General features: G+C 35.7%; 4 pseudogenes; all 4 read left to right on the top strand.

Annotated features, from left to right (window-relative positions):
* The first annotated feature begins 1,371 nt into the window (after positions 1-1,371).
* LOC149228327 (protein EXORDIUM-like 2 pseudogene) lies at positions 1,372-2,737 on the top strand (annotated as a pseudogene).
* Positions 2,738-35,842: 33,105 nt separating this feature from the next.
* LOC149228325 (protein EXORDIUM-like 2 pseudogene) lies at positions 35,843-94,303 on the top strand (annotated as a pseudogene).
* Positions 65,794-66,621, top strand: LOC149228326 (two-pore potassium channel 3-like; annotated as a pseudogene).
* Positions 94,304-95,405: 1,102 nt separating the features above from the next.
* LOC149228324 (two-pore potassium channel 5-like) lies at positions 95,406-122,244 on the top strand (annotated as a pseudogene).
* The last annotated feature ends 21,935 nt before the right edge of the window (positions 122,245-144,179 follow it).

The following is a 144,179-nucleotide window of genomic DNA, read 5'->3' as shown; positions in this document are numbered from 1 at the left end:
ACCACATTTAAGAGAGATAGAAGTTTACCGAGGGGTAATGAGCTTAAAAGAGAGCTAAACTTTCTAATATTTTGAAAATAGAACATTTTTTCTAGTAGCTATAAAATGTATACTCCCAAATTTTTTCTGTATTGAGTTTTAGACAGTGAAATTTATTTCTATATCAAATTGAATTCGAATTCGAACTCGAACTCGAACTCGAACTCGAATTTGGTAACTTTTGATATGAATACCGGTGCTACAAAGAAATCGAACCAGTGACCCACAAACCGATCATATCGCTATGAAAGTGTGAATCACAATTTAATTGTCAACCGCAAGCAACTTTTTCAATTATATGTATATTGTCACTCCTCTTTGCAACTGTTTTCAAAATAAAGTGCAAAGCGTACATATCCTTATAAAACCACATGACTTTGCATATATAAATTTTCTTTTAAACTCCTTATTACACCTCCCATCATAAAATTGTCTTTGCTTCTTAGTGAAACATAGTCTCAAGTCTGCGTTTGGTTATTGTATTGAAAATTGCAGATTCATTGTAGCTTTAAAATTAATAAAATAATAATTTCAATCCATTGTAATTTTCACTATAAAACTAGTTGAGGCTCTATAATGTTTTGCATTTGTATATTCTTCAACATAAACGTATTCACCAAAAACAGTGAGACTTGGAAATGTCTTTGACTTGCATATAAACCATTAAATATATCCAACTGATGGGTTAGGTACGCATGCGTAACTTTCCCTTCACCGACTTTACTCCACACGATAAACATAAATTAGTTTAGGATTGCGAGCAAGGCACCACTCTCTCCCTCAACCTGCCCTACTTACATTTCCATACTCCCTTCCATCATACTACCATACCATAAAAATAAATATATGCTTGCCAGAGCGGCGCCCCTCTAAACCGCGTCCCCGATTCCACCACTTGCCCTACTTATATGCATGCCACCACGTCCTCATTTCCAAAGCATTTGCCATCTCATATCTCATCCCCATTTTCTGCTTTTTCATGCCTCACATTGCGGCGTAACCACTTTATTCGCCCCTCTTTTGAAGGCCACCGCTGCTTGTTTCCATGGAATGGGTGAGTGGGGAGTGGGAGTCCATATATGTGGCCCCACCGGTGGAATAGTTGTCTCCGATAACATCGACTGCCAACCAGCAGGAGCGCACAAGAGGGAGGCAACGTCTTCGTCCTAACACATCCCTTCTCCTGAATGAACGCAGCTGCAACTTTCCAAACTACTCCACACGCCAACACTGCGCCCCTATCCAAACCGCGTCCTCGCCTTCAACCCTAACCCCTATTTATATATATCATCCCTCTCTTCCTTATTCATTCATCTGTTGTTTTCCATTGCACCTTTCCAAATTGAATTTCCTCTCCCCTGTTCTTGACGTTAACGCAGTTTGTTTCTTGATCCTTATCAGAGGAGTTTGCATCCGTTGGCTCTCCGATAGATAGATCGTGACTGTTTCCCTAAAATGGCTGGTTCTGTGTCGCGCCTTCAACTTACTGTCATGCTGCAAATGGCAGTGTGTATGGCGATATTATGTGCATCTTCTGCTGCCTTGGTGGAAGAGCCATCTGTTGTTTTAACTTACCATGACGGTCCTCTGCTTTCTACCAGTGGACTAATCTCTGTCCATCTCATTTGGTATGGTAAATTCACCCCTCTTCAACGTTCCATTGTCGCTGATTTTCTGCAATCTCTTGGAGAAAATACATCAAATCAGCCCTCTGCGTCCACCTGGTGGAAGACCACGCAGAAGTACAAGGTCGCCGCCTCTAACAAGGCTGCCCCCTCCAGTGTTATAATTCTTGGAAAGCAGAAGGTGGATGAAGATTATTCCCTTGGAAAATCGCTCAAGAGGTCTGACATTGCTGCTCTGGTTGAAGCTGCTGTCAAGTCGAGAGCTCTGCCTCTGCCTCTGCCGGAGAATAATGGTGGGAGTGCTGTGTATTTGGTACTTACATCTGAGGATGTTGCAGTGGAAGGATTCTGCATGAGTTCTTGTGGATTCCATGCCAATCTCAATTTGTTACCGGGCCAGCAGTCGACAGGAAGCCGAATGATGGGGAAGGAGAAAAAGCAACAACGGCGTATTATTCCATACGCGTGGGTTGGGAACTCTGGAAGCCAATGCCCTGGACAGTGCGCGTGGCCGTTTCATCAACCCATCTACGGACCCCAAACTCCTCCTCTGGTGGCACCTAACGGTGACATGGGCATCGATGGGATGATCATCAACATTGCCACTGTTGTTGCAGGAGCAGTCACCAATCCCTTCAACACCGGCTACTTCCAAGGCGACGCAAATGCACCGCTAGAAGCGGTGTCGGCATGCACGGGAATATATGGAAAGGGGGCATATCCAGGGTTCCCTGGGGTGGTTCTGGTGGATAAAACGACTGGTGCAAGCTACAATGGCCATGGAATTAATGGGCGAGAGTTTCTGTTGCCTGCGATGTGGGATCCAGCAACCAGGTCTTGCAAGGCATTGGTATAACCAGTTTTTGGTGCTTGAAGCCATACTTCTTGATCCCTCACACAAACAAACAGCGAAGGAGGAAGCCGCCGTAAACACATCTAGACACAAACAACGCAGCATCAATTATGCCCGTGAACACATCTAGACACAACCAACGCAGCATCAATTATGCCGATAGATGCTTCTTTGTATATGTATATTCTTTATTCTTTAAGCAGCATCAATTATGCCGATAGATGCTTCTTTGTATATGTATATTCTTTATTCTTTAATAATTATTCATGGATTACATTATTATTAATTTTATTGTTTTTAAATAAATTTATCTTTTATTTATTAAATTTCAGAAATTTACGTTTTGTTTTTATAGGTTAATACCTATATAATGTGACTTAATTGTCATGGCATTTTTCCATAAAAATATTTTTGTGAACGGTTTATTTTCATCAACATCCACTAACATTGGCTTTATCGAGGTTTTCAGGACAGAAAACTGGTCTATATGGTTTATTGTTTGGCTTTGTAGGGTATGATTATCGAGGTTTTCATGACAGAAAACTGGTCTATATGGTTAATTGTTTGGCTTTGTAGGGTATGATAAGCTTAAAATTGTTTATGGAGTTGTAAGATTGTTATTAATTAGTTCAATGATACTTACAAACGCCATATGCATACACTTGTTGATATATTTATATGGATAGGAATACAGATAGGAACATAGAGATTGATTCTTTATCTAAAAAGGGGCTTATGAGAATATGGGAATTTGGAAGATCTCTACTTTGATAAATGAACAAACATATGAATAGTACCATAAACTCTTTATAAAGGGCCTATATAATTTTTTTGCTTTTTGGTTGGGCACTCTTATATATGAGTATGCACAAAACTCTCTATCACTACATATATGGAAGATAGATATGCCAAAGCATAAGCAAAATATATATATATTACTATATATATATATATATATTTTGATAATAATTTGATTCAAGGCAACTGAATTTTCGTTTTTCATTATGAATATATACCCTACTACCAAGGTTTTTATGGGAAAATCCTAGGCAAGTAGATAAAAAGATCCACAAAAGCATGTAGCCGCTAAAGGAAACCTTATCATAAATGAAGGGAATTAAATACCCATTGAAGATATCAACAAGAGGTTGTTGATCCTTGGGCAAGTATTCTCAGCTTAGGGTGAACTGTAGAAAGTCAGTTCTAGGTTGGGTAGAGGTGTTATGTTTTACAACTGACACCTTATCAGCTATTCGGTTGAATGATTGGGTGGAGGTGTTTTGTTTTCAAAGTGACACCCTATTGGCTATTCAGTTCAATGCGAGCATGGAGGAACCATTACTGGCGTATATGAGCCCTATGCGCAGAGACTCCATGTCTGGCCATGGAGAAAGTTTGCTCTTTAGCTTGCTGGAAGAAGAACCAGTGACGATGCTTCTGTCCCTTCCAAGCCCCTATGCCCTAAGGAATGCAGGGCATGGAAAGAGAGGCTTGCATTCAAAAAAAATTGTCTTCCGATCGCGGGGAGTCGAATTCATTGAAGGATGCAAGTCTAGAATTCAAACCAGAGGCAATGAAGAAGTCTCAAAGAAAGTTTGCGATAATAAGCCTGCGAGACAAGTGAGTTCTGAGAAACAAAATGATTTGTTCATCTTAAATGTAGTTGTTGACGATAGTAATAAATATTTAAAATCAATTGAACAATTACGAGATTCACATTCAAAAAGGGGGGAGGAAGAATTTGTACAGTTCAAGAACTGCCCCTGCCATGTCGACAATGGGTAATGTGAGAGAAAACCTTAAGAGGCAGGAGTTAAAATTGGTTTCTTCTATCTTGAAGTAGGCTATTTTGGGGTTGTTGATATAGCTTTCGTTCCCAATAGGCGTTTATTGGTTCATTAGGGATCTTTTTGCAAGAAAAGAAACCTGTTCGATCCTTCATGCCTTTTATTTTTGCATTGGGATGATGTGCATGATCGGTTATGAAGATATTACTTCCACGAGAAAAATAGCAATGTTGTTTTCGTGCTTGTTGTGTTTGTTGGTTTTGGGCTTACTGATATTTTGCTGAGTGGAATGGTATCATACGTTGTGGGATAAGCAGAAGAACTTCCTGCTCCAATCTGTCGACGTAAGCTACCATGACATAGCGAAGAAATGTTTTGTTGATGTCAAGAAAAGAAGGATTCACATCAGAAATGGAGGGTGCAAATTGCTCTCGACGTGATTGTGTTGTGTATTGGTGTTGGGTGCAAGAGTGATGCACCATGTGGAGAGTTTGGGATGCATAGATTCTTTCTACTTGTCGATGATGTTAGTGATGACGGTTGGCTATGGAAACCATGCCTTCAGGACACTGACAGGTCGGTTGTTTGCAACGATATGGCTTCTGGTAGGTACCTTGCTTTTGCGCAAGCATTTTTTCATTTGACAGAAGCAAGGATTGATAGTAGCTACATTTTGGTTGCAAAATGGGCGCTGTAAAGAGATATGACGGTTCAGGATTTGATTGCCGCAAATATTGATAACAATGGCTTGTCAGGTTCGCTTTCCATTCTTTTCGTCCCTTTTAATTTTATGATTCGTGCAAGTCTATTTTTGGTTTATTTTATAGTTTTTCTTCTTCTACAACCTGTATGACTTGAGAAAGAAGCATTACTTGTTATTAACAGAAATATAAAAAGATATTTGTTCTTGAAAGCTTTTCCAATTTTCCAGAAACCCAATTCAAGCAACTAAATAATAGATTTTGGGGAAATAGTTAAACAGTGATGCATAAAATTGTAATTCAACGGATTGGGGTATATATACATATATATCTATATATAGATAGATATATATATATATATATATATATATATATATATATATATATATATATATATATATATATATATTCCCGTAGTGGTCAAGAGAAAGAAGTAGATCTATATCGAAATGTATCTGAGCATATGAGGCACTCTTATCGAAATTAGTGGGTCAACGCTTGGATTGATGCTTCCCCTGGAACCATCTCCTCGATCAATTTGTACATTATTGCAACATTTAACTCTGTGCAGCTTACACTAAACCTCAATATAATTTTTGGGAGAGTTCTAAGATGCACAAAATAAGGCATGAAAAGTACGAATAAGTTTAGATTTGGCAAAGTAGCATAAGCTTTGAGCGTTCTACATGGTGGAGAGGATCTTGAAAGATCTATTGCAAACACGTGAAGCATTGGAGTTAAGATTAGGCTTTTCTATAGCTTAACTTTTGACAGACAAATTTGGTAAGGCCCAGCATAGTGCAAATAATCTGACGCTCGAATTTTAAGTGTGAAATTTGTCCCAAGTGATTCACAATTCTCGTGAAAGTACAATCCAGGTTAGATATATGGGAATTTAGTCGAACTTGTTAGCTCCCTTATGGCCGCCGATTATTACGAAAACCATCGGCCGCCGATTTATTACGGGCACCATCTGCCTTCAATTCCATTAATTACGGAAACTATCTTCAGTTAATTAATTTCTTGTTGGGAGCTCCTGGAGTGGTCCATTACTCCCTTTGTAGTTCTCTACCATATTCTGTGAAACACTTGACACATAGCTAATAGAAGCTTGATGGAAGCTTGGCTATATATACTTATGTTTGGTCCCCAAGCTCACTCATTCAATCTCCTTCATCCTTACACCATCAAGTTAGAGTGATCAGATCTTGGAAGTGCCACACGGATGATAGTTTTTGGTGAATTTTTGTAACTCTAAGGGCTTTGTAGTTTTCACTCTATTTTTTATCCGACCATAGGTTTTTTAGCGTTGCTGCTTTCAGGCTTTTGTTTTCATTGGGAAGCATTAGTTTTGTGTGTGGAGAATTTGTATATATGTCTGTGTGGTGTAGCGTGCGTGTTTGATGTGGTCTAACTGATTTATGTCCACACTTTGTCATGTAATTTCCACTCTCTATTGATGCCCATTTGATCGTCTGACAAATCCTGATATCGCATGTTGCCCGATAATTTCCCTGGTCACATGTGAGACTTCATCCGATCAATTTGGCTCTGACATCGTGGTAATTGTTAGTCTCTCTAAGGGCAATACCATGCCACTATTTCGCTAGGCTTACAGATATTCGTTATGCGATTTCCATCTTCTCTTCCATCGTCAATTTCCACAACAGGTAATACAGGAAAAGCAAAGATTTAGAAGGGTGTTGGTTTCCAATCTCGGCAAAGTGTAAAGTGTTGTTGAGGTGGTGTAAAATATCTAGGTAGTTGTGTACGAAATACATCAGAGTGCGAGTAGCATCAATGGCCAGAGGTATGGTTTCTTGGGTATTCAAGCTTTTCGATTCTTTAAGTATTTATTCCGCATTATAGAATCGTTATTTTGCTATCATTTGGTATCAGAGCATTTGCCTTGGTGTTTATAGACATGCTTTGTTTGGCTCAATGCCATATTTAGAGGATTTTTTGAATTAAGTCATTTATTTGGAAATATGTCTAATTTTTTCTCAATTTTTTTATGCTTATAATATTTATTTGGTTTAATTATATGAAATTTGGATAATTGTTGTACAAATTTAATAATTATGCTCATTTTTAATTTGCATGAATTTATTATTTCTGCTATAAATACATGCTATTTTGGATGAGTATACGAGACCCATCGTTGAATGTTATGCATAAATATTATAGTTTTATTCATGCAATTTATTGTTATTCTCATATCAAGCTAATTTTTATGCATAAAAGAAATAATGTCTAGTGATCAATATAATTTTTAATTAATTAGAGAATAGCCACAACATCTCTAATTAAAGAATATTATATATTATGATTGATTAGGATCACATAAAGAATATTTAGACATTAATTGTAATTAATTATACTAAATATAATAAATTTTATCCCACGCGAATTTTTATTATATTTATATAATTAATTAGGATTAAATATTCATAACTTACCCACAAGAATTATGAATTAATAATTTTATCATAAAGTTCAAATCTAAGATAGAATTTATATCAAATTATAATCATGATATACCCTTTAGAATTATGAATTAAGTGAATAATTTGATGAATTCTATCATAAAGAATAATTGAATATGCTTGAACTGAAAATTTAGTCCACAAACAATTTTTATGTCATTAGATTCAAATTTTAAGCATGGTTTACATTGGTAAAGCATGAAATTTTATTTTTAGGCCTCAATTTTAACATAAGCATGTAATCTTTAATTTTATGCAGTTGTACAACTTGGAAATTTCTCTGAAATTCATTGTGATATCCCTGAACTTAAAGGAGATAACTATAAGTCTGGAAGGAGAGAGTTCTCCTTCATTTGGGGTGGATGGACATAGACTATGCTATTAGGAAAGATGAATCATCGACACTCACTAATACCAGCACTGCAGCAGGCATCACGCTTTATGAATGATGGGAACGATCTAATCGCCTAAGCATGATGTTCATTAAGACTAAAATTTCAGCTGGTATTCGTGGTTTCGTCGATTAGCATGAAAAGGTCCGAGACTTGCTGAAAGCCATTGATGATCAATTCGTCACTTCAGAGAAGGCACTAGCAAGAACCCTAATCATGAAGTTCTCATCCCTAAGGCTCACCAATGTGAAAGGTGTATGCGAGCACATCATGCAAATGAGGGACACTATGGCTCAATTGAAGAAACTCGAGGTTGAAATATTGGAGTTTTTCCTGGTGAACTACATTTTGAACACCGTTCCACACCAATACAGACCCTTCAAAATCTCATACAACACACATAAGGATAAATGGTCAATTAATGAACTCATGACCATGTGTGTTTAAGAGGAAGGAAGACTGGTGATGGAACTGGGAGAAAGTGCAATGCTGGCAACGCATGGAAACGGAAAATCTCAAGCCAATAAGAAAGGGAGAGGTAAAGTACCTCCTGAAGCTGATATCAAGAAGGATTCCAAGTGTTTCTTCTAAAAAAAAGAAGGGACACATGAAGAAGGAATGCGCCAAATTTCAGAAATGGCTTGCGGACAAAGGTAATCCAATCTCGTTTGTTTGTTATGAATCTAATATGGTTAATGTCAATATTAACACCTGGTGGATTGATTCTAGATCAACAATTCACATTTCGAATTCCTTGCAGGGTTTGCAAAACCTAAGGAAGCTAGTGGGAAGTGAGCAAAGCATATTATCAGGAAACAAGATGGGCTCGCATGTGGAAGCTATAGGAACATGCTATTTAACTTTAAGTAGTGGCTTTGTTTTAGAATTAGAAAAGACCTTTTATGTTCCAAGTTTTTCTAGAAACTTGATTTCAGTTTCAAGACTTGTACCTTTTGGATATTCCTTCAACTTTTTAGAAATATCTTTCAGTTTATTTTATAAATCTGATTGTGTTGGGAATGGTATTTTGTCTAATGGTCTTTATTACATTAATTTACAAAACAATGTCACTTATGATTCAATGCATGTTCACACTGGCACTAAAAGATGTGTTAGTAATGAAGATTCCTCTAAGTTATGGCACCAAAGATTAGGTCATATCTTCATAGAAAGAATTAAAAGATTGGTAAATGAAGAGGTACTTAATACTCTGGATTTTACTGATTTTGAGACTTGTGTGGACTGCATAAAGGGAAAGCAGACCAACAAGTCAAAGAAAGGTGCCAATAGGAGTTCAGACATATTAGAGATCATACATGCTGATATATGTAGTCCAAACATGGACTCACATGGTTAGAGATACTTCATCTCTTTTATATATGATTACTCACGATATATGTATCTCGACATGCTTCATAAAAAGAACGAAGCATTAGATGCCTTTAAGATCTTTAAGGTTGAAGTAGAGAAACAATGTGGAAAGAAAATTAATATTGTGAGATCAGATAAAGGTGGAGAATATTGTGGTAGATACATAGAAGATGGACAAGCACTTGGGCCATTTGAAAAATTTCTTCAAGAGCATGGGATTGTTGCCTAATACACCATGCCTGGTTCACCCGACCAGAATGGTGTAGCAAAAAGAAGAAATCGAACATTATTGGACATGGTGCGGAGTATGCTTAGCAGCTCCAATCTTCCTAAATCCATGTGGACAGAAGCACTTAAGATGACAATGTATATATTAAACTGAGTTCCAACCATGGTTGTTCCTAAAACGCCATTTGAATTATGGAAAGGTTGGAAACCGAGTTTGCGACATATGCGCATTTGGGGATGCCCGTTTGAAGTAAGAATATATAATGCACAAGATAAGAAGCTGGACCCAAGGACCATTTGCAGGTATTTCATTGGATATGCTGAAAGGTCTAAAGGTTATAGATTTTATTGTCCATCTCATATCACTAGGATTTTGGAATCAAGAAATGCAAAGTTTCTTGAAAATGACTTGATCAGTGGGAGTGATCAAACCAAGAACATAGTTTTTGAGAAGGATCATTCAGAATCTCAACCTTCCACTTCAAGGGATAGATTGATTATTGTTCAAAACACCCCTCAAGTACAAACTGGAGTTGAACAACCAATTGTTGAAGTTCCACAAGCTGCTGATACATTCTAATAGATCGGGTAGTTCAAGAGTTTCCAAGAACTTTTGAACAACGAGTTGAACCAAATACTTCTTAGGAAGATGACGGTACAACATTAAGAAGATATATTAGACAAAAGAGATTAGCAATTCTTGATGATTATGTTGTGTATCTACAAGAATCTGACTACAACATTGGAGCCGAAAATGATCCCAAGCCTTTTTCACAAGCCATGAGTTGCAAAGAATCAGAATTATGGTATGATGCCATGAAGGAAGAGATGAATTCTATAAAGAGTAACAAAGTCTGGGATCTTGTTGAGTTGTCTAATGGAGCAAAATCCATTGGATGTAAATGGGTCTTTAAGACAAAGAAAGACTCATTGGGCAACATTGAGAGATACAAGGCAATACTCATTGATAAGGGATTCACTTAGAAAGAAGGAATCGATTACACAGAGACTTTCTCTCCTGTATCTAAGAAAGATTCCTTGTGCGTTATTATGGCATTAGTAGCCCATTTTTACTTGTAGTTGCAGCAAATGGATGTGAAAATGACATTTCTCAATGGAGATCTAGAGGAGGAGGTTTACATGAAACAACTTGAAGGATTCCCCTCTAGTGATGGTGAACAATTGGTTTGCAAGCTCAAGAAATCATTATACGATTTAAAACAACCATCCCGCTAATGGTATTTGAAATTACATAATGTAATTTCTTCATTCGGTTTTGTAGAAAACATTTTGGATCAATGTATATACTTGAAAGTCAGTGGGAGTAAAATTTGTTTTCTTGTTTTATATGTGGATGAAATTTTGCTAGCAACCAATGATAAGGGTTTGCTGCATGAGGTGAAACAATTCCTCTCTAAAAATTTTGATATGAAGGATATGGGTGAGGCATATTATGTCATTGGCATTAAGATCCATAGAGACAGATTTCGAGGCGTCTTGGGTGTCATGCGGAAAGAGTCGTTAGTGCGGACACAACCGACCTCCCTAGAAGCCTAAGACTTTCTAGTGACAAACAAGACAAATAAGAGCAATCCTTCTCTAAATATGCTTTTACAATATGAGAAATCAAGTGTTTAGATCCTACCTGTAACCCAACGCTGTTGTAGTAGTCCAGCTTCGTTGATCCAGATGTGCTCCTCCTTCCCTTTGAAACCTGCATTCACTAACAATCAAACAATTAAATAGCACCTGAATATCACATAAAATAAAACATATTTAACATATAGACCAAGGAGTATATGAAACAACTCATAAATAACAAATTGTTGAGAAAAATGGACTAATTTGTATTAAAAGGTAACAAAAGGAACTATTACAACCTGAGCCTTGGTGTTGTGCAAGTCCCTCCCAGGGTCCACAAGAGTTCTCCTTTACTCTGATCAGCTCACCCACTTCCAAATAGAACAAGCAAAGATGGTAATCTCTCCTCATAAGCTTCTACAAGGAAGTCCTAATTCCAGCAGCATCTACCCTTAGGAATGTTCAGCTTTCAACCTCTCCTCCCTTTGGCCCAATGCCTGTATTTATAGTGCTCTAGAGGAAGTTATTCAGGTCCACCATCAATGGGATAAGCCCCTCTTTGGATGGGATAGCTTCCCTCTTGATGGGATAAGTTCCTCTTTTGTAGGGATACATGAACCATCTGGAGGCGCTTCATACACGTCAAACAAGCTTCTAAAAGACTCTAGAAATGACCACAAGTAACTTTTTTAAGATGAAACTCGCGCCTTTTGACCTTTACAGCGGTACACACCCACCCCTTTACATACAGAGCGTACAAGTACGCAGGTATTGTGAACTTGGAGTACGTACACGCAGGTAAGGCTAAGAGAAACTGCGTACCCAGAGATATATAGAATTTTAATGACTTTCTCTCTTTCTTGAAGTTTGACATGGAGAGCAGAGGTATGAGGCTTGCCAAGGAGGATAGTATGACAGTTGATGGAGCCATACTAATTGCAAATAGTCATGGTGACAAATTTTAGTGTAACAGATTGCCCCCTAAAGTGCGAAGCCTGTAGTAGATTAGGGTTTCATATCATCTAGGAAGAGTGAAGTACTTTATCATTTCAAGGATTATCTTGTGGAGAGCCTAGTCGGAACCTGCAAGTATTCAACACAAAATACATATATATGATCATATCATCGCTGAGGTAGGCATTCCCATACTCAGATTGAAAACTTTAACTAACAATCTAACTACTGCTCTGATACAAGAATGATTTTGCAGTAGATCACAATCGTAGACTTTTGTAGACACAGTATGGACGCAGCCATCTGTTTATGGTTAGTCTACTATATAATGAATACAAAACTCCTCGCAGCCTGGATGGTGGAAACTAGATCTAGGGTCTTCATTTCTACTTCCCGAAATAGTACGATTCTATCCATCCGATAAATGAGTTGATGTCGAACATGGTAGAAACCACTTGATTACCAGTCGATGATGTAAACTGTTAACAAGTGTGAGAGAGACCACCAGTGATGTCAATGGTTCTCAAAGTACCCAGTACAATCCATGAGATGTGAATGAATGGGTTGATGTCGAACATTTCACGGAGTCCTTCGATCGAAAGTCAATGATGTAAACTGTCGTCAAAGGCGAGAAACCTACCATTGATGCATGCAGATTTCAAGGTACTGACGATTTCTAGGTCATCTCTCTAGATGATGTGCTGATGTCGATAGAAAGCGACCCGTTGCAGGGAAGCCCACAGCACGAAATCATAGATCAAGTTGAAGAAATGTAGCTGTAAGGACTGACTCAGGGATGGTCGAGATGGATGACGGGTATTTTGCAGATGAATGGTTTATTTGCAGTGACCTCTTGAACACATAACGACACAACAGATGGCTTGGTGACATTTGACCCAAAGTTAATACCTGACTGAAGACTTTCAATGTGGTATGATCAACTGTGAGGCAAAGGATTTCCCAACCTAGGTGAATGAAAAGTGTCGTGTTCAAGAGTGGTAATAAGGCTTCTTCTGAGACAAAGGATAACAAATGGGCTCATTTTTCTCTCTTTTCCCCCACGATTTCTGGCAAGTACCTCTTTATTTTTTACAAGCTTGAGGAGGATAACATATGCTTGATTATAAGCTCATCCTTCGGATGAGTCCAACTTAGTTTTGATTCGAACCCTAAGAAGGAGTGGTTCATTCCTGTTTGTAATCGAACAGGTCCTTTACTGTGAAATTTTAACGAGTCCAGTATAGGAGAAACTCGGCGTTTTTCATTTTTAGAGAGTCTGAAAAACTTAAGAAGACTCCAGGTTGAACTTTTTCGTAAAGTTGTGTCTCCCAAGCCCGAAAAAGTATAAAATAATACTTGAGAGAACCGCTTAGTCTTGCGACCAAGGAGTACTTTCATGATTAGTGCCTCTGACCTGAAAAGTAAAAAGCAATCAAGGACACGTCGTTTTATTTCCATTATCGAATTTGAAACGACAAAAATCCGGCAATCTTTTCATGTTTTTACGGTCAGAAAATGGCTATAAGGGGACCGTCTTTTTAGTTCCATTTTAACGAGTTTAAAAAGAAAAACTCGGCAATCTTTTCATATTTTAGGAGTCTGAAAAGGGCTTAAAAGAGAACTCCAAGGTTTTCACTTTTTCGTAAGTTTTAACGAGTTCGAAAAAAATGATAAAAATGTACTCATGGTTTTCACTTTTTCGTAAATTTTAATGAGTTCGAAAAAGGGATAAAAATGTACTCATATGGCCGACTTTCAATTTAATTTACGAGTAGGAAAAGACGGAAAGAACTCGGCATTTTCATTTGTTTTACGAGAATGAGAGATAGCAAAATAATCTCGAGATTTTCATGAGTTTAACGAGTCTTGAAAATAACTGAAATTGACTCGAGATAGGTTTCATTTTTACAAAAGCTTGAAACAGACAAAAACTATGCTTCAAAGTAGTTTCATTTTTACACAAGCTTGAAACAGAGAGAAAACTGTGCTTGATGCCCCCTAAGCGTAACTGCTAGAGCGCATGCCCCCCAGCTTCATTTCATTCAACTAAGTACAAGCTGGATGGAATGAAGGTTCTTGTACGAGATCATTTGAAAGACTCGACCTAAAACTGTAAGAAAATTATGCAAAACACTGAAATAACTAACCTAAATATACAACTTAACATTTACAAGATCTAGTCAAACTCTCGACTTAAGTAGAGGAGGATTTGTTTCATTTTTTAACGAGCTTGACACAGGAAAAGAACTATGCTTGGATTCGGTTTCATGTTTACGCAAGCTTGAAACGAAAAACTATGCTTGTTATAAGTTCACATGCCCCCAGCATAATGACGCAAAATGAGGTACATGCGGAAAGAGCCGTTAGTGCGGAGATAACCGACCTCCCTAGAAGCCTAAGACTTTCTAGTGACAAACAAGACAAATAAGAGCAATCCTTCTCTTAATATGCTTTTACAATATGAGAAATCAAGTGTTTAGATCCTACCTGTAACCCAACGCTGTTGTAGTAGTCCAGCTTCGATGATCCGGATGAGCTCCTCCTTCCCTTCGAAACCTGCATTCACTAACAATCAAACGATTAAATAGCACCTGAATATCACATAAAATAAAACATATTTAACATATAGACCAAGGAGTATATGAAACAACTCATAAATAACAAATTTTTGAGAATAATGGACTAATTTGTATTAAAAGGTAACAAAAGGAACCATTACAACCTGAGTCTTGGTGTTGTGCAAGTCCCTCCCAGGGTCCACAAGAGTTCTCCTTTACTCTGATCAGCTCACCCACTTCCAAATAGAACAAGCAAATATGGTAATCTCTCCTCACAAGCTTCTACAAGGAAGTCCTAATTCCAGCAGCATCTACCCTTAGGAATGTTCAGCTTTCAACCTCTCCTCCCTTTGGCCCAATGCCTGTATTTATAGTGCTCTAGAGGAAGTTATTCAGGTCCACCATCAATGGGATAAGCCCCTCTTTGGATGGGATAGCTTCCCTCTTGATGGGATAAGTTCCTCTTTGGTAGGGATACATGAACCATCTGGAGGCGCTTCATACACGTCAAACAAGCTTCTAGAAGACTCTAGAAATGACCACAAGTAACTTTTTTAAGATGAAACTCGCGCCTTTTGACCTTTATAGAGGTACGCACCCACCCCTTTACATACAAAGCGTACAAGTACGCAGGTATTGTGAACTTGGAGTGCGTACATGCAGGTAAGGCTAAGAGAAACTGCGTACCCAGAGATATATAGATTTTTAATGACTTTCTCTCTTTCTTGAAGTTTGACATGGGGAGCAGAGGTATGAGGCTTGCCAAGGAGGATAGTATGACAGTTGATGGAGCCATACTAACTGCAAATAGTCATGGTGACAAATTTCAGTGTAACAGATTGCCCCCTAAAGTGCGAAGCCTGTAGTAGATTAGGGTTTCATATCATCTAGGAAGGGTGAAGTACTTTATCATTTCAAGGATTATCTTGTGGAGAGCCCAGTCGGAACCTGCAAGTATTCAACACAAAATACATATATATGATCATATCATCGCTGAGGTAGGCATTCCCATACTCAGATTGAAAACTTTAACTAACAATCTAACTATTGCTCTGATACAAGAATGATTTTACAGTACATCACAATCGTAGACTTTTGTAGACACAGTATGGACGTAGCCATCTGTTTATGGTTAGTCTACTATATAATGAATACAAAACTCCTCGCAGCCTGGATGGTGGAAACTAGATCCAGGGTCTTCATTTCTACTTCCCGAAATAGTACGATTCTATCCATGCGAATAAATGAGTTGATGTCGAACATGGTAGAAACCACTTGATTACCAGTCGATGATGTAAACTGTTAACAAGTGTGAGAGAGACCACCAGTGATGTCAATGGTTCTCAAAGTACCCAGTACAATCCATGAGATGTGAATGAATGAGTTGATGTCGAACATTTCACGGAGTCCTTCGATCGAAAGTCAATGATGTAAATCGTTGTTAAAGGCGAGAAACCTACCATTGATGCATGCATATTTCAAGGTACTGACGATTTCTAGGTCATCTCTCTAGATGATGTGCTGATGTCGATAGAAAGCGACCCGTTGCAGGCAAGCCCACAACACGAAATCATAGATCAAGTTGAAGAAATGTAGCTGTAAGGACTGACTCAGGGATGGTCGAGATGGATGACGGGTATTTTGCAGATGAATGGTTTATTTGCAGTGACCTCTTGAACACATAACGACACAAGAGATGGCTTGGTGACATTTGACCCAAAGTTAATACCCGGCTGAAGACTTTCAATGTGGTATGATCAACTATGAGGCAAAGGATTTCCCAACCCAGGTGAATGAAAAGTGTCGTGTTCAAGAGTGGTAATAAGGCTTCTTCTGAGACAAAGGATAACAAATGGGCTCATTTTTCTCTCTTTTCCCCCACCATTTCTCGCAAGTACCTCTTTATTTTTTACAAGCTTGAGGAGGATAACATATGCTTGATTATAAGCTCATCCTTCGGATGAGTCCAACTTAGTTTTGATTCGAACCCTAAGAAGGAGTGCTCTGTTCCTGTTTGTAATCGAACAGGTCCTTTACTGTGAAGTTTTAACGAGTCCAGTATAGGAGAAACTCGACGTTTTTCATTTTTAGAGAGTCTGAAAAACTTAAGAAGACTCCAGGTTGAACTTTTTCGTAAAGTTGTGTCTCCCAAGCTCGGAAAAGTATAAAATAATACTTGAGAGAACTGCTTAGTCTTGCGACCAAGGAGTACTTTCATGATTAGTGCCTCTGACCTGAAAAGTAAAAAGCGATCAAGGACACGTCGTTTTATTTCCAGTATCGAATTTGAAACGACAAAAATCCGACAATCTTTTCATGTTTTTACGATCAGAAAAGGGCTATAAGGGGACCGTCTTTTTAGTTTCGTTTTAATGAGTTTAAAAAGAAAAACTCGGCAATCTTTTCATATTTTAGGAGTCTGAAAAGGGCTTAAAAGAGAACTCCAAGGTTTTCACTTTTTCGTAAGTTTTAACGAGTTCGAAAAAAATGATAAAAATGTACTCATGGTTTTCACTTTTTCGTAAATTTTAATGAGTTCGAAAAAGGGATAAAAATGTACTCATATGGCTGACTTTCAATTTAATTTACGAGTAGGAAAAGACGGAAAGAACTCAGAATTTTCATTTGTTTTACTAGAATGAGAGATAGCGAAATAATCTCGAGATTTTCATGAGTTTAACGAGTCTTGAAAATAACTGAAATTGACTCGAGATAGGTTTCATTTTTACAAAAGCTTGAAACAGACAAAAACTATGCTTCAAAGTAGTTTCATTTTTACACAAGCTTGAAATAGAGAGAAAACTGTGCTTGATGCCCCCTAAGCGTAACTGCTAGAGCGCATGCCCCCTAGCTTCATTTCATTCAACTAAGTACAAGCTGGATGGAATGAAGGTTCTTGTACGAGATCATTTGAAAGACTCGACCTAAAACTGTAAGAAAATTATGTAAAACACTGAAATAACTAACCTAAATATACAACTTAACATTTACGAGATCTAGTCAAACTCTCGACTTAAGTAGAGGAGGATTTGTTTCATTTTTTAACGAGCTTGACACAGGAAAAGAACTATGCTCGGATTCGGTTTCATGTTTACGCAAGCTTGAAACGAAAAACTATGCTTGTTATAAGTTCACATGCCCCCAGCATAATGACGCAAAACGAGGTACATGCCCCCCCAAGCTTCATTGCATTCAATAAGGTGGATGGAATGAAGCTTTACTTTCAAGATCTTGGAAAGACTTGTGGGAGTTGTTTCATTTTTAGTGAGGTTGACACAGGAAAAGAACTATCCTCAAAACCCTTGTTTCATTTTTTAAATGAGCTTGACACAAGATAAGGAACTATGCTCGTACCTGATTCATTTTTTAACGAGGTTGACTCAGTAACAGGAATTATCCTCAAAACCCTTGTTTCATTTTTTAAACGAGCTTGACACAAGATAAGGAACTATGCTCGTAACTACTCTCTACAATCTACCTAACAAAAAACTTTACTCTAAAAAACCTTGATTCATTTTTTAACGAGCTTGACACAAGACAAGGAACGGTGCTCTAAAATCCTTGATTCATTTTCTAACGAGCTTGACACAAGACAAGGAACTGTGCTCTAAAATACTTGATTCATTTTTTAACGAGGTTGACTCAGTAACAGGAACTATCCTCAAAACCCTTACTTTCTACAATCTACCTACATATCCTAAAATCTACCTGATTCATTTTTTAAGGAGGTTGACTCAGTAAAAGAACTATCCTCATGCTAGCATGTTTCATTTTTTAACGAGGTTGATACAGGAAAAAACTATCCTCGTACAACTGATTCATTTTTTAACGAGGTTGACACAGGAAAAGAATTGTCCTTGCAACTCCTTGTTTCATTTTTTAATGAGCTTGACACAAGACAAGGAACTATGCTCATAACTTCCAGTTTCATTTTTTAACGAGGTTGAGACTAGAAGAAACTATCCTCACACACACTGATTCATTTTTTAACGAGGTCGACACAGTAAAAGGAACTTTCCTCGTAACAGCCTATTTCATTTTTTAACGAGGTTGATACAGGAAAAAACTATCCTCACACTCACTGATCATGGCTTCCAACTGGAAGAAAGACATGTCAATGGACACACCTTGATCATGGCTTCCAAAAGGTCTTCATCAGAAGGAAGAATAGTTCTCTGGAAGGAACACATGTCAAGGGACTCAAAAGGGATAAGAACATCATGTTCAAGTAATCCCATAGAGTTTTCCATGTCAATTACCAGATCTAAATCAAAGGAAGATGAGCAAACAGTGAGAGGCTCACTTACATCGGTAACTGAAAACATGGGACCAGTTGCCACATAATTAACCCGTGGCAGGGTAGATACCACTTTAGAATCAGGAACATTTAGGGTTGTCATATTATTGGTAGTTGAAACAAGACTAGGGAACGAAAGCTGGTCTACAGTCACAATACTGCCATTGTGAGGGAAAGACATCACGCGAAAGAGTGTCGATACGACAGCTTTCATTGCATAAACATAGTCTCGCCCAAGGAGTAAATTGAAATCCAAGGGACCTCAAACTACTATAAGATCAATACAGACAGTTTTACCTTCCAACGTAATAGGAAACTTAGGAAGGATCCCTAAAGGTTCACTAATGGTTCTATTAAAAGCTTTCAGATTCTGCGTAATAGGCACAAGCTGAGGGGAACCCAAAGCTTTCCAAATAGTTGAGGATAAAATACTAACAGAAGCACCTTCATCTACCTGAGTACGATGTATGTCCCTACCACCAGCCTTGACAATGATTTGGAAAGGGATGGAGGAAGGAAGACGAGGTTCTGTCAGTCTATTCCAATCAAAGGAAAAGACCTCAGTACTTGGAGGGGGTTCTGTAGAAACAAGTGAAATGCCCCCCGGCATAGAAGAATCTGATGTAACAAGAAGAACCTGAGCGGTATGAAGTTCACTCTCTAAATGGAAAGTGGGATCGACCGAATGTGAAATTGAATCGACCACTTGATCAACTAATGGATCATCAACCTGAGTGACATGAGTTTCACTCTCTAATGGAAGAGTGTGATCGACCGGATGTGAAATTGAATCGACCACTCCATCAGTTGACGGTAGGTTGGGAGAAAGTTTACGGTAACCCGTTGGAAATTCTTGCTGTGGAACAGTAAGGTTTTCCAACAATTTTGAGGCTTCATCCATGTGAGGGCAAATGTGAGTTTGATGACTCCCTTTGCATAACTTACAAGGAAACCTAACTTTACCCTTTTTCCCAGGAACCTGACTATCACTGGTTGATGGATCAATGGAAAGTTGATGAGATTTTTTTGACCATACTTCCAAGAGCTTTGGAATACCAGGACAATTGACAAGGAAGTGGTCACCCTTACATAGCCTGCAAGGGTATTTGGGTTTACGATGCATGTCGGAGTTTTCCTCAACACAACTAGCACTTACAACCACGGTTGGTTGGTTGACTTCTTTCTTATCTTGCTTCTTCTTCTTCTTCTTCTTCCCTTTCTTCTTCTTCTTAGCCTCCTGGTTACTAGCATCAAGGCTTTTACCAGGCGAAGAGGAAGAAATGGAGGAAGAAAAATTGGGTGAAGAAGGTAAAGGGTCACAGAAGGTTGGTGATGTTGAGATCGTGAACTCTGTTGAGGTGAAGCATTCGGTTGAGGTGGAAAAATTGGAGCATTTTGGGCCAACGAAGTTGAAAATAACCATATCGGTAATCCTATTGTAAATCCAGGTAATGAAAAAGTAGCCATATAAGGAGGACCAACATTTCCAAAGTAAGGAAAAGTACTAGGATTCTCGTTAGGAGGGGTTCCTACGTTGGTAAATTCCGGAACGTTTTCCATTATATTCAACTTCAGTGAATTTTATTAACAATTTATAACTAAAATTAACAATTCACAATTCACACCTAACAATTAAAATTCACAATTCACACCTATGGTCTCTAAAAGTAAAAACAAACAAATTAACACGCGCTATCAAATCTAGGAGTCAAACCACACACAAACAGTACCCTTCCGAACCGAAAACACTAGTTGGTGATGAAATCCAACATCGTAGAATTCAGTACAGAAGTGGCAGGTGGAACAGTTACCCCGGCAACCTGCTTAATGAATAGACTGGACGAAGTTCCTCCACTTTAACCATCTCGAGTGAAGTGAACCCCCCAGAAAATCCAAGTGAGTCTAGTCGACGTCTGCTCCAGGTACAGTGGGATCTTCCCTCCACTGTCACCTTGGGTAGAACCCTAAAGATAATGGTCACTAAGGTCACCAACAGCAACAAATACACCTGGGGGAACAGTCTACGACCCGATAGCACGCAAGGGCAGAGTAACAAGCTCAATCCCCTTACCGGCTCCTTGGCAATAATCCAAGGTTTACCGACAAGTGACCCCAGGCTCCTCGACAAAAATCCGAGGTTTATCGTTTGTAGTACATGCATATCTGGCGTCTTTCCCAATGAAGGAGGATTGATCCCCTCACTGGTTCGGACACGGTCTCGTGCTTCTCCTTTAAGAGGAGCTTTCCTAGAGCATAAATGTAACTATTGGATTTATCCTACCACAAGATGAGCTACTTTTTTGGTTTTGTTGTCTTGGAGAGTTAATTACTCTCCTACTCCAAGACACTAGCCTAAGCTATGTTGGTGTTTCAGAGCCCTAGAAATGTAAAAATTACTAGATGAATGTTAATTAAGCGCTGTGTTATTAAGGCTGTTATTACTCAAATGGGTAAATGGATACGAAACCAATGGCGTTATGACCTGACTCAACTGAATGCAATCGAATATGATAATGTAATCTTTTCAATTCGATGAATCCTAATTAAAGTTAGGAGAGAGTTTCCATTCACTTCCGACAATGCAAAAAATTGATCACTAAGAGAAAATATACCAAATTCTCTAATGCACTAATTTCATCAAGAAAAACTAATGCAAATCAATTCCAAACCATTTTTTATTTTTTTTATTTTGTGTAAATTCAAATCAAAGAAAACTGATCTAAATCTACGATTGATTTTTTCAGAATGTAAACTATGCAATTGTAATCTATGCACAATTCACTTGAAAAGTATGCAAATGTAATCTATGCACATTTTTCAATAATATTCTGAATATGAGAATCCTAATTATGCAAATGTGATCTATGCAAGAGAATTCTCAAACACAAGATGATTCTAATGTAATCTAAGAACCAATCAAGTGCAAGTCGAGAAAATTGGGTGAGAGTTCCAAAGATCAAAACATAAAAACACTCAAAGGAGATTAACACTCATACACAATTTCAAAAACAAAAGCAAAAAGATGAAAAATTGTGAAAGGACTGTGAGAAACCTCCAAGTAATGACCAAAGGAAATAAAATTAATAATTTCTCAAAAGAAACTCAAAACCCATTTGATGAAAGCTTAAAGCAGGAATGCCAATGAAACAAGCTTAGGTGAAGATTTATGGCAGGTAACCAGTGGATCTGGGCAGAAAAAACAAATTAAAAACAAAATGTAAAAGGCAAAAAAGAAGAAAAATGAAATTTTCTTAGTTTTGATAGGGGTACGCAGGCGCCCTGTTTGCACAGGTGCTGGTACGCTCTGTGCACAAAGCAACAGTGCGTACAGGTACGCACTGTGCTCAACTCAGAGGATGCGTACTTCTAGCAAAACAAAGAAAAACTAAAATCTAATTTAACCCTAAGCTAGCCCACCCAAAAACACAGTCAGACAGCGAAAAACCAGAAAACAAATAACTTTTCTCAGATCAAAAGTTCATACAAAGGAAAAAACATTCGCATTAATGGATTCCCTAGTGGAGTTGCCATTTTGTCATGCAGAAAGAGTCGTTAATGTGGACACAACCGACCTCCCTAGAAGCCTAAGACTTTCTAGTGACAAACAAGACAAATAAGAGAAATCCTTCTCTAAATATGCTTTTACAATATGAGAAATCAAGTGTTTAGATCCTACCTGTAACCCAACGCTGTTGTAGTAGTCCAGCTTCGTTGATCCGGATGAGCTCCTCCTTCCCTTCGAAACCTGCATTCACTAACAATCAAACGATTAAATAGCACCTGAATATCACATAAAATAAAACATATTTAACATATAGACCAAGGAGTATATGAAACAACTCATAAATAACAAATTGTTGAGAAGAATGGACTAATTTGTATTAAAAGGTAACAAAAGGAACCATTACAACCTGAGCCTTGGTGTTGTGCAAGTCCCTCCCAGGGTCCACAAGAGTTCTCCTTTACTCTGATCAGCTCACCCACTTCCAAATAGAACAAGCAAAGATGGTAATCTCTCCTCACAAGCTTCTACAAGGAAGTCCTAATTCCAGCAGCATCTACCCTTAGGAATGTTCAGCTTTCAACCTCTCCTCCCTTTGGCCCAATGCCTGTATTTATAGTGCTCTAGAGGAAGTTATTCAGGTCCACCATCAATGGGATAAGCCCCTCTTTGGATGGGATAGCTTCCCTCTTGATGGGATAAGTTCCTCTTTGGTAGGGATACATGAACCATCTGGAGGCGCTTCATACACGTCAAACAAGCTTCTAGAAGACTCTAGAAATGACCACAAGTAACTTTTTTAAGATGAAACTCGCGCCTTTTGACCTTTACAGCGGTACGCACCCACCCCTTTACATACAAAGCGTACAAGTACGCAGGTATTGTGAACTTGGAGTGCGTACACGCAGGTAAGGCTAAGAGAAACTGTGTACCCAGAGATATATAGATTTTTAATGACTTTCTCTCTTTCTTGAAGTTTGACATGGAGAGCAGAGGTATGAGGCTTGCCAAGGAGGATAGTATGACAGTTGATGGAGCCATACTAACTGCAAATAGTCACGGTGACAAATTTTAGTGTAACATTAGGTCTATCATAGGAAACCTATATTAATAAAATTTTAGAGAGGTTTTGGATGAAGGAGTGTTCACCAAGTGTAGCTCCCATTGTGAAGGGTGATATGTTCAATTTGAACCAATGCTCGAAGAACGACTTTGAAAGGGAACAAATGAAGAACATTCCATATGCTTCTGCTGTCGGAAGCCTAACGTATGCTCAGGTCTGCACAAGACCTGACATTGCATTTGTTGTGGGAATGTTGGGACGATATCAGAGTGATCCAGGTTTAGACCACTAGAGAGTTGCAAAGAAAGTAATGAGGTACCTTCAAGGAACCAAAAACTACATGCTTATGCATAGAAGAACAGACAATTTGGAAGTAATTGGCTACTCAGAGTCTGACTTTGCTGGATGTTTTGATTCACGCAAATCAACATCAAGATACATTTTTATGATGGTCGGTGGAGTTGTATCATGGAGGAGTGCCAAGTAGACCTTGATTGCCACTTCCACTATGGAAGCCGAGTTCGTCTTCTGTTTTGAGGCTACTTTACATGGTGTATGGCTTAAGAATTTCATTTCTGGGCTTAGAATTATGGATTCTATCTCGAAGCCATTGAGAATGTATTGCGACAATTCAACTGCTGTTTTTATGGCTAAAAACAACAAAAGTGGGAGTCGAAATAAACACATCGACATTAAGTATTTAGCTATAAGGGAGCATGTTAAAGAAACGAAAGTGGTCATTGAGCATGTCAGCACTGAGTTGATGATCACTGATCCTTTGACTAAGGGCATGCCACCGTTTAAATTCAAGGATCATGTAATGAATATTGGACTTGGTTCCATTATGTAGTTTCTCATTGTATGGACACTGTTATTTTAATGAAATTATTAATTATTGTGATATTTTTCTCATATTTATGTGCACCTTAATTTGATTTGAGAGAATTCATCTGTGTAAGACCAACAATAAACATAAGGTTTATTCATTAATAAATTGTTGCCACAAAAATTATAATAGAAATAAATACATAGTAATACATGGAAGATAATACTCGTCATTAGAGGACTTATCGCAATGATTCATGTATCTATTACTTAATACAGATTATCAATGGGTTTTAAAATGAGACATTAGTTTGGAAGTATGGACCAAGTGGGAGAATGTTAGCTCCCTTATGGCCGTTGATTATTACGGAAACCATCGGCCACCGATTTATTACGGGCACCATTTGCCGTCAATTCCATTAATTACGGAAACTATCTTCAGTTAATTAATTTCTTGTTGGGAGCTCCTAGAGTGGTCCATTACTCTCTCTGCATCTCTACCATGTTCTGTGGAACACTTGACACATATCTAATAGAAGCTTGATGGAAGCTTGGCTATATGTACCTCTGTTTGGTCCCCAAGCTCATTCATTCAATCTCCTTCAGCCTTACACCATCAAGTTAGAGTGAGCAGAGCTTGGAAGTGCCACACGAATGATAGTGTTTGGTGAATTTTTGTAAATCTAAGCGCTTTGTAGTTTTCTCTCTATTTTTTATTCGACCATAGGTTTTTTAGCGTTGCTGCTTTCAGGCTTTTGTTTTCATTGGGAAGCATTAGTTTTGTGTGTGGAGAATTTGTATATATGTCTGTGTGGTGTAGCATGCATTTTTGATGTGGTCTAACTGATTTATGTCCACACTTTCCCATGTAATTTCCACTCTTTATTGATGCCCATTTGACTGTCTGACAAATCCTAATATCGCATGTTGCGCGATAATTGCCCTGGTCACATGTGAGACTTCATCCATTCCATTTGGCTCTAACGTCACGGTAATTGTTAGTCTCTCTAAGGGCAATACCATGCCACTATTTTGTTCGGCTTACAGATATTCGTTATGCGATTTCCATCTTCTCTTCCATCGTCAATTTCCACGACAGGCAATACAGGTAAAGCAAAGATTTAGAAGGGTGTTGGTTTCCAATCTCGGCAAAGCATAAAGTGTTGTTGAGGTGGTGTAAAATATCTAGGTAGTTGCGTACATAATACATCGGAGTGTGAGTAGCATCAATGGCCAGAGGTATGATTTCTTGGGTATTCAAGTTTTTCAACTCTTTTAAGTATTTAGTCGGCATTATAGAATCGTTATTTTGCTATTAGAACTTAGAGGAGAGAGTACACAATGACACGATTATGTGAGGAAATGCGTTAAAAGCGTGTACTTGTTCTAGGGTAGGAAGGAATCCAAGAATTTGGTTGCGTCATGTTAAATGGTTTGAAAACATCCTATTTTTTCTTCACACAGTCAATGTTTGTAGTTGGCTTTTGGAGCTATTGGGGACTAGTATAAAAAAACGTGGGCTGGTGAAATGGAATGTCGTAATTTTGCAATCAAAGAATGAGAATTGTTTGCAAGCGATGTGAGGTTCAAAAAGTTAAGTATCATTGCCCCTTCGAAATTTGAATAAATATATGTCTCCTTAAAAGATTAGAGGAGTTGAGAGTATTGGGTGATAGATGGCACATGTAAACTTGAGAAATAAATAGGTCAATAAAAGAGGACAAAAGATTCTCCACAATTACAAAGAACAATAGTAAAGGAAGAGTATTACTAGTCCTTAGTTTTAACTCTAAATTACCCTTACAACAACTATCGAAAATTGATATAATTAAGCACCCCTTCGAAATTTGAATAAATATATGTCTCCTTAAAAGATTAGAGGAGTTGAGAGTATTGGGTGATAGATGGCACATGTAAACTGGAGAAATAAATAGGTCAATAAAAGAGGACAGAAGATTCTCCACAATTACAAAGAACAATAGTAAAGGAAGAGTATTACTAGTCCTTAGTTTTAACTCTAAATTACCCTTACAACAACTATCGAAAATTGATATAATTAAGCAATATATATATATATATATATATATATATATATATATATATATATATATATATAGATATATATATATATATATATATATATATATATATATATATATATATATATATATATATATATGAGAAGGGTCTTGAACTGGAGATGTGGCAAGTGGTATCAGAGTTCCTAGGTTCAACACTTGGACCTTAAGAGCTCTATCAGGGAAGGAAATTCGATCAAATTAGGACAAAAGAAAAGGGAGACTTGGGAAGAGAGATCACATCTAGCATAGGCATTCTGAAGAAGATTAGTTGAAAAAAATAAATAATAGATATCATAACTTATAATGATAAATTCTAGTTCCTTGTATGATAAATGCTCATTATGGTCAGGGAAGGGTACTGAAAGTGAAATTGTTGTCTAAGCAGGGTTTCGAGATAATAAGAACATGAAAGCTTAAAATTTTGTTCCTTAGTTTTGTGTTTAAATGTAATATTTCCCTACAGTCAAAAAATTTGAATACATTGTGTGGAGGACAGTGTGAGCAAGCTTTCTTAAGTCATAATTTGGATTGCTAAAGTATGCCCTAACATTAATTTTTAGTAATTAGCATGGATGAAAGGGCTAAATCACATATGGCTCTTGTTCCCTAACCTGAATCCTGAGCACTTTTCGCTGCGAAGATGGGGAGATCTTCCTGGTACGAAAAGGCTCATACCAAGAAAGGGGCATGGGATAAAGAAGAAGACCACCTCCTCATCTCACATATTCAATTGCATGTTGAAGGCAGCTAGAGCTCCGTTCCTAAGGCCATAGATTTATTGCCAAATTTCTGTTTTTCTTTAATGAAATTAATAACTGCTTATAAACTGGTTTAATACATTACATATAACGTTTCTTGATTTACCAGTGAATATATACAACAATTTTCAATCAAATCAAAGCCCATGATAATATAGCAAGGTCAAATTTGCCTACAAAAGCAAAGGATATAGAAATGGCATGGGATATTCACCCTCAAGACTAATTCAATATTAAATATTAACATATTAGTAATATCAAAGAGCATTTATGGCAACCCAAATTTTCAGTTTCTTCTTTGGTGAAAGACATTTATAATGATTAACAATGTTGATAAAATATATAATCCATTTTAGACGACTCGATGTCCACAGATGTAAATCTATCAACGCTTCTGGAATTCAGGGATTTTTTTTCTTTATCCTTTTGATTTAAGTCAAATTAAAGTGAATGTATCCACATATAAAAGTTAGACATCTTTGTTAATGGTGGTAACAATTGAACTATCTATCAGTTCTTGCATTGTTTTATATTATACCGATGTGCCTTATGTGAGAACTTCTGCCAACAAGGGATCGATATATCAGTATAGACTACAATGTCGTCATTGGACACCTAAGTGGACCCTACCTATAGTTCAGGTGAATAAATAAGTCTGATCATGGGAAGGGTGTCACCAGTCCATTTATTTCCATTAGATTCATATGTATGACTTAAAAAAATATATAAATATAAATATAAATTTGTCATTAAGTAAGTTATCTAAATATAAGTCTTATTAGTCTCAATTAGGACGTAACAGTTAAGTAACTAGGTGGTTCCCAATTTTACAGTTGATCTGGTAAAGATATGTTAGAAGGAACGAATTCTTGTCCATCAAACTATACTAAATGTGTCCCTTGTCATGATTTAAAGTATATCAATACTTTTCCTCGGGGTACTACATCCAATAAAAAAATGGTAACAAAACAAGAAATGTGTCATGCATATTAGGTTCTTTCGCTGCTAGATATGCATGTAATGAATCTATCCCCTTATGCCAATTTACATAATGATTTTTATCCAAGGTTTTTTCTATGAGGGTTACATTAGGGGAATTTTGAGGTCTAAAATGACCCCCCTAAGAAAATTATAAAATAAGAGTGGAAATAATAAAATAAGATTAGATTACATCATCAAATTTTAGAGGGAAAAAATAAAAAACTATTTTTTAAACTCTTATTTTCAACTTATCTCCCTATGGGTTAACTCAAATTTCGAACGGAAACACTCGTTGGATGCAGTTTGATTCCTCATCCAACGAGTACCCATGTGGCATACTTTCAATGGACCATACTACATGAAAATTGAGAAATATATGAAAAACATGATTACAATCACGTGTTTTTATATATTTCTCATTTTTCGTGTAGCAGATTCCACCAAAAGTATGAAACATGGGTACTCCTTGGATGGGGAATTGAATCTTGCATCCAATGAGTACTCCTCCTTGAAATTTGAGTAAAACCATAGGGAGATAAGTTGAAAATACGAGTCGAAAAAAGTGGTTTTATTATTTTATTATTTTTAATCTTTTTACTTTTTTATTCCAAAAATGGTGAATCATCCCCCATGGTTGACATCATAATCTTGAATCCTATTGGTTCTTATAAAATTTATTTTGGTTGTACATTTTTCTTAGGAGGCCCATTTTAGACCTCAAAATTTCCCTAATGACTAGAATTAGCTGCATGAGTATGTGAGAATATGGTTGAAACTAAGCACGCACTAAATTCAATATTCCGTATTAGCTTGTTAAAGGGCCTCCTTGAGATTTAAAAGAGTGGTTGATGCATTGAAAATTCTTAAGAGAAATATGCACAAGCCATACTCCAAGCATTAGACTATCCAATATCTTTATAAAATGTTTTTTTTAGTAGGAAATGTAGAGATAGCACTAATGTTCTATGAAGCACGTGACTCGGAAAGGACTCATCACCAATATTTTGTGGAAGTTATTCATTATTTATACATATGTATATTTATACATCTATATATAGTTTTGGAGTACATGTGAGCTCCATTAGTTTTATCTATAAGGCACGATTGATATCTTTATCTTTATCTCATCGTTGAGATAACTTATTATCGATAATTAAAAAATAAAAAATCAAATATTTTATATTAAAAAAATTCCCCTTAATTTGAGAGAATCTCATTTGTTAATCTCAATGGTGTGGAAAAAATAGATAGATTTGAGGAAGAGGAAGAGGTTATTAATTTACTTTAAAAAAGATACAACTTTGTGTCTTTGCTTTGGTTTAGGTAGATTTATACACTAGCACAACCACATTTACCAATGTGGTTGATATACACCAATGCATATCAACAACATTAATAATTGCTATGTGTATTTTTTTCAAGACTAATTATTTATGGTTATTAATAACTATATAAATAATAACAACTATATTCTTATATATTTATATATTTATAATTATTTATATATAAATACGTGTTTTTATTAATTAATAATAAAAACACGTACTTTATATATTCTTCGGTGAAAGAGTTCTGAGGCTTGGTGAAAGAGTTAAAAACATACTCTATATATTCTTCGCATATTTTCTTTGGTGAAAGAGTTCTGAGGCTCAGTGAACGAGTTAAACACGTACTCTATATATACTTCGTTGAAAGAGTTAAACACGTAATTTATATATTCTTCACATATATTTTTCGGTGAAAGAGTTCTGAGGCTCGGTGAAAGAGTTAAAAACATACTCTATATATTCTTTGGTCTGCGGGCTGCGATGGACACAGGCAATCTGCAGTTAGGTTTGTTGATATCAGGTGCACACATTCCTTATCCTTTTCTTTTTCTAATACATATTTTCTCATATAATTTCAAGTTGAATATTTCACCACAGTTACCAAATATTACCAAGGGCAGGCCTAGCACAGTTACTCTACAAGGCCTTTATGAGTATATAGAGTCTTTAGAGAAACGTAGAGAAGAAAGAGAAGCCAAGCTACAAAAAGAGTTAGAAGCCATGCTGGAAAATAAATTTGCATCTCTTGAAGACACGATCCAAAAACAAATAGAAAATAAAATAGAACTACTGGAGAATAAAATGGAGGCAATGGAGACTAGATTGCAGGTTATAGAAAAACAAAACCAAGATACTAACCAACCATCCCAACAAGGAGATGCTGATACTTTAGAGAGTCTTAAAATGAAAGACATGATTAAAGAACTAGAAGAAAAAGTTAATAGCTGCCTCACCCTAAATAATGTGGTAGATAAGTTAGATATCAAACCAATTAAAGATGAAATGAAAAAATTAATAGAATTAGACCACGAACGTAACAAAAGGGCCTTGAACCTTATAATCTTTGGTTTAAAAGAGGAAGTAGATGAGGATAATTTAGCCTTAGCCCAGACAGAATTACATAATAGATTACAAATTGAAACAGTGTGTCTCACAGAAGCAACAAGGGTGGGGAAATTAACCGAGAATAAAGGAAGACTGATCCGCATAAAGGTGGGCTCCATTGATCATAAGTATGACATACTTAGTAAAACCTCAAGTCTAAAAGGAACGACAATATTCATAAATGAAGATCTCATTCCAGAAGATCAAGCAGAATTAAGAAAGGAGGTTCAAAAGGTAAAAGAAGCTAGAAAGGAAGGAAAATGGGCAATAATCAGAAATAGAAAAGCCTTTATTCGAGATAGAAACCAAAAAGATAGTAATCAATAGAAATTAAACATGCTCCGAATCCTTTCTTGGAACTGTCGGGGCTTCCCATGGAACAAAGGCCCCAAGCTAAGTTGGATTTCAAATGATGTTGATATTATTTTGCTTGTTAAAACTTGGAAGCACGAACAATCTAAGGTCCCTAACATAGATGGCTTTACGCTATGGTATACCTGGAACAAGCGATCCTCCCGTAGAGGCATTGGGGGAATGGCTTGTTACATTAAGAAGAACATCTCCCCCCATGTTATGATTTATAAAAATGACCCTCACAACCAATATAGTTGGATAGAGATCAGAGACATTAATAATAAAAAGTCCTACATAGCAATATGTTATTTTCCCTCCATCAATTCTAACTTCTATAAGAAGAAGAATCTAGATAAAACTAACCCTTAGAATGGTTTAGAGAATGATATTTCTAGCCTAAGGAATGATGGTAATATCCTTTTAATAGGCGAATTTAATGCTCGAACTTCAAACAACCAAGCTATTATTCTAAGCAATCATTACAACCCTAATCCTCTTTGGTTAGACGAAGACCCTGCTCTGGCTAGTAGGTACAAAAGGAGCTCTGAAGACCTCGGGGAATTTTTTTTGGGTTGGAGCTAGTCAAGCTCTGTAGTGCTCAGGATCTCATAATTTGCAACGGTCTAAAGAAGTGGCCCAATTCTAGCAAGATGACCTGTATCCATGGACTTGGTAGTAGCGTGGTAGACTACGTTATTTCCGATCTCCCATTATACAACGAAATAATAAATTTTGACATCTTAAATGACCATGAACCTGACTTTGATCATAGGCCTTTACTTATAACTCTTAATTTTGTCATGCATAGAGTTCCCACAGAAAATAATACTTACAGCCAAAAGAACTTAATATTTGATAGAAATAAAAATGATCTCTTTCTAAATGAATTAAAAAACTAATTTGCTTCCTTTATCTAGTATAGACAACAAAGAAGACCTCTATCATAATTTTACTACAACCCTCTCATATTCTATTAACAAGTTCTCAATTGAAGTTTCAAATAATAAAAGAAATAGCAAAACCAATCCATGGTATGACAAAGTTTGTAAAAGTGTGAGGAGAGCAATTAAGGAAGCTGTTGATGAATCTCTTAAAATGGACAGAATAAAAATATACAAAGCCCTAACTAAAAGGAAAAAGAGGCAATACATTCGTCAAAGACGGGAGAATCTCTTACACCTCTCTAAGGTAGCTCCTAAGAATTTTTGGAGGCAGATTCTGGATAGGAAGACAAAAGATAATAATAAAATTGCTCTTCACAATTGGAATTCCTATCTTAAAAAGCTTTATGAATTTCCAAATGCATGGATAATTTGGAAACCCTGCTCACAATGAAAGTCTCTTTAGAAGACATTAAGTTTGGGGTTAATCACCTCGCTAATGGGAAAGCTAAGGACATTGAAGGTTACCAAGCGGAAATCTTAAAAATTGGAGGTCCTGTCCTCATCCTTGACATCCACAAGCTTTTCAATCAAGCAGTCAAGCAAGGGTTCCCTAAACCTTGGACTAAGAGCCTCATTATCCCTATTTTAAAAGTGGAGATACAAATAACCCCTCTAATTATCGGAAAATTATGATCAGCCCTCTCTTAGCCAAGTTATATGGTAGTATTTTGGAAAATAATTTAAGCATATGGCTTGAAAGTGAAGGTAAGCGGGCTAAAGGCCAAGCAGGTTTTAGAAGGCATCACTCAACAACAGACCACCTCGTTACGCTTAGGATCATTGTGGAGGAATGTCGTAATGACAAATCCAATTTATTTTGTTGCTTTGTGGACTTTAGAAAGGCTTTCGATACGATTCCTAGATACAACCTTTGGAATAGATTAGAAGAGCTAAAGGTTCCTCTCGAGTTGAGAGTTGCCACTATAAGGTTATACAGGAATGTAATTGCCAAGCTAAAGAGAAATGAGGGGTGGTCGAAAGATATTAAGTGTAACATCAAAGTTAAACAAGGTTGCACCCTCTCCCTTACCCTATTTGGCATTTACATCGATAAGCTTGAAGGCTATTTAGAGGAAGCAGGATGTGATGGCACGATCTTAGCTGGGATAGTCATCATCCTTCTTCTCTATGCTGACGATATTGTTCTTTTGGCAAGGTGCCCATCTGATCTTGATAAGCAACTGAGGCTTCTTAAAGATTTCTTCTCTACCATGGGTATGACTGTTAACACTAACAAAACAAAAGTTATGATTATCAAATCTAAGAAGGACACTTACGCTAATTTTATGTGTGACAATAATAACTTGGAGGAAGTGTATCTTACAAGTACCTAGGAATTGATATTCATCACAAGCTCAACTAGAACCATAGCATTGAGAAAAGGATTAATGGGGGGTGGAAAGCTTATTTTGGTCTTGAAAATAATTGTAAAACAACAAACCTCGTCATGTGGGAAAAAAGGAAGTTCCTCTTTGAAACTTTAGTCACTCCTGTTATCTTATATGGCTATGAGGTTTGGGGTTGCAGCATCTCCAGAGAATCATGGAGAAAGACTGAGCAAATCCAGAAGCGTTTTATAACTTATACCCTGAAAATTAAAAGTAATACACCCTATCCTATTCTCCTTATAGAAGCAGGGCTTTCCCCTATTGAGAGCCTAGTTATGATTAGGTTTCTGTTGTACAAGCACAAACTCAATAACATAGACGATCATAGACTTCCTAAGCTAGCTTTAAATTCCAGCCAAAACCACCTAAGGCTCAATCGGGGGTGGCATAAAGACACAAGGGCCTAGTTAAACTATTGGGAGATCAACAAGAATGATGCATTGCAAAACATAAATAACATTAAAGATATTGTTACTTCTAAGTTCAAAGAAAAAATGTAGTGTGAGAAAGATTTAGTGGCTAAAATAAAATTAAGTTATTGTAAGAAGGTCATCAACCCCACCCTAGAAGATCAAAAATATATCTCTATTTTAACTAGCTCAAAGAAGAAAATTAATATAGCAAAGATTTGAACGAATTCTCATGAGCTCCATAGTGAAACAGGTTGTTGGGCAGTTCCTAAAACGCCATGGATGGAACGGATTTGCCATATATGTGAGAATAGGAACATCGAGGATGAAAACCACTTCCTCTTAGAGGAAGAGGTTACTAATTTACCTTTAAAAAGATACAAATTTGTGTCTTTGCTTTGGTTTAGGTAGATTTATAAACTATTATATACAAAAATAAAAATTTTGTTCAATTAACATTAACAAATGTTTCAAGTTGCATATTAAAGAGAGATAGAAGTCTACCAAGCGGCATTGAGCTTAAAAGAGAGCTAAACTTTATAATATTTTGAAAAAACAACATTTTTTCTAACAGTTATAAAATGTATAATCTTGACTTTTTTCTGTATTGCGTTTTAGACAGTCAATTTTATTTATTTATTTTTTAATTTTAATTTTAATTAATTAATTAATTTTATTTTATTTTATTTTTATTTTTTATTTTTTTATTTTTTTATTTTATTTTTATTTTTATTTATTTGTTTATTTTTATTTTTATTATATATATATATATATATATATATATATATATATATATATATATATTTTAAATTTTAATTTTAATTTTAATTATTATTATTATTTTTTTTTTTCGCATCAAATTGAATTCGTATTCAAACTCGAACTCGAACTTGGTAACTATGATATGAATACAAGTGTTACAAAGAAATCGAACCAGTGACCCACAAACTGATCATGTCACTATGAAAGTGTGAATAACAGTATAATTCTCAACTGCAAACAACTTTTTCAATTATATGTATATTGTCACTCGTCTTTGCCATTGTTTTCAAAATAAAGTGCCAGGTGTACTTACATGACTTTGCATATATAAATTTTCTCTTAAACTCCTTGTTACACCCCCCATCAGAAAATTGTCTTTGCTTCTTATTGAAACACAGTCTCAAGTCTCCTTTTGGTTATTGTATTGACAAGTGCAGATTCATTGTAACTTTAAAATTAATAAAATAATCATTTCAATCCATTGAAATTTTCACTATAAAACTATTTGAGGCTTTATAATGTTTTGCATTTGTATATTCTTCAACATAAACGTATTCACCAAAAATAGTAAGACTTGGAAATGTATTTGACTTGCATATAAACCATTAAATATATCCCCTTTTCCAACAGAAATTACTGCATACACCACTTTTCCAACAAATGGGTTAGCTACGCATGCAGAACTTTCCCTTCACCGACTTCACTCCACATGATAAATATAAATTAATTTATGATTTCCAGCAAGGCACCAGTCTCTCCCTCAACTTTCCCTACTTACATTTCCATACTCCCTTCCATCATACTACCATAAAAATAAAGATATGCTTGCCAGAGTGACGCCCCTCTAAGCCGCTTCCCCGATTCCACCACTTGCCCTACTTATATGCATGCCACCACATCGCCCCCGCGTCCTCATTTCCAAAGCATTTGCCACCTCATATCTCATCCCCCTTTTCTTCTTTTTCATGCATGTTTTCATGGTTCCCGGCATCACATTGTGGGATAACCACTTTATTTGCCCCTTTTTTGAATGCCACCGTTGCTTGTTTCCATGGAATGGATGAGTGGCGAGTGCGAGTCGATACATGTGGCCCCATTGGTGGAATAGTTGTCTCCAATAAAATCCACTGCCAACCAGCAGGAGCGCACAAGAGGGAGGCAACGTCTTCAACTCAATACCTAACACATCCCTTCTCCTGAATGAATGCATTTGCAACTTACCAAATAATCCACACGCCAACACGACGCCCCTCTCCAAACCACGTCCTCGATTCAACCCTAATCCCTATCTATATATATCATCCCTCTTTTCCTTTTTCATTCATCTATTGTTTTCAGTTGCAAATTTCCAAATTGAACGATTTTCCACTCCTTTGTTCTTGACGTTGACACAGTTTGTTTCTTGATCCTTATCAGAGGAGTTTGCATCCGTTGGCTCTCTCATAGATAGATAGTCACTGTTTCCCTAAAATGGCTGGTTCTGTTTCGTGCCTTCAACTTACTGCCATGCTACAAATCACAGTGTGTATGGTGATATTATGTGCATCTTTTGCTGCCTTGGTGGAAGAGCCATCTGTTGTTTTAACTTCCCATGACGGTCCTATGCTTTCTAGTAGTGGAGTAATCTCTGTCCATCTCATTCAGTATGGTAAATTCACCTCTCTTTAATGTTCCATTATCGTTGATTTTCTGCAATCTCTTGGAGAAAATACATCAAATCAACCCTCAGCGTCCACCTGGTGAAAGACCACGCAGAAGTATAGGGTTGCCGCCTCTAACAAGGCTGACCCCTCCAGTGCTATAATTCTTGGAAAGCAGAAGGTGGATCAAGATTATTCCCTTGGAAAATCGCTCAAGAGGTCTGACATTGCTGCTTTGGTTGAAGCTGATGTTAAGTCGAGAGCTCTGCCTCTGCTAGAGAATAATGATGAGAGTGTTGTATATTTGGTTCTTACATCTGAGGACGTTGCAATGGAAGGATTCAGCGTGAGTTCTTGTGGATTCCATGAAAATCTCAATTTGTTACCGGGGAGGGAGTTGACAGGGAGTCGAATGATGGGGAAGGAGAAGAAGCAACAACAGCTCATTCCATATGCGTGGGTTGGAAACATTGGAAGCCAATGCCATGGATAGTGCGCGTGGTTGTTTCATCAGCCCATTGACAAACCCCAAACTCCTCCTCTGGTGGCACCTAACGGTGACATGGGCATCGATGGGATGATCATTAACATTGCCACTGTTGTTGGAGCAGTCACCAATCCCTTCAACACTAGCTACTTCCAAGGCGATGCAAATGCACTGCTAGAAGCAGTGTCGGCGTGCATGATAATATATGGAAAAGGGGCATATGCAGGGTTCTCTGGGGTGATTTGTTAGAGATAATGGATAATATATTAGAATAGTGAGTTGTTTCATGAAACCCCAGAATAGGAATTAGTTTCTATTTCTTAGGTTATGGTTCTAACTTCCATAAATTTATGATTGCTACATAATGTGTGATGTACATGGACAATGTAAATCTTTCTACATAGCCAGACTCTCTTGGTTCAGAATCTCTTTCGTAGAGTTGACCAGTGGGTTCTTTTTATTAATTCCAACATCACTTTTTAACATGGTATCAGAGCTACAGGACGAAGGAACTTGCACGCTGAGTGGAGGATTTGAAAGGCGCGACTGAGGCGAAATCGTCACGTGGTTTGGAGGGCTAATCGCACCGATACCACTGTGAGTATTTCACGCATTTTCATTTTACCGACCTTCACGAGTTTGAACTGTACAATTGTGCCAATCTTTGCAAATCCGTGGTCCTAAACCACGCCGACTGTGCAAACAAAAAAAAGAAGGTTGTATCTTGGCAGTGATTGCCTAGAACAGGCTGCATGGAGGCCGAGATCTGCCGAGAGGAGGTCGTGGTGGAGGCTATGGTAGAGGCTGCAATGGATGCCATGATGGTTTGCGTGTGCATTGCAAGATCATGCAGTATTGGAGGCCGTTTATCACAAACATTGTCTTTCATACAGATCTGGGGTAATTTTAACATATTTTTTTTTACCTGTCAAATATTTTTAAATTGCCAAGATGAACAATCAAATGATAGAAACATACTTGAATGAGCATAACAAGCTTGATGGCTCCAATTATGCTAATTGGAAATTCAATATGAAGACTCTGCTAGAAATGCAGAGTGCTTGGACGATTGAAAATGGGGATGAATAGAAGCCAGCAGTTGGATCAACATTGATCCCAGATTGGGAGAAGCGAGAAGGTAAAGCAAAGACACTGCTGAAGATGTTAGTGAAAGACTGCATCATACCACATATTAGATAATGTAAATCTGCAAGCGAAATTTTGGGAATTTTGAAGGATTTGTATGAGATCAGGAATAAAAATCGTCTTTTGTTCCTAAAGAGCAAGATCTTATCCCTGAAGATGGAGGAGAATGAAACAGTTGTTGCCTTCATATCAAGGATCAAAGATCTGAAGAACAAATTGGCAGACATTGTTGATACAGTTGCAGATACAGATCTAGTAACGATTACCATGAATGGTGTGACCGATGACTACCAAATGTTTATCATTGGGATAAATGCGAGAGAGAAGATCCCGAAGTTTGAAGAACTGACAGGAATATTAATGCAAGAAAAAGAAAGAAGATCGACTCTGAAGCCCCAGAGTTCCGATCTTGCATTGATAGCGAAGAAGAACTTCTTTAAAGGAAAAGGAAATCCGAAACAGTAAAATGGAGGAAACTCACATAAAAGATCAAATCAGACTCAAGGTATGCATCCGAATAGAAACAACTTTGTAATTAAATGTTTTTATTATGGAAAACTAGGTCATATAGCTAAGGAGTGCAGGAAGAAGATATATTATGAAAAATAGTAGAAGAAGAAATGACATGTCGGTCATCTCACGAATGATAATCATGAGCAGAACTTCAGATTGTTCATGGAAGACTATTATGAGAATGATGATGCAGACATCTGGTATGTAGATCGAGGAGCATCAACACATATGATGGGGAACAAGCAATGGTTCGAAGATTTTAAAGAAATCAACGACGGAGCATAAATCTACCTTGGTGATGATAGAAGTCATCAGATCAAAGGGTGTGGAAAAATTTATGTCATTTTACCTAATGGTACTGTAAGACAAATTCATAATGTCATGTATGTGCCCAGTGTAACAAAGAACTTGATTTCTGTATCCATGATTACAAATCAAGATCTTAAAGTTGAATTTTTTAAATCTAACTGTTATATTAAATATCTGTTAGGTGGCATGAAGACTATTGCTACAAGAATTCGAATAGGAGGTCTGTACAAATTGGATGTAAGACCAGTATTAGTTCGAGCTTTGACAGCAACGAGTTTGACTACAGAAAAGTTGTGGCATCATAGATTTGGTCATATCAACTACAATGATTGGTTGTTACTTTAGAAAAAGGAAATGGTAAGAGATCTTCTGATGTTAAAACAAGTGCATAATGATTGTGATGCTTGTACATTAGGAAAGATGCATAGAGAAGAATTTCCTGTTCGAGTAGAGAAGAAGTAGAGAGATATTTTTGAATTAGTACACACAAATCTTTGTGGACCCATGCAAACAGAGTCATTAGGAGGTGCACTGTATTTTTCACTGTTTATTGATGACTGCACAAAGTTTTCTTGGGTAAATTTTTTGAGTAAGAAGAGTCACACATTCGAATACTTTAAGCAGTTCAGAAACATGATTGAAAAGCAAACAGGGAAGCATATAAAAATTCTCCACTTAGATCAAGGGGGAGAATACAGGAAGGATGAGCTTATCTAGTATTGTAAATACCATGGGATATTACAACAATTCACAGTACCCCATACTCTTCAGCAGAATGGAGTAACAGAAAGAAAGAATAAAACATTGGTGGAATGTGCTATGAGCATGTTGAAAGGTAAGGATCTTTCGAATGGTTTTTGGATTGAAGCATTGAATGCTGTAGTTTATTTGAAAAATAGGAGTCCTACAAAAGGTCTTGAGTTTAAAACTTCTTATGAAGCATTATAAGGATTTAAGCCTACAAAAAAACATTTAATAGTGTTTGGATTTAAAGCATTTTCCCATATTCCAAAGGAAGACAGAAGAAAACTAGATTCAAAAGCTATCAGATGTACCTTTATAGGGTCTTCTTCACAATATAAAGTTTATAGGTTATTTAATCTCTTTACTCACAAGATTTTCGTTAGTAGAGATGTCATATTCCATGAGCAGGATCATGAAGAATTTGATAAGCGCAATGAGAAATGGGATATCTCGTTCTTGGTGGAAGAAGAAAGCAAAGAAATGAGAAACAATCAGGATCAGTAGACAAAGGCAGAAGATGAGCAGAAATAGATGTAGCAGCAACAACAACAACAGCGACAACAACAACAACAATAGCAACAACACAAGCATGAAGGAAAAGACGATGATGTAACTATCAAGCCAAGTCTAGAAAATGATGATCAAACAAGGTTTGAAGCTACCCCACCACTTAGGAGATCAGGTAGGAAAGCTCAATTGCTTGCAAGATATAGGGAAAATGCTTTTATAACTAGTATGATGAATGTTGTTGAAACTTCTAGTTATAAGGAAGAAAATGAATGTAGTGATTGGAAAACAACTATGGAACAAGAATATGAATCTATAATCAGGAACAACACTTGGGAACTGGTTGAACTTCCTAAAGGGAAACAAACCATAGGTTGTATAAACCCAAGATTAATGCAAATGGAACCATATATGAATTAAAATATAGATTGGTAGCAAAGGGGTATTCACAAAAAGAAGGCATTGACTATGAAGAAACCTTTTCCCTTGTAGCTAAACTAAACACCATCAAAATGTTGATTGCTTTAGCTACTAAGAAACATTGGATGATTCACCAACTAGATGTAAATTCTGCATTTTTAAATGGAGAATTGAAAGAGGAGGTTTATTTAGAGAAACCTGAGGGGTTTTTCCTAAAAGGGAAAGAAAATTTAGTCTATAGATTAAAGAAATCTCTTTATGGACTAAAGAAAGCACCTAGGTCCTGGTATGAAAAGATTGATTCCTTTTTTCTGCAACTTGGCTACAACAGAAGTAAAAATGACCCTAATATGTATACCATGCAAGATGAAAAGGGGCGCATAGTGTTGATTTCTTTGTATGTAGATGATTTAATTATTATAGGTGATGCTATTGCTCTAATCAAATAAATCAAGCAACAAATGTCATAAGTGTTCAAAATGAAAGACCTTGGTGAATTAAGATATTGTTTGGGTCTTGAGATCTGGAGAGATTCAGGACAAACTTTTCTGTCCCAGGGTAAGTATGTCAAAGGTCTACTGGAAAGATTCAGGATGGATCAGTGTAAGGCTGCAACAGTACCATTACAAGAACATTAAACTTCAGAGTGAGGATGGCTCTAAAGAGGCAGATGTGACACTTTATAGACAGCTGGTTGGGAGCTTAATCTATCTGACCACCACTAGACCAGATTTGTCTTATGCAATCAGCGTGTTAAGTCAATACATGTACAAGCCACTTGAGAGTCATTGGAATAAAACGAAATGTGTTTTGAGGTATCTACAAGGTACTGTAGGCTATGGTATTATTTATACTGATTCCTCTGATGTTAGAGTGACAGGATTTACAGATTCAGACTGGGTTGGAAATGTAGACGACCGCAGATCCATAACAGGCTATGCATTCAACATTGGATCTGGGGTGATTACATGAAGAAGAAAGAAACAGAACACAATTTCCTTGTCTTTAGTGGAAGCAGAGTATCAAGCCATGTGCGCAGCAACATGTGAGGCAGTTTGGTTGTGGAGATTTCTCTAGGATGTCGGGGAAGAACAGAAAGATGCAACAGCAATCAGATGTGACAACCAGAGTTCAATCAAACTTTCTAATAATTTGGTGTTTCACAAGAACACTAAACACATTGATACACAATTCCACTTTGTCAGGGAGAAAGTGCAATCAAAAGAAATACATCTGATATATTGTAATACATGTGATAATGTTGCAGAAATTTTCACTAAGCCTCTTGGCAGTATTAAGTTTGAAATGTTTAGGGAGATGTTAAGCATATTTGTGAATCCCTTCTCCATTAAGGGGGAGTGTTAGAGATAATCAAGAATATCTTAGAATAGTGAGTTAGTTCACGAGACCTCAGGATAGGAATTAGTTTCTATTTCTTAGGTTATGGTTCTAACTTCCCTAAATCTATGATTGCTATATAATGTGTGATGTACATGGACAGTCTAGAGTGTTTTGCAGAGCCAAACTCTCCCGGTTCAAACTCACTTTCGTAGAGCTGACCAGTGGGTTCTTTTTATTAATTCTAACATCACTTTTTAACATGCTACTGGTAGATAAAACGACTGGTGCAAGCTACAATGGCCATGGAATTAATGGGCAAGAGTTTTTGTTGCCTGCGATGTGGGATCCAGCAACCAGATCTTGCAAGGCATTGGTATAACCAGTTTTTGGTGCTTGAAGCCATACTTTTTAATCCCTCACACAAACAAACAGTGAAGGAGGAAGCGGCCGTGAACACATCTAGACATAACAGTTTTTGGTGCTTGAAGCCATACTTCTTGATCCCTCACACAAACAAACAATGAAGGAGGAAGCGGTCGTGAACACATCTAGACACAAGTAATGCAGCATCAATTATGCTCGTGAACACATCTAGACACAAGCAACAAAACATCAATTATGCCGATAGATGCTTCTTTGTATATATATTCTTTATTCTTTAATAATTATTCATGGTTTACATTATTATTAATTTTATTTTTTTAGATAAATTTATTTTTCATTAATTAAATTTCAAAATTTTACGTTTTGCTTTTATCGGTTAATACCTATATAATGTGACTTAATTTTCATGGCATTTTTCCATAAAAATATTTTTGTGAAGGGTTTATTTTCATCACCATCCACTAAAATTAGCTTTATCGAGGTTTTCATGACAGAAAACTGGTCTATATGGTTTATTGTTTGGCTTTGTAGGGTATGATAAGCTTAAATTTTTTTATGGAGTTGTAAGATTGTTATTAATTAGTTCAATGATAGTTACAGATGCCATATGCATACACTACATCTTATCTTATTATTGAGGAGATTAATTTTTTGAAACAACCTTTTGACCATATCACTTGTTGATATATTTATATGGAAAGGAACACAGATAGGAACACATATGTTGATTCTTATCTAAAAGAGGGCTTATGAGAATATGGGAATTTGGAAGATCTCTACATTGATAAATGAACAAACATATGAATATTAGCATCAACTCTTCATAAAGGGTCTATATAATTTTGTTGCTTTTTGGTTGGGCACTCTTATATACGAATATGGACAAAAAAATCTATCACTACATATATGGAAGATAGATACGCCAAAGCATAAGCTGGAGCAATATGGAAAAAAAAAGCTATTTTGCTAATAATTTGATTCAGGCAACTGAATTTTCGTTTTTCATTATGAATATATACCCTACTACTGAGGCAAGCAATAACAAACTTGCTGCCAAGACTTTAATACACCTCTACACCATACTTGATATGGCCTTGCTATGAATGGTCATACATACCATGGTTAAGGGGTCTTTCAATTTTGTAGAAGTTCTTTTTTCTAGCCTTTTTTTGGGCAGGTTTGACTCAATTCCACTATATGTATTCAATTCCAACATCGTATGGAAAATTTCAAATTTCAAATTTTATCTCCTCGCCTTCAAACTAAAGGTTCGTGCACGAAATTTATGAAATGAAATAAGCCCACGATAGGATCAATCCATGTTGTTGTTGGCCATGTGATTGTCAACAATGAATAGATGGTTCTACCTCATACACCACCCTCAGAGTTGTATCAAGTTTCAATGTTGCATTCCTCCAATAGTTGAGATCTTTTCCACTATCGATTGAGTTATCAGTTATAGTTATTGACACTTGGAATTCTCCTAAGAGCATTATAACAGATTCACCCAACATTTTTATTTTCCATTTCCAAGCGATGAAGGAGCATTCTCACGATTTTCAATTTTCCAGTTCTATGCAGTAAAGGAGCATTATCATGGATTTTGATTTATTTTCCATGCAGCAGCTCCCACAATTTCCTATTTTCCAATTTCGTGAGGTGAAGAAGCGTTCTCAAGGATTTAAATTTATTTTCTGTGAAGCTCGTCGGTGACCAAACATTATGATGAGTTTCTATCTTTTTTGTTACTAGCACAACCACATTAGTGAATATGGTTAACATATGTCAAAGGCATCACTTTCCATCATTTATATGTAAATTAGTTATAAATAAGGTCAGTAACATAATTTAATATATTTATTAATATTAATATATTTATATTAAAAAATGTAATTTCGTTGATACTATCACAACCACATTAGTAAATGTGGTTGACATATGTCAAATGCATCATTTTCCATCATTTATATCCCACTCATTTATAAATGAGGCCAATAACACAAATTAATATATTTAATATTACTTTTTTCGGTAAAAAATAATGATCAACTATTTTTTTTTGCAATCGATCACAAAATTGTATTAGTGGACTAAGATATAATGTTCTGGTTTAAATTTTAAATGATTCCCTCCACTATAGAGTTTTCCATTGCAAACGTAAATATGGCTCCCCTTTGAAATTTCCAATTGACAATCTTAATAATAGAGTTTTGGTTTAACCACTTATGTTTAGAGCAAAGGATAACCAGAGATTTGATACTAAGAAATTAATCTTAGAGAAATGCTCATAGTAAAATAGTGAAAAGAGAAAAATAATATCATAGATAAGAAATTTTGGTGGAAAAGGCTTTTAAACCTAATTATATATTCACAAAAAATAATGATACATCATTCTCTCACACATGAGGCCTCGTATTGTAGAATTGAGGTTCTCATAACAAATTACTAATTTGGCTAATTGGTTGAACCTTATCCTTAATTTTCTTCACAATATCTCCATGAATATATCTATACATATCTTAGCTGATTTTGTGTCGTATTCATCCCTAACTTCTCTCATTATTCTCATCTTTGGTCATACATATAATTCTAGAGTAAGCCTACTTTCATCATTAATAATTTCATTATTTTGTGAATAATTATTATTTAATTTGGACTTATTGATTGTTTATGTTCAAACCCCTGAGTTGATCCTCAATGAAGAACTACCTGAAAACCACCAAAATTGGATGTTGAAAACTCCAATATGAAGAGAGTGAACAAAGAAAAGTGAAATAGCTACAAGTCTAATACATCCCTAAAAATGCTTGACAACTCAATCTAATCCCAAGGTGCAATGAAAAAGGATCCATCTATCCTTTTTTAGGCCTAATGATCGTCCAAGTGAACAAAAGGAATGTCCACAAATGTACACTCAATCAACATCCTAATCCCTTGCCCATTGGCAAATTGTGTTGTTGTCAAAACTTTCATATTGACAACTATCATCATCAGTTCAATTTCAATTTCTTCATCGATTCCCCCCTTTGTCAGCTAAAAGGAGAAACCATAACCATCTGCATTTGTTTCGAACTCCCCCCCTTAAGATGTAGGAGAGTTTCACTATTGTACTCCCCCTTTCAAGTGCATGAGAGTGCCATCTCCTTTTCATTGTTGGTTGCAATATTGTTAGCCTCACTCTCTTAAAAATCAATAATAAATCCAATTATTAAATTAAATAAATAAAATCATGAGAATTCCTCAAACCAAGGATTCTAGAATTCCTCAAACCAAGGATTCTAGTTTGGATGAGAGATTCTCTCCAACTAGCTCTCCTAAATTAGTGTGTAAGTTGAGAAATTGTCTCAACCAAGTGAGTCTAAGAGAGACGCACTACCTTAAGACCACTTGATCATGTATTTAAATGTATTATTAAATTATTTGAATAAAAGGAAAGAATTACATGAACATGAGAGACCACAACACGAATAAGTTCAAATGACTTCTTATTACTTTTAAAGAACTCAACCCCTATTAATTATGCTTAATGACTAGCTTGGGTGTCGGGGTCAACCGAGAATGCACCCTTTTTGTTACAACACAAACATTTATTGTACTTTCAATGGATATTCGCTAATGATTCTCAAATTGACTTGGACTCAAATTTAGACTTTTTCATTTATTTTAACAAAATGTGGACTTCACTCAACTGGACAAAATTGAACTATTCATAACTTGAACTTGACTCAACTAACAAAATCACTTTTTAGACCCCCTAGATGTAAAAACGTTACTTCTAACTACAACCTTATCACTCCAAATTTACAAAAAGAATTACACCTTATCACTCCAAAAAATATCTTCTTCTCATACACAATGCATTAACACAATTGTTTTTTAATTTTATAGCATACTTTATCTTTTTAAAATATATTCTTATCAATCCACTACAAAATATAGCCTCATTATTACAAATCTTAAAAAAAAACTTTTATGACCTCTCTTATCCCTCCATAAAAACTCATTACCATATTAGCTCTCAAAAGATAAATGAAATCCACTTTTACTCGAAAAGAACAAATATGTCTTTTCCATGAACCATAAAGATGTTTAAATATTCCACTCATTCTCCCCTTTAAATATACCAATTCAATTCAAATTTTCACACAAATAACAGTTTAACTTTTTGAATCTACTATATTCAACTCGGGTGCTCATTTTGAATGAAAAAATCTCATAAAGAGTTAATACCTTTTTCTTTTTTGAATCCCAATTGGATTCATGGGAGGTCGAATATTATAGCTGGAATATTTTGAGCTCAAATCAACCCTGTCGATGATTAGAATAGGTAGAGGATCAGATGATGCCCAACGACACACATTGGATTGAATGAAAATATGTTGAATGCATACATTGGATCGGATCAAAACTAGCCACTAGGTATCAAACCTTTTTTGTCCTGTGAGTAATTTACTTACAAGTACATATGAGAGACTTCAGAAGTACGATTAATTTATGGAGCATACATACCAGTGCTTACGATTCCATAAGCTGAACAACCAACATATGCACTACCATGTTGTTTTAAGTTGTACAAGCTCAACACTATGCTCCATGACTGTTTTTATAAATCAATGACAGTTCAATGGAGATATCAATCACATGTATCAACATGTTTTTAATGCAGATCTCCAAAACAAGTTTCAATGCAAGTCCACATAGTGGTAAATTGCAGCAGCCACACCATGATTATATACAAAAGAAGTTGGTCCACTGTATGGATAGGTAAATGCAACACATCTCAGTATGAAACAAATAAAAACCCACAACTACAATGAATCCAAACACAGAACTTTAAATAAATTTTGCAGGGCTTCCAACACAGAGATCCACAAGGGACTTATGATGCTTCTCACGCCAAACAAAATACGTATTTGGAACATCGATACAACTATTTCTGCAATAAATAAATCCATCGATCTGTCCTCCGCGGGTTATTTATGGAGAGTTCACAAGAGGATCCATGCCTTAGATTCACCTCATATCCTCATTTCATTTTAAGATCTTGTAATACACCTCCATTGCTATCATGTCGAAGAAAGTTAGATTGAGTTATGGCAAAAAATATAGGCCGGGGTAAAAATGGGGGTAAATATTTTATTACCAAATAGCTAAAGGGAATTTAAATGCAAAAAATGAGACACCTAGAGATGAGACTCTTGCCAAATGAAATCCCATTGGTGAATGGGAATGGTTAATTATTTCATGATTTTTGGTAAATCCCTCTGAGTGAAAGAGGAAGAAATATGTATCAGGCATTTTTTTTTAATGAATACAAATCTTTTATGGGTGTGTAATACTCTGTTCTCAGAAATTTTTGAAGCTTTCCTGTGTTAAAGATTCTGGAGAGAAAAACAGAGCATTGTCTCTGTGTGCAGTCTGTTTGTGTGTTTTTGGGATTTTACCAGAAAAATCTCCAACAGTGGTATCGGAGCAGGTTTAGGCTCTTTAAAGGTGTTAAAGAAGCTGAAGGGAGGAGTTTTTTGTTGTAGCAGTAAATCTTCTCCAGCAAAGTGAAGTCTTAGGCAAAAGATTCAGGTATTTCTCAAAGTTTTTTTTGTGTTACTGCTGAAGAAACTGTCAGTGTTTTTAAACACACAGTCAAGAATTTAAACCATAGTTTAAAATGCAAGGAATGGCCAGCACAAGCACCAGTATGGGTATGTTTAATACCCATCTCCCACAGTTTAATGGGAAAAACTATGACTATTGGGCAATAACCATGAGAGCCCTGTTTGTCTCTCAAGATTTATGGGAATTAGTTGAAGATGGCTTTGAAGAACCAGCAGATGAAAATGAGTTTAATAGATTAACTCAAGCAATGAAAGACCTGTTGAAGAGAAATAGGAAGAAGGATTCAAAAGCCCGTGTGTTTTTGTATCAAGCAGTGGACTAGAGTGTGTTTCTAGGGATAGCAGCAGCCAAGACATCCAAAGAAGCATGGCAAACTCTCAAGACAGCCTATCAAGGCATGGAGAAAGTGAAGACAACAAAACTACAGTTGCTGAGGAAAGATTTTGAGAACCTGTGCATGAAGGAGTCAGACAACATTGACTCATTCTTCACACATGTGATTGGTCTGGTCACACAGATGAGGACTCATGGAGAAACCCTTGAAGAAAGGAGGATTGTGGAGAAACTATTGAGGGTCCTACCCTCAAAGTTTGATGTGATTGTCACCACCATAGAAGAGACAAAGGATCTCTCAAACTTTTCAGTTGATGAGCTACATGCATCACTGATAACACATGAGCAGAGGTTGAGTAGGAATGAAAACTCATCTCTAGAACAAGCCTTCAAGACCCAGATGTCCTTTGGAAGAGGAAGAGGTCAAGGCAGAGGAAACAAGAGAGGAAGAGGCAGAAGTCAAAACAGAGGTGGAAGGAACAGCCCAGCAAATGCTCAAGGAAGAGGCAGCAATCCAAATCAGAACCAAGGCCAAGGCAGCAGCCAACAAAGAGGACAACATCATGCTCAAGGACAAAGGTATGAAAAATCCAATGTCCAATGTTATTACTGTAAAAAATATGGGCATTATGCCAGTGAATGTAAAAAGAAGCAGCATGACATGACTAATAGATCTAGTGCAAACATTACTAGAGAAAATATCAGCCAAGATAATGTATTGTTAGCTTGTAACATGGCTGAAACAAACAGTGAAGATATATGGTTTTTAGACTCAGGTTGCAGCAACCATATGACAGGAAACATAGCCCTCTAATCTGCTTTAGATCAAAGTGTGAAATCACAAGTCACACTAGGAACTGATAGCAAAATTTCTGTTATGGGAAAAGGAGAGGTAAAAATATTTACAAAGAAGGGTGAGAAGAAAACCATAGCAGATGTCTACTATGTCCCTGGAATGATATGTAACCTCTTGAGTATTGGACAGCTTGTTCAAAAGGGGTACAATGTCTTCTTTGAGAATGATATATGCACCATCATGGATATAGCACCCAGAAAAAGATGCATTGCTGAAGTGAAGATGACGAGGAACAGGATGTTCCCTCTTAGAATAAGGGCAGATTTGAAAAACAAAGAAGTAATTGCAGCAGTTACCCAAGAGGCTTTCCAAAGCGTGCCAAAGGACGAAAATTGGTTGTAGCACTTGAGATTTGGACATCTCAACTTTGGAGGTCTTAACTTGTTGAGTAGAAAAGGAATGGTAAGAGGATTACCATTGATAGAGAAACCGGATAGCCTTTGTGAAGGCTGCATATTGGGGAAACAACATAGAGAAAGTTTTCCATCAGACAAAAGCATAAGGGCAAAAGCACCCTTAGAGATTGTCCACTCAGATTTATGTGGACCAATGCAAACTCCGTCATTAGCAGGCAGCCAATATTTCCTAACATTCATTGATGACTTTAATAGAAAAACTTGGGTTTATTTCCTTAAGAACAAAAGTGAAGTGTTTGAAAAATTCCGAAATTTCAAAGCACTTGTGGAGAACCAAAGCGGGCTGCATATCAAAGTTTTAAGAACTGATAGAGGAGGTGAGTATATCTCCAAGGATTTCCTACGATTCTGTAGAGAAAATGGAATTCACAAGCAGTTTACAGCTAGGTACACTCCGCAGAAAAATGGAGTTGCTGAAAGGAAGAACAGGACCATCATGGATATGGCGAGGAGCATGCTAAAGGCAAAGCATTTGCCAAATGATTATTGGGCTGAAGCTGTACATTGTGCAATTTACATTTTGAACAGGTGTCCTACAAAAGCAGTGATGAAAAAAGTTCTGGAAGAAGCATGGAGTGGGAGAAAGCAAGGTGTCACCCACTTGAAAGTTTTTGGATGTGTGGCCTATGCACACATTCCAGATCAGCTAAGGAGGAAGTTGGACATAAAAGGGGAGAAATGTGTTTTCATTGGATACAGTGAGGAATCCAAAGCTTACAGATTGCATATCCCATCTACCAAGAAGTTTTTTGTGAGCAGAGATGTTCAATTCATTGAGGAGGAAGTTTGGGATGGAAGCATAGAGAAAACAGTGAATGCTAAAAACTGTTTGTCTCATGATGAAGATGATGAGGAGATGGCTGAAATACATCCCCAAACAGCAGCGCCAACACAAGGACAGCAAGGGACACCATTGAGGATAAATGAAAGTGCTTCTCCAAGCACACCACAAGGAGGAAATTCAAGTGCATCTTCATGCACTTGCACAACAAATGAAAGATGTAAGAAGTTTAGAAATCTAAGTGACATTTATGATGAAGGTATGAATTCCTTATTTGCCTTGTATTGTCATGTTGATGACCCTATTCATTTCGAAGATGCAATTAAGGATAAGAAATGGATAGAAGCTATGGATGAGGAGATTAATGCCATAGAAAGAAACAAGACATGGGATTTGGTTGGGCTACCAAAAGGTAAAGAAGTCATTGGAGTTAAATGGGTCTACAAGACCAAGAGCAATGCTGAAGGTAAAATAGAAAGACACAAGGCAAGGTTGGTTGTCAAAGGGTATAAGCAGCAACATGGGAGAGACTATGAGGAAACTTTCACACCAGTTGCAAGAATGAAAACCGTGAGAGCAGTGCTGTCCATAGCAGCACAAAACAAATGGAAAGTTTACCAAATGGATGTGAAGTCGGCATTCCTAAACGGAGTGTTAATGGAAGAGGTTTACATTGAGCAACCTCTAGGCTATGAGAAAAAAGGTGAAGAGCACAAAGTGTGCAAATTGAAGAAGGCTCTTTATGGGCTGAAGCAAGCACCAAGAGCATGGTACAGTAGGATAGATTCCTATCTGCTGGAAAATGGATATGGGAAATGTGAGGGTGAACCCACCGTCTACATCAGAGAAAAGGATGGTAAAATTTTGATTGTTGTCTTATATGTTGATGATGTGATTCTCACAGGTAATGATGATCATCTCATTGAGAATTTCAAATCAGTCATGAAGGAAGAATTTGAAATGACTGACATGGGTTTGCTGAGATACTTCTTAGGAATAGAAGTAGATCAAAATGAAAATGGAATTTTTATTTCATAAGCAAAATATGTAAATGAAGTATTGGGCAGATTTAACATGCAAGAGTGCAAGGCAGCAATCACTCCCACAGTGATGGGATTAAAACTCAGCAGAGAGGACAGCAGCAAGGATTTTGATCCTAGTTTGTACAAGAGCATTGTTGGCAGCCTTATGTATTTAACAGCAACTAGGCCTGACATAATGTTTGCTGTTAGTTTAATTTCCAGATTCATGGAGAGGCCAAAGGAGGCACATTGGCAGGCAGCAAAAAGAATTCTGAGGTATGTTAAAGGTACAAAAATGTTTGGCATTTTATATACTGTCTCAGAATGTTCAGATTTAATTGGATACACTGATAGTGATTGGGCTGGAAGTGTAGATGATCGAAAAAGCACTTCCGGTTATGTTTTTCACATGGTTTCAGGAGCCATTTCATGGGCTTCTAAGAAGTAGTCCATTGTAGCATTGTCTACAGCAGAGGCTGAATATGTGGCAGCTACAGCAGTAGCATGTCAAACAGTTTGGATGAGAAGGATGTTGAGGAGCTTAGGCCAAGAGCAGGCAAAAGCAACAGTGATTTTTTGTGACAATAGCTCGGCTATTGCATTATCAAAGAATTCAGTGTTTCATAAGAGAACGAAACACATTGACACAAGGTTTCATTACATCAGGGAATTGGTGAACAATGGAGAAATTGTTTTAGAACATTGCAGGACTCAGGAACAGGTTGCAGACATTTTGACAAAGCCATTGGACCAGAAAAGCTTTGAATTTTTGAGGAAGTGTCTAGGTATGACTGAATGCCTAGCAGTTGAAATTAAAGGGGAGTGTTGAAAATATAATTTCAACTGCCAAAACCGCTGCAGCGAAACCACCTGAACATTTCGGACCGCCTTTGGTCAGTAAGCTGTTTCCGTACTCACAAGCCCGATGCAATAAGATTTTTCCATGCATCCTTTGTACCTTTTGCAAAACCACCTCTCCATCGGAACGTAACGTTCGGTAACAAAGGTCCTTCCGATATTCATACCAGCCATTCGATTCCACGAGGGCAAATCAACGGTTGTCGGACTTCCAAATCTGCAGCAAATTAATTTAACGTGTCGTAAAAGTTTTTTTTGTTTGACCGCTGTAAAAGTATTTAATGCAAAGTTATTGTGATGGGTAGAAAGTAGATAAAACTTTTAATTTTAATGTTTTTATTTCCTACGGAGGTATGGGCATGGTAAATATGCATTTACGTGTTATTTTTTTTTATGTATTGCATATACATTGTATATGTTATGTTTTTTTGTTGAGTTGACCATTCTGTAATGAAGCAACAGAACGCACAGCAGTGCGCGGGTGAATGAAAAACAAAAACGAAGACGACCAATGTGTGATGCGGGGAGTATTATGCACAGCAGTGCATAGATTATAAGTGTTGACTCTTGTAATGTAAAAACGGTGAAAACGCAGCAGCGTAAGATGAATCCAAGATTTTGGTATTGTATTTGAAAACATTTGTGAGATGTTGTAACGTGCAGTAGCACATAATGTTTTTGAGCAAGCATATGTAAAAATTGTTTTACAGTAGTATATGTAAAATGTTTTCACAGCAGTAAATGTAAAAGAGATTTTTTTACACACCAGCAGTGTAAAATCTCAGGAGGAGATAGAGTTTTTTTGTTTGTTGGTTGAAATGTATTTTTGGTAAATCCCTCTGAGTGAAAGAGGAAGAAATATGTATCAGGAATTTTGTTTTAATGAATACAAATCTTTTATGGGTGTGTAATACTATGTTCTCAGAAATTTTTGAAGCTTCCCTGTGTTAAAGATTCTAGAGAGAAAAACAGAGCATTGTCTCTATGTGCAGTCTGTTTGTGTGTTTTTGGGATTTTACCAGAAAAATCCCCAACAATGATAAGAATTCTCTATCAAATTCTAGATAATCTTAATGGATGAGAGATAAATATCCATTAAGTTGCTTAGTTGGAGAAAGATGTTAAGTTTGGAAAAAACATAAAATCCTTGTGAAAGAGAAAGGCGAGCTTTTATGGGAAAATCCTAGGCAAGTAGATAAAAAGATCCACAACGGCAGGTAGCCACTAAAGGAAACCTTATCATGAACGAAGGGAATTAAATACCCATTGAATAGATCAACAAGAGGTTGTTGATCCTTGGGCAAGTATTCTCAGCTCGAGGTGAACTGTAGAAAGTCAGTTCTAGGTTGGGTAGAGGTGTTATGTTTTAAAACTGACACCCTATCAGCTATTCGGTTGAATGGTTGGATGGAGATTTTTTGTTTTCAAAGTGACACCCTATCATACATTGTGGGATAAGAAGAAGAATTTCCTGCTCCAATCTATCGACGGAAGCTACCATGACATAGTGATGAATTGTTTTATTGATGTCAAGAAAAGAAGGATGCGCATCAGAAATGGAGGGTGCAAATTTCTCTCGACGTGATCATGTTGTGTATTTGTGTTGGGTGCAAGAGTGATGCACTGTGTGGAGAGATTGGGATGGATAGATTCTTTCTACTTGTCGATGATGTCAGTGATGACAGTTGGCTATGGAAACCGTGCCTTCAGGACACTGACAGGCTCGTTGTTTGCAACGATCTGGCTTCTGGTAAGTACCCTTGCTTTTGTGCGATAATTTTTACATTTGACAGAAGCAAGGATTGATAGTAGCTACCATTTGGTTGCAAAATGGATGCTGCAAAGAGATATGACGGTTCAGGATTTGATGGCCGCAGATATTAATAACAATGGCTTGTTAGGTTCGCTTTCCCTTCTTTTCGTCCCCTTTAATTTAATGATTCGTGCAAGTCTATGTTTGGTTTATTTTCTAGTTTTTCTTCTTCTACAATCTCTATGACTAAGAAAGAAGCATTACTTGTTATTAACAGAAATATAAAAACATATTTGTTCTTGAAATCTTTTCCAATTTACGAGAAACCCAATTTAGGCAAGTAAATAATAGATTTTGGGGAAATAGTTAAATAATGATGCATAAAATTGTAATTCAGCGGCTTGGGGTATATATATATATATATTCCCGTAATTGTCAAGAGAGAGAAGTAGAGCTATATCAGAATGTAGCTGAACATATGAGGCACTCTTATCGAAATTAGTGGGTCAATGCCTGGATCAATGCTTCCCCTAGAACCATCTCCTTGATCAATTTGTACATTATTGCAACATTTAACTCTGCGCAGCTTACACTGAACCTCAATATAATATTTGGGATAGTTCTAAGATGCACAAAATAAGGCATGAAAAGTATGGAGAAGTTTAGATTTGGTAAAGTAGCATAAGCTTCGAGCGTGCTACATGGTGGAGAGGATGCAGTGAAAAACATCTTGAAAGATCTATTGCAAACACATGAAGCATTGGAGTTAAGCTTAGGCTTTTCTATAGCTTAACTTTTGACAGACAAATTTGGTAAGGCCCAACGTAGTGTAAATAATCTGACGCTCGAATTTTAAGTGTGAAATTTTTCCCAAGTGATTCGTAATTCTGGTGAAAGTACAATCGGGGTTAGATATATGGGAATTTAGTCGGACTTAGAGGAGAGAGTACACAATGACATGACTATGTGAGGAAATGCGTTAAAAGCATGTACTTGTTGTAGGGTAGGAAGGAATCCAAGAATTTGGTTGCATCATGTTAAATGGTTTGAAAACATCCTATTTTTTATTCACACAGTCAATGTTTGGAGTCGGATTTTGGAGCTGTTGGGGACTAGTATTAAAAAATGTGGCTTGGTGAAGTGGCACGCCGTAATGTTGCAATCAAAGAATGAGAATTGCCTGCAAGCGATGTGAGGTTCAAAAAGTTAAGTATCATTGCCCCTTCATAATTTGAATAAATATGTCTCCTTAAAAGACTAGAGGAGTTGAGAGTATTGGGTGATAGATGGTGCACGTAAACTGGAGAAATAAATAGGTTAGTAAAAGAGGATAGAAGATTCTCCACAATTACAAAGAACAGTAGTAAAGGAAGAGTATTACTAGTCCTTAGTTTTAACTCTAAATTGCCCTTACAACAACTATCGAAAATTGATATAATTGAGCAATCTATATATATATATATATACATATACATATATAGATATAGATATACATATACATATACATATACATAAGAGTATGAGAAGGGTCTTGAACTTGAGATGTGATAAGTGGTATCAGAGTTCCTAGGTTCAACACTTGGACCTTAAGAGCTCTATCAGAGAAGGGAATTTGATCAACTTAGGACAAAAGAAAAGAGAGACTTGGGAAGAGAGATGACACCCAACATAGGCATTCTAAAGAAGATTGGTCGAAAAAAATAAATAATAGATATCATAAATTATAATGACAAATTCTAGTTCCTTGTATGATAAATTCTCATTATGGTCAGGGAAGGGTACTGAAAGTGAAATTGTTGTCTAAGCAGGGTTTCGAGATAATAAGAACATGAAAGCTTAAAATTTTGTTCCTCAATTTTGTGTTTAAATGTAATTTTTCCCTACAGTCAAAAAATTTGAATACATTGTGTGGAGGACAGTGTGAGTAGGCTTTCTTAAGTCAGAATCTGGATTGCTAAAATATGCACTAACATTAATTTTCAGTAATTAGCATGGATGAAAGGGCTAAATCACATATGGCTCTTGTTCCCTAACCTAAATCCTGAGCACTTTTTGCTGCGAAGATGGGGAGATCTTCCTGGTACGAAAAGGCTCATACCAAGAAATGGGCATGGACTAAAGAAGAAGACCACCTCCTCATCTCACATATTCGATTGCATGGTGAAGGCGGCTAGAGCTCCGTTCCTAAGGCTGCAGGTTTATTGCCAAATTTCTGTTTTTCTTTAATGAAATTAATAACTGCTTGTAAACTGGTTTAATAAACTACAGATAGTGTTTCTTGATTTACCAGTGAATATATACAACAATTTTAGATCAAATCAAAGCCCATGATAATAGAGCAAGGTCAAATTTGCCTACAAAAGCAAGGGATATATACAAATGGCATGGGATATTTACCCTCGGGACTAATTCAATATTAGTAATATCAAAGAGCATTTATGGAAACCCAAATTTTCGGTTCCTTCTTTGGTGAAAGAAATTTATAATGATTAGCAATGTTGATAGAATATATAATGCATTTTAGACGACTCGATGTCCACAGTTGTAAATCTATCAACGCTTTTGGAATTCAAGGATTTTTTTCTTTATCCTTTTGATTTAACTAAAATTAAAGCGAATGTATCCACCTGTATAAAAGTTAGACTGCTCTATTAATGGTGGTAACAATTGAACTATATATCAGTTCTTGCATTGTTTTATATTATACCGATGTGCCTTATGTGAGAACTTCTGCCAACAAGGGTTCGATATATCAGTATAGACTACAATGTCATCACTGGACACATAAGTGGACCCTCTCTACAGTTCAGGTGAATAAATAAGTTTCATCATGGGAAGGGTGTCACCAGTCCATTTATTTCCATTAGAGTCATATATATGACTAAAAAAATATAAATATAAATACAAATATAAATATAAATTTGTCATTAAGTAAGTTACCTAAATACAAGCCTTATTAGTCTCAATTAGGACGTAACAGTTAAGTAACTAGGTGGTTCCCAATTTTACAGTTGATCTGGTAAAGATATGTTAGAAGGGACGAATTCTTGTCCATCAAATTATACTAAATGTGTCCCTTGTCATGATTTAAAGTATATTAATACTTTTCCTTGGGGTGCTACATCTAATACAAAAATGGGAACAAAACAAGAAATGGATCATGCATATTAGGTTCTTCCACTGCTAGATATGCATGTAATGAATCTATCCCCTTATGCCAATTTACATAATGATTTTTATCCAAGGTTTCTTCTATGAGGGTTACATTAGGGGAATTTTGAGATCTAAATGGGCCTCCTAAGAAAATTATAAAATAATAGTGGAAATAATAAAATAAGATTAGATTATATCATCAAATTTAGAGGGAAAAAAAGAAAAAACTATTTCTTCAACTTGTATTTTCAATTTATGTCCCTATGGGTTAACTAAAATTTCGATAGGAAACACTCGTTGGATGCATTTTGATTCCTCATCTAACGAGTACCCATGTTGCATACTTTCAATGGACCCCAGTACAAAAAAACTGAGAAATATATGAAAAACATGATTGCAATCACATGTTTTTATGTATTTCTCATTTTTCGTGTAGTAGAGTCCACCGAAAGTACGAAACATGGATACTCCTTGGATGAGGAATTGAATTTTGCATCCAACGAGTACTCTTGCTCGAAATTTGAGTAAAACCATAGGGAGATAAGTTGAAAATATGAGTCGAAAAAAGTAGTTTTATTATTTTATTATTTTTTAATCTTTTTACCTTTTTATTCCAAAAATGGTGAACCATCCCCTAGGGTTGAAATAATAATCTTGAATCCTATTGGTTCTTATAAAATTTATTTTGGTTGTACATTTTTCTTAGGAGGCCCATTTTAGACCTCAAAATTCCCCTAATGACCAGAATTAGATGCACGAGTATGTGAGAAGATGGTTGAAACTAAGCACGCACTAAATTCAATTTTCCATATTAGCTTGTTAAATGGCCTCCTTGAGATTTAAAAGAGTGATTGATACATTGAAAATACTTAAGGGAAATATGTACAAGCCATACTCCAAGCATTAGACTATCCAATATCTTTGTAAAATGTTTTTTTTAGTAGGCAATGTAGAGCTAGCACTAATGTTCTATAAAATACATGACTGTGAAAGGACTCATCACCAATATTTTATGGAAGTTATTCATTATTTATACATATGTATATTTACAGATCTATATATAGTTTGGGAGTACATGTAAACTCCATTAGTTTGATGCATTTCTAAAACATAAATGGGTGTGGCATCCATAGCAAGAAATCCTTTCTCGCATGAAAAATGAAATCTTGAGAGGATTGATTATTTTCGTACCTTTAGTAGTAAATAACCAACCTAAATGCTACCCCTTGATGGAATATACTCAAAATTATTGTGGAAAGTCTTGTAATTCTACTCCATTGGAAAAAAAAAATCTTGAATGGCAGTCATAGAGAAAAACATTATTGGTAGACAACTTCCTGCTATTTCAAAATTGTGTAATAATGGACAAGCACAAAGTAATTAGAGAAAGAATAACAAACTATGCAATAGCTAGTTGTTAATTCGATGAGATGCATCAACTATATTGGCTGGCTAAAAAAAAAGGGAGCTAAGTAGGTACTTATAATTGAGATTGTTGTGCACAAGGATAATTAATTTCGATAAAATGATATCTAGCAATCTATTAAAATTGATTTACAATCATACAATATGGAAGGCATATTTTGTACCACTATTTCCTACCAAGCAATATTGGAGAAGTTTTCTTGTCAGATTGCATTGATAGTACTATGAGGTTTTTAATATGGCAACATAACAACTATTGCATAAACTATTTTGCCATTTATTTTAATGAAATTGATAATTGATCTTGTTTCCAAGGAATGAATTATATTCTTTTTTCTACCAGGTTGTGCTCTAATGTTTAAGGTGGGGTGGCAACATGTTGATGACCTAGGTTCAAACGCTAGTACGCAAACTGCCTTGGAAATTAAGTGGTTGTGGAGTTTGAGAATATTGTAACCTTTGTTTATGATTCATGTATAGGAGGTGTATGTACATGCATACTAATTGTTTGATTTGTTTTGGATATACAAACGTGATTATTCATGGCCCAACAATGCGTTAGAGTAGTGTTAGAAAGAGAAAACATGAATTCATGAAAAGAAACCAATTCAAGATAGTTAAGAAAAAGGGGATAAAATCATTTGGCATAACTCAACTATGTGTGATGTACTTTTGAGTACCAATCAATTATTTTCTCGGTTAAGGCAAAGGTTAAGGTTGTCTTTAAACTTTAAATATAACATGGTAATCCATACTAGATTAACTATCATTGACAATGGTATGCTTTATGATTGGATGGAGGTCATGTTTCCTATGTCATTGAGACCTTGTCTTATGAAAGATTCAATCTCAAAACCCAATTTAATTGGTATTGTACAATTGTATTATGCGTGATTACCTCTATGTTATCATTTTCTCTCATAGTGTTGAATTTTCTCGCAAACATATATGACCAGGATTAGCCCATTAGAAGCACTTAATTCCTTTGATATGAATTTATTTAGTTAGGCTCTGGTTTTGGTCCATTATTTCTCTATTCTCCATTTGAAAAACCGAGCTTGGTTTGATTGGACCTGCCTAGATGTAGCTATGAATAAATGATTAAAAGGAACCTTTGGCGTTGACTTGATGTTATGTTAATGATACTAACATTGTTTGAAAACATGTGGATAATGTGACTGATGCAAGGAAACTACAAGAAGCAAGTTTTCGGCAAGAATACAAATGTATTGGAATAAAATGCATTTCTTCATATTATTTAAATGAAATGAAATTGAAAATGAGGAATCATAGTTAAATGGCGGAAAAAATTTAACCCGTAGCTACTGAAATAGTAGCATTGTTATATTGAAGTTATGATATTAACTGTTGTAAACTAGAATTTAGAAGAAGGCATCTAAAGTCTCTCACACAATTTATTGAAACAAATGTTACATGTAGCAATTGTAGGAGATTTGTTGGTAGAACTCCTTTGTATCCTATATCTGGGAAAGATCTGATTCAGGTGGCAATGCAATGGGAACCTTCAAATTTAGAAATAGTTACTGGAGAATGAGGAAATAAATTGTAAGATGCAGAAATGACTAGAGAATACACTGAGGATGGTGTGAATTTAAGGGGGGGAGGAATGTAATACCCGTCCATTGCTATCATGTCAAATAAAGTTAGACTGAGTTATGGAAAAAAAGCTAGGTCTGGGGGTAAAAATGGGAGTAAATATTATATTACTAAATAGCTGAAGGGAATTTAAATGCCTGGAAAATGAGACAACTAGAGATGAGACTCTTGCCAAATGAAATCCCATTGGTGAATGGGAATTGATAATTATTTCATGATAATAATTCTAGATTAGCTTAATGGATGGGAGATAAATATCCATTAAGTTGCTTAGCTGGAGAAAGATGCTAAGTTTGGAAAAAACATAAAAACCTTGCAGGAGAGAAAGGTGAGCTTTTATGTGAAATCCTAGGCAAGTGGATAAAAATATCCACATAAGCGGGACATCGCTAAAGGAAACCTTATCATAAACGAAGGGAATTAAATACCCATTGAAGAAATCACCAAGAGTTTGTTGATCCTTGGGAAATCATTCTCAGCTCGGGGTGAATTGTTGAAAGTCAGCTCTAGGTTGGGTGGAGGTGCTCTGTTCTCCAAGTGATACGCTTTCAGTTATTTAGTTGAATGGTTGGGTGGAGGTGTTCTGTTTTCCAAGTGATACCCTATCAACTATTTAGTTGAATGGTTGGGTGGAGGTGTTATGTTTTCCAAGTGACACCCTATCAGCGATTCGATTGAATGCGAGCATGGAGGAACCATTACTAGTGTATATGAGCCCTTAAATAAATATATGTCTCCTTAAAAGTCTAGAGGAGTTGAGAGTATTGGTTGATAGATGGCACATGTAAACTAGAGAAATAAATAGGTCAGTAAAAGAGGACAAAAGATTATCCACAATTACAAAGAATAGTAGTAAAGGAAGAGTATTACTAGTCCTTAGTTTTAACTCTAAATTACCCTTACAACAACTATCAAAAATTGATATAATTAAGTAATATATATATATATATATATATATATATATATATATATATATATATGAGAAGGGTCTTGAAGTGGAGATGTGACAAGTGGTATCAGAGTTCCTAGGCTCAACACTTGGACCTTAAGAGCTCTATTAGGGAAGGAAATTCGATCAACTTAGGACAAAAATGAGGCTTGGGATCTAGTGGAGTTGCCGGCTGCAAGGAAACCCATTGGCAGCAAATGGGTGTTCAAGAAGAATTCAAATGCAGAAGGAAAGGTGGAGAAATACAAAGCTCGGTTCGTAGCAAAAGGTTATTCCCAGGTGTCGGGAATTGATTTTGGTGATATTTTTTCTCCTGTTGCCAAGGTAACTTCTATTAGATTACTTTTATCTATTGCTGCTGATTTTGATTTTTAGGTAGAACCGATAGATGTGAAGACAACATTTCTTCACAAGGATCTAGAAGAGGAAATCTACATGAAGCAACCTGAAGGCTTTGCGGTGAAGGGTAAGAAAGAACTGGTATGCAAGTTAAAGAAGTCTCTGTATGGGTTAAAACAGTCACCAAGGATGTGGTATCAAAAATTTGATACATTCATATGGGGACTTGGCTTCACCAGAAGCAAAGCATATCACTGTGTGTATTTTAAATTAATTCGTGACTGTGTTATTTATTTGGTCTTGTATGTGGATGATATGTTGCTAGTTAGAAATGACAAAGATATTATCCAGGATTTGAAGACCTAATTGTCCTCCAAATTCGACATGAAAGATCTTAGTGCTGCAAAATATATTTTGGGCATGGAAATTGAAAGATATTGAGCAAAGAGGAAGCTTTGGTTAAACCAGAGGAAGTATGTCGAGACAATATTGCAAAGATTTAATATGTAGGATAGTAAACGGGTGAAGGTTCCTATTCCTGTAGGTGTAAAGTTATCTGTTGAACAGTGTCCCAAGACACAAGAAGAGGAAGAGGACATGTCCCGTGTTCCATATGCAAGTGCAGTTGGTAGCCTGATGTATGCAATGGTCTGTACTAGATCAAAAATTACACATGCAGTGGGAGTATTGAGCAAGTTTATGTCAAAACTAGGAAATGAGCATTGGACAACAGTGAAGCCGGTTTTCAGGTATTTGTCTGGCACTAGTGATTATGGTTTGTGCTACTAAGGAAGACCAGGATTGGACAGAGTGTTGGATATTCGCAGCTTTGTTGATGCAGACTGGGCTGGAGATCTGGATCAAAGAAGATCTACAAGTGGGTATGTGTTTAACCTATTTGGAGGTGCAGTCAGTTGGATGACTGAGAAACAATTTGAAGTGGCACTATCAACTACAAAGGCAAAATACATAGCAGCCACTCATGCAAGCAAGGAAGTAGTTTGGTTGCAGAGATTGTGTTCAAGTATGGGGTTAGTACAGGGAGCTATAAGGATAGACTGTGACAGCCAAAGTGCAATTTTATTGGCAAAGAACATGGCATGTCATTCAAAGACAAAGCACATTGATGTTCAATATCACTTTGTGAGGGATATGATAGAAGACAAAAAGGTGTTGTTGGTAAAGGTGGACAATTTGAAGAATACTGCAGATGCATTGAAAAAATCTGTGAGCTCTGAGAAGTTCTCTTGGTGTAGAGAAACAATGGGCATTGTAGGGATGGATAAATGACTAAGCTCTCTTGTGGCCCCCTATGGAAAGAAAACAACAAGTGGGAGAATGTCGGGTTGTGTTATATTCTTTCCACGACTAGCCCACGTAGTTAACTGGGGGGTTAGAGAGCAGGTAGAGGCCCCCTTCGTTGCACCGATTGTGTAACAGGGGTGTCATAGGGTGTTTGAGAGGTGCAGGTAACGCCACTCTATGGGGTCCGGGGCAGCACCCCGGAAAATTTTGGTTTTGGAACCTATGTTAGGTTGGGCGGACCCACCTATGGTTTTGTGCATTAATTTTTAGTAATTAGCATGGACGAAAGGGCTAAATCAAATATGGATCTTGTTCCCTAACCTAAATCCTAAGCACTTTTCACTACGAATATGGGGAGATCTTATTGGTACGAAAAGGCTCATACTAAGAAAGGGGCATGGACTAAAGAAGAAGACCACCTCCTCATCTAACATATTCAATTGCATGGTGAAGGCGGCTAGAGCTCTGTTCCTAAGGCCGCAGGTTTATTGCCAAATTTCCATTTTGCTTTAATGAAATTAATAACTACTTGTAAACTGGTTTAATACATTACATATAATGTTTATTGATTTACCAGTGAATATATACAACAATTTTAGATCAAATCAAAGCCCATGATAATAGAGCAAGGTCAAATTTGCCTACAAAAGCAAGGGATATATACAAATGGCATGGGATATTCACCCTCGGGACTAATTCAATATTAAATATTAACATATTAGTAATATCAAAGAGCATTTATGGAAGCCCAAACTTTTGGTTTCATCTTTGGTGAAAGACATTTATAATGATTAAAAATGTTGATAAAATATATAACGCATTTTAGACGACCGGATGTCCACAGTTGTAAATCTATCAATGCTTCTAGAATTCAGGGATTTTTTTTCTTTATCCTTTTGATTTAAATCAAATTAAAGCAAATGTATCTACCTGTATAAAAGTTAGACCGCTTTGTTAATGGTGGTAACAATTGAACTATCTATCAGTTCTTGCATTGTTTTATATTATACCGATGTGCCTTATGTAAGAACTTCTGCCAACAAGGGATCGATATATTGGTATAGACTACAATGTTGTCATTGGACACCTAAGTGGACCCTATCTACAATTCAGGTGAATAAATAAGTCTCATCATGGGAAGGGTGTCACCAGTCCATTTATTTCCATTAGAGTCATATATATGACTAAAAAAATATAAATATAAATATAAATTTGTCATTAAGTAAGTTACCTAAATAGAAGCCTTATTAGTCTCAATTAGGACGTAACAGTTAAGTAACTAGGTGGTTCCCAATTTTACAGTTGATCTGGTAAAGATATGGTAATTGAGATTGTTGTGCACAAGGATAATTAATTTCGATAAAATAATATCTAGCAGTCTATTAAAATTGATTTACAATCGTACAATATGGAAGGCATATTTTGTACCACTATTTCCTACCAAGCAATATTGGAGAAGTTTTCCTGTTAGATTGCATTTATAGTACTATGAGGTTTTTAATATGGCAACATAACAATTGTTGCATAAACTATTCTGGCATTTATTTTAATGAAATTGATAATTGATCTTGTTTCCAATGAATGAATTATATTCTTTTGTCTACCAGGTTGTGATCTAATGTTTAAGGTGGGGTGTCAACATGTTGATGACCTAGGTTCAAACCCTGGTACACATTGTTCCCTAGAAATTAAGTGGTTGTGGAGTTTGAGAACATTGTAACCTTTGTTTATGATTCATGTATAGGAGGTGTATGTACATGCATACTAATTGTTTGATTTGTTTTGGATATACACACTGGATTTGTCATGGCCCAACAACGCATTAGAGTAGTGTTAGAAAGAGCAAACATGAATTCATGAAAAGAAACCAATGCAAGATAGTTAAAAAAAAGGGGGATAAATCATCTGGCATAACTCGACTATGTGTGATGTACTTTTGAGTACTAATCAATTATTTTCTCGTTTAAGGACAAGGTTAAGGTTGTCATTAAACTTCAAATATAACATGGTAATCCATACTAGATTAACTATCATTGACAATGGTATGCTTTATGATTGGATGGAGGCCATGTTTCCTATGTTATTGAGACCTTGTCTTATGAAATATTCAATCTCAAAATCAAATTTAATTGGTAATGTACAATTGTATTATGCGTGATTACCTCTATGTTATCATTTTCTCTCATTATGTTGAATTTTCTTGCAAACATTTATGACCAGGATTATCTCATTAGAAGCACTTAAATCCTTTGATATGAATTTATTTAGCTGGGCTCTAGTTTCGGTCCATTATTTCTCTATTCTCCATTTGAAAAACCGAGCTTGCTTTGATTGGACCTGCCTAGATGTAGTTGTGAATAAATAATTAAAAGGAACCTTTGGTGTTGACTTGATATTATGTTAATGATACTAACATTGTTTGAAAACTTGTGGATGATGTGACTGATGCGGGGAGACTGCAGGAAGCAAGTGTTCGACAAGAATACGAATGCATTGGAATAAAATGTATTTCTTCATATTATTTAAATGCAATGAAATTGAAAATGAGGAATCATAGTTAAATGGCAGGAAAAATTTAACCCGTAGCTACTCAAATAGTAGTATTGTTATATTAAAGTTATGATATTAACTGTTGTAAACTAGAATTTAGAAGAAGGCATCTCATGTCTCTCACAAAATTGATTGAAACAAATGTTACAAGTAGCACTTGAAGGAGACTTGCTGGTAGAACTCCTTTGTATCCTATATCTAGGAAAGATCTGATTCAGGTGGCAATGCAATGGGAACCTGTAATTTTAGAAAGAGCTACCTGAGAATGAGGAAATAAATTGTAAGATGCAGAAATGACTAGAGAATACACTAAGGATGGTGTGAATTTAAGGGGGGAAGAATGTAATACCCCTCCATTGCTATCATGTCGAATAAAGTTAGACTGAGTTATAGCAGAAAAGCTAGGACTGGGGGTAAAAATGGGAGTAAATATTTTATTACCAAATAGATAAAGGGAATTTAAATGCTTGGAAAATGAGACACCTAGAGATGAGACTCTTGCCAAATGAAATCCCATTGGTGAATGGGAATCGATAATTATTTCATGATAAGAATTATAGATAAGCTTAATGGATGGGAGATAAATATCCATTAAGTTGCTTAGCTGGAGAAAGATGATAAGTTTGGAAAAAACATAAAAGCCTCGCAGGAGAGAAAGGCGAGCTTTTATGGGAAAATCCTAGGCAAGTGGATAAAAATATCCACATAAGCGGGACGTTGCTAAAGGAAACCTTATCATGAAAGAAGGGAATTAAATACCCATTGAAGAAATCAACAAGAGTTTGTTGATCCTTGGGAAAGTATTCTCAGCTCGGGGTGAATTGTTGAAAGTCAGCTCTAGGTTGAGTGGAGGTGTTTTGTTTTCCAAGTGATACCCTATTAGCTATTCAGTTGAATGGTTGGGTGGAGGTGTTATGTTTTCCAAGTGACACCCTATCAGCTATTCGATTGAATGCGAGAATGGAGGAACCATTACTGGCGTATATGAGCCCTATGCACAAAGCCGAAATGTCTGGCCACGGAGAAAATTTGCTCTTCAGCTTGCTGAAAGACGAACAGGTGACGATGCTCATGTCCCTTCCAAGCCCCTTTGCCCTAAGGAGTACAGGGGTCTGGAAAGAGAGGCTTGTATTCTACAATATTCTGTTTTTGGACAGTGGGGAATCGAATTCATTGAAGGATGTGGGTCTGAAATTTGAAATGGAGTCAATGAAGAAGTCTCAAAGGTATTCTGTGATAATAAGCCTGTAGGACAAGTGAGTTCTGTGACACGAAACAATTCATTCATCTTAAATGTAGTTGTTGATGATAGTAATAAATATTTAAAATCAATTTATTGATTATGTGATTCACATTTAAAAAGGGTGGAGGAAGAATTTTCACAGTTCGAGAACTGCACCTGCAATGTTGACAACAGCCAATGTGAGAGAAGGCCTTAAGAGGCTGGAGTTAGAATCAGTTTCTTCTGTCTTGAAGCAAGCTATTTTGGGGTTTTTGATATATTTTTCGTTCTGAATAAGCATTTATTGGTTCATTAGGGATCATTTTGCAGGAAAATAAACCAGTTCCATCCCCGATGCCTTTTATTTCTGCATTGTGATGATGTGCACAATCGATTATGGAGATATTACTTCGACGAGAACAATAACAATGTTTTTTTCATGCTTGTTGTCTTTTTTGGTTTTGGGCTTACTGATATTTTTCTTGCTGGAATGGTATCATACGTTGTGGGATAAGCAGAAGAATTTCCTACTCCAAGCTGTCAACCCCTCCATAGCAAGAACCTAGTACTTCTCCCCATCCAAGTCTTCATGTTGAAACCCTTGAGTTGATGCTCAATCAAGAACTGCCTGAAAAATCACCAAAATTCTATGCTCAAAACTCCAATATGAAGAGAGTGACAGGTCTACCAAGCAAGTATATGTCCACCAACTCCAACAACTCCACGTAAGGAATCTGCCAAGAAAGTATATGTCCACCTGCCCAGTCCACCTATGACTACAGATCATATCTTTCGAGAGGAGTGGTCCGGAGGACAACCAAGAAATGTGAAACAACTACAAGTCTAATACATCCCTGAAAATGCTTGACAACTCAATCTAATACCAAGGTGCAATGAAAAAGGATCCATCTATCCTTTTTTAGGCCTAATAACATCCAAGTGAACAAAAGGAATGTACCCAAATGTACTCTCAATCAACATCCTAATCTCTTGCCCATTGACGAATTGTGTTGTTGTCGAAACTTTCAGCTTGACAACTATCATCATCAATTCAATTTCAATTTTGTCATCGATTCCCCCCCTTTTTTGCTAAAAGGAGAGACCATAACCATCGCCATTTGTTTTGAACTCCCCCCCTTAAGATGTAGGAGAGTTTCACTATTGCACTCCCCCTTTCAGGTGCATGAGAGTGCCATATTCATTTCATTGTTGGTGGCAATATTTGTCTTCATGTGAGATGGAATTCTTCGATAAAATATAAATATCGTTTGACTGTTTACAACCACTCCCAAGGATCAATCCATTCATAATTAATCTTCAATCTAGATGGTTTCTTTTTTTTGGAACAATTCTCTGATGAATGATTTTTTTTGCCACAGTGGTGACAAGGATGGAGATCAAAACAATGATCCTCCATATGATTGGTTCTTTGACAATGCTGACATTTTGGCTTTTCTTCAACTTTCTTATTGATTTTTGATGTTGCTTGATCAAGTAATTCTCCACTGGTGAACTTGGTTGTATTTGAATAATTAGGAATATGCAAGTCGTTGTCATCGTTTTCATATCCTAAACCATATTGGTTTTTGTTGCACTGAATTTCTTCGCACAATTTGATGATTGGCTTTGAAAAAGAAGGTTCAACTTGATCATGTACAGCTTCTACACTTGAAATTGTTTCGTGGAGTGGATTGGAATCATGACCTTCATTATCTTTATAATCATTATGATTATCTTCGAATAGAATATTATTATAAACAAGAACTTGTTTAGAAACACAACCCTTTAGTTGCAGCTCATTACGTTGTAGTTGTGACTCAAGTTGGAAAAACTAAATGGCTTCATGTGCATAATGTAGATGCCTTTTAATATTAGAAAGAGTGTCTTTCTTGCCTTTCATTGTGTCCTTAGCGGTAGATAATATCAGATTGTTTAGAAACCTAACAATTAAATACTTTGCTCCATTTGAACTCGCTCACTTGGATTTCACGCTGACTTGATTTTTCTTCAACATGATGAGGATGTCGGATGCGACCGAAAATGTACCTTTTGCTAAAATTTTGGTTTTGGAACCTATGTTAGGTTGGGCAGACCCACCTATGGTTTTGTGCATTAATTTTTAGTAATCAGCATGGATGAAAGGGATAAATCACATATGGATCTTGTTCCCTAACCTGAATCCTAAGCACTTTTCGCTGCAAAGATGGGGAGATCTTCCTGGTATGAAAAGGTTCATACCAAGAAATGGGCATGGACTAACGAAGAAGACCACATCCTCATCTCACATATTCGATTGCATGGTGAAGGCGGCTAGAGCTCTGTTCCTAAGGCCACAGGTTTATTGCTAAATTTCTGTTTTTCTTTAATGAAATTAATAACTACTTGTAAACTGGTTTAATACATTACATATAATGTTTCTTGATTTTCTAGTGAATATATACAACAATTTTAGATCAAATCAAAGCCCATGATAATAGAGCAAGGTCAAATTTTCCTACAAAAGCAAGGGATATATACAAATGGCATGGGATATTCACCCTCGGGGCTAATTCAATATTAAATATTAACATATTAGTAATATCAAAGAGCATTTGTGGAAACCCAAACTTTTGGTTTTGTCTTTGGTGAAAGACACTTATAATGATTAACAATGTTGATAGAATATATAATGCATTTTAGATGACTCGATATCCACAGTTGTAAATCTATCAATGCTTCTGGAATTCAGGGATTTTTTTCTTTATCCTTTTGATTTAAGTCAAATTAAAGTGAATTTATCCACATGTATAAAAGTTAGACCGCTCTGTTAATGGTGGTAACAATTAAACTATCTATCAGTTCTTGCATTGTTTTATATTATATCGATGTGCCTTATGTAAGAACTTTAGCCAACAAGGGATCGATATATTAGTATAGACTACAATGTCGTCATTGGACACCTAAGTGGACCCTCTCTACAATTCAGGTGAATAAAGAAGTCTCATCATGGGAAGGGTGTCACCAGTCCATTTATTTCCATTAGAGTCATATATATGACTAAAAAAATATAAATATAAATATAAATTTTTCATTAAGTAAGTTACCTAAATAGAAGCCTTATTAGTCTCAATTAGGACGTAACAGTTAAGTAACTAGGTGGTTCCCAATTTTACAGTTGATTTGGTAAAGATATGTTAGAAGGAACGAATTCTTGTCCATCAAATTATACTAAATGTGTCCCTTGTCATGATTTAAAGTATATCAATACTTTTCCCCGGGGTACTACATCCAATACGAAAATGGGAACAAAACAAGAAACAGGTCATGCATATTAGGTTCTTCCACTGCTAGATATGCATGTAATGAATCTATCCCCTTATGCCAATTTACATAATGATTTTTATCCAAGGTTTTTTCTATGAGGGTTACATTAGGGGAATTTTGAGGTCTAAAATGGGCCTCCTAAGAAAATCATAAAATAATAGTGGAAATAATAAAATAAGATTAGATTACATCATCAAATTTTAGAGGGAAAAAAGAAAAAATTATTTTTTCAACTCGTATTTTCAACTTATCTCCCTATGGGTTAACTCAAATTTCGAGTAGAAACACTTGTTGGATGTAGTTTGATTCCTCATCCAACAATTACCCATGTTGCATACTTTCAATGGACCCTAATACACAAACACTGAGAAATACATGAAAAACATGATTGCAATCACATGTTTTTATGTATTTCTCATTTTTCGTGTAGGAGAGTCCACAAAAATTATGAAATATGGGTACTCTTTGGATGAGGAATTGAAATTTTCATCCAATGAGTACTCCTGCTCAAAATTTGAGTAAAACCATAGGGAGATAAGTTGAAAATACGAGTCAAAAAAGGTAGTTTTATTATTTTATTATTTTTAATCTTTTCACTTTTTAATTCCAAAAATGGTGAATCATCCCCCATGGTTGACATCATTATCTTGAATCCTATTGGTTCTTATAAAATTTATTTTGGTTGTACATTTTTCTTAGGAGGCCCATTTTAGACCTCAAAATTCCCCTAATGACCAGAATTAGCTGCATGAGTATGTGAGAATATGGTTGAAACTAAGCAAGCACTAAATTAAATTTTCCATATTAGCTTGTCAAATGGCCTACTTGAGATTTGAAAGAGTGGTTGATGCATTGAAAATTCTTAAGGGAAATATGCACAAGCCATACTCCTAGCATTAGACTATCCAATATCTTTGTAAAATGTTTTTTTAGTAGGCAATGTAGAGCTAGCACTAATGTTCTGTGAAGCATGTGATTGGGAAAGGACTCGTCACCAATATTTTGTGGAAGTTATTCATTATCTATACATATGTATATTTACAGATCTATATATTGTTTGGGAGTACATGTAAACTCCATTAGTTTTATGCATTTCCAAAACATAAATGGGTATGGCATCCATAGCAAGAAATCATTTCTCGCATGAAAAAATAAATCTTGATAGGATTGATGACTTTCATACCTTTAGTAGTAAATAACCAACCTAAATGCTACCCCTTGATGGAATATACTCAAAATTATTGTGGAAATTCTTGTAATTCTACTCCATTGGAAAAAAAAAAATCTTGAATGATAGTCATAGAGAAAAACATTATTGGTAGACAACTTCTTGCTATTTCAAAATTGTGTAATAATGGACAAGCACAAAGTAATTAGAGAAAGAATAACAAACTATGCAACAACTAGTTGTTAATTGGATGAGATGCGTCAACCATATTGGATGGCTAAAAAAAAAAAGGGAGCTAAGTAGGTACTTATAATTGAGATTATTGTGCACAAGGATAATTAATTTCGATAAAATGATATCTAGCAATCTATTAAAATTGATTTACAATCGTACAATATGGAAGGCATATTTTGTTCCACTATTTCCTACCAAGCAATATTGGAGAAGTTTTCCTGTCAGATTGCATTGATAGTACAAGAGGTTTTTAGTATGGCCACATAACAATTGTTGCATAAACTATTCTGGCATTTATTTTAATGAAATAGATAATTGATCTTGTTTCTAAGGAATGAATTATATTCTTTTGTCTACCAGGTTGTTCTCTAATGTTTAAGGTGGGGTGGCAACATGTTGATGACCTAGGTTCAAACCCTGGTACGCAGAATGCCCTGGAAATTAAATGGTTGTGGAGTTTGAGAATATTTTAACCTTTGTTTATGATTCATGTATAGGAGGTGTATGTACATGCATACTAGTTGTTTAATTTGTTTTGGATATGCACATTGGATTATTCATGGCCGAACAAGGCGTTAGAGTAGTGTTAGAAAGAGCAAACATAAATTCATGAAATGAAACCAATGCAAGATAGTTAGAAAAAGGGGGATAAAATCATCTGGCATAGCTCGACTATGTGTGATGTACTTTTGAGTACTAATCAATTATTTTCACGGTTAAGGACAAGGTTAAGGTTGTCATTAAACTTCAAATATAACATGGAAATCCATACTAGATTAACTATCATTGACAATGGTATGCTTTATGATTGGATGGAGGCCATGTTTCCTATGTTATTGAGACCTTGTCTTATGAAATATTCAATCTCAACACCCAATTTAATTGGTATTTTACAATTTTATTATGCATGATTACCTCTATGTTATCATTTTCTATCATTGTATTGAATTTTCTTGCAAACATATATGACCAAGATTAGCTCATTAGAAGCACTTAAATCCTTTGATATGAATTTATTTAGTTGGGCTCGGGTTTCGGTCCATTATTTCTCTATTCTCCATTTGAAAAATTGAGCTTGGTTTGATTGGACCTACCTAGATGTAGTTGTGAATAAATGATTAAAAGGAACCTTTGGTATTGACTTGTTGTTATGCTAATGATACTAACACTATTTGAAAGCATGTGGATAATGTGACTAATGCAGGGAGACTAGAAGAAGTAAGTGTTCGTCAAGAATACAAATGCATTGGAAGAACATGCACTTCTTCTTATTAATTTAATTCAATGAAATTGAACATGAGGAATCATAGTTAAATGGAGGGCAACATTTAACCTGTAGCTACTCAAATAGTAGTATTGTTATACTAAAGTTATGTTATTAACTATTATAAATTAGAATTTAGAAGAAGGCATCTAAAGTCTCTCACAAAATTGATTGAAAAAATGTTACATGTAGCAATTAAAGGAGATTTATTGTTAGAACTCCTTTGTATCCTATATCTGGGAAAGATCTGATTCAGGTGGCAATGCAATGGGAACCTGCAATTTTAGAAACAGCTACAGGAGGACGAGGAAATAAATTGTAAGATATAGAAATGACTAGAGAATACACCGAGAATGGTGTGAATTTAAGGGGTTGAAGAATGTAATACCCCTTTGTTGCTATCATGTCGGGAATAAGTTAGATTGAGTTATGGCAGAAAAGCTAGGTCTGGGGGTAAAAATGGAAGTAAATATTTTATTACCAAAAAGCTAAAGGTAATTTAAATGCTTGGAAAATGAGACGCCTAGAGATGAGACTCTTGCCAAATGAAATCCTATTGGTGAATGGGAATTGATAATTATTTCATGATAAGAATTATAGATAAGCTTAATGGATTGGAGATAAATATCCATTAAGTTGCTTTGTTGGAGAAAGATTCTAAGTTTGGAAAAAACATAAAAGCCTCCCAGGAGAGAAAGGTGAGCTTTTATGGGAAAATCCTAAGCAGGTGGATAAAAATATCCACATAAGCGGGACATCACTAAAGGAAACCTTATCATGAATGAAGTGAATTAAATACCCATTGAAGAAATCAACAAGAGTTTGTTGATCCTTGGGAAAGTATTCTCAGCTCGGGGTGAATTGTTGAAAGTCAACTCTAGGTTGGGTGGAGGTGTTTTGTTTTCCAAGTGATACCCTATCAGCTATTGAGTTGAATGGTTGGGTGGAGGTGTTATTTGCTTGGAGAGATTTGGATGGATAGATCCTTTCTACCCGTTGACGATGTCGATGATGATGGATGGCTATGGAAACTATGCCTTAAGGACACTCACAGGTCGGTTGTTTGCAACAATCTAGCTTTTGGTAAGTACCCTTGTTGTTGCGCGAGAATTTTTGCACTTGACAAAAGCAAGGATTGATAGTAGCTATTGTTTGCTTGCGAAATGGGTGTTGCAAAGAGATATTATAGTTCAAGATTTGAAGGTTGCAGATATTGACAACAATGGGTTGTGAGATTTTCTTTCCCTTCCTTTTGTCCCCTTTAATTTTGTGATTCGTGCAAGTCTCCTTTTGGTTTATTTTCCAGTTTTTCTTCTTCTACAATTTGTATGACTTGAGGAAGAAGCATTACTTGTTATTAATGGAAACATAAAAACATATTTGTTCTTGAAATATTTTTGAGTTTACCAAAACCCAATTCAAGAAAGTAGATAATAGATTTTGGGGAAATAGTTAAATAGTGATGCATAAAATTGTAATGCTGGAGCATATGAGCCACTCTCATCGATATTAGTGGGTGAACGCTTAGATCAATGCTTCCCCTGGAACCATATCCTCAATCAATTTGTACATTATTACAACATTTAACTCTGTGCAACTTACACTGAACCTCTCTATAATTTTTGGGAGAGTTGTAAGATGCAAAAAATAAGGCATGAAAAGTATGAAGAAGTTTAGATTTGGCAAAGTAGCATAAGCTTTGAGCATGCTACATAATTTGAGAGAAAATCATCTTGAAAGATCTACTACAAATTCATGAAGAATTGGAGTTAAGCTTACGTTTTTCTATAGCTTAACTTTTGACAGTTAAATTTGGTAAGGCCCGGTGTAGTGCAAAAAATTTGATGCTTGAAGTTTAAGTGTGAAATTTGTCCCAAGTGATTCGTAATTCCAGTGAAAGTAAAATCGGGGTTAAATATATGGGAATTTAGCGAGACCTGAAGGAGAGAATACACGACGACATAGTTCTATGAGGAAATGTGTTAAAATATTTGTTTTATAGTTGAATGTGTAGGATTCTAGAAAACCTTACCGTAGTATAATTGACTTGGTGACCTAGAACTGGCAGAAACCTTGGGGACTATGCGTACTGGGTGGGGCAGAAAGCAAAGGGGAAACCATTAAGGGTGAAAACCATGATTTTTATTTTTAATTTAAGCGTGTACTTGTTCTGGGTTAGGAAGGAGTCCAAGAATATGGTTGCGTGATGTTAAATGGTTTGAAAACATCTTATTTGTTCTTCACATAGTAAATGTTCGGAATAAGCTTTTGGAGTTGTTGGGGACTGGTATAAAACAATGTGGGCGTCCATTAGTGAAATGACATGTCGTAATGTTGCAATCAACGAACGAGAATTTCCTGCAAGGGATGTGAGGTTCAAAAAGTTAAGAATCATTGTCCCTTCGACATTTGAATAAATATATGTCTCATTAAAAGCCTAGAGGAGTTGAGAGTATTGGGTGATAGATGGCACACGTACACTGGGAAATAAATAGGTCAGTAAAAGAGGACATGAGATTCTCCACAATTACAAAGAACGATAATAAAGGAAGAATATTACTAGTCCTTAGTTTTAATATTAAATTTCCAGTACAACAGCTACAAAAAATTGATATAAATAAGTAGAAGAAAAAAAATATGAAAACATAAGAAGGGTCTTGAACTACAGATGTGACATATCTTAACTCCATTGTAGAGAATTTCACAAGTCAAAGCTGGAAATTTCCTCATAAGACCACATCTTCTCTAATGATTCTCAACTTAACTTGGACTCAAATTTAGATTTTTACATTTATTTTAAAAAATTGTAAACTTCACTCAACTTGACAAAATTGAACTATTCATAACTTGGACTTGACTCAACTAAAAAAATTATTGTTCAAACCCTCGAAGTAAAAACATTACTTCTAATTACAACCTTATCACTCCAAATTTACAAAAAGAATTACACCTTATCACTCCAAAATATTTCTTCTTCTCAAACACAATGCACTAATACAAAAAAAATAAATTTATAACACACTTTATCTCTTTAAAATATTTTCTTATTACTCCAATACAAAATATAACCTCATTATTACAGATCTTTTAAAAACAAGCTTTTATGACAACTCTTATTGCTCCATAAACACATTAACATAACCTCATTATTACAAATCTTTTAAAAATAAGCTTTTATGACAACTCTTATCGCTACATAAACACATTAACATATTAGGTCTCAAAAGATAAATGAAATCCACTTATTACTCCAAAAAGCACAAATATGTCTTTCCCATGACCCACAAAGATTTTTCAATATTCCACTCATTCTCCACCATAACTATACCAATTCAAGCTTTCACACAAGCAACATTTAACTTTTTGAATCTACTTTAGTCAACTCACATTCCCATTTTGAATTAAAAAAAGCTCATAAAGAGTTTATACATTTTTCTTTTTGGAATCCCAATTTGATTCATCAAATTAACAACCCTGTCGAAGATTAGAATAGGTAGAGGATCCGATGATGTACGATGACACACCTCGAATCAAATGAAAATATGTTGAAGGCATACATCAGATCCAATCAAAAGTATGGTGAAAAAGCTAGGTATCGAACCTCTATTTTCCTGTGAGTAATTTCTTTACAAGTAAATATGAGAGATTTTAGAAATGTGATTAATTTTTGGAGCATACATACCGTGCTTACGACTCCATAAGGCAAATAACCAACAAATGTAGAACCAAGTTGTTTTAAGCTGTACAACCTCAAGCTCAACACTACGCTCCATGGCTGTTTTTATAAATCAATAGCCTAGCGTTGCCCCATGGTTCAATGGAGATATCAATCATAGGTCTCAACACGTTTTTGATTCAAATCTCCAAAACAAGTTTCAACACAGGTCCACATAGCAATAAGTTACATCGGCTACATCATGATTGTATACAAAAGAAATATGCAAAGGTCAACGCAACACATCTCAGTTTGAAACACATACAAACCCACAACTACAGCCAATCCAAATGCAGATTTCAACACAGAGTTTGTCGAGCTTCCAACACAGAGATCCACAGAGAACTTATGATTCTTCTCATGCCAAACAAGAATACATTATTGGAACACCGATACAAATATTGCTGCAATAAAATAAATCCATCGATTTGTCATTGAGGAGTGATTTCTCGAGAGTTCAATGTTGAGATTAATGTAGAACTCGCTTAATAGAGTAATAGTTCAAACGGAAACCTAGTTTAGGATTCTGTTCCTGTTTTCTAGGAGTCTGTTCAACTTCCCTAAATGTGCGTTTGTTATATATATTCCTCATGTAATGAATGGAAGGTAGAGCGTGTTCTATAGAGGTAGTATTATAGGTGGTGTTTCACACCTTTAAGTTGCTCAGTTGATTTAATAAAGTTTGGTTCAATTTTGACATGGTATCAGAGTTATAGGGTTGAAGATGCATGTACCCTGAGTGGAGAGAGAGACCAACACGTTTGAGGTGAGATCAGCACGGCATTTGGCGAGAAAATCGTGTCGATTTCACTTCTTCCCTTACACGATTTTTTATTTTAAGAACGATGTGAATACGCATTGGAAAATTGCGCCGAACTTGAAAGGTGAAAAGGCTATATGGTTTTTGCAGTGGGCTATCGTGGATACGTTTGGAGCTGCAGTGTTTTATGAATATGTTTGATGTCGTTGAGGTGATCGTTGGCCATGGAGGAGCCATGCATTCTGTGCAGCATGTGAGTTGAATCAAGTTTGCATGTTGTTGCGATTGAGAGGAGCCACTGCAGATCGATCGTGCCACTGCACCGATTGACTGAGGATCCGTGTAGACAAGGAGAGCCGACGGTGAAGTATGTGTGAGGTGAATCACCTCGTTTGTTGCTGCATGAGGTGAATCCATCCACGCGAAGGAGGCTACAGGAGGCGTGCAAGAGGCCGCCATCTTCTGTTAGATACCATACACACCCGGAATACTATTGAGGAGGCCGAGGATTACTCTCGTGGAGAAGCCAAATCCAGGATCCAGCCCATACAATTAGGACTGCAGATCACGCGGCGTGGAGGAGGCCGAGTTGTCGATTGGGATGGTGGTATCTCAGAGATCATGCGGAGAAGGTATAGATTGAGACTGTAGATCACGCGGCATGGAGGAGGTCGAGCTGTAAAATTAGGACGATGGTATCTCAGAAATTTGTTGTTTTCGATTTGCTGCTCAGCGTGAGAGCTTATTCCATCTACGTGAGAGCTCCTTCCATATGCATGAGAGCTTGAGGCCAAGTAGAGATCGGAGGCGGTTTAGGAGGCCATCGTTGAATTCAAATCGAGGCACTGGTGATGGTGGCCATCTAGAGGTCAGGGTGATATTTTTTTTATGTTTGATAAATCACGGTGAAAGAAGATTCAATTTTTTTTTTTGAGTTTTTTTTTTTTTTTTTAATTAAAGAGTTTAATTTAATTCTTTAATTGAAAATAAAGGGAGGGGCTTTGTATTATTTTAAGGGGTGATTAATTTTTTTTAAAGGAAGGAATTGAAGTAACCTCTTTTTTGGAAAAAAAGGGTAGGTGATTGAAAAAAAAAGGGATCTGGGCTCGTCTTTTTGGATCACGCATTTGAGACAGTTTTTTTAAGAAGATCTGGGTTTTTTTTTAATTGTTGGGGTTGAAGGTTTTTATTCATTCAACATGAATAATCAATTAGTAGAAGCTTACCTCGATGAAAACAACCAGCTGGATGGATCCAATTACTTCGGTTGGAAATTCAAGCTGCAAACCCTGCTTGAGGGACACAATGCATGGACAATTGTGAAGAATGATGAAGTGAAGCTGAACATCGTTGCAGGAGGAAAAACACCAACAATCCAAGACTAGGTGAAGCGGGAGACCAAGGCGAGAATGCTCCTGAAATTGTGAGTCAAAGATTGCATTATTCCCCATATCCATGATTGCAAGACTGCACCAAAGATTTGGAAGACGCTCAAGGATCTCTATGAGGTCAAGAACACCAATCGATTGTTGTTTTTGAAGAGCAAGATTCTCTCCATCAAGATGGAGGAGAATGAGACAGTTGTAGCATTCATTTCACAGATCAAGGAGCTCAAGAACAAGCTTGGTGACATCGGTGAATCTGTGTCAGATACAGATTTGGTCACAATTACCATGAATGGTATGACTGATGAGTATCAGATATTCATCACTGGCTTGAATGCAAGAGAAAAATCCCCCGTGTTTGAAGGATTGGGAGGGATCCTCATGCAAAAGGAGGAAAGGAAACTGACTCATAAACCCCAAAGTTCAGATCTGGCCTTAATGGCGAAGAAGAAGCCCTTCAGAGGAAAACCAAATGCAGCACATAAGAGCAGTGCAGACCCACAGAGAAAAATTCCCCCACCTCAAGGTACATCTTTTAATATAAATGACTCTGTGACAAAATGTTTTTATTGTGGTAGAATAGGCCATATATCCAGATATTGCATGAAGAAGAAGTTTGATGAAGGTTGGAAGAGACATAAGCAGCATATAGGTCATTTTATTGATGAGGAATAGCGTTAGAACATCAGACTATTCATATCTGACTTTGCGCTTTCATCTAAGGAGGATGAAGAAAATACCTGGTTTGTGGACTCAGGTGCATCCATCCACATGACAAGGAATAGATATTGGTTTGAAGACTTCAAAGAGACTAGTAGTGGAGCAAACATCTATCTTGGTGATGATAGAGGGTACCAAATCAAAGGCTATGGTAATATTCCTGTTGTTTTGCTTGATGGAAATATTAGACATATCCATAATGTAATGTATGTACTATTGGGCATTGGATAAACCAATGCTCCCCGTGTGTTTCGTGACATGGACTAACTCCCTCTCGTGGATCCTTATCTCTGGCGATGTGACCGTTGACTGACACTTGCAGGTTTTGGTCTAACACCAATCGTGATTCCCAACAAGTGGTATCAGAGCATAGGTCACAAGTTCGATACACACCCGACTCGCGTTGGGGGGGGAGATTGTTGGGCATTGGATAAACCAACGCTCCCCGTGTGTTTCGTGACATGGACTAACTGCCTCTCATGGATCCTTATCTCTGGCAATGCGATCGTTGACTAACACTTGCAGGTTTTGGTCTAATGGCAATTGTGATTCCCTTGTTGAAAATAATACTGAGGGGGGGGGGGGGGGGGTGAATCAGTATTAGTAACTCAATAATATTTCATTTCGATAGGTAGATTTGTATATTCTACTTTAGCTAAGTGAACTAGCGTGTACACGCAACTGTTATTAAAGCAACCAGCGTATATGCAGAGACCTTTTGATTTACCCAATTTATCATGCATTGAACTTTAACCAGTATGTCAAATATTAATTAGACAGCGCAGTAAAAGTAGAATAAAGTATTACACATAAGCATCACACATGAACACCAAGATATAAGGTGGAAACCCAATGTGGGTAAAAACCACCTGTTGCTATCATCTCTGTCTTCTTTTAATAATAAGAAAAATCTGTTCACAATTTTGTACTGGTGCAGACTTATACCAATACGCAAACTTCTACCTACAGAAGGCTACAACCTTCTCTCATTTTCTAGCTACTACTGGAAGGGAGCTACAACCCCCTAGCTCTTATACTAGCCGATATGTTTTCTAGTACGTAGGCGCTGACTTACAGAAGGCTACGACTTTCTGTCTTCCTCCAGGGACCATGTTTCATAAATTTTCAGATTGGATCCATCAACAACACCATAAATGTAATTCAATCATCAAATACATCTGCATCAACCAATCACCTTTTGAAACAACTACAACTGAATCAATCAATCACTTTGACAACCCATCAATCTGATCATTCAGAATACTATCACCAGAAAATAGTAACCAGAACCCAGAACTCTACAATAGCAAACAGAAGCAACTAAAACATATTTTATAAGGTATATGCTACTTCCATGTGTCAAACCTGCGTGTATACGTGCTTTTCTCAAAGCCAACTAGCGTATACATTTGCATAATTTAGAATTCTGCAGCTATTCCAGACTTCAGTTATACCCAGATCATACCATTTACAAAATAATATATGTGTCAGTATTCAAATCTAGAATATACATGAGTGAAAACACATAATGATAGTTCATTTTATGCCTTAAGATCCTGATCCATAATTAGATCTAATCCATCATCATCCGCTAAGGTTCATCCTTGGTTTAGATCCAATAATCCAACATAACCCGATAACCTGCATACTAGATCTCACACTTCATCAGATATTCGATACTTGCACACCATGGCCTAATGATCTTCTCATCCTTTTATAGTTTTAGGCCTTTCTCAATACCATGGACCAAAACCACTTAGGACTAATACCTTGGACCAAATACCTAGGGTCAGTACCTCGAACCAGATACCTTGGACCAATATTATGGATCAAAATACCATGGACCAAATACTTCAGACCAGAAACTTAGTTTTCCAAGGTATACGTGCTTTTCCTTCTGTGAAAGTGTGTGTGTACGTATACGCGAGTTGTATACATTGAACCTGCGTGTATACGCAGCATGGTCAATGGTGAACCTTCATATACCTCTCTTTCTTCATTTTGTGAATACTCATCTGTAATTCTTTGTTGTTTACCTGGTATACTGTGATCTTTCATTTGAGTGAGTTGCCATCAAGGACAATACCTGTATGATAATGCCAACAATCTCCCCCTTTGGACTTGATGGCAACAATCACACCAAGTCACTCTCCCCCTTTGACATCAAGGGAAAAGGGTCATGCTCCCCCTGAGTACATGTTGAATTCTCTGATATGCTGGAGTGTAATGATTGAGCTCCCATGACTGAGTCCATGCTCCCCCTGAGTACAAGCAAAGTCTGCGAAAATATTTTCTAAAAGAAGAACATGACTCTATACCAATGACTCATACATATATCCATCTCCCAACCAAGTGGGGATATACCAAATTTGACTCATCCACCCAACCAAGTGGGAATATACCAATTGTTTATACATGACAAAAACAAGAAACATTACATCATCCATCCCATGCATAGTGGGGTTACAAATTAGGTCTTTTCATGACCTTTACATTAAATGATATGCATGACATATATAACAGAGACCAAATATCTTAAACAAGACCATGATAGTCATCAGCAACTATCATATGATCTGTATCATCAGCAACATCTGTCAACAACATCCAGACCAACAACCTATATATGTCCATCATTAGTTCCCAAAATATCATCAACTTGTGTCAAAGTATGTCGGCATATATTACCTCATCCTCTTGATCTCATCAAGATCAACTTGCTTCATTCCCTTATCATAACCTTCCATGAATCAACTAAGCATATGTCATATCTCCAAGCGGTAGCACAAAATCATGCACATCATATCATATGTATGTGAAAACACCATAGACATTATTATCAAGAACTGCATGAGCTTTCCACAAGAACCTTCATTATATCATCACTAGGGAACATTCCACATCATCAACCATGATAATCAACATATATGAGTATCAACCTATCATCATAAAGTAAGAACTCATCATCATTTATTAGCTACCAAAGACTTCTAGACATAATGCCAACAATGCTTTATTAGAAGCATACCATGTTCTCCCCCTAAACCTGTTCCACCTGTTCACTGTTAGATCTGATCATTGCATATGTCAGTACGAGATATCAAAGCATAATCATCAATCAGATATACATCAAGTTATCAACAACTTTATGAGGACCAATATATTTCCACATGTTATTAGCAGATTGTAACCATCATCAAACAAAGAAGATAATTGATAGAACCATAGCAGACCCCTTTTTCCTGAGTTTGGCCCACTCTTTTCTTCAAATCAACATATACGTGACTTTTCCCAGCGAAACCCGTGCATGTACGCGACTACGCTTCACAAAACTTGTGTATAACAACCTTTTTCTGAAAAAATAGGATTTAACAGCAGGATGATGTAGCAACTACTCCCAGCTTTTGTTTGAGATATTCAAATGTCTCTCTGGGCAGTGGTTTAGTGAATATATTAGCAACCTATTCTTTGGAGGGAACATACTCGAATTTGACCTTTTGTTCAAGTACTTGTTCACGTAGAAAATGATATTTGATGGGTATGTGCTTGGTCTTGGAGTGCATGACTCGATTCTTTGAAATACTAATGGCACTTGTATTATCACATAGAATGGAGATGGGTGGAGTACATGTGATCTGAATGTCTTGTAAGGTTTGCATCATCCAAAGTAGTTGTGTGCAACAAGATGCAGTAACCACGTATTCCGCTCAGCTATAGATAATGCAATTGAACTTTATTTCTTGCTGAACCAAGACACTAACCTGGAACCCATATAAAATGCACCACCACTAGTGCTTTTTCTGTCATCAAAACTTCCTGCCCAATCTGCATCTGTATATGCATGAAGTGTAAGATTTGTATCTCTAGGATACCATAAACTGAAGTTTCGTGTTCCTTGAAGATATTTGAAAATCCTTTTGACTGCCTGAAGGTGTGATTCCTTTGGATTTGCTTGGAATCTTCCAACTGTTCTTACAGCATGCATGATGTCAGGTCGGGTACCTATTAGATAAAGCAGAGTGCCAATCATGGATTTATAAGTTGGTTGATGTACTGCTGCTGATTCATCATTTGAGCTGAGACTGCATCCTGTTACCATTGGGGTACATACTAGATTAGAATCTTCCATGCCGTACTTTTTCAAGATCTGTTTGAGATATTTGGTTTGTGAAAGGAAAATACCTTCTTTATTTTGTTGAACTTGTAGACCAAGAAAATAGGTAAGCTCACCAAACAAGGACATTTCAAATTCTTGCTGCATTACTAAAGAAAAATTATGACTCATGGATTCTTCAGTGCTACCAAAAATGATATCATCAACATAAACAACAATTATTAGCAATTTATTAGTGTCAATCTTTGTATATAGATTGCTATTTGCTGACCCCTTTGAAAAACCCTGTTGGTGGAGATATTTGTCAAGACAGTAATACCAGGCCCTTGGAGCCTATTTTAGACCATAGAGAGCCTTTCTGAGTCTACATACAAGTTTTGCATCATTTCCAAGAATGAATCCTTCTGTTGTTCAATATAGACTTCTTCTTCTAAGTCTCCATTAAGAAAGGCAGATTTTACATCCATTTGGTATACTTTGAATTTCTGAAAACTAGAAAGAGCAAGAAACATCCTTATGGCTTCAAGTCTAGCAATAGGTGCAAAAGTTTCTTCAAAATCTATACCTTCTTGTTGAGCATATCCTTTACAAACAAGTCTGGCCTTGTTTCTAATAACTTCTCCATTTTCATTCAGTTTGTTTTTGAATATCCATTTAGTTCCTATGATATTCTTATCATGAGGTCTAGGAACTAATTCCCAAGTATTATTCTTTTTAATTTTCTCAAGTTTTTCATTCATGGCCTTGACCCAACATTCATCTTTGCATGCTTCATTTACATTTTGAGGTTCGATGGAAGATTTTTATGAACATACCTAGACGGAGTCTTTTCTTCTACTGTTATCTCTTCTTCTGGTGCTTCATTGGTTTCTTCTTCAGAATCAGTATGATTTGATGTGGGAAAATAATCCTCATCTTCTTCATTGTCATAATCTTCGATTTTTATTTGTTTTGGATTTTTGCATGTTTCATCAACCACAACATCAATACTTTCAATAATTTTCCCAAGTCCTTTATTATAACATTTATATCCTTTACTTCAGGAAGAGTAACCAAGAAGAATACCTTCATCTGCTCTGGGTTCAAACTTACCAAGTTTTTCATCAGTCCTTTTGATGTAACATTTGCTTCCAAAAACTTTGAAGTATTTTACAGTAAGAGTCTTACCATACCAAAGTTCATGTGGAGTTTGAGTGTTGTTTACCCAAACATTTGCTTGGTTGAGAATAGTGACGACGACGAATGCAGCTTCACCCAAGAAGGTTGGAGGAGTTCCAAATTCATCTAGCATAGCTCGAGCCATTTGTTGAACAGTTTTGTTCATTCTTTCTACCACTCCATTTTGCTGAGGATTCCTTGCAGTGGAGAACTGCCTTTTTATTCCATGTTGTTCACAAAAGTCAAAGAATTCATCCGAGGTAAATTCCCCTCCTCGATCAGATCTGAGGCATTTGATTTTGCAATCTGATTCATTTTCAACCAAAGCTTTGAAGGCTTTTAACTTTTCAAATGCTTCATCTTTATGCTTTAGAATACCTATCCAACACATTCTAGAAAAATCATCAATGAACAATATAAAGTATTCTTCTCGACAAGGTGAATTTTTCCTTGATGGTCCACATAAATCAGTATGAACAAGTTCAAGAGGCTTACTAGCTGACCCTTCTTTTTCAATGAAGTGAGACCTGGTTTTCTTATCGAATTGACATGGTTTGCATATCGTATTTTCAGGAATGATAATATCTGGAAGACCATGAACAGACTGGAATCTGCATGCTTTTCTTATTTGAGAAGAGCTTAGTTGTCCCAATCTTCAGTGCCATAACCAGTTTTCATCATTTTTGCTTAGGTAGCACTATTGTTGTCCTCCCTTGAGCATGTATAAGTTGTTTGGAGTTCTTGTACCTTTGATCATGGTTTCTCTTGTATCAAGCTCACGAACTACACATTCGTTTGATCGAAACACCACTTCATTTCCTTGATAACACATTTTACTGACACTCAACAGGTTATGCTTTAGACCATCAACATACATAACATTCCCAACTTTAACATTTTCCTTCAAGAAAACAGAGCCTTTACCTTTTTATGACAGCAATAGTGTCATTTCCAAATGAGACATTCTTTTCCTTTTTTAAGGCATTATATGAGTGTAGTTTTTATTTGTCACCTATCATGTGTTTTGAGCATCCATTATCGATGTACCACTGGTTTTCTTGTCTTTCTGCATACAAGGTATACCACATCTTTCTGTTTGTGGTTCTTTCTTTCTCCATATTTTGTGATTTAATGGAGTTTGCTCCTTTTGAGATATCTGCTGAAATTTACTCCTGCATTCAGATTCTTCATGGCCAAAATTGTTACAGATTGAGCATTCTATTTCATTTTCAAGAAGAGAAAAGTTATTATAGGAACTTTTCTTGATCTCTATCACATTCCTTTGATTTCGTGCTTCTCTAGTCATGATGGTTTTGTAATCAACACATTGAGCAACTTTGTGTCCAAAATTATGACATGAGAAACATTGACCATTGAAGAAGTTCCTGCGGTTATCGAATCTATTGACCTAGTGATTGTAGTTTCTATTCATCTTTGAAGCAAATTGAGTATGATTTACCTGAGGTTGGTTGTGACTTTTGTTCATCCTTGAAGAAAATTGAGCCTGATTTACCTGGTGATCTGCTTTATGCCTTTGCTGACGATTGTCATACTGTTCACTGTTCTTTGCTGCATCAAGATAGCTTTTAGTTGAGGTTGACAACTTCTGTGATTGAGGTGCTTCTTCAGTATATCCAAGACCTGTCTTTATCAGAGGAGAACACTGCACTTTGATAATTTCATTTAAGGTTTCTGATCCTTTAGTAAATCTAATATTGAGAGATTTTGTTTTCTCAAGATCCTTTCTTAGACCCACAATTTCACATTCTAGTTTTTCATTGTGTTTTTCTCTTTCAGCAAGTTGATATGTCAAGGTATCTATAATCATATTCTTTTCTTCTAAATAGATTTTGAGTTTAGAGATTTCTTCATGAAGGTCATCTTCTTCTAAATCATCCAAAAATTTATCATCTTCATAAGCCATTAGAATTCTATAGCCATTACTATTTTCATCTTCATCACTATTTGATAATCCATCGCTATCTTCATGAGTATAGTAACTCTTTTTACTTACACGTTGTTTTCTATTCCATTTTGCATATTCCTTCCCTTTATCATATTTATCTTTATGAGAACATTTGGCAGCATAATGACCAACTCTTCCACAGGCAAAACATTTGAAAGGTATATTACCTCTAAATCTTCCGGAACCCCGTTGAAGCTTCTTGACAAAGTTTACTTCATCTTCTTCTTCTGAAATATCTCCTGATTCATTGAGTTATTCTTTTCCTTCTGCTGAAGCTTTAAATTCGGCTTCTCTCATATCTGATGGGCCTCCTTTTCTCATCTCAAAGGCAATTAAGATTCCGTCAAGCTGTGTCATAGTAATAGTCTGTAGATCCCGTTTTTCTTCTATGGCAGATACTTTTGATTCAAATTCAGCAGACAAGGATCTTAAAACTCTCTCAACTAAGGTAACTTCCTTTATCTCTTCACCCAGATTCTTTATGCAATTAACAACCTCATCTATACATAAGAAGTAACTAGCTATACTTTCATCATTGTGCATCTTAAGAGTTTCATATTGAATTCTGAGAATTTGCAGTTTAGCACGTTTTACCTGAGAGTCTCCTTTGTAGCTTAGAATGATCTTGTCCCATATTTCTTTGGCTGATTTGAGTTGCATAACTTTGACAAACTCTGATTATGATAGACTTCCCAATAATGTATTGACAGCGCTAGCATTGGTTTCATATTGCTTTTTACCTGCCGTATCTGTAGGAATTGCTGATGGAAATGTATATCCTCCTTCCACGATTTCCCGGACATCTGCTCCAAGTGATTGAAGATAGGTTGTGGTTCTTATCTTCCAATAAACAAAGTTTCTCCCATCAAAGATTGGTGGTCTGACGGATACCCTACTTTCTTGATTACTCATGATGATGGATCTTCCTTCAAGTGATCAAACTTCTTCTAAAGGACTTGCTCTGATACCAATTGTTGGAAATAATACTGAGAGGGGGGTGAATTAGTATTAGTAACTCAATAATATTTCATTTCCATAGGCAGATTTGTATGCACTACTTTAGCAAAGTGAACCAGCGTGTACACGCGACTGTTATTAAAGCAACTAGCGTATATGAAAAGACCTTTCGATTTACCCAATTATCATGCATTGAACTTTAACCAGTGTGTCAAATATTAATTAGATAATGTAGTAAAAGAATAATAAAGCATTAAACATAAGCATCACACATGAACACCAATATATAAGGTGGAAACCCAATGTGGGTAAAAACCACCTACTGTTGTTGTCTCTGTCTTCTTTTAATAATAAGAAAAATTTGTTTACAATTTTGTACTAGTGCAGACTTCTACCTACATAAGGCTGCAACCTTCTCTCGTTTTCCAGATACTATTGGAAGGGATCTACAACCCCCTAGCTCTTGAACTAGATGATATGTTTGCTGGTACATAGGCGCGGACCTACAGAGGGCTACGACCTTCTCTCTTCCTCCAGGGACCACGTTTCATAAATTTTTAGACTAGATCCATCAACAACATCATAACTATAATTCAATCATCAAATACATCTGCATCAACCAATCACCTTTTGAACCAACCACAACTGAATCAATCAATCACTTTGATAACCCATCAATTTGATCATTCAGAATACTGTCACCAGAATATAGTAACCAGAACCCAAACCAGAACCCAGAACTCTACAACAGCAAACAGAAGCAACTAAAACATATTTTATAAGGTATACACTACTTCCATGTGTCGAACCTGCGTGTATATGTGCTTTTCTCAAAGCCAACCAGCGTATACATTTGCAAATAATAATTCAGAATTCTACAGCTATTCCAGACTTCAGTTATACCCAGATCATATAATTTACAGAATAATATATGCGTCAGTATTCAGATCTAGAATATACATGAGAAAAAAAACATAATGATAGTTCATTTTACACCTTAATATCTCGATCCATCATTAGATCTAATCCCTCATCATCCGCTAAGGTTCATCCTTGGTTTAGATCCAGCAATGCACCATAACCCAATAACCTGCATACTAGATCTCACACTTCATCAGATATTCGATACTTGCACACCATGGCCTAATGATCTTCTCCTCCTTTTATAGTTTTAGGCCTTTCTCAATACCATGGACCAAAACCACTTAGGACCAATACCTTGGACCAAATACTTAGGGTTAATACCCCGGACTAGATACCTTGGACCAATACCATGCATCAAAATACCAAGAACCAAATACTTCGGACCAAAAACTTAGTTTTCCAAGGTATACATGCTTTTCCTTCTGTGAAAGTGTGTGTGTACGTATACGCGACTTGTATACAGTGAACTTGCATGTATATGTAGCGTGGTCAACGGTGAACCTGCGTATACCTCTCTTTCTTCATTCTGTGAAGACACATCTGTAATTCTTTACTGTTTGCTTGGTATACTATGATCTTTCATCTGAGTGAGTTGCCATCAAGGACAATACACGTATCATAATGCCAACATTTACCCAGGATCAAAAAGAATCTGATCTTTGTTTCTACTATAACTTATCATAATTTTAAGGTAGAGTTTTATAAATCATATTGTGTTATTAAAGATCTGTTGGATAGCATGAAGCCTATTGCATCAGGTATTCGTGTGGGAGGATTGTACAAGCTAAATGTCAAAAGCGCACCACGTCATGGATTGACATCATCTGCCATGACTACAGTGGACTTATGGCACCAGAGGTTCGGCCATATTAACTTCAATGATCTGTTGCTATTACAGAAAAGAGGTATGGTTGAAGGTCTTCCTGTTTTAAAACCTGTTCATATTGACTATGATGCATGTGCACTAGGAAAGTTGCACAGAGATGAATTTCCTGTGAATGCTAATAGAAGGAAGAGAGATATACTCGAGCTGGTACACACAGATTTATGCGGACCTATGTAGACAAAATCGCTAGGCAGTGCATACTACTTTTTGTTGTTTATCGATGACTGCACTAGATTTATTTGGGTGTATTTCCTCAGGAAGAAGAGCAACACTTTTGAATACTTCAAGGAGTTCAGAAGCATGGTTGAAAAGCAGACAGGTAAAAGCATCAGGATTCTCCGCTCAGATCTAGGATGAGAGTACAAGAAAGTTTGTGTCCTCAAATACTGCAAAGATAATGGGATACAACAGTAGTTTACAGTACCTCACACTCCTCAACAAAGCGGGATTGCAGAAAGGAAAACAAAACCCTTGTGGAGTGTGCTCGCAATATGTTAAAAGGTAAGAATATTTCTAACGGATTTTGGGATGAAGCAATTAATACTGCAATATATCTAAAGAATAGGGGTCCAACAAGAAGTTTAGATTTCAAAACTCCTTTTGAAGCTTTATTTGGTTATAAACCTGCAGTTAAGCATTTGAGAGTTTTTAGCAGTAAAGCCTTTGCCCATGTTCCAAAGGAAGATAGAAAGAAACTGGATTCAAAGGCCATCAAATGTTTTTTTGTTGGGTATTATACATAATTTAAGGCTTGTAAACTGTTTAATCCCTCTACTCATAAAGTTTTTGCGAGTAGAGATGTAGTGTTCCATGAGCAAGTTAATGATGGAAGCCAAAAGAGTGCTAATGAAGATTAGCGCGTGCCCTTGTTGGTGGAAGAAGGAAGCGATGAATCAGGTGACAACAATAAGCAGATGCAACAATAGCAGCAGCAGGAAGGGAAATAAGATGATGTAGTTGTCAAGTCAAGTTCAGAAAATGATGATCAGACAAGGTTTGAAGCTACCCCACCATTCAGGAGATCAGGTAGGAAAGCTCAGTTTCCAACAAGATATAGGGAAAATGCTTTTATAACTAGTATGATGAATGTTGTTGAACCCTCTAGTTATAAAGAAGCTAGTCAATATAGTGAATGGAGGGCTGTTATGGAAGAGGAATATGAATTAATTCTCAAAAAAAAACTTGGGATTTAGTTAAACTACCTAAAGGAAAACAACCCACAGGATGAAAATGGTTGTATAAGCCTAAATTTAAAGCAGATGGGAGCATAGATAAGTATAAATCTAGGTTGGTTGGAAAGGGGTATTCACAGCAAGAAGGCATAGATTATGATGAAACATTAACACAATCAGAATGATAATTGCTTTAGCTACTAAACACCATTGGATGATTCACCAGCTAGATGTTAAATTTGCATTTTTAAATCGGGACCTAAAAGAAGAAGCCTACTTAGTGCAACCTGAGGGGTTTGTCAAACATGGGGAAGAACATTTAGTTTGCAGGTTGAAGAAATCGTTTGAGTTTTAGACAGTGAAACTTTTTTCTATATCAAATTGAATTCGAATTCGAATTCGAACTCGAACTCAAACTTGGTAACTTTGATATGAATACCAGTGCTATAAATAAATCGAACAAGTGACCCACAAACCGATCATATCGCTATGAAAATGTGAATCACAGTGTAATTCTCAACCACAAACAACTTTTTCAATTATATGTATATGGTCACTCCTCTTTGCAACTGTTTTCAAAATAAAGTGCGAAGTCTACATATCTTTATAAAACCACATGACTTTGCATATATAAATTTTCTTTTAAACTCCTTGTTACACCTCCCATCGTAAAATTGTCTTTGCTTCTTAGTGAAACACAGTCTCAAGTTTGCTTTTGTTTATTGTATTGAAAATCACAGATTCATGGTAACTTTAAAATTAATAAAATAATAATTTTAATGCATTGTAATTTTCACTATAAAACTAGTTGAGGCTCATAATGTTTTTCATTGGTATATTCTTCAACATAAACGTATTCATCAAAAACATGAGACTTGGAAATGTCTTTGACTTGCATATAAACCATTAAATATATCCAACTGATGGGTTAATTACGCATGCGTAACTTTCCCTTAACCGACTTTACTCCACACGACAAATATAAATTAATTTATGATTGCGAGCAAGGCACCACTTTCTCCCTCAACCTGCCCTACTTACATTTCCATACTCCCTTCCATCATACTACCATACCATAAAAATAAATATATGCTTGCCAGAGCGACGCCCCTCTAAACCGCGTTCCCGATTCCACCACTTGCCCTACTTATATGCATGCCACCACGTCGTCCCGCGCATCGCGTCCTCATTTCCAAAGCATTTGCCATCTCATATCTCATCCCCATTTTCTGCTTTTTCATGCCTCACATTGCGGCGTAACCACTTTATTCGCCCCTCTTTTGAAGGCCACCGCTGCTTGTTTCCATGGAATGGGTGAGTGGGGAGTGCGAGTCCATATATGTGGCCCCACCGGTGGAATAGTTGTCTCTGATAACATCGACTGCCAACCAACAGGAGCGCACAAGAGGGAGGCAACGTCTTCGTCCTAACACATCCCTTCTCCTGAATGAACGCATCTGCAACTTTCCAAACTACTCCACACGCCAACACGGCGCCCCTATCCAAACCGCGTCCTATGTTGTTTTCATTCATTCCTATTTATTGATGACCATACTAGATTTACTTGGGTGTATTTCCTCAGGATGAAGAGCAAAACTTTTGAATACTTCAAGGAGTTCAGAAGCATGGTTGAAAAGAAGATAGGTAAAAGTAGCAGGATTCTCCTCTCAGCTCAAGGAGGAGAGTACAAGAAAGTTTGTGTCCTCAAATACTGCAAAGATAATGGGATACAACAGTAGTTTACAGTACCTCACACTCCTCAACAAAACGAGGTTGCAGAGAGGAAAAACAGAACCCTTGTGGAGTGTGCTCACAATATGTTAAAAGGTAAGAATATTTCTAACAAATTTTGGGATGAAGCAATTAATATTGCAGTATATCTAAAGAATAGGGGTCCAACAAGAAGTTTAGATTTCAAAACTCCTTTTGAAGCTTTATTTGGTTATAAGCCTGCAGTTAAGCATTTGCGAGTTTTTAGCAGTAAAGCCTTTGCCCATGTTCCAAAGGAAGATAGAAAGAAACTGGATTCGAAGGCCATCAAATGTTTTTTTGTTGGGTATTATACAGAATTTAAGGCTTATAAATTGTTTAATCTCTCTACTCATAAAGTTTTTGGGAGTAGAGATGTAGTGTTTCATGAGCAAGTTAATGATGGAAACCATGAGAGTGCTAATGAAGATTAGCGCGTGCCCTTGTTGGTGGAAGAAGGAAGCGATGAATCAGGTGACAACAATAAGCAGATGCAACAACAACAGCAGCAAGAAGGGAAATAAGATGATGTAGCTGTCAAGTCAAGTCCAGAAAATGATGATCAGACAAGGTTTGAAGCTACCCCACCATTCAGGAGATCAGGTAGGAAAGCTCAGTTTCCAGCAAGATATAGGGAAAATGCTTTTATAACTAGTATGATGAATGTTGTTGAACCCTCTAGTTATAAAGAAGCGAGTCAATATAATGAATGGAGGGCTATTATGGAAGAGGAATATGAATTAGTTCTCAAAAACAAAACTTGGGATTTAGTTAAACTACCTAAAGGCGAACAACCCACAGGGTGCAAATGGTTGTATAAGCCTAAATTTAAAGCATATGGGAGCATAGATAAGTATAAAGCTAGGTTGGTTGGAAATGGGTATTCACAGCAAGAAGGCATAGATTATGATGAAACATTAACACAATCAGAATGATAATTGCTTTAGCTACTAAACACCATTGGATGATCCACCAGCTAGATGTTAAATTTGCATTTTTAAATGGGAACTTAAAAGAAGAAGCCTACTTAGTGCACCTTGAGGGGTTTGTCAAACACGGGAAATAACATTTAGTTTTCAGGTTGAAGAAATCGTTGTATGGACTAAAACAGGCACCCAGGTCATGGTATGACAAAATTGATTCATTTTTCCTGGAGCATGGTTATAAAAGGAGGAAAAATGACCCTAATCTTTATATTGTGTTTGATAAAGAGGGAAGGATTGTTTTGATTTCTTTATATGTAGATGATTTAATCATTATAGGGAATGCTAATAATCTCATTAAAGAAATCAAGGAGTAGATGTCATAAGTCTTTGAGATGAAATACCTTGGAGAGCTACATTACTGTTTGGGTTTGGAAGTCTGGAGGGATTCTGGACAAACTTTTCTGTCAAAAAGTAAGTATGTCAGGAGCTTACTAGAAAAGTTCAGAATGGATCAGTGCAAAGCTACGACAGTACCTTTACATCAAAATTTAAAACTTCAGAATGATGATGGATCTAAGGAGGCAGATGCGACTTTGTATAGACAACTGGTTGGGAGCCTAATATACTTGACTACAACTAGGCCTGATTTGGCTTATGCACTTAGTGCATTGAGCCAATTTATGTCAGAGCCTCTTGAGAGCCATTGGGTTGCAGCAAAGGGTGTTTTGAGGTATCTCCAAGGAACCTTAGATTTTGGCATTATTTATATTGATTCGTGTGATGTTAGATTGACAGGTTTTTCAAACTCCGATCGAGTTGGAAAAGTAGATGACAGACGATCCATAATAGGCTATGCATTCAGCATTGGATCTGGGGTCATTACATGGAGCAGCAAAAAGCAGAACATAGTATCCTTGTCTTCCGTGGAAGCTGAATATCAATTTATGTGCAGAGCAACATGTTAAGCAGTTTGGTTGAGGAGACTTCTCCTTGATGCTGGAGAAGAATAGAAGGTTGCGATAGTGATCAAATGCAACAACCAGAGCTCCATCAAACTTGCAAATAATCTAGTATTTCATAAGAACACAAAGCATATCGATACACAGTTTCATTTTGTCAGGGAGAAAGTTCATTTTGTGGATTCCATGCCAATCTCAATTTGTTACCGGGCCAGCAGTCGACAGGAAGCCGAATGATGGGGAAGGAGAAAAAGCAACAACGGCGTATTATTCCATACGCGTGGGTTGGGAACTCTGGAAGCCAATGCCCTGGACAGTGCGCGTGGCCGTTTCATCAACCCATCTACGGACCCCAAACTCCTCCTCTGGTGGCACCTAACGGTGACATGGGCATCGATGGGATGATCATCAACATTGCCACTGTTGTTGCAGGAGCAGTCACCAATCCCTTCAACACCGGCTACTTCCAAGGCGATGCAAATGCACCGCTAGAAGCGGTGTCGGCATGCACGGGAATATATGGAAAGGGGGCATATCCAGGGTTCCCTGGGGTGGTTCTGGTGGATAAAACGACTGGTGCAAGCTACAATGGCCATGGAATTAATGGGCGAGAGTTTCTGTTGCCTGCGATGTGGGATCCAGCAACCAGGTCTTGCAAGGCATTGGTATAACCAGTTTTTGGTGCTTGAAGCCATACTTCTTGATCCCTCACACAAACAAACAGCGAAGGAGGAAGCCGCCGTAAACACATCTAGACACAAACAACGCAGCATCAATTATGCCCGTGAACACATCTAGACACAACCAACGCAGCATCAATTATGCCGATAGATGCTTCTTTGTATATGTATATTCTTTATTCTTTAAGCAGCATCAATTATGCCGATAGATGCTTCTTTGTATATGTATATTCTTTATTCTTTAATAATTATTCATGGATTACATTATTATTAATTTTATTTTTTTTAAATAAATTTATCTTTTATTTATTAAATTTCAGAAATTTACGTTTTGTTTTTATAGGTTAATACCTATATAATGTGACTTAATTGTCATGGCATTTTTCAATAAAAATATTTTTGTGAACGGTTTATTTTCATCAACATCCACTAACATTGGCCTTATCGAGGTTTTCAGGACAGAAAACTGGTCTATATGGTTTATTGTTTGGCTTTGTAGGGTATGATTATCGAGGTTTTCATGACAGAAAACTGGTCTATATGGTTAATTGTTTGGCTTTGTAGGGTATGATAAGCTTAAAATTGTTTATGGAGTTGTAAGATTGTTATTAATTAGTTCAATGATACTTACAAACGCCATATGCATACACTTGTTGATATATTTATATGGATAGGAATACAGATAGGAACATAGAGATTGATTCTTTATCTAAAAATGGGCTTATGAGAATATGGGAATTTGGAAGATCTCTACTTTGATAAATGAACAAACATATGAATAGTACCATAAACTCTTTATAAAGGGCCTATATAATTTTTTTGCTTTTTGGTTGGGCACTCTTATATATGAGTATGCACAAAACTCTCTATCACTACATATATGGAAGATAGATATGCCAAAGCATAAGCAATATATATATATATTACTATATATATATATATTTTGATAATAATTTGATTCAAGGCAACTGAATTTTCGTTTTTCATTATGAATATATACCCTACTACCAAGGTTTTTATGGGAAAATCCTAGGCAAGTAGATAAAAAGATCCACAAAAGCATGTAGCCGCTAAAGGAAACCTTATCATAAATGAAGGGAATTAAATACCCATTGAAGATATCAACAAGAGGTTGTTGATCCTTGGGCAAGTATTCTCAGCTTAGGGTGAACTGTAGAAAGTCAGTTCTAGGTTGGGTAGAGGTGTTATGTTTTACAACTGACACCTTATCAGCTATTCGGTTGAATGATTGGGTGGAGGTGTTTTGTTTTCAAAGTGACACCCTATTGGCTATTCAGTTCAATGCGAGCATGGAGGAACCATTACTGGCGTATATGAGCCCTATGCGCAGAGACTCCATGTCTGGCCATGGAGAAAGTTTGCTCTTTAGCTTGCTGGAAGAAGAACCAGTGACGATGCTTCTGTCCCTTCCAAGCCCCTATGCCCTAAGGAATGCAGGGCATGGAAAGAGAGGCTTGCATTCAAAAAAAATTGTCTTCCGATCGCAGGGAGTCGAATTCATTGAAGGATGCAAGTCTAGAATTCAAACCAGAGTCAATGAAGAAGTCTCAAAGAAAGTTTGCGATAATAAGCCTGCGAGACAAGTGAGTTCTGAGAAACAAAATGATTTGTTCATCTTAAATGTAGTTGTTGACGATAGTAATAAATATTTAAAATCAATTGAACAATTACGAGATTCACATTTAAAAAGGGGGGAGGAAGAATTTGTACAGTTCAAGAACTGCCCCTGCCATGTCGACAATGGGTAATGTGAGAGAAAACCTTAAGAGGCAGGAGTTAAAATTGGTTTCTTCTATCTTGAAGTAGGCTATTTTGGGGTTGTTGATATAGCTTTCGTTCCCAATAGGCGTTTATTGGTTCATTAGGGATCTTTTTGCAAGAAAAGAAACCTGTTCGATCCTTCATGCCTTTTATTTTTGCATTGGGATGATGTGCATGATCGGTTATGAAGATATTACTTCCACGAGAAAAATAGCAATGTTGTTTTCGTGCTTGTTGTGTTTGTTGGTTTTGGGCTTACTGATATTTTACTGAGTGGAATGGTATCATACGTTGTGGGATAAGCAGAAGAACTTCCTGCTCCAATCTGTCGACGTAAGCTACCATGACATAGCGAAGAAATGTTTTGTTGATGTCAAGAAAAGAAGGATTCACATCAGAAATGGAGGGTGCAAATTGCTCTCGACGTGATTGTGTTGTGTATTGGTGTTGGGTGCAAGAGTGATGCACCATGTGGAGAGTTTGGGATGCATAGATTCTTTCTACTTGTCGATGATGTTAGTGATGACGGTTGGCTATGGAAACCATGCCTTCAGGACACTGACAGGTCGGTTGTTTGCAACGATATGGCTTCTGGTAAGTACCTTGCTTTTGCGCAAGCATTTTTTCATTTGACAGAAGCAAGGATTGATAGTAGCTACATTTTGGTTGCAAAATGGGCGCTGTAAAGAGATATGACGGTTCAGGATTTGATTGCCGCAAATATTGATAACAATGGCTTGTCAGGTTCGCTTTCCATTCTTTTCGTCCCTTTTAATTTTATGATTCGTGCAAGTCTATTTTTGGTTTATTTTATAGTTTTTCTTCTTCTACAACCTGTATGACTTGAGAAAGAAGCATTACTTGTTATTAACAGAAATATAAAAAGATATTTGTTCTTGAAAGCTTTTCCAATTTTCCAGAAACCCAATTCAAGCAAGTAAATAATAGATTTTGGGGAAATAGTTAAACAGTGATGCATAAAATTGTAATTCAACGGATTGGGGTATATATATATATATATATATATATATATTCCCGTAGTGGTCAAGAGAAAGAAGTAGATCTATATCGAAATGTATCTGAGCATATGAGGCACTCTTATCGAAATTAGTGGGTCAACGCTTGGATTGATGCTTCCCCTGGAACCATCTCCTCGATCAATTTGTACATTATTGCAACATTTAACTCTGTGTAGCTTACACTAAACCTCAATATAATTTTTGGGAGAGTTCTAAGATGCACAAAATAAGGCATGAAAAGTACGAATAAGTTTAGATTTGGCAAAGTAGCATAAGCTTTGAGCGTTCTACATGGTGGAGAGGATCTTGAAAGATCTATTGCAAACACGTGAAGCATTGGAGTTAAGATTAGGCTTTTCTATAGCTTAACTTTTGACAGACAAATTTGGTAAGGCCCAGCATAGTGCAAATAATCTGACGCTCGAATTTTAAGTGTGAAATTTGTCCCAAGTGATTCACAATTCTCGTGAAAGTACAATCGAGGTTAGATATATGGGAATTTAGTCGAACTTGTTAGCTCCCTTATGGCTGCCGATTATTACGGAAAACATCGGCCGCCGATTTATTACGGGCACCATCTGCCTTCAATTCCATTAATTACGGAAACTATCTTCAGTTAATTAATTTCTTGTTGGGAGCTCCTGGAGTGGTCCATTACTCCCTCTGCAGTTCTCTACCATGTTCTGTGGAACACTTGACACATAGCTAACAGAAGCTTGATGGAAGCTTGGCTATATATACTTATGTTTGGTCCCCAAGCTCACTCATTCAATCTCCTTCATCCTTACACCATCAAGTTAGAGTGAGCAGATCTTGGAAGTGCCACACGGATGATAGTTTTTGGTGAATTTTTGTAAATCTAAGGGCTTTGTAGTTTTCGCTCTATTTTTTATCTGACCATAGGTTTTCTAGCGTTGCTGCTTTCAGGCTTTTGTTTTCATTGGGAAGCATTAGTTTTGTGTGTGGAGAATTTGTATATATGTCTGTGTGGTGTAGCGTGCGTGTTTGATGTGGTCTAACTGATTTATGTCCACACTTTGTCATGTAATTTCCACTCTCTATTGATGCCCATTTGATCATCTGACAAATCCTGATATCGCATGTTGCCCGATAATTTCCCTGGTCACATGTGAGACTTCATCCGTTCCATTTGGCTCTGACATCGTGGTAATTGTTAGTCTCTCTAAGGGCAATACCGTGCCACTATTTCGCTAGGCTTACAGATATTCGTTATGCGATTTCCATCTTCTCTTCCATCGTCAATTTCCACAATAGGCAATACAGGCAAAACAAAGATTTAGAAGGGTGTTGGTTTCCAATCTCAGCAAAGTGTAAAGTGTTGTTGAGGTGGTGTAAAAGATCTAGGTAGTTGTGTACGAAATACATCAGAGTGCGAGTAGCATCAATGGCCAGAGGTATGGTTTCTTGGGTATTCAAGTTTTTCGATTCTTTAAGTATTTATTCCGCATTATAGAATCATTTTTTTGCTATCATTTGGTATCAGAGCATTTGCCTTGGTGTTTATAGACATGCTCTGTTTGGCTCAATGCCATATTTAGAGGATTTTTTGAATTAAGTCATTTATTTGGAAATATGTCTAATTTTTGCTCAATTTTTTTATGCTTATAATATTTATTTGGTTTAATTATATGAAATTTGGATAATTGTTGTACAAATTTAATAATTATGCTCATTTTTAATTTGCATGAATTTATTATTTCTGCTATAAATACATGCTATTTTGGATGAGTATACGAGACCCATCGTTGAATGTTATGCATAAATATTATAGTTTTATTCATGCAATTTATTGTTATTCTCATATCAAGCTAATTTTTATGCATAAAAGAAATAATGTCTGGTGATCAATATAATTTTTAATTAATTAGAGAATAGCCACAACATCTCTAATTAAAGAATATTATATATTATGATTGATTAGGATCACATAAAGAATATTTAGACATTAATTGTAATTAATTATACTAAATATAATAAATTTTATCCCACGCGAATTTTTACTATATTTATATAATTAATTAGGATTAAATATTCATAACTTACCCACAAGAATTATGAATTAATAATTTTATCATAAAGTTCAAATCTAAGATAGAATTTATATCAAATTATAATCATGATATACCCTTTAGAATTATGAATTAAGTGAATAATTTGATGAATTCTATCATAAAGAATAATTGAATATGCTTGAACTGAAAATTTAGTCCACAAACAATTTTTATGTCATTAGATTCAATTTTTAAGCATGGTTTACATTGGTAAAGCATGAAATTTTATTTTTAGGCCTCAATTTTAACATAAGCATGTAATCTTTAATTTTATGCAGTTGTACAACTTGGAAATTTCTCTGAAATTCATTGTGATATCCCTGAACTTAAAGGAGATAACTATAAGTCTGGAAGGAGAGTGTTCTCCTTCATTTGGGGTGGATGGACATAGACTATGCTATTAGGAAAGATGAACCATCGACACTCACTAATACCAGCACTGCAGCAGACATCACGCTTTATGAACGATGGGAACGATCTAATCGCCTAAGCATGATGTTCATTAAGACTAAAATTTCAGCTGGTATTCGTGGTTTCGTTGATTAGCATGAAAAGGTCCGAGACTTGCTGAAAGCCATTGATGATCAATTCGTCACTTTAGACAAGGCACTAGCAAGAACCCTAATCATGAAGTTCTCATCCCTAAGGCTCACCAATGTGAAAGGTGTATGCGAGCACATCATGCAAATGAGGGACACTATGGCTCAATTGAAGAAACACGAGGTTGAAATATTGGAGTTTTTCCTGGTGAACTACATTCTGAACACTGTTCCACACCAATACAGACCCTTCAAAATCTCATACAACACACATAAGGATAACTGGTCAATTAATGAACTCATGACCATGTGTGTTTAAGAGGAAGGAAGACTAGTGACGAAACTGAGAGAAAGTGCAATGTTGGAAATGCGTGGAAACGGAAAATCTCAAGCCAATGAGAAAAGGAAAGGTAAAGTACCTCCCGAAGCCGATATCAAGAAGGATTCCAAGTGTTTCTTCTGTAAAAAGAAGGGACACATGAAGAAGGAATGTGCCAAATTTCAGAAATGGCTTGCGAACAAAGGTAATCCAATCTCATTTGTTTGTTATGAATCTAATATAGTTAATGTCAATATTAACAACTGGTGGATTGATTCTGGATCAACAATTCACATTTCAAATTCTTTGCAGGGTTTGCAAAACCTAAGGAAGCTAGTGGGAAGTGAGCAAAGCATCTTATCAGGAAACAAGATGGGCTCGCATGTGGAAGCTATAGGAACATGCTATTTAACTTTAAGTAGTGGCTTTGTTTTAGAATTAGAAAAGACCTTTTATGTTTCAAGTTTTTCTAGAAACTTGATTTCAGTTTCAAGACTTGTACCTTTTGGATATTCCTTCAACTTTTCAGAAATATCTTTTAGTTTATTTTATAAATCTAATTGTGTTGGGAATGGTATTTTGTCTAATGGTCTTTACTGCATTAATTTACAAAACAATGTCACTTATGATTCAATGCATGTTCACACTAGCACTAAAAGATGTGTTATTAATGAATATTCCTCTAAATTATGGCACCAAAGATTAGGTCATATCTTCATAGAAAGAATTAAAAGATTGGTAAATGAAGGGGTACTTAATACTCTGGATTTTACTGATTTTGAGACTTGTGTGGACTGCATAAAGGGAAAGCAGACCAACAAGTCAAAGAAAGGTGCCAATAGGAGTTTGGACATATTAGAGATCATACATACTGATATATGTAGTCCAAACATGGACTCACATGGTCAGAGATACTTCATCTCTTTTATAGATGATTACTCATGATATATGTATCTCGACATGCTTCATAAAAAGAATGAAGCATTAGATGCCTTTAAGATCTTTAAGGTTGAAGTAGAGAAACAATGCAGAAAGAAAATTAAGACTGTGAGATCAGATAAAGGTGGAGAATATTATGGTAGATACACAAAAGATGGACGAGCACCTGGTCCATTTGCAAAATTTCTTCAAGAGCATGAGATTGTTTCCCAATACACCATGCCTCGTTCACCCGGCCAGAACGGTGTAGCAAAAAGAAGAAATTGAACATTATTGGACATGGTGCGGAGTATGCTTAGCAACTCCAATCTTCCTAAATCCATGTGGACTGAAGCACTTAAGATGACAGTGTATATATTAAACTAAGTTCCAACCAAGGTTGTTCCTAAAACGCCATTTGAATTATGGAAAGGTTGGAAACTGAGTTTGTGACATATGCACGTTTAGGGATGCCCGTCTGAAGTAAGAATATATAATCCACAAGAGAAAAAGCTGGACCCAAGGACCATTAGCAGGTATTTCATTGGATATGCTGAAAGGTCTAAAGGTTATAGATTTTATTGTCCATCTCACAGCACTAGGATTGTGGAATCAAGAAATGCAAAGTTTCTTGAAAATGACTTGATCAGTGGGAACGATCAAACCAAGAACATAGTTTTTGAGAAGGATCATTCAGAATCTCAACCTTCCCCTTCAAGGGATAGATTGATTATTGTTCACAACACCTCTCAAGTACAAACTGGTGTTAAGCAACCAATTGTTGAAGTTCCACAAGCTGTTGATTACATTCTAATAGATCAGGTAGTTCAAGAGTTACCAAGAACCTTTGAACAACGAGTTGAACCACATACTTCTCAGGAAGATGATGGTACAACATTAAGAAGATATATTAGACCAAAGAGATCAGTAATTCTTGATGATTATGTTGTGTATCTAAAAGAATCTGACTACAACATTGGAGCCAAAAATGATCCCAAGTCTTTTTCACAAGCCATGAGTTGCAAAGAATCAGAATTATGGTACGATGCCATGAAGGAAGAGATGAATTCTATAAAGAGTAACAAAGTCTGGGATCTTGTTGAGTTGTCTAATGTAGCAAAAGCCATTGGATGTAAATGGGTCTTTAAGACAAAGAAAGACTCATTGGGCAACATTGAGAGATACAAGGCAATACGCGTTGCTAAGGGATTCACTTAGAAAGAAGGAATTGATTACACGGATACTTTCTCTCCTGTATCTAAGAAAGATTCCTTGCGCGTTATTATGGCATTAGTAGCCCATTTTGACTTGGAGTTGCAACAAATGGATGTGAAAAAGACATTTCTCAATGGAGATCTAGAGGAGGAGGTTTACATGAAACAACTTGAAGGATTCCCCTCTAGTGATGGTGAGAAATTGGTTTGCAAGCTTAAGAAATCATTATATGATTTAAAACAACCATCCCGCCAATCGTATTTGAAATTTCATAATGTAATTTCTTCATTTGGTTTTGTAGAAAACATTATGGATCAATGTATATACCTGAAAGTTAGTGGGAGTAAAATCTGTTTTCTTGTTTTATATGTGGATGACATTTTGCTAGCAACCAATGATGAGGGTTTGTTGCATGAAGTGAAACAATTCCTCTCTAAAAATTTCGATATGAAGGATATGGGTGAGGCATATTATGTCATTGGCATTAAGATCCATAGAGACAGATTTCGAGGCGTCTTGGGTCTATCATAGGAAACCTATATTAATAAAATTTTAGAGAGATTTTGGATGAAGGATTGTTCACCAAGTGTAGCTCCCATTGTGAAGGGTGATAGGTTCAATTTGAACCAATGCCTGAAGAACAGCTTTGAAAGGGAACAAATGAAGAACATTCCATATGCTTCTGCTGTCAGAAGCCTAATGTATGCTCAGGTTTGCACAAGACCTAACATTTCATTTATTGCGGGAATGTTGGGATGATATCAGAGTGATCCAGGTTTAGACCACTGGAGAGTTGCAAAGAAAGTAATGATGTACCTTCAAGGAACCAAAAACTACATCCTTATGCATAGACGGACGAACAATTTGGAAGTAATTGGCTACTCAGATTCTGACTTTGCTGGATGTGTTGATTCACGCAAATCAACATCAAGATACATTTTTATGATGGCCGGTGGAGTTGTATCATGGAGGAGTGCCAAGTAGACCTTGATTGCCACTTCCACTATGGAATCCGAGTTCGTCTTTTGTTTTGAGGCTACTTTACATGGTGTATGGCTTAAGATTTTCATTTCTGGGCTTAGAATTATGGATTCTATCTCTAAGCCATTGAAAATGTATTGCGACAATTCAGCTACTGTTTTTATGGCTAAAAACAACAAAAGTGGGAGTCGAAATAAACACATCGACATTGAGTATTTAGCTATAAGGGAACATGTTAAAGAAAATAAAGTGGTCATTGAGCACGTCAGCACTGAGTTTATGATCGCTGATCCTTTGACTAAGGGCATGCCACCGTTTAAATTCAAGGATCATGTAATGAATATTGGACTTGGTTCCATTATGTAGTTTCTCATTGTATGGACAATGTTATTTTAATGAAATTATTAATTATTGTGATGTTTTTCTCATATTTATGTGCACCTTAATTTGGTTTGAGAGAATTCATATATGTAGGACCAACAATAAACATAAGGTTTATTCATTAAGGAATTGTTGCCACATAAATTATAATAGAAATAAATACATAGTAATACATGGAAGATAATACTCGTAATTAGAGGACTTATCGCAATGATTCATGTATCTATTACTTAATACAGATTATCAATGGGTTTTAAGATGAGACATTAGTTTGGAAGTATGGACCAAGTGGGAGAATGTTAGCTCCCTTACGGCCGCTGATTATTACGGAAACCATCGGCCACCGATTTATTACCGGCACCATTTGCCGTCAATTACATTAATTACGGAAACTATCTTTAGTTAATTAATTTCTTGTTGGGAGCTCCTAGAGTGGTCCATTACTCTCTCTGCATCTCTACCATGTTCTTTGGAACACTTGACACATAGCTAATAGAAGCTTGATGGAAGCTTGGCTATATATACTTCTGTTTGGTCCCCAAGCTCATTCATTCAATATCCTTCAGCCTTACACCATAAAGTTAGAGTGAGCAGAGCTTGGAAGTGCCACACGAATGATAGTGTTTGGTGAATTTTTGTAAATCTAAGGGCTTTGTAGTTTTCACTCTATTTTTTATTCGACCATAGGTTTTTTAGCGTTGCTGCTTTCAAGCTTTTGTTTTCAATGGGAAGCATTAGTTTTGTGAGTGGAGAATTTGTATATATGTCTGTGTGGTGTAGCGTGCGTGTTTGATGTGGTCTAACTGATTTATGTCCACACTTTCCCATGTAATTTCCACTCTCTATTGATGCCCATTTGATTGTCTGACAAATCCTGGTATAACAAGTTGCGCGATAATTGCCTTGGTCACATGTGAGACTTCATTCATTCCATTTGGCTCTAACATCATGGTAATTGTTAGTCTCTCTAAGGGCAATACCATGCCACTATTTTCTTGGGCTTGCAGATATTTGTTATGTGATTTCCATCTTCTCTTCCATCGTCAATTTCCACGACAGGTAATATAGGAAAAGCAAAGATTTATAAGGGTGTTGGTTTCCAATCTCAGCAAAGCTCAAAGTGTTGTTGAGGTGGTGTAAAAGATCTAGGTAGTTGTGTACAAAATACATCGGAGTGTGAGTAGCATCAATGGCCAGAGGTATGATTTCTTAGGTATTCAAGTTTTTCGATTCTTTTAAGTATTTATTCCGCATTATAGAATCGTTATTTTGCTATCAGAACTTAGGGTAGAGAGTACACAATGACACGATTATGTGAGGAAATGTGCTAAAAGAGTGTACTTGTTCTAGGGTAGGAAGGAATCCAGGAATTTGGTTGCGTCATGTTAAATGGTTTGAAAACATCCTATTTGTTCTTCACACAGTCAATGTTTGGAGTCGGCTTTTGGAGCTATTGGGACTGGTATAAAAAAACGTGGGCTGGTGAAATGGCACGCCGTAATGTTGCAACCAAAGAATGAGAATTGCTTGCAAGCAATGTGAGGTTCAAAAAGTTAAGTATCATTGCCTCTTCAAAATTTGAATAAATATATGTCTCCTTAAAAGACTAGAGGAGTTGAGAGTATTGGGTGATAGGTGGCACACGTAAACTGGAGAAATAAATAGGTCAGTAAAAGAGGACAGAATATTCTCCACAATTACAAAGAACAATAGTAAATAAAGAGTATTACTAGTCCTTAGTTTTAAATCTAAATTACCCTTACAACAACTATCAAAAATTGATATAATTAAGCAATATATATATATATATATATATATATATATATATATATATATATATATATATATATATATATATATATATATATATATATATATATATGAGAAGGGTCTTGAACTGGAGATGTGACAAGTGGTATCAGAGTTCCTAGGTTCAACACTTGGACCTTAAGAGCTCTATCGGGGAAGGAAATTTGATCAAATTAGGACAAAAGAAAAGGGAGACTTGGGGAGAGAGATCACACCCAACATAGGCATTCTGAAGAAGATTAGTTGAAAAAAATAAATAATAGATATCATAACTTATAATGACAAATTCTTATGATAAATGCTCATTATGGTCAGGGAAGGGTACTGAAAGTGAAATTGTTGTCTAAGCAGGGTTTCGAGATAATAAGAACATGAAAGCTTAAAATGTTGTTCCTCAGTTTGTGTTTAAATGTAATATTTCCCTACAGTCAAAAAATTTGAATACATTGTGTGGAGGACAGTGTGAGCAAGCTTTCTTAAGTCATAATTTGGATTGCTAAAATATGCCCTAACATTAATTTTTAGTAATTAGCATGGATGAAAGGGCTAAATCACATATGGCTCTTGTTCATTAACCTGAATCCTGAGCACTTTTCGCTGCGAAGATGGGGAGATCTTCCTGGTACGAGAAGGCTCATACCAAGAAAGGGGCATGGGATAAAGAAGAAGACCACCTCCTAATCTCACATATTCGATTGCTTGTTGAAGGCGGCTAGAGCTCCGTTCTTAAGGTCGTAGGTTTATTACCAAATTTCTGTTTTTCTTTAATGAAATTAATAACTGCTTATAAACTGGTTTAATACATTACATATAACATTTCTTGATTTACTAGTGAATATATTCAACAATTTTCGATCAAATCAAAGCCCATGATAATATAGCAAGGTCAAATTTGCCTACAAAATCAAAGGATATATACAAATGGCATGGGATATTCACCCTCAGGACTAATTCAATATTAAATATTAACATATTAGTAATATCAAAGAGCATTTATGGCAACCCAAATTTTCAGTTTCTTCTTTGGTGAAAGAGATTTATAATGATTAACAATGTTGATAACATATATAATCCATTTTAGACGACTCGATGTCCACAGATGTAAATCTATCAACGCTTCTAGAATTCAGGGATTTTTTTTTCTTTATCCTTTTGATTTAAGTCAAATTAAAGTGAATGTATCCACCTGTATAAAAGTTAGACCTCTTTGTTAATAGTGGTAACAATTGAACTATCTATCAGTTATTGCATTGTTTTATATTATACCGATGTGCCTTATGTGAGAACTTCCGCCAACAAGGGATCGATATATCAGTATAGACTACAATGTCGTCATTGGACACCTAAGTGGACCCTGTCTACAGTTCATGTGAATAAATAAGTCTGATCATGGGAAGGGTGTCACCAGTCCATTTATTTCCATTAGAGTCATATATATGACTAAACAAATATATAAATATAAATATAAATTTGTCATTAAGTAAGTTAACTAAATACAAGTCTTATTAGTCTCAATTAGGATGTAACAGTTAAGGAACTAGGTGGTTCCCAATTTTACAGTTGATCTGGTAAAGATATGTTAGAAGGAACGAATTCTTGTCCATCAAATTATACTAAATGTGTCCCTTATCATGATTTAAAGTATATCAATACTTTTCCTCGAGGTACTACATCCAATAAAAAAATGGTAACAAAACAAGAAATGGGTCATACATATTAGGTTCTTCCACTGCTAGATATGCATGTAATGAATCTATCCCCTTATGCCAATTTACATAATGATTTTTATCCAAGGTTTTTTCTATGAGGGTTACATTAGGGGAATTTTGAGGTCTAAAATGGGCCCCCTAAGAAAATTATAAAATAATAGTGGAAATAATGAAATAAGATTAGATTACATCATCAAATTTTAGAGGGAAAAAATAAAAAACTAATTTTTCAACTCGTATTTTCAACTTATCTCCCTATGGGTTAACTCAAATTTCGAGCGGAACACTCGTTGGATGCAGTTTGATTCCTCATCCAACGAGTACCCATGTGGCATACTTTCAATGGACCATACTACATGAAAAATGAGAAATATATGAAAAACATGATTGCAATCACGTGTTTTTATGTATTTCTCATTTTTCGTGTAGCAGATTCCACCAAAAGTATGAAACATGGGTACTCCTTAGATGAGGAACTGAATATTGCATCCAATGAGTACTCCTCCTTGAAATTTGAGTAAAATCATAGGGAGATAAGTTGAAAATACAAGTCGAAAAAAGTGGTTTTATTATTTTATTATTTTTAAATCTTTTTACTTTTTAATTCCAAAAATGGTAAATCATCCCCCATGGTTGACATCATAATCTTGAATCCTATTGGTTCTTATACAATTTATTTTGGTTGTAAATTTTTCTTAGGAGGCCTATTTTAGACCTCAAAATTTCCCTAATGACCAGAATTAGCTGCATGAGTATGTGAGAATATGGTTGAAACTAAGCACGCACTAAATTCAATTTTCCGTATTAGCTTGTTAAAGGGCATCCTTGAGATTTAAAAGAGTGGTTGATGCATTGAAAATTCTTAAGAGAAATATGCACAAGCCATACTCCAAGCATTGGACTATCAAATATCTTTATAAAATGTTTTTTTTAGTAGGAAATGTAGAGCTAGCACTAATGTTCTATGAAGCACGTGACTCGGAAAGGACTCATCACCAATATTTTGTGGAAGTTATTCATTATTTATACATATGTATATTTACAGATCTATATATATTTTGGGAGTACATGTGAACTCCATTAGTTTTATCTAAAAGGCATGATTGATAACTTTATCTTTATCTCATCGTTGAGATAACTTATTATCGATAATTAAAAAATAAAAAATCAAATATTTTATATTAAAAAAAATCGCCTTAATTTGAGAGAATCTCATTTGTTAATCTCAATGGTGTGGAAAAAATATATAGATTTGAGGAAGAGGAAGAGGTTATTAGTTTACTTTAAAAAAGATACAACTTTGTGTCTTTGCTTTGGTTTAGGTAGATTTATACATTAGCACAACCACATTTACCAATGTGGTTGATATACACCGACATTTTCTAATGTGGTTGACATACGCCAATGTATATCAACAACAATAATAATTGCTATGTGTATTTTTTTCAAGACTAATTATTTATGGTTATTAATAACTATATAAATAATAACAACTATATTCTTATATATTTATATATAAAATATGTGTTTTTATTAATTAATAATAAAAACACGTACTTATATATTCTTCGGTGAAAGAGTTCTGAGGCTTGGTGAAAGAGTTAAAAACATACTCTATATATTCTTCGCATATTTTCTTTGGTGAAAGAGTTCTGAGGCTCGGTGAAAGAGTTAAACACGTACTCTATATATACTTCGGTGAAAGAGTTCTAAGGCTCGGTGAAAGAGTTAAACACGCACTTTATATATTCTTCACATATATTTTTCGGTGAAAGAGTTCTGAGGCTCTGTGAAAGAGTTAAAAACATACTCTATATATTCTTCGCATATATTCTTCGGTTTGCGGGCTGCGGTGGACACAGGCAATCTGCAGTCAGGTTTGTTGATATCAGGTGCACACTTTCATTATCTTTTTCTTTTTCTAATACATATTTGCTCATATAATTTCAAGTATGAATATTTCACCACAGTTACCAAAGATTACCAAGGGCAGACCTAGCACAGTTACTCTACAAGGCCCTTATGAGTATATAGAGTCTTTAGAGAAACGTAGAGAAGAAAGAGAAGCCAAGCTACAAAAAGAGTTAGAAGCCATGTTGGAAAATAAATTTTCATCTCTTGAAGACACGATACAAAAAAAAATAGAAAATAAATAGAACTACTGGAGAATAAGATGGAGGCAATGGAGACTAGATTGCAAGTTATAGAAAAAAAAACCAAGATACTAACCAACCATCCTAGCAAGGAGATGCTGATACTTTAGAGAGTCTTAAAATGAAAGACATGATTAAAGAACTAGAAGAAAAAGTTAATAGCCGCCTCACCCTAAATAATGTGGTAGATAAGTTAGATATCAAACCAATTAAAGATGAAATGAAAAAATTAATAGAATTAGACCATGAACGTAACAAAAGGGCCTTGAACCTTATAATCTTCGGTTTAAAAGAGGAAGTAGATGAGGATATTTTAGCCTTAGCCTAGACAAAATTACATAATAGATTACAAATTGAAACAGTGTGTCCCACAGAAGCAACAAGGGTGGGGAAATTAACCGAGAATAAATGAAGACTAATCAACATAGAGGTGATCTCCATTAATCATAAGTATGACATACTTAGTAAAACCTCAAGTCTAAAAAGAACGAGAATATTCATAAATGAAGATCTCATTCCAAAAGATCAAGCAGAATTAAGAAAGGAGGTTCAAAAGGTAAAAGAAGCTAGAAAGGAAGGAAAATGGGCAATAATCAGAAATAGAAAAGCCTTTATTCGAGATAGAAACCAAAAATATGGTAATCAATAGCAATTAAACATGCTCCGGATCCTTTCTTGGAACTATCAGGGTTTCCCATGGAACAAAGACCCTAAGCTAAGTTGGATTTCAAATGATGTTGATATTATTTTTCTTGTTAAAACTTGGAAGCACGAAGAATCTAAGGTCCCTAACATAGATGGCTTTACGTTATGGTCTACCTGGAACAAGCGATCCTCCCGTAGAGGCATTGGGGGAATGGCTTGTTACATCAAGAATAACATCTCCCCCCATGCTAGGATTTATAAAAACGACCCTCACAACCAATATAGTTGGATAGAGATCAAAGACATTAATAATAAAAAGTCCTACATAGCAATATGTTATTTTCCCTCCATCAATTCTATCTTCTATAAGAAGAAGAATCTAGATAAAACTAACCCTTACAGTGGTTTAGAGAATGATATTTCTAGCCTAAGGAATGATGGTAATATCCTTTTAATAGGTGACTTTAATGCTCGAACTTCAAACAACCAAGCTATTACTCTAAGCAATCATTACAACCCTAATCCTCTTTGGTTAGACGAAGACCCTACTTTGGCTAGTAGGTACAAAAGGAGCTCTGAAGACCTTGGGGAAAATTTGTTTGGGTCAGAGCTAGTCAAGCTTTGTAGTGCTTAGGATCTCATAATTTGCAACGGTCTAAAGAAGTGGCCCAATTCTAGCAAGATGACCTGCATCCATGGACTTGGTAGTAGCGTGGTAGACTACGTTATTTCCGATCTCCCATTATACAACGAAATAATAAATTTTGACATCTTAAACGACCATGAACCTGACTCTGATCATAGGCCTTTACTTATAACTCTTAATTTTGTCATGCATAGAGTTCCCACAGAAAATAATACTTACAGCCAAAAGAACTTAATATTTGATAGAAATAAAAATGATCTCTTTCTAAATGAATTAAAAACTAATTTGCTTCCTTTATCTAGTATAGACAACATAGAAGACCTCTATCATAATTTTAATACAACCCTTTCATATTTTATTAACAAGTTCTCAATTGAAGATTCAAATAATAAAATAACTAACAAAACCAATCCATGGTATGACAAAGATTGTAAAAGTGCGAGGAGAGCAATTAAGGAAGTTGTTGATGAATCTCTTAAAATGGACAGGATAAAAATATACAAAGCCCTAACTAAAAGGAAAAAGAGGCAATACATTCGTCAAAGACAGGAGAATCTCTTACACCTCTCTAAGGTAGCTCCTAAGAAATTTTGGAGGCAGATTCTGACTAGGAAGACTAAAGATAATAATAAAATTGCTCTTCACGATTGGAATTCCTATCTTAAAAAGCTTTATGAATCTCCAAATGTTATGGATAATTTGGAAACCCTGCTCACAACGAAAGAAGTTTTCTCTTTAGAAGACATTAAGTTTGGGGTTAATCACCTCGCTAATGGGAAAGATAAGGACATTGAAGGTTACCAAGCGGAAATCTTAAAAATTGTAGGTCTTGTCCTCATCCCCCACATCCACAAGCTTTTCAATCAAGCAGTCAAGCAAGGGTTCCCTAAACCTTGGACTGAGAGCCTCATTATCCCTATTTTTAAAAGTGGGGATACAAATAACCCCTCTAATTATCGGACAATTATGATCAGCCCTCTCTTAGCCAAGTTATAAGGTAGTATTTTGGAAAAGAAGTTAAGCATATGGCTTGAAAGTGAAGGTAAGCGGGTTAAAGGCCAAGCAGGTTTCAGAAGGCATCACTCAACAACAAACCACCTTTAGAAATGCTTTCGATATGATTCCTAGATACAACCTTTGGAATAGATTAGAAGAGCTAAAGGTTCCTCTCGAGTTGAGCGCTGCCACTATAAGGTTATACAAGAATGTAATTTCCAAGCTAAAGAGAAATGAGGGGTGGTCGAAAGATATTAAGTGTAACATTGGAGTTAAACAAGGTTGCACCCTCTCCCCTACCCTATTTGGCATTTTCATCGATAAGCTTGAAGGTTATTTAGAGGAAGCAGGATGTGATGGCACGATCTTAGCTGGTATAGTCATCATCCTTCTTCTCTATACTGACAATATTGTTCTTTTAGCAAGGTGCCCATCTAATCTTGATAAGCAACTCAGGCTTCTTAAGGATTTCTTCTCTACCATGGGTATGACTGTTAACACTGACAAAACAAAAGTTATGATTATCAAATCCAAGAAGGACACTTACTCTAATTTTATGTGTGACAATAATAACTTGGAGGAAGTGTATTCTTACAAGTACCTAGGAATTGATATTCATCACAAGCTCAACTGGAACCATAGCATTAAGAAAAGGATTAATGGGGGGTGGAAAGCTTATTTTGGTCTTGAAAATAATTGTAAAACAAAAAACCTCGTAATGTTGAAAAAAAGAAGTTCCTCTTTGAAACTTTAGTCACTCCTGTTATCTTATATGGCTATGAGGTTTGGGGTTGCAGCATCTCCAGAGAATCATGGAGAAAGATTGAGCCAATCCGAAAGAGTTTTATAACTTATAACTTGAAAATTAAAAGTAATACACCCTATCCTATTCTCCTTATAGAAGCAGGGCTTTCCCCTATTGAGAGCCTAACTATGATTAGGTTTCTGCTGTACAAGCACAAAATCAATAACATAAACGATCATAGACTTCCTAAGCTAGCTTTAAATTCCAGCCAAAACCATCTAAGGCTCAATCAGGGGTGGCATAAAGACACAAGGGCCTGGTTAAACTATTGGGAGATCAACGAGAATGATGCATTGCAAAACATAAATAACATTAAAGATATTGTTACTTCTAAGTTCAAAGAAAAAATATGGTGTGAGAAAGATTTAGTGGCTAAAACAAAATTAAGTTATTATAAGAAGGTCATCAACCCCACCCTAGAAGATCAAAAATATCTCTCTATTTTAACTAGCTCAAAGAAGAAAATTAATAAAGAAAAGATTTGAACGAATTGTCATGAGCTCCATAGTGAAACAGGTCGTTGGGCAGTTCCTAAAACGCCATGGATGGAAAGGATCTGCCATATATGTGAGAATAGGAACATCAAGGATGAAAACCACTTCCTCTTAGAGTGCCCTGCGTACAACCACATTAGATCTCAGTTTCACAATCTTTGTTACAATACCGACCTTCCTAGCCTTCTACAATGTCAAAATTATTGTGAGCTCAGGAGGCTTCTCTCCAAACTTTTTGAGCATAGGAATAAAATCTTAAATCAAAATAAATAATTTGTTTCTTTAGGTCCAATAGACCAATGTTTGGTCTCAACGGACGTTAACCATCATCATCATTAATATAATAATAATAATATTAGTAACATTAATTAATAATAATAGTAACTCTTAATAATAATAATTATTATATTATATTATATGATTATTATAATTATTATTATTATTATTATTATAATATAATATAATATAATTTAATTGTTATTGTATTAGTATAACAATAATATTAATTCATAATAATATTAGTAATATTAACTAACAATAATAATCTTCATAATAATTATTATTATTTTAGTAAATGTGACTTCATTTCTATCTTTGACAAAAATCGTTGATAAATATAATAATAATAATATTTTATTATTCATTTTTTATAAAATGTAAATAAATAATTACTTAATATTTATTTTATTTTATTTTATAAGTTATAATAATAATAATAATTTACTAATAAAAATTAATAAATAGTAGTTAAATAGTTAATTATTGTTAAAGAACATTTTTTAATTAAATATTATTAAATAATAATAATATGAATATTAATTAATTAAATAATAATAATAATAATTAATTCTTTGTCACAAAGAGACATTTGAGCATGGTTGACTATGATTCACCATGTTTGATCCAAAGGAATAACAAACCATTGGGATTAATACTAAAAACCCAAGATTGACTATGGTTGACCGTGTTTGATTCTACAAAACATGGTTGACAATGATTGTCCATGATTTTTATATGGAGACAATTTTTGTCATAATCCGACATCCCACCATGGTTGACCATGATTGATATTATAAATCCAAGTTAATAATAAACCCAGGGGAAAAATAAACCTAAGGGATTAATACTAAAACCCCATGATTGACCATGGTTGACACTGGTTGACCATGATTGATATTATAAACCTAAGGGAATAATAAACTCAAGGGATTGATATTATAAGCCCAAAGAATAATTAACCCAGGGGATTAGTACTAAAACCCCAAGGGATTATGAACATAAAGGAACAATATTAAACCCAAAGGACTAATATTATAAACACAAAGATATATAAACCCTAAGATAAATAGTATAAACACCAAAATAAACATGATTTACCATCATTGATATTCATATTGAGACAATCCTTATCACAAATCCATGTTGGACCATGGTTGACCATGGTTGACATCATAATAAACCATGGTTGACCAAGGAATAATAAACCCAAGCGATTGATATTATAAACCCAAGGGATTAATACTAAAACCCCAAGGGATTATCAACCTAAGGGGATAATATTAAACCCAAGGTATAAAAACCCTAAGATAAATATTAAAAATACTAAAATAAACATGGTTGAGCACGATTGATTTTCATATTAACACAATCCTTGTCATAATGTGACATTGGAACATGGTTGAACACAACTGACCATTGTTGAAGAATATTAAACCTTAGGAATATGAACGCTTACATCAATAAATCCAAGGGATTGATATTATAAACCCAATAGAATAATAAACCTAAGGTATAAAATTATAATCCCAAGGTATATAAATCCTAACATGAATATTATTAAACCTAAAATAAACATGGTTGACCATGGTTGATTTCCATATAAGGACAATCCTTGTCACAATGCAATGTTGGACCATGGTTAACCATGATTGATTTTCATCTCGAGACAATCTTTTTCAGAACGCAACTTTGGACCATAGTTGACATGGTTGATTTCCATATCCATATGGTTTGACCATGGTTGAACATGGTTGTCTATGATTGACCATGGTTTACCATGATTAATATTATAAACCTAATGGATTGATATTATAAACCTAAGGGAATAACAAACCCAAGGGATTATGAACCCAAGGGAATAAGATTAAACCCAAGGGACTAATATTATAAACCCAACGTATATAAACCCTAAGATAAATATTATAAACACTAAAGTAAACATGATTAACCATGGTTGATTTTCATATTGAGACAATCTTTATCACAATGTCATGTTGGACCATGGTTGACCATGGTTAATTTTCATATCGAGACAATTTTCATATGGTTGAGCATGGTATATGAGCCTATGAAATGTATAGTTCTATTTTTTTAATTTAATTTTTATCTTAGTGTTAAAATAACTTTATCAATATCAGGGAAAATTTTAAGAACCCCCCCGAATTTATATGTATAATAAATGGGCGAATCTCCATGGTATATAGGAAAAATGGAAGGCGATTTTATCAATAATATAATATGTATATATAATTTTTTGGCGAATCTCTCACCAGGCATGGCAAATATTTTACTGAATTATAAAATCTTGTAAGATCTTGGTGAGTCTTTCACTAAATAATAAAACTTTGTAAAGTCCTAGTGAATCTTAGCATTGTGAACTCTTAGAGAATTTTTTGAAAAAGTATAAAACCACATATGACAAGAGCCACATGGTGGCAATATCACTGTTTTTTTTCACATTTCCACAACATGGAACTTGTTTATAAAAGTATAAAAAATCCAACCAAGTCCCTTATAATATGTAGGTAAGCTTATAACAGAGTCTGATACCTCTACTATGCTTGTCTTCATTCAAGTTTGATAGCTGCTATACTTAACATTGTGAATCACAACTCTCTCAGAACTCAACTCTATAGTGTAATTAAAACCTCTGGAAATTGAGTCTAACAACTCTATAAAAAGGATTAGTGAAATAGAAGCTTTTGTGAATGAGCCCACTAACTATCACTGCTAAACAATCAATCTAGACTATGAAGTCTTCCATCTTGATCACAATCGTGCTCACGATCAAGGGAGTGCGACCACCTGGCCTGACATAATGGCCATCATAGATTCCAATAATCAACAACCACCTTGCAAGGACTTCCTAACTCATGTCTCATGAATTTTATTCATCAATCTTAACTGATATAAATCTTATAAATATAATATTAGAATCCTCTCCAGATTCACTGTTAATACAAGGGTAAAGGTCCAAAGGAAATTTTATAGCTCAAGGCACTAGCCAATACGAACTTTGGTATTTGTGACCCCTTTGTGGGGATGCACCTACCCTACCCCGTTGGGTTTCTGCCTTGTAACATAGTTCAAGGATCACAAGACTTTCCAATCTTCCTACTCCATTAAACACACTTTATATGCTATACATAGTGAATGGAAAAGAAGCATTATAGAACACACAATTTCATAGAAGGAAGAAAAATCTTAGCCAGTTCAATATCAAAATCTTAACCACTGATTAATAAAGAATAACAAGTAGTGTAATGAATTGTTCCGAGTTATTTATTTACAAGCTGTAAAGAATGTATTGGAATAGAAAATATTACTTAGGAAACCCTTCAATATTTTCTACTAATATGTTTGTGCATGTACATATGAAATTAAGAGCATTGTTGAATACAAATTTTCCTTTTCTCTTGCCTCCATTTTGACAAATCAGTGTGAAATCAGTGTCACTTTGAATCTCCTTTCATGTGTGGATGTTTTGACAAATCAATGTGAAATCAAAGTCACTTTGAATTTCTTTCCTGTGAGGGATCACATCCATAGTTTATTAGTAAAAGATAATCTACTATATATTATGTTCAAGAAACTGACTGCAATCTACAGTGGAAACGAGACCTCAATTCTTATTCTGAATTTGAATATCTCAGGACAACATAACAGATAAAAATTCATATGGCCTTAGTAGATAGAAAACAACCACTCCATCATTACAGGAGCACCTAGATTTCAGCACTTAATCTAAATAATGGCACTAGTTGCAGTGCTTATTCGCATTAACACCATGGAAAAGCAAAAACAATGTTTCAAAGCACACTTACTAGAAAAGTTGTAACGTTTCGAGAATATTTAATGATAGCATCTGAACCTCGTAGCTATGGTGGGGAAACTAGGGAACCCAAATCTTGGAAGATATCTCATACCAAATTTGAGAAAAAAATAAAAAAGGGAAAAAATCAAAATCTATAAATCAAGCAATGAATTGTTTACAAATCAAATACAATTCCTTTAACTAACAGTTAAATTGTGGTGATATATTTAAATATTTAGTAAGAGGGGAACTTCAAACCATGGAATATTACCTTTGTCATTACTGTCATCCCTCAGTGACTCAGATTACAAATCAATACTTATGGAAAGATTGTAAGAAATTCTGTGAAATAGTAAAGCATAACCTCTATTTTCAAGCAACAAAATCAAGACGTTGTTACATCAAGAGCCATAATTCATACATAATCAATGAATCAAGTCCTTGTATGGCACAATCTTATTTCACAACCTCTATTTTCTCAATAAAAAAAACAAGACATTGTATGTGGTTATTGCCAAAAGGAAACCGTGTTCTAATTTGGAAGAGGATCTTATCAAAAGCCATGGATTTATTCAAAGCTACAAAGCCTAATGGGTTACTGAAAAATAAGTTGGAATATGGGATCATGATACTTAAATTGAAAAATATGCTTTCCTTTTAGAAACATTACAGTTATACAATGTTTTTTGAAAGCATTAGAATTTGAAATTGGGCCTTTCTATCAAGACAAATTTTCATTAACAGAATGTACTTTCCTACCTGAAATGTTGTAGATATCCAGGAAAAACTTGAAAAGCATAAGAGAACTTAGCATAATGTGCTTTCTTTCCTTCCTTAACATTCTTAAAGAGTTGAGGTTCCCCAAGTCATCAAGTAACTTTTGAAGGAAATGAAAGTTAGTAATAGTCCAATTCACAACTGAAGATGTGTCACAAATACGATGGGGCATCTCCTCCAAATCACAAAAGTGCTCCAGGTTAAAATCTAGCATTATTGGAAGCTTAATGCTCGACTGGGTGTTATTGAACCCATACATTTTTCCAATCTTCACTAAAAGCTTAAAGATAGCTTTTGTAAGTTCTACATGACTTTACTATGCTCTTGAAGTGGGGGCACATGCAACCTCTCCAAGTGAATACTCTTAAACTAAGTGAAGATAAGGCCGATAGATTATTCAATGTGGATCTCTTTAACCCATAATTGAGTACTATGTCTCTCTTGAACCCATAATTGAATACTATTAGGACTTTCAAATTTTTCATGGAACTCAAAAATGTTGGAAGAAATTATTTGCTTCCAAAAAAGAATAAAACTAAAGCCTCTGCTTGAGGACAATTGATGTCACACCATTAATACTTCTCCATGTAATCTGTATAGGTAAACCACAAATGCAGAATTCCATTATAATATTGTGTTTATTGAATACACAAATGAAATCATTGCATTTCTTTAAAATATCTTTTGAAATCAAAATTACCGAAATTACATATCGATAACCTAGTGGGCATAGGATAAAATTCACCCATGTCATTCACAGAAAGCATGAGAAAAAACCTAATACTATATATAAAACCAAGAAAATTTCAAATTCATCACTTCTAGGGACCTCGTAACCACCCTGTCAATACACAAGTATGTTCCTGTTTGCAGTTAGAAAAATTACCCAAATTACAATCTGTTTACTCCAGCCTATGTTGGAAAGTTATAGAAGGATGACCAGTGTAATCAATCCATTCCTTTTAGCCCCGGATTTGTTTCAATTTAAAACAGAAGTATACAAATATACTTGTCCAATGTCTATGCTTTAACCATTCACCTTAAGATGTTTTTACAATATAATTTCCAAAGTCTATTTTAATATCTTCATTATCATAAAAACCAACCTATATCCATCTTAACTCCACATCTACCACTCTTAGGGGGATGAAATCTATTTATCCCTCTGAGCACTTGGTAGACCCAGAATTAAGATGGATCTAAGATGATAGAATTTCCCCTTTAAATAGTCTATGCTCACATGAATACGATGGTATTACCATGGGTCAATACCACGGGTTATCATAAACCTGGAGCTTAAAAATTACTATTAGTAATTTATAAAAATTAATAAAATTAATAGTTGATTTTTATTTTAACCAAGCTAAAATGTTTAACATACATTAAATTACAACATCCAATTTTAGTCTTGATCCACCAAGCCCCAAGAGGGATCAAATATTTTTTCACTCTATGCTAGTTTGCATATCACGATATTTGATACCTCTCGGGGGTTAGTATATCCAGAGTAAAGATGGATCTATGCTGGTTTAATTCCCCCATTTAAATAGGCTACATTCCAGGTGAATACCATGGGTCAATACCATGTGCCATTTTGGTGAATACCATGCGTCAATACCATGTCCCATGTTTATTTTTAGGTTAATAATGCTTTTTTGCATGGTATTAATAATAATCTAGCCCATGGTATTTGTCCCATAGTAATTTTCCCATAGGTTTCACCTAAATATAACGCATTTTTTGAGTGTTCGTAAATATAAGGTGATTTATGGAGTAAATATTAAAAAATGTTTTATTTGTTTACCATACCTTTCGTTTATTTATATTTTTATTAATTTACCATAACCCTTTTACAAATATGGTATTTAGCCCATAGGATTCACTTAAATAAAACCTCTTTTTCGAGCCTTCATAAATAGAACGAGGGTTATGGACTAAATATAAAAAGAGGTTTTATATATTTACCATATGTCTAGTTTATTTATATTTTTATTTATTTACCATACCTTTTGAGTAAGTATAAAAAGACATTTCCTCCACTTTAATTATATTTTTATTTGTTTACACCCTTGCATGTATATAAGGTGACTTATGGAGTAAATATAAAAAATGTTTTATTTATTTACCACACCTCTCATTTATTTTTATTTTTATTAATTTACCATACCTCTTTTATAAATATGGTATTTGGCCCATAGGATTCACTTAAATAAAACCTATTCTTGAAAATTAGGGCGAATGGAAGGTTGTAACTCCTAATTTCAAAGGCTAAATTTACCTTTTTTATCCTCTCACTTAAAATAAGGTGGGCTATTTGAGGTGATTTTTAAAAATGTACTATGATACAAAATATTCACCCACTAAAAATTTAAAACCCCTTAATTTCGCCAAAGGGCGAACATTCGCCCCTAAAATTTTCCATGATCAATATATATGAATATATCTTTATCTTTATCTCATTGTTGAGATAACTTATTATCGATAAAAAAAATCAAAATATTAAATATTAAAAAAATTGCCTTGTGCATATGTTAAGTTGAAAGAATAGCATTTGTTAATTTGAGAGAATCAGCAGCGTGGGAAAAATAGGTAGATTTGAGGAAGAGGAAGAGGTTACTAATTTACATTTAAAAAGATACAACTTTGTGTCTTTGCTTTGGTTTAGGTAGATTTATAAACTATTATATACAAAAATAAAAATTTTGTTCAATTAACAAATGTTTCAAGTTGCATATTAAAGAGAGATAGAAGTCTACCAAGGGGCAATGAGCTTAAAAGAGAGCTAAACTTTATAATATTTTGAAAAAAGAACATTTTTTCTAGCAGCTATAAAATGTATAATCCTGACTTTTTTCCGTATTGTGTTTTAGACAGTCAATTTTATTTATGTTTATTTTTATTTTTTTTTGCATCAAATTGAATTCATATTCGAACTCGAACTCGAACTTGGTAACTATGATATGAATACAAGTGTTACAAAGAAATCAAACCAGTGACCCACAAACCGATCATGATATATAAATTTTCTCTTAAACCCCTTGTTACACCTCCCATCAAAAAATTGTCTTTGCTTCTTACTGAAACACAGTCTCAAGTCTGCTTTTGGTTATTGTATTGACAAGTGCAGATTCATTGTAACTTTAAAATTAATAAAATAATCATTTCAATCCATTGTAATTTTCACTATAAAACTATTTGAGGCTTTATAATGTTTTGCATTTGTATATTCTTCAACATAAACGTATTCACCAAAAACAGTAAGACTTGGAAATGTATTTGACTTGCATATAAACCATTAAATATATCCCCTTTTCCAACAAATGGATTAGCTACGCATGCAGAACTTTCCCTTCACCGACTTTACTCCACATGATAAATATAAATTAATTTATGATTTCCAGCAAGGCACCACTCTCTCCCTCAACTTTCCCTACTTACATTTCCATACTCCCTTCCATCATACTACCATAAAAATAAATATATGCTTGCCAGAGTGACGCCCCTCTAAGCCGCTTCCCCGATTCCACCACTTGCCCTACTTATATGCATGCCACCACATCGCCCCCGCGTCCTCATTTCCAAATCATTTGCCATCTCATATCTTATTCCCTTTTTTCTTCTTTTTCATGCATGTTTTCGTGGTTCCTGGCATCACATTGCGGGATAACCACTTTATTTGCCCCTTTGTTGAATGCCATTGTTGCTTGTTTCCATGGAATGGATGAGTGGCGAGTGCGAGTCCATACATGTGACCCCATCAATGGAATAGTTGTCTCCAATAAAATCCACTGCCAACCAGTAGGAGTGCACAAGAGGGAGGAAACGTCTTCAACTCAATACCTAACACATCATTTCTCCTGAATGAATGCATTTGCAACTTTCCAAACTACTCCACACGCCAACACGACGCCCCTCTCCAAACCACGTCCTCGCTTCAACCCTAACCCCTATTTATATATATATCATCCCTCTTTTCCTTTTTCATTCATCTGTTGTTTTCAGTTGCAAATTTCCAAATTGAACGATTTTCCGCTCCTTTTTTCTTCATGTTGACGCAGTTTGTTTCTTGATCCTTATCAGAGGAGTTTTCATCCGTTGGCTCTCTCATAGATAGATAGTCACTGTTTCCCGAAAATGGCTGGTTCTATTTCGCGCCTTCAACTTACTGCCATGGTGCAAATCACAGTGTGTATGGCAATATTATGTGCATCTTTTGTTGCCTTGGTGGAAGAGCCATCTGTTGTTTTAACTTCCCATGACGGTCCTCTGCTTTCTAGTAGTGGAGTAATCTCTGTCCATCTTATTCGGTATGGTAAATTCACCTCTCTTAAATGTTCCATTATCGTTGATTTTCTACAATCTCTTGGAGAAAATACATCAAATCAGCCCTCAGCGTCCACCTGGTGAAGACCACGCAGAAGTATAGGGTTGTCGCCTCTAACAAGGTTGCCCCCTCCAGTGCTATAATTCTTGGAAAGTATAAGGTGGATCAAGATTATTCCCTTGGAAAATTGCTCAAGAGGTCTGACATTTCTGCTCTGGTTGAAGCTGATGTTAAGCTGAGAGCTCCGTCTCTGCCAAAGAATAATGATGAGAGTGTTGTATATTTGGTTCTTACATCTGAGGATGTTGCAGTGGAAGGATTCAGCATGACTTCTTGTGGATTCCATGAAAATCTCAATTTGTTACTAGGGAGGGAGTTGACAGGGAGCCAAATGATGGGGAAGGAGAAGAAGCAACAACAGGTCATTCCATATGCATGGGTTGGAAAATTTGGAAGCCAATGCCCTGGATAGTGCGCATGGCCGTTTCATCAGCCCATTGACAAACCCCAAACTCATCCTCTAGTGGCACCTAACTGTGACATGGGAATCGATGGGATGATCATTAACATTGCCACTGTTGTTGGCGCAGTCACCAATCCCTTCAACACTAGCTACTTCCAAGGCAACGCAAATGCACTGCTAGAAGCGGTGTCGGCATGCACGAGAATATATGGAAAAGGGGCATATCCAGGGTTCTCTGGGGTGATTTGTTAGAGATAATGGAGAATATCTTAGGATAGTGAGTTGTTTCACAAGACCTTAGGATAGGAATTATTTTCTATTTCTTAGATTATGGTTCTAACTTCCCTAAATTTATGATTGCTATATAAAGTGTGATGTACATGGACAATGTAAATCTTTCTGTAGAGCCAGACTCTCCTAGTTTAGAATCTCTTTCGTAGAGCTGACCAGTGGGTTCTTTTTATTAATTCCAACATCACTTTTTAACATGGTATTGGAGCTACAGGAGGAAGGAACTTGTACGCTGAGTGGAGGATTTGAAAGGTGCGAGTAAGGTGAAATCGTCACGTGCTTTGGAGGGCTAATTGCGTTGATCCCACTGTGATTCCTGCATGCATTTTCATTTTACCGACCTTCACAAGTTTGAATTGTACAATCATGCTGATCTTTGCAAATCCATGGTGCTAAATCGCGCCGACTGTGCAAACAAAAAAGAGAAGGTTGTATCTTGGCAGTGATTGCCTAGAACAGGCTACGTGGAGGCCAAGATCTGCCGAGAGGAGGTCGTGGTGGAGGCCGTGGTAGAGTCTGCAATGGAAGCCACGATGGTTTGCGTGTGCATTGCAAGATCATGCAGTATTGGAGACCATTTATCACAAAAATTGTCTTTCATACAGATCTGGGGTAATTCTAACATATTTTTTTTTACCTGTCAAATATTTTTAAATCGCCAAGATGAACAATCAAATGGTAGAAACATACTTGAATGAGCATAACAGGCTTGATGGCTCCAATTATACAAATTGGAAATTCAATATGCAGACTCTGCTAGAAATGCAGAGTGCTTGGACGATTGCAAATGGGGATGAACATAAGCCAGCAGTTGGATCAACATTGATCCCAGATTGGGAGAAGCGAGAAGGTAAAGCAAAGACATTGCTGAAGATGTCAGTGAAAGACTACATCATACCACATATTAGAGAATGTAAATCTGCAAGCAAAATTTTGGGAATTTTGAAGGATTTGTATGAGATCAGGGATACAAATCATCTTTTGTTCCTGAAGAGCAAGATCTTATCCCTGAAGAGGGAGGAGAATGAAACAGTTGTTGCCTTCATATCAAGGATCAAATATCTGAAGAACAAATTGGCAGACATTGTTGATACAGTTGCAAATACAGATCTAGTAACGATTACCATGAATGGTGTGACTGATGACTACCAAATGTTTATCATTGGGATAAATGTGAGAGAGAAGATCCCGAAGTTTGAAGAACTGATAGGAATATTAATGCAAGAAAAAGAAAGAAGATCGACTCTGAAGCCCCAGAGTGTCGATCTTGTGTTGATAGCAAAGAAGAACTTCTTCAAAGGAAAAGGAAATCCGCAACAGTAAAATGGAGGAAACTCACATAAAAGATCAAATCAGACTCAAGGTATGCATCCGAATAGAAACAACTCTGTAATTAAATGTTTTTATTGTGGAAAACTAGGTCATATAGCTAAGGAGTGCAGGAAGAAGATATATCATGAACAACAATAGAAGAAGAAATGACATGCAGGTCATCTCACGAATGATAATCATCAGCAGAACTTCAAATTGTTCATGGCAAACTATTATGAGAATGTTGATGCAGACATCTAGTATGTAGATTCAGGAGCATCAACACATATGATGGGGAACAAGCAATGGTTCGAAGATTTTAAAGAAATCAACGACGGAGCACAAATCTACCTTGGTGATGATAGAAGTCATCAGATCAAAGGGTGTGGAAAATTTTATGTCATTTTACCTAATGGTACTGTAAGACAACTTCATAATGTCATGTATGTGCCTTGTGTAACAAAGAAATTGATTTTTGTATCCATGATTACAGATCAAGATCTTAAAGTTGAATTTTTTAAATCTAATTGTTATATTAAAGATCTGTTAGATGGCATGAAGACTATTGCTACAGGAATTCGAATAGGAGGTCTGTACAAATTGGATGTAAGACCACCATTAGTTCAAGCTTTGACAACAACAAGTTTGACTACAGAAAAGTTGTGGCATCATAGATTTGGTCATATCAACTACAATGATTTGTTGTTACTTTAGAAAAAGGAAATGGTAAGAGATCTTCCTATGTTAAAACAAGTGCATAATGATTGTGATGCTTGTACATTAGGAAAGATACATAGAGAAGAATTCCCTGTTCGAGTAGAGAAGAATCAGAGAGATATTTTTGAATTAGTGCACACAGATCTTTGTGGACCCATGCAAACAAAGTCATTAGGAGGTGCACTATATTTTTCACTGTTTATTGATGACTGTACAAAGTTTTCTTGGGTATATTTTTTGAGTAATAAGAGTCACACATTCGAATACTTTAAGCAGTTCAAAAACATGATTGAAAAGCAAACATGGAAGCATATAAAAATTCTCCACTCCGATCAAGGGGGAGAATACAGGAAGGATGAGCTTATCTAGTATTGTAAAGACCATAGGATATTACAACAATTCACAGTACCCCATACTCCTTAGCAGAATGGAGTAATAGAAAGAAATAATAAAACATTGGTGGAATGTGCTATGAGCATGTTGAAAGGTAAGGATCTTTCGAATGGTTTTTGGGCTGAAGCATTGAATACTGCAGTTTATTTGAAAAATAGGAGTCCTACAAAAGGTCTTGAGTTTAAAACTCCTTATGAAGCATTATATGGATTTAAGCCTGCAAAAAAACATTTAAGAGTGTTTGGGTTTAAAGCATTTTCCCATATTCCAAAGGAAGACAAAAGAAAACTAGATTCAAAAGCTATCAGATGTACCTTTATAGGGTATTGTTCACAATATAAAGCTTACAGGTTATTTAATCTCTTTACTCACAAGATTTTCATTAGTAGAGATGTCATATTCCATGAGCAGAATCATGAATAATCTGATAAGTGCAATGAGAAATGGGATATCTCATTCTTGGTGGAAGAAGAATGTGAAGAAACAGGAAACAATCAGGATAAGTAGACAAAGGCAGAAGATGAGCAGAAACAGATGCAGTAGCAACAACAACAACAGTGACAACAACAGCAACAATAGCAACAACAGAAGCAGGAAGGAAAAGAAGATTATGTAACTATCAAGCCAAGTCCAGAAAATGATGATCAGAGAAGGTTTGAAGCTACCCCACCACTTAGGAGATCAGGTAGGAAAGCTCAATTGCCTGCAAGATATAGGGAAAATGCTTTTATAACTAGTATGATGAATGTTGTTGAAACTTCTAGTTATAAGGAAGAAAATGAATGTAGTGATTGGAAAACAACTATGGAACAAGAATATGAATCTATAATCAGGAACAACACTTGGGAATTGGTTGAACTTCCTAAAAGGAAACAAACCATAGGTTGTAAATGGTTGTATAAACCCAAGATTAATTCAAATGGAACCATACATAAATTAAAAGATAGATTGGTAGCAAAGGGGTATTCACAAAAAGAAGGCATTGACTATGAAGAAACCTTTGCCTTTGTAGCTAAACTAAATACCATCATAATGTTGATTGCTTTAGCTACTAGGAAACATTGGATGATTCAAAAACTAGATGTAAAGTCTGCATTTTTAAATGAAGAATTGAAAGAGGAGGTTTATTTAGAGCAACCTGAGGGGTTTGTCCTAAAAGGGAAAGAAAATTTAGTATGTAGATTAAAGAAAGCTCTTTATGGACTAAAGAAAGCACCTAGGTCCTGGTATGAAAAGATTGATTCATTTTTTCTGCAACTTGGCTACAACAGAAGTAAAAATGACACTAATATGTATACCATGCAAGATGAAAAGGGGCGCATATTGTTGATTTCTTTGTATGTAGATGACTTAACTATTATAGGTGATGCTATTGCTCTAATCAAAGAAATCAAGCAACAAATGTCACAAGTATTTGAAATGAAAGACCTTGGTGAATTAAGATACTATTTGGGTCTTGAGATCTGGAGAGATTCAAGACAAACTTTTCTGTCCCAGGCTAAGTATGTCAAAGGTCTACCGGAAATATTTAGGATGGATCAGTGTAAGGCTGCAGCAGTACCATTACAACAGAACATTAAACTTTAGAGTGAGGATGGCTCTAAAGAGGCAGATGTGACACTTTATAGACAACTGGTTGGGAGCTTAATCTACCTGACCACTACTAGACCAGATTTGGCTTATGCAATCAGTGTGTTAAGTCAATACATGTACAATCCACTTGAGAGTCATTGGAATACAACGAAATGTGTTTTGAGGTATCTACAAGGTACTATAGGCTATGGTATTATTTATACTGATTCCTCTGATGTTAGAGTGACAGGATTTACAGATTCAGACTGCGCTAGAATGTAGACGACCGCAGATCCATAACAGGCTATGCATTCAACATTGGATCTGGGGTGATTACATGAAGAAGCAACAAACAAAACACAATTTCCTTGTCTTCAGTGGAAGCAGAGTATCAAGCCATGTGCGCAGCAACATGTGAGGCAGTTTGGTTGCGAAGATTTCTCTAGGATGTCGAGGAAGAATAGAAAGATGCAACAAAAATCAGATGCGACAACCAGAGTTCAATCAAACTTGCTAATAATCTGGTGTTTCACAAGAACACTAAACACATTGAAACACAATTCCAATTTGTCAGGGAGAAAGTGCAATCAAAATAAATCCATATGATATATTGTAATACATGTGATAATGTTGCAGACATTTTCACTAAGCCTCTTGGCAGGATTAAGTTTGAAACATTTAGGGAGATGTTAAGCATATTTGTGAATCCCTTCTCTATTAAGGGGGAGTGTTAGAGATAATCGAGAATATCTTAGAATAGTGAGTTAGTTCATGAGACCTCAGGATAGGAATTAGTTTCTATTTCTTAGGTTATGGTTCTAACTTCCATAAATCTATGATTGCTATATAATGTGTGATGTACATGGACAATGTAGAGTGTTTTGCAAGAGCCAAACTCTCCCGGTTCAAACTCACTTTCGTAGAGCTGACCAGTGGGTTCTTTTTATTAATTCCAACATCACTTTTTAACATGCTTCTGGTAGATAAAACGACTGGTGCAAGCTACAATGGCCATGGAATTAATGGGCGAGAGTTTCTGTTGCCTGTGATGTGGGATCCAGCAACTAGATCTTGCAAGGTATTGGTATAACCAATTTTTGGTGCTTGAAGCCATACTTTTTGATCCCTCACACAAACAAACAGTGGAGGAAGCGGCCGTGAACACATATAGACATACCCGTTTTTGGTGCTTGAAGCCATACTTCTTGATCCCTCACACAAACAAATAGTGAAGAAGGAAGCGGCTGTGAACACATCTAGACACAAGAAATGCAGCATCAATTATGCTCGTGAACACATCTAGACACAAGCAACGCAACATCAATTATGTCGATAGATGCTTCTTTGTATATATATTCTTTATTCTTTAATAATTATTCATGGTTTACATTATTATTAATTTTATTTTTTTAGATAAATTTATTTTTTATTAATTAAATTTCAAAATTTTATGTTTTGCTTTTATCGGTTAATACCTATATAATGTGACTTAATTTTCATGGCATTTTTCCATAAAAATACTTTTGTGAAGGGTTTATTTTCATCAACATCCACTAAAATTAGCTTTATCAAGGTTTTCATGATAGAAAACTGGTCTATATGGTTTATTGTTTGGCTTTGTAGGGTATGATAAGCTTAAAATTGTTTATGGAGTTGTAAGATTGTTATTAATTAGTTCAATGATACTTAGTGATGGCATATGCATACACTACATCTTATCTTATTATTGAGGAGATTAATTTTTTAAAATGGCCTTTTGACCATATCACTTGTTGATATATTTATATAGAAAGGAACATAGATAGGAACACATATGTTGATTCTTTATCTAAAAAAGGGCTTATGAGAATATGGGAATTTGGAAGATCTCTACGTTGATAAATGAACAAACATATGAATATTAGCATCAACTCTTCATAAAGGGTCTATATAATTTTGTTGCTTTTTGGTTGGGCACTCTTATATAAGAATATGCACAAAACAATCTATCACTACATATATGGAAGATAGATACGCCAAAGCATAAGCCGGAGCAATATGGAAAAAAAAAATATTTTCCTAATAATTTGATTCAGGCAACTGAATTTTCGTTTTTCATTATGAATGTATACCCTACTACCGAGGCAAGCAATAATCAACTTGCTGCCAAGACTTTAATACACCTCTACACCATACTTGATATGGCCTTCCTATGAATGGTCATATATACCATGGTTAAGGGGTCTTTTGATTTTGTAGAAGTTCTTTTTTCTAGCCCTTTTTTGGGTAGGTTTGACTCAGTTCCATTATATGTATTCAATGCCAATGTCGTATGGAAAATTTCAAATTTCAAATTTTATCTCCTTGCCTTCAAACTAAAGGGTCGTGCACGAAATTTATGAAATGAAATAAGACCACGACAGGATCAATCCATGTTGTTGTTGGCCCATGTGATTTTCAACAATGAATAGATGGTTCTACCTCATACACCACCCTTAGAGTTGTATCAGTTTCAATGTTGCATTCCTCCAATAGTTGAGATCTTTTCCACTATCAATTGAGTTATCAGTTATAGTTATTGACGCTTGGAATTCTCCTAAGAGCATTATAAAATATTCACCCAACATTTTTATTTTCCATTTCCAAGCGATGAAGAAGTGTTCTCACGATTTTCAATTTTCCAGTTCTATGTGGTAAAGGAACATTATCATGGATTTTGATTTATTTTCCATGTAGCAGCTCCCACAATTTCCTATTTTCCACTTTCATGAGGTGAAGAAGCGTTCTCAAGGATTTAAATTTATTATCTGTGAAGCTCGTCGGTGACCAAACATTATGATGAATTTCTATCTTTTTTGTTACAAGCACAACCACATTAGTGAATATGGTTAACATATTTCAAAGGAATCACTTTCCATCATTTATATGTAAATTAGTTATAAATAAGGTCAGTAACATAATTTAATATATTTATTGATATTAATATATTTATATTAAAAAATTTAATTTTGTTGATACTATCACAACCACATTAGTAAATGTGGTTGACATATGTCAAATGCATCATTTTCCATCATTTATATCCCACTCATTTATAAATGAGGCCAATAACACAATTTAATATATTTAATATTACTTTTTTAGGTAAAAAAATAAGTACATGATAAACTATTTTTTTTTGCAATCAATCACCAAATTGGCTTAGTGAACTAAGATATAGTGTTCTGGTTTAAATTTTAAGTGCTTCCCTCCACTATAGAGTTTTCCATTGTAAACGTAAATATGGCTCCCCTTTGAAATTTCCAATTGACAATCTTAATAATATAGTTCTGGTTTAACCACTTATTTTAGAGCAAAGGATAACTAGATATTTGATACTAAGAAATTAATCTTAGATAAATGATCATAGTAAAATAGTGAAAAGAGAAAAATAATATCATAGATAAGAAATTTTGGTGGAAAAGGTTTTTAAGCCTAATTATATATTCACAAAAAATAATGATACATCATTCTCTCACACATGAGGCCTCATATTGTAGAATTGAGGTTCTCATAACAAATGGCTAATTTGGCTAATTGGTTGAACCTTATCCTTAATTTTCTCCACAATATCTCCATGAATATATCTATACATATCTTAGCTGATTTTGTGTGATATTCATCCCTAACTTCTCTCATTATTCTCATCTTTGGTCATACATAGACTTCTAGAGTAAGCCTACTTTCATCATTAATAATTTCATTATTTTGTGAATAATTATTATTTAATTTGGACTTATTGATTGTTTATGTTCAAGCCCCTAAGCTGATCCTCAATGAAGAACTGCCTGAAAAACAACCAAAATTGGATGCTGAAAACTCCAATATGAAGAGAGCGAACAAAGAAAAGTGAAACAGCTACAAGTCTAATACATCCCTTAAAATGCTTGACAATTCAATCTAATCCCAAGGTGCAATGAAAAAGGATCCATATATCTTTTTTTAGGCCTAATGGCCGTCCATGTGAACAAAAGGAATGTCCACAAATGTACTCTCAATCAACATCCTAATCCCTTGCCCATTGGCATGTTGTGTTGTTGTCGAAACTTTCATCTTGAAAACTATCATCATCAATTCAATTTCAATTTCTTCATTGATTCCCCCCTTTGTCAGCTAAAAGGAGAAACCGTAACCATCTACATTTGTTTTGAACTCTCCACCCCCCCCCCCACACCCCCTCCTTAAGCTGTAGGAGACTTTCACTATTGTACTCCCCCTTTCAGGTGCATGAGAGTGCCATCTTTTTTTAATTGTTGGTTGCAATATTTGTCTTCATGTGAGATGGAATTCTTCGATAAAACATAAATATTGTTTGACTATTTACAACCACTCCGAAGGATCAATCCATTCATAATTAATCTTCAATCTGGATGGTTTCTTTTTATTGGAACAATACTCTGATGAATGATTTTTTTTGCTACAGTGGTGACAAGGATGGAGATCAAAACAATGATCCTCCATATGACTGGTGCTTTGACAATGCTGACATTTTGGCTTTTCTTCAACTTTCTCATTGATTTTTGATGTTGCTTGATCAAGAAATCCACCACTAATGAGCTTGAATGTATTTCAATAATTAGGAATATGCAAGTTTTTTCCAGTGTTGTCATATCCTAAACCATATTGGTTTTTGTTGCACTGAATTTCTTTGCACAGTTTGATGATTGGCTTTGAAAAAGAAGGTTCAACTTGATCATGTACAACTTCTACACTTGAAATTGTTTCGTTGAGTGCCTTGGAATCATGACCTTCATCATCTTTATCATCATTATGATTATCTTCGAGTAGAAGATTGTTATAAACAAGAACTTGTTCAGAAACACAACCCTTTTATTGCAGCGCATCACGTTGTAGTTGTGACTCGAGTTGGAGGAACTCAATGGTCTCATGTGCATAATGTAGATGCCTTTTAATATCAACGAGAGTGGCTTTCTTGCTTTTCATTGTGTCCTTAGAGGTAGATAGTATCAGATTGTTCAGAAAATCTAACAATTGAATACTTTGCTCCATTTGAATTCGCTTGCCTGGATTTCACACTCACTTGATTTTTCTTCAACACAATGAGGATGTCGAATGCTACTGAAAATGCACCCAAGTTAATGATTTTACAATGAGTAGATGACAAGTTCAAATGACGTATTATTACTTTTAAAGAACTCAACCCCTATTAATTATGACTCAATGACTAGCTTGTGTGTCGGGGTCAACCGAGAATGCACCCTTTTTGTTATGACACAAACATTTATTGTACTTTCAATGCATATTCACCAATGATTCTCAACTTGACTTGGACTCAAATTTAGACTTTTCATTTATTTTAACAAAATTTGGACTTCACTCAACTTGACAAAATTGAACTATTCATAACTTGAACTTGACTCACTAACAAAATCACTTTTCAGACCCCCTAGATGTAAAAACATTACTTCTGACTACAACCTTATCACTCCAAATTTACAAAAAGAATTACACCTTATCGCTCCAAAAAAATCTTCTTCTCATACACAATGCACTAATACAATTTTTTTTTTTTAATTCTATAGCATACTTTATCTTTTTAAAATATATTCTTATCACTCCACTACAAAATATAGCCTCATTATTACAAATCCTAAAAGAAAAACTTTTATGACCGCTCTTATCCCTCCATAAAAACTCATTAACATATTAGCTCTCAAAAGATAAATGAAATCCACTTATTACTCCAAAAGAACAAATATGTCTTTTCCATGAACCATAAAGATTTTTAAATATTCCACTCATTCTCCCCTTTAAATATACCAATTCAATTCAAATTTTCACACAAATAACAATTAACTTTTTGATTCTACTATATTCAACTCAGGTGCCCCTTTTGAATGAAAAAATCTCATAAAGAGTTTATATCTTTTTCTTTTTGGAATCCCAATTGGATTCATGTGAGGTCGAATACTATTGCTGGACTATTTTGAGCTCAAATCAACTTTGTCGATGATTAGAATAGGAAGTGGATCAGATGATGCCAAACGACACACATCGAATTGAATGAAAATATGTTGAATGCATACATTGGATCAGATCAAAACTAGCCACTAGGTATCAAACCTTTTTTGTCCTAGGATGAGTAAGTTACTTACAAGTACATACGAGAGACTTCAGAAGTACGATTAATTTATGGAGCATACATACCAGTGCTTATAACTCCATAAGCTGAAAAACCAACATATGCAATACCATGTTGTTTTAAGTTTTACAAGCTCAATAATATGCTCCACAACTGTTTTTATAAATCAATGGCTTAGCGATGCTCCACAATTCAATGGAGATATCAATCACATGTCTCAACACGTTTTTAATGCATATCTCCAAAATAAGTTTCAATGCACGTCCACATAATGGTAAATTGCAGCAGCCACACCATCATTAGATACAAAAGAAGTTGGTCCACCTTATGCATAGGTAAACGCAACACATCTCAGTATGAAACAAATACAAACCCACAACTACAACGAATCAAAATGCAGAGCTTTAAACACAAATTTTGCAAGGCTTCCAACACAGAGATCCACAGGGGACTTATGATGCTTCTCATGCCAAACAAGAATACATTTTTGGAACATCGATACAACTATTGCTACAATAAATAAATCCATCGATCTGTCCTCCACGAGTGATTTATGGAGAGTTCACAAGAGGATCCATTCCTTAGATTCACCTCATATCCGCATTTCATTTTAAGATTTTGTAATACACCTCCATTGCTATCATGTCGAAGAAAGTTAGACTGAGTTATGGCAGAAAATATAGGTTGGGGGTAAAAATGGGAGTAAATATGTTATTACCAAATAGATAAAGGGAATTTAGATGCTTGGAAAATGAGACCCCTAGAGATGAGACTCTTGCCAAATGAAATCCCATTGGTGAATGGGAATGGTTAATTATTTCATGATAAGAATTCTATGTCAAATTCTAGATAATCTTAATGGATGGGAGATAAATAACCATTAAGTTGCTTAGCTGGAGAAAGATCTTAAGTTTGGAAAAAAAACATAAAAGCCTCGCGAAAGAGAAAGACGAGCTTTTATGGGAAAAGCCTAGGAAAGTAGATAAAACGGTCCACAAAATCACGACGCCACTAAAGGAAACCTTATCATGAATGAAGGGAATTAAATACCTATTGAAGAGATCAACAAGAGGTTGTTGATCCTTGGGAAGTATTCTCAACTCGGGGTAAATTGTAGAAAGTCAGTTCTAGGTTGGGTAGAGGTGTTATTTTTTTATAACGGACACCCTATCAGCTATCCGGTTGAATGGTTGGGTGGAGGTGTTATTTTTTCAAAGTGACACCCTATTGGTTATTCGGTTTAATGCGAGCATGGAGGAACCATTAGTGGCATTTATGAGCCCTATGCATAGAGCCTCCATGTCTAGCCATGGAGAAAGTTTTCTCTTCAGCTTGCCGGAAGAAGAACCAATGACTATGATCTTGTCCTTTCTAAGCCCCTCTACCCTAAGGAATTCAGGGGCTTGGAAAGAGAGGCTCGTATTCGGAAACGTTTTGTCTTCGGGTCGCGAGGAGTCGAATTCATTGAAGGATGCAGGTCTAGAAGTCGAACCAGAGTCAATGAAGAAGTCTCAAAGGAATTCTGCATAATATGTCTGCGAGACAAGTGAGTTCTATGACACAAAACGATTTGTTTGTCTTAAATGTAGTTGTTGACGATAGTAATAAATATTTAAAATCAATTGATCGATTGCAGGATTCACATTTAAAAAGGGGGGAGGAAGAATTTGTACATTTCAAGAACTGCCCTTGCCATGTCGACAATGGGTAACGTGAGAGAAAGCCTTAAAAGGCCGGAGTTAGAATCCGTTTCTTCTATCTTAAAGTACCCTAGTTCACTACATATATGGAAGACAGATACGCCAAAGCATAAGTTGGAACAATATGGAAAAAAAAACCTATTTTGCTAATAATTTGATTCAAGGCAATAGAATTTTCGTTTTTCATTACGAATATACACCCTACTAGCAAGGCAAGCAATAACCAACTTGCTGCCAAGACTTTAATACACCCCTACACCATACTTGTTCTAGGGTAGGAAGGAGTCCAGGAATATGGTTATAGGGTAGGAAGGAGTCCAAGAATATGGTTGTGTGGTGTTAAATGGTTTGAAAACATCCTATTTGTTCTTCACACAATCAATTTTTGGAGTCGACTTTTGGAGTTGTTGGGGACTGGTATAAAACAATGTGGGTGTCCACTACTGAAATCATGGCTTGAATTTGACGTCTTGTAAGACGTATTTTGCGTTTTAAGACGTATTTGACGGTAAGCTAAAAATTTAACTCGTCAGATATGATGTCTCTTTTATATCTGCAACCCATCAGAATGATGTCTGATTTTAAATTTAAACCGTCAAAAATTATAATACCAATACCATTTAAGGGATTTTCCACTTAGCATAAGTTTAAATACAAGTAGTTGGCTGCACTCTCAATCTCTCTGGCCTGCCCGTATTAAATCCACAACTCCGCCATAAAGCATAATTGCATTGAATATTTATAACTGGGAATTCAGGTTTCCAACAACTGTTCTCCACTCTCAAGCTCTATAACTGGGATTACTCATTAACTTTTTGGTAAAATATTTTTATTTTTTGAAACTGAATGCAATTGACTTTTATTTATACGATTCACATCAATTTGTTGTATAATGCAATGTCGTATAACACCCATAATTATTTCTGGTTAGAATTTGTGTGTTTATAACTAAATTGGTTAAGGGTTCAAACTTTGTACAATCCTAATAACCAAATTGTTGTCTCAACTAAAAAATTTCTGGAATAATCTTTTAAGAAGACACCATATGATTATAAGTTTTTAAAATGATTATTATATAATAATATGATTGATTGCATATATCAAATTCCAAATTTGATATGTTATTTATTTGTGTGAACTTGTCATATGCATTTTGAAACTTCACATATTCAAATTTAAATGGATTGAGATAGCATTCATACTAATAGTACTGAATGCACCCAAAACTTTAAATTTATTGACATAAGTGTATCTATGCACATCACACTTCCTCAATAGTTGAGAGGCCATCCTGGTCTCACTCGCATGCCCAAGCAGGGTTTAAAATGTCTATAGTTTACATCGTTGCTATTAGTTCTGTAAAGCACTGAAGTATTTTGAGGTGTTTTTGACTTATTAAAGAAATGCTAGGACTTACTCCCAATCTGATTGTTGATGTTGTACATTTGATTGAGGCAACTAGTTTTACGAGTTTTATGAATGTACATGGTTTGAGGCTAATAAAAATTTAGTTATTTCAGTGAGTGGTATGCACTTGAGGTTGGAGGCTTTTCTTATTTCAAAAAAAAAATCAAAATGCTATTTTGTATTTTTTTAAATAATTTAATTGTATTTTTTGGTGGACTTTTAAAAATAATTTAGTTTTTTTTTTAGGTTTAATGTTGATTTAATTAGTTATAATATATTTTGGGTTGTTTTAAAATTAATTGTTTTAATGATTAAATGAAATTGAAGTTCAATTTAATATAATCATAACACATAACACTTAAATAAGAAGTAAGTATTAGTTGTTTTTCTTATATTTTCAAAAGTATAAAGAATTTATAATGCTTTGTATGAGTAAGAATAAAAATAAATTATGGATATCTCATTATTATAAATCTTTTAGTCGAAAGCATTAATTATGAGTCTTAGTAGTTTTTTTCTTTGTCAATTCTCTCTCTCTCTCTCTCTCTCACATATATATATACTAAATTAAAATCATATAAAATTTAAAAATATAAAAATCAATGGAATTAAGGTCTAATTATTTTTCATTATATAAATAGAAAGTTATCATATGAATAACAAAATCTATATCCTTAAATCCATTTTGCAAATTGAAATAATTTTTAATGTCAAATATTTTACAACATAAAATAAAATTGAGAATGAAATAACTTATTCTTTTAATTTGAAAATAAGAGACTATATGATTAAAAAGAGATAGAAATAAACAAAAGATATTACTATGGAATAAAATTGCAACAATTAATATGTTTATGCTAATTTAGAAAAAAAAAGGCACTTTTAGAGGAAGATTAATGAAATTTGAGATGCAAAAGTAGTTGAAAGAGAGTTTCGAGATAAGGGGAGCTTGACATTCACAAATTTACATAAAACGTAAAATGAAGGGCATGAAAAATAAAAAAATGTCAACAAATTCCCATTTGATGAGCAGAGAGGATTTGAAATTCTAGGCCTGAGTGAAATGACACGCCGTAATGTTTCAGTCAAAGAATGAGAATTTCCTACAAGCGATGTGAGGTTCAAAAAGCTAAGTATCATTGCCCCTTCGGCATTTGAATAAATATATGTCTCCTTAAAAGACTAGAGGAGTTGAGAGTATTGGGTGATAGATGGAACACATAAACTTGGGAAATAAATAGGTCAGTAAAAGAGGACGGGAGATTCTCCACAATTACAAAGAACAGTAGTAAAGGAAGAATATTACTAGTCCTTAGTTTTAACATTAAATTTCCATTACAACAACTACCGAAAATTGATATAATTAAGCAGAAGAAAAAAAATATGAAAACATAAGAAGGGTCTTGAACTGGAGATGTGACATATCTTAACTCCATTGTAGAACGTTTCACAAGTCGAAGCCGGAAATTACCTCATAAGACCACATCTTCACTAATGATTCTCAACTTAACTTGGACTCAAATTTAGACTTTTACATTTATTTAAAAAATTGTAAACTTCACTCAACTTGACAAAATTGAACTATTCATAACTTAGACTTGACTCAAGTAACAAAATTATTTTTCAGACCCCTCGAAGTAAAAACATTACTTCTAATTACAACCTTATCACTCCAAATTTACAAAAAGAATTAGACCTTATCACTCCAAAATATATCGTCTTCTCATACACAATGCACTAATACAAAAATTTAATTTTATAGCACACTTTATCTCTTTAAAATATTTTCTTATTACTCCAATACAAAATATAACCTCATTATTACAAATCTTTTAAAAATGAGCTTTTATGACAACTCTTATCCCTACATAAAAACTCATTACCATATTAAGTCTCAAAAGATGAATGAAATCCACTTATTAATCCAAAAAGCACAAATATGTCTTTCCCATGACCCATAAAATTTTTAAATATTCCACACATTCTCCACTTTAACTATACCAATTCAAGCTTTCACACAAGTAACATTTAACTTGTTGAATCTGCTTTATTCATCTCACGTTCCCATTTTGACTTAAAAATAGCTCATAAAGATTTTATACATTTTTTTTTTTGAATCCCTGTTTGATTCATCCCAGGTTAATTCGAGCACAAATTAACCCTGTCGAAGATTAGAATAGGTAGAGGACCAAATGATGCCTGATGACACACATCAGCTCAAATGAAAATATGTTGAAGGCATGCATCGGATCCGATCAAAAGTATGGTGAAAAAGACGCTAGTAACTAGGTATCGAACCTCTGTTGTCCTGTGAGTAGTTTCTTTACAAGTACATATGAGAGATTTCATAAATGTGATTAATTTCTGGAGCATACATACCATGCTTACACTCCATAAGGCCAACAACCAACTAATGCAGAACCACATTGTTTTAAGCTGTAAAACCTCAAGCTCAACACTACGCTCCATGGCTTTTTTTATAAATCAATGGTCTAGCGTTGCTCCACGGTTCAATGGAGATATGAATCACAGGTCTCAACACGTTTTTTATTCAGATCTCCAAAAAAAGTTTCAACGGAGGTTCACATAGCAATAAATTACAGCGGTCACACCATGATTGTATACAAAAGAAATATGCAAAGGTCAACACAACACATCTCAGTGTGAAACACATACAGACCCACAACTACAACAAATCCAAACACACAGCTTCCAACGCAGAAATCCATAGGGGACTTATGATTCTTCTGACTCCAAACAAGAATACATTATTGGAACATTGATACAACTATTGCTGCAATAAAATAAATCCATCGATCTGTGCTCCATGGGTGATTTCTGGAGAGTTCACAAGAAAATCCATGCCTTAGCTTTTCCTCATATCCTTATTTCATTTTAAAATCTTAACTCCATTGTAGAGCGTTTCACAAGTCAAAGCCAAAAATTGGGAATTCGAAAATTTCTTAGTTCGGTTGGATTAGATAATTAATATGTGAAATTGGATTCCATATGTTAGACCAAAGCATACATAACATACAACGGATTTATACTCAGAGACTTAGACAGAAAAAGCAAACAATAATTCACAGAGACAGACAAATGGAGAAACAACAAGATTGCTCAGTCAGAAACAACGGAATAGATAAAACAATCACTGGAGAACATAAATAACTTTGCATTACATAACAGGCTTGCGCCTTGGCTTGCATTCCTTGGCCAGAGAAATTACAAATTTATAGAGGCAGAATAAGGATCTAGAATCTTGTATGTGATTGAGATGGAGATCTGGAATGATCTAGAAACTAATGGCAGTGTAGAAATATCTAGAATCCTGGAGATCTAGAAACTAATGGCGTTGTAGAAGAATCTAGAATCATGCATGTGATTAATGAATTTGGCTTAACACTTAACATTCTCCCACTTGAAGCCAAATAAGAGTCATCAAGTCACACTGAGTCCTACCATGTCTCTACATAAATCATGTTTATTTCGTGGTAGAATCTTAGTGAGCATATCAGCACGGTTCCTATCTGTATGGATCTTTTCCAAGGATAACTGTTCTTCCTCCAACACATGCTGGATCCAATGGTACCTTAAGTCAATGTGCTTGGCTTTTGAATGAAATGTTGGTTTTTCGCCAAGTGAATGGCACTCTGACTATCACAATATAATACATACTTGTGCTAGTTTATTCCTATCTCTCCTAGGAATTGCTGCATCCACAACATCTCTTTACAAGTTTCTTTTGCAGCTATGTACTCTGGTTTTGTTGTAGAGAGGGCTACTATTCTTTGTAGCCTTGACACCCAAGATACCGTTGCACTTGCGAATGTATACAAATAACCTATAGTGGACTTTCTGGTATCCATATCTCCAGCCATATCCGCATCTGTAAATCCCTCAAGCACGGTCTTATTATGACCAAAACATAAACAATAATGACTAGTACCCTTGAGATACCTCAAAAACCATTTTACTGCTTGCCAATGTTGTTTGCCTAGATTGGCAAGGAACCTACTCACTACTCCCACTGAATATGCAATGTCTGGTCATGTGCATACCATGGCATATATCAAACTTCCAACTGCTGAAGCATAAGGAATCTTGATCATCTCTTCTTTATCCTTGTCATCACTAGGAAATAATTCAGTACTTAGCTTGAAGTGGGCTACAAGGGATGTACCAACTGGCTTGGCATCCTTCATATTAAGCCTGTCAAGCACCTTCTTGATATTTTTCTTGTGACAACCACAACCTTTTGTTTTTCCCCTCACGCATAATCCACATGCCCAATATTTGTTGTGTTGGTCCCAAATCCTTCATTGCAAGTTTGCTACCCAAATCTTTCTTCAACCTATTGATCTTATTCTTATCATGCCCAACAATCAACATGTCATCCACATATAACAATAATATTATATACTTTCCTTGGTCATACCTCTTGATATAGACACAATGGTCAGCTTCCAACCTCTGAAAAACATGTTTCAACATGAATGAATCAAATTTCTTGTACCATTGTCGAGGTGCCTATTTCAACCCATAAAGACTCTTCTTCAACCTACAAACAAGGCCTTCTTTGCCTTTTTCTATGAAGCCTTCTAGCTGCTCCAAATAAATTTCTTCCTCCAATTCACCATGAAGGAATGCAGTTTTTACATCTAACTGTTCACATTCTAAGTCTAAAGTGGCAACTAGATCAAGAATGACTCTAATGGATGACATTTTAACAACAGGTGAGAAAATTTCAGTGAATTCAATACCTTCTTTTTGGGAAAAACCTTTTACCAACAGCCTTTCTTTATACCTCTCCTTCTTCTTGTCACCTTCATGCTTAATCCTATACACCCCTATACACCCATTTGTTTTGTAGAGCCTTTCTACCTTTTGGGAGGTTTACCAACTCCCAAGTTTTATTTTCCTGCAAAGAGTTCATTTCTTCTTCCATTCTTTACTGTGCTCAACTTTACAAGCTTCTTGAAAACAATTAGGTTCACCTTCATCAATCAACAAAATATAGTTTGAAGGAGGATAACTTTGTGAAGGCTTATGAGGCCTAGAAGATCTGCGAACCAACTGTGGTGGTGCATTATCAAGTTGAATCTCTTGTAAAGGTCCCTGCAAGATTCCTTCTTCTTGTTGTTCATCATTTTCCACTTGTTGTTCTTCATGCTCCTATATTTGTTGTTCATTTTCTTGTATTGGTGGTATGTTTTCCTGTTGCTCTTCAGACCTGTCAATAACCTTCTTGACCTCCAACTCACCTATAGACCCCTTGAATATTTTTGACTCATTAAATATAAAATCCCTGCTTCTAATAATTTTATTTTTGACTGGATCCCATAGATGATAACCAAAATCTTTATCCGCATATCCCAAAAAAATGCATTTCATAGATTTATCATCTAGCTTAGTTCTATTTTCTTTGGGAATATGTACGAATGCTTCACATCCAAATATTTTCAAGTGAGAATAATTCAAATTCTTACTAGTCCAAAATTCTTCAGGGATACTGCCATCCAACGCTATAGTTGGAGATCTATTTATGAGGTAGCAAGCGGTCCTAACTGCTTCAACCCAAAAATTCTTCTCCAAACCGGAATTGGACAACATACTTCGCACCTTTTCCATAATGGTGCGATTCATCCTTTCTGTGACACCATTCTATTGAGGAGTACTAGGCACAGTCTTCTCATGCTTTATGCCAAACCTGTTACAATATTCCTTAAATGCATTTGAGCAATATTCTCCACCATTATCTGTTCTTAAACACTTCAGCAATTTGTTAGTCTCTCTTTCAACAGCAACATGGAATTTTTGAAATATTCCAAACACTTCACTTTTATTTTTTATAGGATATGCCCAAACCTTCCTAGATGCATCATCTATAAATGTTACAAAATATGATGCTCCTCCTAATGATTTGATGTTAACAGGCCCAAACACATCTGAGTGTACCAATTCTAACACATTTTTCTTTCTGTCATGGCCACCTCTAAGGAACGAAACCCTTCTTTGTCTACCATATATACAATGCTCACAAAGATGAAGATTGTAGGATTTCAAACCTGGCAATAAATTTTTACCAACAAGGATTTTTAAGCCCTTCTCGCTCATGTGACCCAAACGCTTATGCCACAGATCTGCTGAATTTCTTTTTTTTGTGACAGCAGCCAAATTTGATTTTCCTATCAGTGTCTTCAATGTGTATAATGTTCCTGTCTTTGGTCCTTTGGCCACGAAAAATGCACCTTTGCTAATTTTCCAACCTCCTTTTCCAAAGCTTGTCAAATAGCCTTCATCATCTAGCCATCCCATAGAGATTAAACTCATGCGCATTTCTGGTACAAGCCTAATCTATTTCAACAATATATCTTGTCCATCTTTCATCTTGATTTGGACATCTCCCACTCCAACAATACTACAAAAATGATTATTCCCCAAATGCACTCTACCATAATCACCAGGATTATATGAAACAAAACTATCTTTGCATGGGGTTACATGGTGAGATGCCCCAGAGTCAAGGATTCAATCAAAGCTACTGCTAGATGTATATACGCATGCATCCTCTACTGAAACAGTAAACAACACATCGCCATCTATGGCTACAACAGTAGTCTCACCTTCATTTGTGCAAGATGACTTGTGATTTGTATTGGACGGTCTCTGATCCTCTTGTCCTTTCTTCTAGAATTAACATTCTTTCTTCATGTGGCCGGGTTTGCCACAATGAAAGAAGATGATTCTGCCTCTCCTTGATTTTGATCGGCCTCTCGATCTTGATCGTCCTTGCCGGCCTCAATCCATTCTCCTACCATGATCAGCTAGAGCTAGAGTCTCTCCTCCCTGGTTTTATGCAATTGACTTGCGTGGCAGCTCCTCATTCATTAAACTGTTGCTGACATCATCAAACTTCAGGGTCCTTGTAGTTGCTGAAGTGCTCATAGCTACAATTAAATTTTTCCAACTATCTGGCATAGAACACATCAGCAATATGGCTCTAATTTCATCATATAAAATGATTTTAACAAAGGCAAGTTGATTAGTAATAATATTAAATGCATTCAAGTGCTCAGCAACTGAAGCACCCTCCTTCATTTTGAGATTATAAAGCTTCTTCATCAAGAACACTCTGTTTGATGTCATGTTCTTCTAATATAGATCATGGAGCTTCTTCCATAATCCTTCTACGATATTTTCTCCAGACACATTGAATAAACATTCTTTGCTAAATATTGGCAGATTGTTGCAATCACCTTTCTATCTAGCTTATTCCACTCTTCATTTGTCATCGATGAGGGTTTCTTTGTTGTGCCCTCAATCAGAAAATACTGATCCTTTAAAATCAGTATATCATCCATCTGTGATTTCCATAGGGCAAAATTAGACCTGCTCAACTTCTCCATATCTGTAACTGTTGTCTCCATTTTCAATCAAATTCACGCCACAGAAAACTCCACTTAAAAATAAAACTTTAATTATTACTCTTTAAAATTTAGTAATAATGACTTTCCTCCTTTTAAAATACCCTTTTCAAAATTCCTACTCCTTTTTAAAATATACTTTTCAAAATTCCAACATATAATTATATATGTTTCATAATAAATACAAAAACATATATAATGTTTTAACCTTTTCACATTTCACAGATACATATTTTGGTTTGAGAAAAAACTTGACATATATGTGAAAGCTTGATGTGAAAAAAAAACTTACGAACACCACGTTTCAACTCCAATCTCCACGGATCTCCACTTTTCAAACTCCAGCGACACGTACAGATCTCCATGTTTCAAACTCCAGCAACACATTTCAACATAGATCCATGACCTTGTTTTTCTTACAACAATTGTCTTTTAGTTCCAGCGTTCCTCAGCTATTTCCTGGATAGATCCCTTTCCTAGACTCTCTTCTTTGCAGGGATTTCTGATTTTTTGGATAGATACTTCAACAGCTCCAGAGGTAACAGCCAATGTTTTAACGAACGCTGCCAGAGCATGGAATGGCACTAAGCGGCTTGCACAGTGAATATTCGAACTAAGCTCCGATACCAGTGGTTAGACCAGAGCATACATAACACATAGTGGATTTATACTCAGAGACTTAGACGGCAAAGCAGAGAATAATTCATAGAGACAGACAAATGGAGAAACAACAAGATTACTTAGTCAGAAACAACGAAATAGATAAAACAATCACTCGAGAACAAAAATCACTTTGCATTACATAACAGGCTTGGGCCTTGGCTTGCATTCCTTGGCCAGAGAAATTACAAATTTATAGAGGCAGAAGAAGGATGTAGAATCCTGTATGTGATTCAAATGGAGATCTGGAATGATCTAGAAACTAATGGCAGTGTAGAAAGATCTAGAATCCTGGAGATCTAGAAACTAATGGCGTTGTAGATGAATCTAGAATCTTGCATGTGA

This window comes from Pinus tabuliformis, chromosome J (assembly GCF_031772625.1).
Source record: "Pinus tabuliformis cultivar Carrire ecotype Pingquan chromosome J, CPIR1, whole genome shotgun sequence".
NCBI classification, from domain to species: domain Eukaryota; kingdom Viridiplantae; phylum Streptophyta; class Pinopsida; order Pinales; family Pinaceae; genus Pinus; species Pinus tabuliformis.
The sequence above is the reverse complement of the archived record's forward strand: the minus strand, read 5'-3'. Positions and strand labels throughout refer to the sequence as shown.